The sequence below is a fragment of the Numida meleagris genome, chromosome 1 (assembly GCF_002078875.1).
Source record: "Numida meleagris isolate 19003 breed g44 Domestic line chromosome 1, NumMel1.0, whole genome shotgun sequence".
NCBI lineage: Eukaryota > Metazoa > Chordata > Aves > Galliformes > Numididae > Numida > Numida meleagris.
The window spans coordinates 90,324,914-90,469,092 of record NC_034409.1 but is presented as its reverse complement, the minus strand read 5'-3'; the positions used below and the strand labels follow the sequence as shown (position 1 = coordinate 90,469,092).

Below are 144,179 nucleotides of genomic sequence, written 5' to 3'. Positions count from 1 at the left end.
CTGAAACATCAGTGGCAAGGTAGAGCTTTTGCAACAGCTCTAGAGTAGGGAATCTCCAAGCTCAGTAGTTCTGGAAACTCTTGAAGAGAAGAGAGTCATTCAACACCCATTATGTTTAGCATTATTCAGCGCATCAGTGTGTGCTTACCGACCAGTTGGAAGAGTCGTGAAGGAAAACTAGGACTGCTCTTGAGAAGCAACTGTCGTGCAGAGAGTTACACAGAAGCGAAGGGACAGACTGAGTGCATACAGCTTAGTCACTCCTCCACCTCTTGTTGACAGGATTTGCATATAATATGTAAAACAAAACCATTTTTCACAATGCTTCATAAGAATACAAGGAAGTTTGCAATCTAAAATATCTGCTTTGCTTAAATTTTCTTTCAGACAAAATCCACATACGCACCAAAAGTGTTCAATTAAGAAAGGAAGCATGGTAAATATACAAACTTCCTCAAGTTGATTATTTTTCAGACCAAATTCCTGCAAGAGACAAAATACACAATTTGGACTATTCTGTGGATTACATTTGTGTGCCTTCCCTGTTACAAAACCAGCGTGACAGAAAACATCTAAATGATTTTCTTATTCTCAAAATACTCAACAGATCGACTTCCAAATTAAATCCAGGTGGGAAGCAGGCTCTATCTCAGCAGTCTGCCCAGGAAAACAGGAACTGGGCAGGAGCCAAACAGCAGCTAACAGCAGCACGGGGAGGGTTCCTGCATCAGCCCTGCTGCTCTGGCCAAGCAGCTGAGCATTTCTGCACATGGGTCCCTGCTTCTTGGAGGGAGGGGGTTGACTGAGATGGATGGAGGTGCAAGCCCAGCTCAAGCCTTTCCTACAGAGGAGGAGTCCAACCCCTGGCTAGCCACTGAAGTACTGCCAAACTTTTCCCTTCTTACCCCTTGAGGTATGCATCTCTTTGGTGTGCAGCTCCTAAGACCAAGAACGACAGTCCTCTACTAGATGCTGGCACAGAGGAAGAACAGTATAGTTTTGATGCTGAGAGAAGAGTGTGGAGTGCTTCAGATATGACAAAAGCTTGTCTTTCACCAGTCAGGATCAGAAATGAAGGTAGCCAGTGACAGCCAGAGTGAATGGAAAAAGCAGTCAGTCACACAATTAAGTACCAGGCTACAACAAGCCAAAATCATGCTTGCTCTCAGTCCCTAGCTGTCTTGTTCCCCTCTGTCAATCCCCTTTTCCAGTCTTTCCTGTTTTCCTCTCACTGTTTCCACACAAACTTGCTCACCTCACAGACCTGTGCACCAAGGGCTTCCTTTCTGAGCATTCTCACAGGCCCATTGCTTGGCTTGTCACATCTTCCTCCTGTCAAAGACTACTCCCTTAGGAGTGCTGGCAGGTCACTACAATAGTTATCACCTGTTGGCAGCTTGGAGGTGGTACAAAAGCTCCTGTGAATCACAGATAGCTAAAAAGATAGGAACTATGTATCTGAAACTATCTATCACTTCTGCTATGACTATAACACATTTAAAGGATGAGCAGAAAAAGTAAAGTCATGAGCATGGACACCATGTTTTTCAGATCTGTCCAATTATTATTCTCCAGAGGGCTTTCTCAACACAGTCATGCCCCTAAATTTTATTTCCTGCATCTGCATTAGGTCTTGCTATTCAACATTTCATATAGTGCAAAGGAATCATGAGAAGTTCTTGCCCTGCACGCTAAAAATCACAAGATGTATGGTGTGCACTATGGTCATTGAAAACAGACTGCTCCAAAGCCTAACTCTCTTCAGGTTTGACAGCAATGTCATCCTGAGGTCTGGCTGCAATGGTCCAGCTTCTGAATAAGACAGACCCAAATCAGTGTAGTCACAGGAGCCCTGGTTTAGACCCAGTTGGGCAGTTCTCTAAGAAACAAGAGATCTTTCTCCTGTTTCAGAGGCTTCCAAACACAACTCTATGACAGCACCCTGACTGTGAAAAGTCCAGGCTGACAGGGAGAACAAAGAAGGATGCTGAATTGAGCCAATTATGCACTGCCAAATACAGGCTAGCAGATCTGAGAAACCACTCACTACTGGAAAAATGCTGTCAATTTCACTAGAGCTACAATACACTTTCCCAACTAGCATCGCTGGAAACCTGTTTTCACTAACTTCAAGCTGTCACTCATTTCTCCCAGAGGCTGTATACATGAGAAGGTGCATCTCTGACCCCACAGATGACGTGAAGAAGCTGTATACAGCTTGAGATAGTGACCCACCACTGACAGTTAGCAAGAATGGCTCCACTTGGTTACCAGACAGGCATGAATGGACGTGTAGGCACTTTCCATGAGCCGAGGAGTTGCTCTTCATGCCTTTGTGTTGTGACAGATAGGAGTAGTGTCAGTACGTGCCAACCCATGCCTATTTAGAGCTGATAAAGTGAAGTTCAATTAAAAGGCACTGAGGGACTGTCATGCCTGAGAACTCCTCCAACAGCTAGCAGACAAAGACCATTCAAAGCACACACTTTATTATACTTTGGTGCTGCATTACTGTTTCAAAAAGGTTTCACAAGCCCAATTTATGAAAACTGGAATTATCAATCAATCAGTGTTTTTCTTCAACTTGGGGGTAGGGAGATGAGAAGAAATAAATGGCTCGGTTAGATTGTTTTCAAATAAGCACACCACCTGCATTTTTTCAAACCAGGCTGTAGCCTTGGTTTCTAAGAATATGGCCCCAGAAATAATTTGAGATAAGAAAATGGCCCCAGAAATCATTTGAGATAAATATTTGCATCTAAGATGAATCTTAGAAAATTTCCCATTGCTATTTCTCATTTCCACATCAAGTACAAATTCAAACTGGCTTTCTTCTGCCATTGACAATAGAAAGTTTAACTGAAAAATTAACACTTTTTTTTAAAAAAGGTTGAAAAATACCAGATTTTTTTCTGCCACATGTAACTATCTACATAGAACAAAAGTATTTTATTTCTGTATTTCTGCCAGATCTTGCCCTTCTTTATTTTAGGGTTCCTTGTGTCACTTCCTGGTTTCCATCTTGAAACTGCAAAGAGAATCTGGATGCTCAGATGGACTACATAAATGTGCTACATTTTCACCAAGTCTTTTACAGAGATAAAAAAAATCTGTCACAGAAATATGCCAATTATTGATTTGAGGGAAAATGGCATCTACCTCAGAGCCCATTCTCAAATCAAAATCAAGTGTGCATTTCTCCAACTCAGCCTTTACAAGTTTCAAATGTTTTAACAGCTGTACTGAAAGAGAGGAATCAGTGACTTAAACAAGTCACTCCCCTGGCTGCCTTCATGTCAGAAAGGACAAAGGCTTTTCTTGATCAGTTTTGAGTACTCTGCTGTTCTGCTGTGCATAAGGTCTGAGATTTGCTAGGTCAAGGACAGGTTCAAGTAACTGAGTATAGTTAATAGTTGAGCTGGTATAGCCTGCTGGTGCTTACACTGTTAATAGACCATAAATGTTGCTTGTGGTTTATAGTTCTGATAGATTTGCTCTGGTGAGACAGAATGGTCCATCACAGGTGTGTTCATATGCAATGATGTGCACGTGAAGTTCTCAGTCTGCAAAATAAAGAAAAATACAGATCACTATATTATGTGAAGAATTCTTTGGAACCTCTATAGAGGCCAACAAAACAAAACAAAAAACAGGATCTGAAGAAATCTGGCAGGCAACGTTACTTTTGCAAAGGAGCTATGAAGGTATTTCTCTAAGTTCTGCAACAAAGGGGCAGGGCGTGTAGGTTGAAACCTGAGTTGGCGGAGAGACACAGCTGCCCTCTCAAAGTCTGAACAAGGTGACCTTTTGAATCTCTTTTTCTTAATGAGATTGAAAACAAACATTGAAATGTCAGTATTTTCAGCAAAATAGATCATATTGACTAATGTTAACTTCTCTGACAGAAAAAACAGGTGGGCAGGCCACAGGCGTTCCAGTGCAGGCACCTAAATTTACTGGAAGTTCTGACTTTGATCTCAGCATCTCTCATTCCTATCAGTGAAATTGTGCAGAATATCATAAAAGAGTAATGTCAGGAAATTAATTGTTCTGACTTCTGAGCACCACTGGACTAGTTTGCAACAAACAAAGCACACAGCCATTAATTTCACCGTGAGCAGAAAACAAAATATGAAATAATCATTCTTTCAGGGTACGTTAGGTGAGGCAGGAGACCTGAGGAGAGAGAAGCATGCTATCATGCTGTCAAATACGTATCAGAACACCCTGGAATTAGAGAGGAAGTAAAACTTGCAATGGAAAAGTTACAGTGCTGTTTCTTATCTCCTGCATATCTGAACTGCAACTTAAAATATAAAAATTTCATAGCTGTTTGTGTTGCTAATAGTGCATAAGGAACTGCATCCTTTTCCCTCATTGTAAATGCCTGTTTCCATCACATCTTTAATCACACAGGTTTCTGTCATCAAGAGCAATACATATTCTTAAGCAAAAGATTGAAGCTAAGATTACACTGTGAAGCAGCATCGTGAACATATTAATGTTGGGGAGATCTAAAATTCACCTTGAGCATTGGCATTGCAAATGTAATTTATTGTATCCTTAGGCAGGAAGTGCACTACCCCGTTCTCCATCTAGTGCTTAAGCAATTACTTAGATACTCTGAGTGATGAAGTTACGGCTACCCAAATAATAGACACCCTTCCAGACACACTGCTCCTTATTCCACCCTCCAAGCACACAAAGAGATATACTGGATTTTTGTCAGAGCAGCCACACATCGCGATGAAATTACATGTTTTGATGAAGAAAAAGACAAACACACACAGCAAAGAACCCCCCTCACACACACACTCAAAAAGAAAAAAAAAAAACCAAGGCACTAACACCGAAGCCCACTTACCACAGAGTGTACTGCTGGCCGGTGCGCCTTCTTCCGTAATTGGGAGGCTGGAAGAAGTATACCAGGAAATCAAAATGGTTTGATGGGACAAGGTACACAGCTGTTTTATCTAGAGTTCTTCTCTATCTGCCCTCAGCAGTTGAAGGACTTATTTTTGAATGTTCTCACTGGTTAAGTTCTCACCTTTTATGCTCTGCTCCTGAATGTGCTATTGTTTTTCCCCTTTGCTGAAACATTTGGTTTCCCTGGGAGACATGGTTGAATTGACTCAGTTAGGTGTACTTTTCTGAAGGGAAATAATGGGCCGAGAACCCTCCCCTCTACTTGCCTGCCCCAAAGTAGCTCTTCACTGTGTGACAGTGATGGGCTTCCATCAAAGTGCTGCAAGCACTGGTCAGTGCCACCACCACTGACAACAGCTGCCCTTCTGTTTTCTTCTCCTGCCTTCTCTTCTCTTTCAGCCAGCCCTCATAGCTCCCTCTTGCCAACCCCATCACTTCATCTGTTTGGACCTGATTCACTTATTACACCTGCAATCTACTATGCCTAATGGAGGGAATAATCTGGGTGACACTGAGCACAAAGAAAAACCATAGGAATGCAATAAGGACAGAACCAAGGCAATGGAGGGGAGTAAGGCACACTAGTGCTCTACAGATTCCCTCTGTTTACAGTTTGCCCTCTTCTAAGTTGCCTTCTCCCAATTCTTCATTTCCTTCTCTCCCAAAAACATTCTTGCTTTCACCCCTCTTGTTGTTTTCTCTTCCTCCAATTTTAAGCCTTCACTTAGGCTTTTACTCTATTTGTACTTCATCACAACCGTCACAAGAGTGGGAAAGCGTATAAGCTCTCATTATCAACTTATTCAGCCAGAGGGAAACATGTACATTTGATCTATTCTTACACTTGCTCAAGGGAAAACTTAGAACTGCCAGGGTAGGGGAAGGATTTCTTGTGACTAGCCATTAGGCTAGTGTTTAAACTAGTCTGTGAGCTCCTCATTCCTATGTATAGAATTTTATGTTGATAAATTCAGAATGGTCAAAATCATTCTAAAAGCTCAAAACCCACCCTACTCAATATAAGTATTTTTTCTCCCTGAAAAACTCCTTGCCACGTATGTAATACATCAATAGTAATAATAACAATGACTCTTCCAAAACTCTAGGCTTATTTTAAAGTTCCATCCTCCTTTTTATTATTTCCAAAGGGTCAATGCATCACATATCAACATTTTCCTTAATCCTTGCCCCCCGACCCACTCTCAGCCGTAAGGTACATATCCTAGCACCTGCATTTAGTCTGCAATGGAATGTAAAACATTTCAAGCTCATCAAATGACTTACCTCTGCATCTTAAAATCAAGCATAAAGTCACTCCAGCACCAATTACAATGGCAAGACTTGTAGGCAGTCCAATCAGGAGATATTGGAGCCTGGATGAATTGTCTGAGGTGAGAAAAGAAAGCCAGAGCTAGATGTCAGTATCCACTGACTATATGAAGCTGGTATCTAGCTTAATCAGAAAAGAAAACTAATGCTCTACCCCTATAGCTCCAATGAGAGACAGATGGGATGTCTAGGTGCCAACCTGCAAAACGAACTGCTTCACTCACTCAGTGTGTACAAACATACTTCCATTTTCAACACATACATCTGCATGGTGTTTCTTTGTACAAATGATACTAAAAGTGAATCAGTAGAACAGAACAGACATCCCTCCAGAATTTTGTAATTAATGACTGGTCTACGTTAATTTCCATCCTTCATGCCTCTGCTAAGATATTTTGGTGATACAAACACTATTTATTTTTTCTTACAAACTTTGCTGGCAGAGACATATCAGGTCCAACATAGCCAGCTGGGAAGCCAAATTTACCCTTTACTACCTTTGTCTCTGGGAAAGTTTTCTCAAGAGTAACACACAGCCACTCCCCAAGGAAGTTTTCTTCAGAGCATCACCACTGTGGGGAAATGGAAAAATTCAGCTCTAGGGGTTCAGAGTTTCGCATCAAAAATGAATCACAGTTACTGCAGAGAGAACTTCTCTGTCATCACTAATTAAACAAGGATCACTGAAAAAGAAGAAGCAGCTCTTGTAACTTAAAATGGGGATACAAGTAAGCTCCCACTGGAAACTTCCTCATACCATGCTGTAAAACATTTGGTTTCAGTTGACTAACTCTGAATTACTAATTTCTCTATCAACATGCACAATAACTTTGGCATTTCATCCCACTAAACAATCTGCCAAGCCCTGGCATTCAGTGGGAACAGCTGCAAAGAAAACCACAGTCACAAGAGTATGATGAAGAGCAATTACAGAATGATGTTCTTTACATGACAGATCTAGAGAGAGAGTCTGGTTCACAGCTGGGTGGGTAACCAGGCAGGTGACATTATGATGTGTGCTGTTGACCCAGCCTATGTAGCTGACCCTGGTCACTGTTCCGTTGAGGTGGTGGACATCTTTCTCAACACTGTGATTACTTGCAGGGATCCAGGAGATTTTGGCAGCTGGTTTTCCAGCAGTAGCTTGGCAAACAGCCACTCCGTTCTTGTCCGAGGTCAGAGTCAATGTAGGAGGGACTGCAGAAGAAATAAAAAACTACAGTCGTTATTTCAGGGTAAGGTCTCTAACTGAGAAACAGAAAAATTGTACTATTTTTTAGTTTTTGTGTGGCCAACTTAAGGCAATTTAAACTAATTCAGAATATTAGCACCAAGCATCTTTAGGGGAAAAAATACACCAAAGTCCAATGTAAATATCTCTAAAAATTGGTAGCTGCACCTAGAACTGTTGTTTCCTCGTGTTTTCCAAAAGATAACCATGGCTGTAACAGAAGATGGGATGTTGGATAGGGCTGGATTAAATGAAGATTTAAACGTATAGCAATGCACATACTGAACAAAACACCACAGCTTGCTGAAGCTACGAGCTAAGAAATTCATAGTGTGGATAGAAAGGAGGAACTGGAGAAATACTGTTCTGCCTAAAGCCTAGCAATTTATGTTCTGCATTTCACAAAACAGACTCTGAAAGGAAGAAGGAAAAAAAACAACATCAAGGAACAAAAATTAACAGTAGCAATTACTGATTTACAGAATAAGTTTCCCATAAGCCTTCCGAGTATCAGTAAAATTAACTAAGATGATCAGAACAAAAAAATCCTATCGTAAGTAAAAGGTTTCTTGCAATTTAAGGAAAGATAGAGACAATCTACCCACCTCAGATAGATTGCCTGATGCACTGCTTTTGTTTCCTAATACTTTCTGTTCCTGCCTTGGTTGAAAATAGCCTAATTTCGTTTTTATTTTAGTGATGCAGTCCTACAGATAATTTTCAATGCTTCTGAAAGAATTAAGTATTTCCAGATAATGTCCTGAAACTCTTCCTTCCTTCCTGTTTGGTTCTTACCCAAGCAAAATACACAATGTGTTCACTGTGAAATTTGGTTCAGCTTTAAGCAGCAATATTTATTTAATATCATCTATTTGCATTAACTTAACCAACAGTGTGCACTCCTGTTCATGTGAACATTCACACAGCATTCAAATCCCATATTACGTCCTAAGAACTACATCAGAATCTATCTAGACTGTTCATTTGGAGCATCATGAGGCAGAACAAAAAAACATACCCCAGAACAACTGATTATTTCTCATTAAAACAGCCCAGTCCTATTCTATGTCCTCATATGGCTCCTTCCCCTATCCAGTCAGACTAAATCAAGTTACATTTTTATCTTCAGCCTCAACATGCATCAAAAATGAACAACTTCTTTTAACAACTCAAATCTGTTTTATCTCCACACAACAACAAAAAAGCACAGGTGTGTCTTACCTATCACAGTCAGAGAAAAGAAGAAAAGAAAATTCCCCTCACTGCTGACAATTTCACAAGTGTAATTTCCCTCATCATTCAGGTTCAGAGGGTAAATACGAAGAGCTGGGTCATGGTCAGGTGAATATTTCCACATCATCCTCTCACTGCAGTTTAACATTCTTGTCTCATTGAGATCCCTTCTATAAGCCAAAAAGCAGGAAGTGCTGGATTTCATCTTCCATGTCACCATTAGCAAAGGCAGCTTGGAGACTGATGGGCAATTCAGCACAGCCTCATGACCAGCCTCCACATTCACCCTGCTATAAGCTACATGGGAAAAAGAGAAATAGAGAAAGAAAAAATTAAATATTAAATATAATACTTCAGCTTTTGTCAAAGCATATGCAGCTCTTGGCTTCACCATACTTAAAAATTTCTACTTTCTTACTGTACTGGCAGCCTTGGTGACACATTGCTTTTGCAAGCACTTATAAGTAGTATTCAATTTCCAAGTCCTGCTTCCTTCTGTTACTGTCTTTGAGATTTGGAAATGCAGTGGAGGTGGTGTCTTTCCACTGTATGTGATGTGTGCTGGTGAGCTACAAGTCCTCCAAATTTTTTAGTCAGTAGATTCCTACCACTTTAATATGGGCTTTGAAAAACTGATGGGGAGGCCAAGGTTCACCCTTACGGGAAAGGAAACTTCCTTTTCTAAAAAAAACAAAAACATATTATTGAATTAGGTGCACCGGATACAGTGTAAGAAAAACCTGGGATAGCAGTGAAACAGGCGTTGGACTCAATGATCCTTATAGGTCTCTTCCAACTCAGGATATTCTATGATTCTATGAACATATGTCAATAAGAACGGTAAGACCCAAGATCATTTGGCATAGTAGTCAACGGAGCATATGTGATATGGGCATATTTCTATCTTTTTCTGCCTGAAAGGATAGCTCTCCTAGTGTTTTCTCATCTGAACAGAAGACAGATCTTCAGATAATTTATGTTAGATCCCTATCAGATATACTATCCTATGCCACTCTGCAAAGCACAGGATTATTTTGTCAGCTCATGTGACATCGCTGTTTGTACTGGTGAACTGTGATATATTCCTCACTTACCTGACCCTCCAATCAGGTGGATCATCAGGAAAAGGACTGCAGCCAGAACTGCCCATGTCTGAGTCATCTTCAGCAAAAGGAATCAGCACTGCAGTAAAAGAAGGCAAAGGAAATGGCAAGTAGTCACAAGCTGTAGTGCAAGTCTCTTCAAAGAAAACAGGAAGAAAAACCTTTTCTTCTTTGAAAACGGAAGTTGTGAAAAGGACCCATGTCAAGTATCATTCTTACGCTTGAATGAAGAAAGTAAATAAGGCTTTGGAAACAAAAAGGATTTCTGTTTACAAACCAGTTTTAAAAACCCAAGATCTCATTTTCCAGTCATATCCAGCTGCTCACTACTCATGAGCAGCTAGCACATAGATAGCTATAGACCTCTTACTGCTGCTTCACAGACTTACCTGCAGAAGATAAAGAAGACTTCACAAGAGCAAATATGCATGCATCAAGCCCTTTCTGAAAAAATCAAGGTAACAGCATTTATGGAAAATTCAGGACCTAGACTTAGCTATTTGAAGGAAGCAACCAAAAGAAATGATTTAAATCCTTGCCCCACTTTTAATTTCCCAAAGTGTGACTGCACTTCTGCAGTAAAAGTGAAAGGTCAACTGTCTTCTTGTAAGAGATCACAAACATGAGTTTGTTTCCTGCTTTTAGAGACACAGAGAACTGAGGAAGATTTAGTAACTTACATTATTCCACAATTATATATACTTTTTAACAACCTGTATCTTACAAATTGCTAGCTGTTTTTGGCAAAAGGGCAGTTGCTTGAACACAGACTTGAACATTGCTTAAGAAACATTGCTGGTACTTTACAGTTGGTTAATCGTATATAAATAAACCCAAACTTCTGTGGCAAACTTGTACTGTGCTCTACTGAAAAATACGATATGTATTCCCCCAGTCAAAATACCACTCTTTTCTGCTCAGGTCTCAAGGCCTACAGCACCCTACAACATCTCCGCTGGCTCTGTCACAGTGAAAGGGCTCCCAGTCACCGCACTGCTGTGCTCCAGCTGCTGAGTGACAAAGCAGAGGTCTCAGTGTGTGCCTGTTTTCATGACACTGCAGTAGTCATACCCTGACTGGGGTTTTCTGACGTTCCTGTCAAAATTAGCAGCCATAGTTTTGTCTCAAGGCTCCCTCCCACCTGCCCATGAGGTTACCCAATTTTCCAGCACTCACCTCAGCATTTCCTCAAACTCTTCTCAGTCCTTTCATTGTTCTCTCCTTCGTACCACCATCTGTATCCCTTTAATCTTCCACTCACAGCTAGAGAAATGGTGTTGCCGTCCTATGGGAAGTACTGATACGTTGTTCTCATTCCCTAGTCAAAAGCCAATACATACCATTTTTGTAACACAGTTGATTTAGAAACTACATATGTGTTGCAACAGGACCCTCCCTCCTTTTGGGTTATTTATGGTCATGCACTGTTCGCACTCAGATTACCCATATTTAAATACGAGTATGTTTCATAGTAGGTACTGAGAGGAGGAAAGACATATAAATATATCCTGCTATGTATGTATGTAAAAATATATCAAGTAAAGAAAAGAAAAACAGAACACTGTCACACTTGTGGAACTTTAAAAAAAAAAAAAAAACGTAGTGCTACATTTGTGATCTGAGTGCAAGAGGCAATAATACTGACTTATACACAATGCAAGATGTATACACATTCTCACAACAGCTTCATAGGTTTTCTGCACAATTCTAACAAAACATCAGAGTATCTGGATGAAGAGCTTTTATTGCAACCTGAAAATGCTGATGCAAGCACACCGATTGGTATTCTATGGCTAACATGCAAGTAGTGGGTAATGTAAGTCTTATATCACCAAACTCTCAGATATCATTTTTGTTCACTTTAAATCTTTGCCAGAAATGACATAATTTTTGTGTTTCATGCTATTCAATATCATTGAAAAGGTTGCTTTTTTCTATAATTGAGATAAATTATGCATCCAAAAGTTGTTTTCAGTGAAAAAGCTTAATTTTTTCTCAACAAAAACAGAGTATTTTTGGCAAAAAAATATGCCCTGAATTATACCCAATTTGCAAATTGTTTTTCCACCTCTTTAAAAAGAAAAAAAAAAAGTCCTCTACTATGTTTATCAGCAAATTCAATATTCACCAGTGTTGATGGATCCATAAATATTCATATACAGCATATTGTGACACTGGAACTTGTCCCAGAGAACTATCATTTTTTAAAATGCATGCAAGTCATATATACACGGAGCTTATTTGCTCAAAAGAACAGACATTAATGATTAAAAATGGAGCCTAACTGAAAGAATAGAGAATATTACTCTGTTTAAATATTCATGCATGAAACACTGAATTTAGATTGCAATTTTTAAGGTTCACAATCCTCAACTGCTTACGCCTCTGAGCAAGAAGCAAACCTCAAAGCAAAACCCCACAAGGAGAAACCAAGCACAGCTGAATCAAATTCATTTAAAAGTAGCAAATGAATGTTTGTAGATTGTCTTGTGTCGTTTCCTTCGATGGAATTAAAATGCCCCAACAGCTAGATTAAAATAAATTAAAATTTTAACTCAGCCTCGATGGCGGTGGCTGGCACGAGATCCTGCAACGCGTGCGTCACTCTCCCGGTACCCTCCGCTCTGCAGCTGGGAATGGCACCGCTCACGCTCTGCTGCCTCTCGTGAATGCTGAGGGGAAGGAAGTCGCTCTGTATCAGTCCGGAGAAGGGACCTCCCGCTCCAGGAGCACGGGAAGTAAAAGGCAGCCGTGCCAGCACGCTCTGGTCCTTGGATACTCCTAGTCGTCCTGGGGAGGAGAAGGGAGATATTAGCACAGAAGTTTGGTCCAGGCAGAATGCTGGTCCCATATCCTGCGCACCAGGGAACAGCACTGGAATACCTGTAGCTCCGTCCTAGCTGTCCTCACGAGAACAGAGAAGTTAGAAGTGGCTCAGCCACCAATCTGTCCCAGATAGTCCCTGTTTTCATTGCGCTGTTCACAAATTTCTTTCTGTTGATGCTCCCAAGATTATAGCATGCATCTGATTTGTCTCACAGACAGACAGAGCTCCTTCCTCCCCTGTGACAGCTCAGTGAAAAGAAACCATCTGGTGGTACATTCCCCCAGAGGAGGATGTGACACAGTTAGAGCTAGGGAAATACCGCATTTAGACACGAGGAACAAACCACAGCCTCTGGTTGCGTTATACTATGTATCAAATACAAGTGTGAGCCCTGAGCTATGCAAAATGACAACTCAAAGTGGATTAAAAAAAGCCAAGTCCAACATAACGAAAATATATTAACACAGAGCAAAGAAATAAAAGGTGCAGCTCATAAAGAACCAATGTGAACAATGCATCAGTCATCACCACAAACCTTTGTAAATGTCACATGGCCATTGCCATGATTAACAGGAAAATATGACTCTGCTTTGCAGTGGAATCAGATTTTAAAGGTAGCAAAGACCTTCAGAAGCCTCTTCCTTCCTCTGGGCAAAGGAGGGGGAGGAAAGGATGATACAAAGAAGAACCAGTTGCACACAGCTACCAGCCGCATCACAGTGAGTCAAAAGGCAGAAGCTGGCCAATGCCATCTGACGTGAGAGGTGCAGGGACAGCCCCAGGTCAGCCTCCACCTTTAGCTGCCCTCTGGGGCCTCAGCAACTCTGTAAGCTGGGATACCTCCTGGTAACATACTGCAATAAAAAACAGAGCAGTTCAAATGGCAGGCTCAGAGTCTTCCCTTTCTCCTCCAAGTTTTCACAGCAGCTGTCAGACATGGGAGTTGTAGCAGTTACCTGGGGAAAGGAAGCAGTGGTGGTGTCTGTGTGTCTGCATTTTCTCTGCATCTTAGCCACAGGCTATATTCATGCAGCCTGTTTGCTGCATAGGAAGTTTTGCAGAAGGTCTGAGAGCAGTCTGCAGCCCCCACTCAAGGGACAGACTCTGCACAACTGGTGTCTCTAGCTGCTTCCAGGCTATGATCCACCCTTCAAGTCCTTCAGATGAAAATGAAGTTATAAAATACAGGAAACCTAAAAATCCCATAGAATTATAGAATTGTTTGAGTTGGATGGGACCTTTAAAAGTCATCTAGTCCAACTCCCCTGCAATGAACACCTACAGCTAGATCAAGTGCTCATCCATCCTGACTTTGGGTGTCTCCAGGGACAGGGCATCCACAGCCTCTCTGGGCAACCTGTTCTAGTGCCTCACCACCCTTAATGTAAAAAACTTCTTCCTTATATCCAGTCTAAATCTTCTCTCTTTTACTTTGAAACCATTTTCCCTTGTCCTATCACCACAGACCCCGCTAAAGAGTCTGTCCCATCCCTTCTTACAGACCCCCTTTAGATATTGAAAGGCTGCTACCAGGTCTCCCTGGAGACTTCCCTTCTCCAGGCTGAACAGCCCCAGCTCTCTCAGCCTGTCCTCATAGGGTGGGGTGTTCCATCCCTTGGATCCTTTCTGTGGCCCTCCTCTGGACACACTCCAGCAAGTCTATGTCTCTCCTGTACTGAGGACTCCACATCTGGATGCAGTACTCCAGGTGAGGCCTCACCAGCACAGAGTAGAGAGGCAGGTTCACCTCCCTCAACCTGCTGATCACGCTTCTTTTGATGCAGCCCACAATACAGTTGGCTTTCTGGGCTGCAAGGGCATGTTGCTGGCTCATGTCCAGCTTCTCATCCACCAGTACCTCCAGGTCCCTTTCGGCAGGGCTATGCTCAATCCTTTTATCCCTCAGCTTCTGCGGATAGTGGGGGGTATATGAAAAGGAGTGGAAAGAGCTGTTCATTCTTAGAAACTGAGATGCACTTTGGGGTTAGGGGAGGTTGCATGCTTGCTGTGTCCTTAGCTATCCTCCTTAAATACCTGCTGCTGGCCACTGCAAGTGGCACTGGGTAGACAGACAATTGTTTTGACTTCATAGCTTTCTGGTGGTTTTGTTCTCTGAAGGATATCCTAACACTGAAAATGCATCCATTAAGCCCTCTCCTAGCACAGCAAAAGTTTGTTAGTACATTTAGAGGATGGAGGAGCTTCAGCTTCTGCTCAAACTCCCTGTTTGTCTCATACTTGCTGGCATCGGTGGAAGCCACAGATAGTTCATAGTTACAAAATTCAGCCTATCCGGTTCATGAGCCAGCCTCATTCAGTTTGAAATAAGCAAAACCCTACAAACTTTCTCTATGAACTGGGAAATAGAGAGTAGATGGCTTTCTGAACAGCAGAGAACCACCTAATAGAAGGAGCTGTCAAAAGAGTTATGAAGTATTTGTAATGAAATGTAAAATTACTGTTTTCTGGCAACTTATATCTAGAGGTAAATGTGCTTGAAAATTCCTCCTCAGTGGAGTAGATGTTTGTGGAGTCTGTGTGTTCAATTTGTCAAAATATTAATGATAAGAACAACGCTAATACTAGCATTACCACAAAGTGTTTTTTCCCTAGCGGGGTGAAAAACAAACAAAACAGCAGATGAGTGTATTGCCTGTTTGTTTGCTTTCTTATTTGTCTTTAGTAGCTGCAATTCAACAAAACAGATGTGAATTGCCTCTTCTTTCAAAAACATTTACCTTCTTAACACCCGCCAATCTAGAAAATAACCTAGTCCCCTGAAGTTATTACCGGAGCTAAATTGTACACCTCACATCCATAGCTGCCTTGCAGCCAACCTGTTCAGAAAGCACAGTAACCCCACGCTGGGAGTAGGACCTAAGGATGAATAGGAGTAGGAATAGCCTCTGGTAAGCCTGTTCTCTTCCTTGCAGGAAAACAGATGTTTGCCTTGAAGAGGAACATATAAAAACAGTCTGTGTATGTAACATCTTGATTTTCCTAGGTACAAACCACCTGTGGTTCCCACTGATGTCAGGAAACATACGGTGGGACAAACCCTGCTGATTACAAAACCTTTAAAAACTGAAACTTCCAAGTTAAAATGCCCAGAGGCAACTACATTGCCATTTCCAGAGACTAAGAAAAATTATTTATATTTTAACTGCAGCTAATCTACACTCACTGGACCAACACAGTCATGCTCAGCAATTTCTGTTCCTGGCCCTATCAAATCCCCCTTACCAATTTTGGGTCATTAACCCATTGCTCAGAGGCTTCTCATTTGATCCCAATGCTCCAGAAACAAAATTTATCTTCAAGAAAGATGTCCATTACTTTGGCTACTTTAATTCCTGCTTCTTGTGGACTTACTGCACTACTTTGCTCATTTCCAATGAAGAACCAGGGAACCAAGAACTCACAAGTACAATACACCTATTAGTCAATCTTTGGCCTAGCTTCACTGATCATGGTTTAGGCAGTTCTGAGCACGGGTATAGCCACAGGATTACCAAGCTTCTCTACCTTAGTTGTTTTCTCCTCCTTCACCACAGCTAGGAGAGGCTGATATCCTCCAAAGCTACATCTTTGTTTTCCATGGAAAAACATCCTGCAAGAAAAACTGCCCCAAACTCAGATAGGAGCCCACTGCTCCACAAGGAGCTGCATAGTGGGTCCTCCTTAGGCTCATCACATTGTAGATTTTTACACACCTTAATTTACAGGAAGGGAAAACTCTGCTGCCTGTCCTGTGTTAGTAGAGCATATAGGTCAGCTCTGCCAAACATGAAATCTGTACTGTTATCACATAGCAAAGAAGGTTCAAAATGTTCTTTTAAAAATAACAAAAGGTTCTTTATTAAAAGAATTCTTTTTATTAAAAAGATTCTTTTTTTCTGTGATTTGTTACTGGGGTGGAACAAATAAGTGGTAAAATAAAGCATACAAAGTCAGCACACCAGTGTCACAGTGATGTTTATCACTGCCTACAATCTTCTGGTGCCACCAAATAAGCCAAAGAGGATGCTTCTGCTTTTATTTGTTTCCTTCCTCACTATACAGGCTTCTCTGCTGTCATAAACTCCCCCTCTCATCAGCTAACCTAACACTCATAGTTCTGTGCCACTTAGTGCTTCAGGAGAATTCACTCTGGTGGCTTCCAGTCCAACTCCAGATCCCAATTCTTGTCCATGCCTTTAGCAGTACTTCTGGCAGCATTATGCTCAGTGTGCAGGCCCATGGTGCATCCTACACCACATCCTCGTTCAGGTTTGTGTTGCTGGAACTGCCCAAACCTTTCACAGCCCAGTGATTTGCAGGTGGAAAATGTGACATGGAGATAGGTCAGCCCCCACAAATGTTGATGCTATCAGTATCTGTGCAATGGCAAAGTATTTAGGGATGCTCAGCATCCCAGAAGTCCTAGGAGTCCAGGTGTTAGCACCAAAAGGAAGGTGGGAATGAAAAATGGTGCTGGCAGTGCTGCTCCACCAGTTTTCCTCACCTCTTTTCCTTCTCACTCCCTGCTTGGAGAGCCAATACACACATACTTGCAGCCCTCCTACTCAGCAGCAAAAGGTCCTTGGGCTATTTGCTGAGTCTCCATCACCAGAAATCTGGGTTGCACATTGTTTCTACATGGTTTATTGTCAGAGCAAGTTTATGACTCCAGAAATGATAAATACCTTCTAGCTAAAGGAATTTCAGAATGCATCCAAAGGGATTTACCATGTGCCTTTGAACTGCATAGACTTCCAGCAAGCTGCTGTCAGTGGATGATTTTCCTGAATGCATCATGTAGAAAGAAGGAAAGCTGTGGACACGCAGTGCAGTTTGCATGGGAGTCCTTGCAACTGAACAAAGCAGGGAGGAAAATTCAAAATCTGGATTCAATACTTTGGAATTTAGCACTGCTGTTCAACCAGACCTACACACTTGTGCTGCAAGGCTGGTATGGCTGTATCACATGTGGACTTCTCCAAGCTAGTGTTAATGCGATTAATGAGGGCACAAGCAACAGTGATCTCATTATGCCCATAAGCAATCCTGGCTGAATGCATACTTGGACTACTAGCTTGAAAATCAGTTTTTCACTGAAAAAAAGACATTTTCAGCTGGGAGTTTTAGCAAGAAGTCTGTGCTTCTTAATAGGTTCTAGAAACATGATCTTCACTATCTACTCAAACTTGCTTCTTTCCTCCTCACACAGGGCAGTTCTGAGAAAGGAAAAGGCCATGATAGATTTCCGATCAGCTCCTCAGATAAAACCCAGCTCTGTGTGGCTACACAGTCACTGAGAAAAGGTCATTCTGCCTTGTAAAAAATATCATTTTCTTATTACTGAAGGGCACTTACCTCACGGAATGCCTATGGTCTTCACTAAGCGTCCTCCACAACTGTTGTCTTAATAGACAGAATGCATAGCTATTTCAGAGGCTGAGAAGTCATACTGACTGAAGTGTATCATTAAGTGTGTTCCTGCCCCTTCTCAGATACGGTGGAAATACACTCATCTTCCCTCCCTCAATACAAAATGTCTGTCTTCGGTCTTACTGCCTACAGTCCTGCTGAAAGCACCTTGTATTTATGACTCCTTTTGGCTCAAACACTGATTTTAGCTGCAAAGAGAACTACTTGGAAACAGCTTCTATATACTGTTTTTATGTAGCATAGAAAACTGAGCGGCTAAACTCCCTTTGAGATCAAGAGAAGTGCTTCTTTAAAATTCCTGCTTCATCTTCTAGTGCCTAACAGAAAATCAAAACACGGCTCTCATTAGTCTCTTTTCAGTTGTTCCTTATATTTGCCAGGAGGTGGAAACATAGCTACACCGACCTGCAGGAGAAGCGTCATGTTGATGTTTAATTGTACAGCATGCTGCCTGCTGAATTGCAGCACTAAAAATATCTGCATTCTGAATTGGCTCAGTGGAGCTCAAAATGCAGGATCCTACAATGCTCTTCCTGGCACCCCCTGCTTCTCCCTTTCCACCAGCTCGTGAGACATCCATACTGCTTATTACTGCCTCTCAACATCAAGGATACCCTTTAAGCAGCTGGTTCTGTCAGATGTGACATACATTTATTTCAACAAGAATCCCAAATCAGGCTGCCTTTGATGGATAGGCTCACAAAGCAACAGCAACTGCAGCCCTTCACAGCTGATAAACAATCAGAGAGCTGGAAAAGGGACAAGGAGATAAATGACCACTTGACTTATTTATTTAGAAGATACTTGTCTGCTTTTACTTTCAAACATATTATACACTTGCTCAAATATGAAGAAGAGGTCAGAAGAGTTCATCAGATAAACTTTAGTAACAGAAATAATTCCTAAATGTTAACAGATACACATATAACCATATTCCCCCATTGATACCCGGTAGGACATTGTAAAACTTAAGATAAAACTGATTGCAGAATCACACAGAATCACAGAACCATAGGGGTTGGAAGGGACATCTGAAGATCGTCCAGTCCAACTCCCCTGCTAAAGCAGTTCCCTACAGCAGGTCACACAGGAAAGCATCCGGACAGGTCTTGAATATCTCCAGAGAAGACTTCATCAACTCTCTGGGCAGCCTGCTCCAGGGCTCTGTTATTCTCACTAAAGAAGTTCTTCCTCATGTTTGTACGAAGCTTCCTGTGCTCCAGTTTGTGCCCGTTGTTCCCTGTCCACTCACTGAGCACCACTGAAAAGAGTCTGGTTCCATCCACTTGACTGTCATACTTCAGATATTTATTAACAGTGGTAACATCACCCCTCAGTCTTTTCTCCTCCGGGCTGAACAGTCCCAGGTCTCTCAGCCTTTCCTTGTACAGGAGATGCTCCAGGCCCCTCATAATATTTGTGGCCCTCTGCTGGACTCTCCCCAGCAGTTCCTGTCTTTCTTGAACGGGGAAGCCCAGAACTGGACACAGTAGCCCAGATGTGGCCTCCCCAAGGCAGAGTAGAGGGGATGGAGAACCTGCCTCAACCTACTGCCTACACTCTTTTTAATGCACCCCAGGATGCCACTGGCCTTCTTGGCCACAAGGGCACACTGCAGGCTCATGGCCAACCTGCTGTCCACCAGACAGCCAGATCCTTCTCTGCAGAGCTCCTCTCCAGCAGGTCAGCTCCTAGCCTGTACTGATGCATGTGGTTATTCCCTCCCAGGTGTAGAACTCTGCACTTGCCCTTGCTGAACCTCGTAAGGTTCCTCTCTGCCCAGCTCTTGAGTCTGTTCAGGTTGTCCAGGTCTCGCTAGAAGGCAGCAGAGCCTTGTCACGTGACACAAAAGGCAAAAAGGAAAAGGATAGAGGGGCACAACATTGTTAAAAGATTGTAGACAAAAGAAAAATGAGTCCTTAGGTGCAAAGAAGAAGAAAAGCACACAAAAAAAAAACCCAAACAAAATCTATTGGTGTTCAGGAGCAAAATGTACCAGCACAAATTAATAGAATGCATGCTTATCCAAAAAAGTGACTAATGCGAGATCACATCTTAGAGGTGGTATTAAAGGATCATCTGGCCAAGAGAGACTCTCACACATCTAAATCAATTGCCTGAGCTCAGGCTCAGAATTGAAGTTGCAAGGCACCTGATGTCACATTAGCACTCATCTACAAATTCCCGAAAGGCCATACCAGCTGCATGTGAAGCCCATAACACAATGCTCCTGTGCTAACTCAGTGCACTCTGCCTTCACAAAGCCAGGAACCAGATAATGAGACAGGTGGTTTCTCTTCATGTTGGCCTGAACCCAGCTCAGCTGCACCTTCTGCAAAATCTCTGAAACAAAAACTCATGCAAGTTTGCTGGGATCATTTCACTTTCCAGCCTGGCAAGCTTTAGCCTGCTAGTATCTAGGGAATTATTATAATGGGAAAAGGGGGATCTTTAAATATCAGGACCATGCCAGAAATCCACCTGGGTGAGACTTAGGATTTTATAAAGCAATTGATAATCTTTATCTTCAGAGAAGATCTATGCATCTCCCTTACCTTTGACATACACAATCATCCAAGTTAGGATGACCACAAATATCCTCCAACATTGAATCCGCCCTCAGAGCTTTGTTCCTTCCCAGCTTACCACCAGTCCTCTCCGTGGCATCAACAACGCTTACACCTGGTATAACTGCGACCAACACACAAATGAAAGTCTGCAGAACGGCACCTTTCCATACCTAAACTTAATGGCAAAAGGGCAGCTGAAGGGATAACATTTATCTAACTCTCTTAGTCAAAATATGTTGGAGAAAACTTGAAGAAGGAAAAAAAAAATAAGGAATATCAATCTCTATGGTTTAATAACACTAGGAGAACAACTTGGAAGGAATAGGAGCTGGTTCCTCACCTTGCCCCTCATCAGCAGACATGTACAAAGCTACAGTAGTTCACCACCACCGCAGCTAACAGATGAGAACCTCAGCTAATAAGATCAGTTATTTTCTTTCTGCTGGAGACTGAGAGCTTTAGTCACTGGATGTGAGCAGAGGACAGCATACCATGCGATCAGTTCAACACTTTGCAAAAATGATTGCACAGGGACACCGCCACTGTATGTTTCAGCCCTCCAGCTTTTCTGCATAATATTTTTTTTTCCTCTTTAGTGCAATGAAGCAAGAGGAAAAAAATTGCCTCAATACAAAAACATAATCCACAGTGGTGACTGTTGTACCTTAAGCCCCACTCCCCCTAAGCACCAATCCCCCCTGGAGCCTACACATGTGACAAGGCATTCAAGGGGCAAAAAGACAAAAATGTTTGCATACACAGACATCTCCATTTAAGAAAACGCACAGATCTGTTTTGAATAAAATAACTTTACCACCCGTGAATTTCACTGTGGCTATAAGCCTGCAACAGATGCCTGGCAAACTGAGACAGACTTGCGTCTTCCCCAAGACTAATGCACATTTTCCCACACTGCTTTTTCTACCCAATTCCCTTCAGCTCCAGCAAGGGCACTAGGAGCAGAAATCATGTGGGAAATTATTCACATTATCTCAGAGAAATCCGCAGCCAATCTGTAACAACCCCCAACATATTTTACATCAGTCTCAAATACAGCATGCATAGACTGAGAGACAGTAGAGCATGAAACATGTTCCACATGTCACGAGCATGGCAGCAATCAGTTTTAGTCTAGCACCCTAGGAGGAGTGGAGGACATAACCTCACCAACAGGGTTTTTAGGAAGGAAAATTTCACATAAGAGACAATCGTGTGATCTCCCAAATCTCTCTGCAAAAAAGCCCATAGATATTCAAAGCTTACCAGTTACATTCACCCCCATGAAGAACCATTCATTCTGGCCTTGCATTCAGTGGCCACTGTCTGACTGGCTGACTTTCTGAATTTTCAGCAGCAGAGGGAACGTGACTTTTGCTCTGGGGTCTGCTCTTTGGCAGAGGTGCAAGTGCTCCATCTCTTTTCCAAACCCAATCTCATTGTGTTATTTGTTTTTCTTTATATCAAAAGGCCTCCATTTGGGAAGACATCCTGTTGATGCCTCCTGGTGTTGTTCAGACAGGTTCTCACCTTCTCTCAGGTATTTTGTGACAGATGAATAAATTATTTCCAGCATACTGTGCTCTGTGTTGGAAAAGGGAAGGCATTAACTGAACTGACCTTTGTGCCAGGCCATCTCCCCCTCCCTCATCATACTTCTCCTTATGAGCCGTGAAAACAGGAACTAACTCCAGATATTCACACAGTGCACAGAGTAACAGGTACCACAGTAAAAATAATACTTTTTTCCTATTGTGAGGGAATGGCAGTCCCTCTTTCTTGTCCCAGAGCTTGCTAAAAAGGTATGAAGCAAACAATACTTTCAATAACCTCCGTTGTTTCCATAAAAAAAGGTGATAAGAGCATCCTTTCTTCAAAGAAGTTTTGTTTGTGTGTTTCTCTTCAGCCTGCAGGTCTTTGCTATTCCATGGAAACTATTCTGTGGAACTAATCCAGGGAAAGATTATATAAAAATACCAACTGGCTCTCAACACTTCTTTTGGGATCAAATTTCACCTTGTAGCTGCCTAGGAAAAATTCAGCATGGAGAAAACAGAAGAATGAAAAGCATGCATCACACATTGCACTGGGAAGTTTATTGCAATAGATATACTTTCTTTTCCATAACTCAGGCAGCACCACTCAGCCACACCAAGTGACTCCTACATAAGATTAAAAAGTGCCAAGAGTATGCTCTTCCTCACAACAGCTGCCCCTAACTTGTATCTGTACTGCCAGCACGGCCATTTGGACCACCAAACGGGGCTGCTGCCTCCAGCCCTCCTGAGGAACCCGGTGATCACAGTCATCTTCAGCACTAAAAAAAGGAAAGGATAAAAATCATAGGCAGTTGTCAGTGTGTTCTACTCATGGTACAAAAGAAAGCTGATATCACTTTGCTTCACGCTACAAGCCCGCCCTGGCATATAACTGAGCAGTAAAAAGTACAGAGACCTTCCCCTGAAGCAATGAGCCCGTAAATGACATAAAGAAACCCACCACCTTTACATCAGACAAAGAACCACTGTTAAACAAACAAACAAAACAACTAGATGACATGCTACAAACCAGAACACCACTATGCACCTATTATCTCCAAACACAACAGGCTGGCAACAGGTTACTCAGGCCAAGAGGACACAAGCTAAAACAAATGGTTGAATATCAGGAAAAACGTCCTCTCAGAGAGAGAAGTGGGGCACTGGCACAGGCTGCCCGTGGAGGTGGTGGAGTCACCATCCCTAGGGGTGTTCAAGAACTGTGTGGATGTGGCACTGAGGGACATGGTCAGTGGGCATGGTGGGGATGGGTTGGTGGTTGGACTGGGTGACCTTAGAGGTCTTTTCCAACCTTAATGCTTCTGTGATTCTAGGAAAGTTAGGATTTAAACCATAATCACGTAATTATTTCTGCAGTCTACAGTGATTTAAACAAGTCAACAAATTCTTAGAAGCTAGCAAAAGCCATTTGTGTTTATGCCTTCTCCTCAAGAGAACACCTGCATCATTTTTTTTTCTTGGATAGTGTAAAGAGCCAAGATCCCAGCAAACAGCCTGGGAACGCACATTTAAATTCTTGTTATTAATACTTTACCGTACTTGCACTCTGAGCAGGAGAAGTAACCAAAATCAAGTTCATTTTTATTTCATGTTTCCCACCCGTACTCACTGTTTACTACCACCTTAGACCAAGACATGGAAGAAAGCCTTGACAGGACTTAGGTTGTTCCATATTGTCCAGTGTTTGAAATCTGTGTACCTGTGTGACTTAAATCAGTTCTTTTCTTGTGCTCTGATCTTCTTCTTTGCAGTGAAGGGCAGAAAAATCATGGTAGTGAAAACAACAAACAAGCATTAATCTACATTTTCTGCACTGCGGAGAAATTTCCATTCGGGTTATACCTGCAAAAAGTTGAATGTCTCATTGTTGTCTGCGTTATCTTAACTACAAAATCTGTTCTTCACGGATTCTTATCTTTCATCTCTTTACTGACTTTATTGTGGATCCTTTCAGAAAGGGTCCCCATATGATTCTTGGTGTCAAGCCCTCAGTTATGGATCAGATACTCAGCATCATGAAATTTTATTGGTTTCATCAAGCCAAATTCAATTTCAGTAGCGTTTTTTATCTTAGATGACCTAGTAATTTTTGGACACTTAAAACCTTCAGAAGCAGATTTAGAGACAAGGGAAAAACCACAAGTTCAGTTGTTCCTTTAACAGCTTTAGAGACAAAAAAAAAATACTTGCTGAATACATCTGAATAGATGTGCATTTGTATTAGGGTAAGTGAAATCTCCTCAGATGTCTCAGGGTTATTAAATCCATCAGATTCACTACAACAGCTAACAATTTCTCATTGTAAGTTTGCATGGCAAGCATATATCAGAGCTGGAAAAAAAATTCAGAATCGAGAGAATCTGTTCTCCAGTGTCCTGATATATCATGTGTATTTCCTGCTTTACAAATCTCCTAAGGAAAGAGAAAAAAAAATGCTTTTAACCCTTGTGCATGTTTATCTTAAATCAAAAGTAAAAAGCGGAGGTAGATTTTAGCTATTGAAATTCTATTTTCACTCTATTTAAAAAAAAAAAAAAAAAAAAATTAAAAGACAACACCAGAGAAGTATATGCCCTAAAAATAACATGTCCCAAGGCTTCTTCAGGCTGTTGCCTTCATGTATACATGCATAACTCCATCAATAGAAGAAAACGTTCAAATAAAGTGGATTCTAGGATTTCTCTTAGCCGTGTGCAAATAATGTTCAAACAGCAAAAGAAAAAGCAGAGCTGACTTAAATCATCTGTTACAAAGGGAGAACAGTATAGTCATGAGGAAAAACATATATGAAAGATAAGCAGATCATATTAAGCAGTCTGATCTGTAACTGGATAACACCACATTCTGTATTTAAAACAGAGGTTCCAAAAAAGCAGTTCAAACTTTTTTTTTTTTTTTTTTTCTAGAAACAAACCCAAATAGCTTTAGCTTTCATCTCTGTAGATAACATGGTGAGAAAGCCTGGTCCTCATGAAATCTGCCTTTTACCACTTTGGGTCAGAATTGCATTGGGAACAGGCATGGCATAGCCGTGCATAAGTCCCTCCAATTTCTAATGGCCCTTCTTGTAATCTGTGCTAGATGCTTGTCTTCACCCTGATGACAGAGCAGGGTTCAGTTTTGGATCTGCTGGTTTACAAAGCAGTCAGTACCAAAAGGCACCTTTTCATCCTCTTCCTTTACCTCAGTTTAAGCCCTTGTCTGATGGATCTGTCTTTGTTTATCCATTTCATCATTATACATTTGAATTCACTGGCTTGTATAAATGACAAATCGCTGTCATTACTACTTTCTTATACCTAGAACAACAAAAAACAGTTATATACTCAATTAAAGCATAAGGCTTCATGCTGTGAAGCAGTACAGAACTAATTTTGATGAGAACACAAATAGCTTGCAAATTTTGTATCTCAAGATGCAAGTATTCTGTAACTGTAAAGAGAATAAGTCCATGTGCTAATTACTGAAAAGATGCACCTTCTTTTTTTCTTTTTCCAAATCAAAATAATATGAAGAATGTCAATTAAATAACATAAAAGCGGGCAAACCTTGAGAAGTAACACTCCACAGTTACTTAAGCTGATTAAATACAGAGCCTGACAGTATCACAGTGAATCAACAGGCCAGCGTTGCCAGCTGATCACAATCCCAAATTAATATAACAGATTATCACCGCTCACAAAGTTAATACAAGGAGGAATTTCTCTAAGTATTGCCCTAGGAGACTTTAAAACAACAACAACATCCTTCAGTTTCAACTCCCTACCCAGCGATCCAGCTCCTGAAGCACATGGCTAATGAGTAGCACCACTTACTTTTATATTCTTACATGCCCACCTAATTTAAGCATCTATTAGCTACTTTTTCCTTACATCTCTCTGTCACTAAACACAATTATGGAAGGTTCTTATTCCATCATCCTCTTCAAAATGACACAGTGGTCTTAAAAGAAAGTATGACAGTGAAATCGCGTACCAGCAGTTTTAAATCCAACCATTAACACAGTAGAATCTGACTTAGTGAGTGACAAGTTGCTACTTAGCTTAGGAAATCATTAAAGAACTTGGTTAGGAATCTCTTGCGCATAGACAAATGAAAACCAAGAGAGAATAGTACAAAACATGCACACACTCCAAATAAAAGGCAAAACAAAAGCACAAGAGAATAGAGTTTAAGCAACTTCTGCTTAGCTTATTGGGATCTTTCCATTGATTATATGGAGTTAAATAATGTGGAGCTTACAGACAGGTATTTTCTGGCTTCCCCAGTGACATAAGCATTTAAATTCTTCCTTCTATGGATGCTCTGCCCAAGAAAACAGATTAATATTAATTTCAGCTGTGTCTGAGGATAAGAGAACTTTTCTCTTTCAGCCCTTAATTTTTGAGAAGGCCCCACTTGCACCGGTTCACAGCCCAGCTCAGCATTTCACAATCAGACAGTCATGTAGGCTCAGATACTGTCAAGCCACTCAGAATGATCTTCAGGACAGGCAATTAGCTGAGGTGCAGGTGAGTATTTCCTAGAAAGTCTGTCACTTTACAGCTGAAATCAGGGACATAAGCTCTGCTGTCCCCAAAACCAGCAAGTGACCATTCTTACAAGCAAGTTAACATTATTTCCATGTGGGTATGCATTTTAAGGAGATGTATTCTGTCCTTAAGAGTTAGGAAAAGGTTTCTGGTAGGATCTGTTGCTTGTCTGGAGGAGATTTTAATCAAATAAACATCACCTCATAATCAACTCTACAAGCTTTTACGCCACACAAAAATAATTTTCATGCTAAAATATTTCTTTCTCAAGTGAAAGTAACATTGGGTTCAGATCGTGTCTAGACTTACATTCCTCACAAAGCTTACCGTGTTTTCAATAGTTATTGAGGGATGGGGCTGCATTCTGCATTTCTGCAGTGCCTGGCACAGCAGTTACTGATTTTTTTCTGTAATACCATAACAAGTTTTCCAGAGTTGAAAAGTGACAAGAACGAATAAACAGCAGTCTTTCTCCACCTTCACGCTTCTATTAAGAGTTCCATAAGCACCCTGAGTACTGTATTCAGTTTTGGGACCTTCACTAATGGGAAGACACTGAAGTCCTGGAGTGTGTCCAGAGAAGGACAATAAAGCTGTGAGGGATCTGGAGCACAAGTCCTGTGGGGAGCAGCTGAGGGAACAGGGATTGTTCAGTCAGGAGGAGGCTCAGGGGAGATCTTGTATCTCTCTACAGTTGCCTGAAAGGAGGTCATGGTGTGGTCAGGGTTGTCCTCTTCTCCCATATAACAGCAATAGTACGAGAGGGAATGACCTCAAGTTGTGCCAGGGAGGCTCAGGTTGGATATTAGGAAACACTTCTTCCTAGAAAGAGTGGTGAAGCACTGGAATGGGCTGCCCAGGGAGGTGGTGGAGTCACCATCCCTGGATGTTTTTAAGAATGGTGTGGATGCGGCACTGAGGGACATGGTTAGTAGTCATATGGTTTGGATAGGTTGACAGTTGGACTGGGTGATCTTAGTGGTCTTTTCCAACTTTAATGATTCTATGATTCTATATAAACCACACCAGAGCAGAAGACATTAAACTGTCCCAACACAAAAGCAAACATAAAGTGACCAAGAAAATTGAATCTTCTACAGGAAGTTTGTATTTTTCTTTGCATTCATAGAATCATAGGATCACCAAGGCTGGAAAAGACCTCTAAGATCATCCAGTCCAACCATCCACCTACCACCAGTATTTCCCACTAAACCACGTCCCTCAGTGCAACATCTAAACATTTCTCAAACACCTCCAGGGACGGTGACTCCACCACCTCCCTGGGCAGTCTGTTCCAGTGCCTCACCACTCATCCGGATAAGTTTTTCTTAATGTCCAACCTGAATCTGCCCTGGCGCAATTTGAGGCCATTCCCTCTAGTCCTATTGCTAGTTACACAGGAGAAAAGGCCAACCCCCACCCACCTTGCCACAACCTCCCTTCAGGTAGTTGTAGAGAATGATAAGGTGTCATCTATAAACTTACTGAGGGTGCAGTCAATGGGTCACCAGTAAAGATATTGAACAGGACAGGCCCCTATACCAACCCCTGGGCAACACCACTCGTGACCAGTTGCCAGCTGGATTTAACTCCATTCACCGCCATCCAGACATCATGTTATGATCACTGATAGCAAAGAGGGGTCAATGAATGCTGCACTAGATTAAATCCTTCTTGTAACAAGGTTGGTTGCACTCAGCAGGAAAGCTGAAGCAAAAGTTAGGTCCTCAGCATGCACAAAGGAGTCAAAATGATTCTCCTGACATCAGTGAAGCAACATCATTTATACTTGCTGAGGTCAATGCATACCACTCCTCCAGATGTCACTGCAGTCTCAGCTTATGACAATGAAATGTATCTTAAATGAAAAAGTAAAATAAAATACTCGATAATATAGGTATATTACAGAAATTAGGAATATTTTCTGTATGGATTACAGTCTTTAAGGGCTGGTGACAGTATTGGGACAGCAGGAAAAGAAATAGCAGATCAAAAGAGAAAGAGATTCACATTTGTTGCTATGAAAGTCTTCAGCATAGAAACTCCCTGTCCCCCTGCCGTAGGCAGTGTTGCCAACCACTGGATCAAGTTGATATTTCTATGTGGTTACAAAAGCATCTCTTCTTCTTTCTCCTTGTAGAAAATAGTGAAGTAGATAAACTTATTATTTATAAATTTCAAAAGAAAAGGAATACAAGCTACAACCAACATCAGGAATCCATCTCCAGAGGGTGACGAACACACATGCAACCAAGATCTAAATAATTTATTATGTTCTTTAGATCTTTAGAGGGGAAGGGAAAAAAATACACCCCAGTTTTCTCAGGGTACCTACCCTGGGAAACAGAAAGATGCATGTGCTGAAAGGAAAGAGCTGAACTAGACTGGCAGAATTACATTATTTCTTATGTCTTGGTGAACTAAAAATCAGAACTGAGGAATGACTTGGCAAAAAAATGACCAACACACAGAGCTAGAAAGAAAATCCTTCCCACATACTATGAATGTGACAGGGAAGAAGAGACTGTCGAAGGCATTGTCCTTTGAACAGCTTTAATTCAATCAACTTCAGTTGTTTTTATCTGAAGAGTCTGGCAGATGGCTTGATTTCTGTGCATGCATGTAAATACACACATACACACACATATATCCATTTAATATGGATGCATGCCTCCACCAAAAAGCCTACTCAGATCACAGTATTCCTCATTTTTGAGCAACGACTTCCTGCTTTAACAGAAATTTGTGTGTTTAAACATTGATTTCAGCCTGACAAAACAGCAAAAGAAGCTGCACAAGTACACTTTGTAGTTAATGCTCCAAATTCTGCACCTAAAAGCACAAATTCATTATCAATAGAGAGTATTTATGGAATAACTAAAGAGGAAAGCATTGCTTACAGTTTATGTTCTTAGGCAGAGAAGACACTGCAGAAGACATTTCAAAATTTAAAACATGAAGAACAAAGCCTGGGGGAAGAGGGCTGCCACTGTACCTCCTCGGAGACAGGTCTCGTGGATAATAGAATACCTTTTGTTGCTGCAAATGCAGAGACAGCCATTTATTTATTTATCTATTTGGGAAGAGAGGAGCCCAAAACATTAGGAAAGTTATTCTCCCCTTCCTCTCCCAACACCAGCGCAATAGCAATGTCATTCCTGTTTGCTTCCCCTTTTTTTCCCTGACTCTTTCCTTTATCAGTAGCATGTGGTCACCAGAAAAAAAGGATTTAATTACCACTTAGCAATGTGCATGATGACTAATGAATATTCATTTGGTGGATCAAATGGACTTTGCCTCATGATTACAGAGGACTTCAGTGAAGGAAATATTCCCATTATCAAATCACATGGTCCTTTATATAATGCTTGCCCAACCAGAGTGGAAGAAAAACACTGTAAAAGCAAGGAACAAAGGGACAAGGGCTGTACTGATTCTGAACAGCTTAGATATGAGAATAAATATAAAACATCTTTGTATTACTCTGTCAAGGAGACCTTAGAACATTCCAAGGTGCTGATTCACAGTCTCTGTCAGGCATATATGTGAAAAGAAAGACTTAGATGAAGAGGCCACTGCTCTCTTGCACAGGAAAACAACTTCTTCAGGTGACACACCCTGCGTGAGAGAGTACAGCTTTCCACCATCACAGCACAGCCAACACCACCACAGTCATAGTGGCTTAGACTTGGCATCTCATTTTCCTGGACCTCAGCTACAGGGGCAAAATATTCTGCAGGAAGCAGGAGACAACTTTGTAAATAAATGATATAAGAGCCTTTATTCTCCCAACATGCTACATTTGAAAATTAAATTTGTATTAACTATTTTGTGTCTTAGGAACCCAAGACAAGAATGGCCCTGCATAGAGATGAGTGAGATTGTGTTTAGCAAGTATACAGTAAGCAATATAAGTGTTTTAGAAAAAAAAGAGAAGCTTTTCTCCATTCACCAGGAGGCTGAGGAAACCACTTACAACTACAACAAAATGCTTATTTCTGATATAAATCTAAAATTTATCAGATAAATAGGCGGGTCATAGAATCATCAAGGTCAGAAAAGACCTCCATGATCATCCAGTCCAACCGCCCACCTACCACCAATATTTCCCATGTCCCTTAGTACAACATCTAAACATTTCTTGAACACCTCCAGGGACAGTGACTCCACCACCTCCCTGGGCAGCCTGTTCCAGCTCCTGACCACTCTTTCAGAGAATAAATTTTTCCTAATATATCAACTTGAATCTCCCCTGGCACAACTTGAGTCCTTTGGTAACAGAACTTCTAGAGAGATGCTTTAGCAGGGGGTTGGACTAGTTGATCTCCAGAGGTCCCTTCCAACTCTTACGGTTCTGTGATTCTGACTGAATATCAGAAAGGTCTTGTAAAAAGAATAGTTGAAAGTATTTTGTAATTGTTAGCCACAGCGAGGATAGGAATGAAAGCCCTTATATAGGTCCTTATATTACCTCAGCAGGCTACAGATGAGGAGGAACAAACCTTAGAGAAAGCAGCCCTCCAAAGGCAAGTACCTGTGCTAACAGCACCATATCATCTAAGTCACTGCAGCCAACTCCTGCAACGTTAAGAGTTCTGCAAATTCAGAGTTTTGCTCAGGGTTCCACATGCTTTGAAGTGCTAAAAAATAAATTAAAAAAAAAATTAAGTTCCTCGTTTTTGTAGCTGTATGAATATGCTTGAGAATGCATTTCCAAAAGCCTTAAGAGGCTTAAGAAGAGGCTCAAGAAGAGGCTCAAGAAGAGGCTCAAGAAGAGGCTCAAGAAGATGGCCTCAAGATGAGGGTATATTACAAGCCACCTATATTCAACTCCAGTCTTCAATGACTTTCATTTTACTGGTGGAAAGCCAGGAGGTTTTGATTTTTTGACTTCAAAGGCTTGCTAGTACTGGACACGCTAGCACACCTCCCAGGCAACTCACACCTCTGATGTGAAGATACGCTCTAAAAGCTGCATGGTCCTTAGCACACATAGAGATACATCTTCCTTGCAACTTGCCATCAAAATCCCATCCAACCTCCTGTCCAGCACTAACCACCTGCCTCAGCACAAAGAATCTTCCCCTCCCCAACCTCATTTACCAGCCTTTGTATTTCACCATGGAAGAAGCTCCCAACTATTCTGCTGACTGTTAGGCCTTCTTCCATCAAATCTCTTTTCCAAATCTTTTGAACCAGGTGCACAACATCCACCTCTCTTCTACTTCTTGGAACACGATCACACTTTCCCTTCTAGAAACCCCAAATACTTCTGTTTCACCAACATTTTAAATCTGTGCAGCACCTTATTCTTGGAAAAAATAAAAAAATAAAAAACCTGTATCCAAAATGACCTTAGGCAGTTATCACAGTGGCACTGAAATTAAAAAAATACCTCCTGACATCTTGTTTCAAATGCCGTGTTGTTTCTTTGTATGTTGTCCTGAAATCCTTGCATGGATTCCCATGCTCACAGTGTTGCGAGCTGCTGGGATTCCCCTTCTCTGTGTCCCTCTTTATCCAATCTTTGTCTCGCTTCTCTGAAAGACTTAAACCACCCTAGGCAGGGTCTGACTACATTTGTCTGGTACTTACAGCATCAGGGCTCACTTATACAGGTTTCTAGATTGTTACAGAAAGAAAAACATCTCATAGTCACAACAGGCTTGCAAATCCACTTAGAGTAAGTGGATTACATTAAGGCTTTTACAACACTGATGCCTGTTCTATTATAGCCCATATAGGTTATGCTTATTTTTATTACCTTTCCTTTGAATTAAACAGTTGGAGCAGACAGCCATGAAAAACACAGGTATGATTTCTAATAATCCAATTCCACAGCAAGCTAATGAGGGAAATCAGTCACTTTAAAGCTTTCCAGAATGGAATGAGACTTTATAGGAAGAACTTCACACTATCATTTCACTAAGTATCTTGGCATACCAAGATCTCCAATTTGGAGGCTTCCTCCAGTTCAGAAATGCCACCAGTTCAGTCCATGCTTATCAGCATATCCTGAAGATGCTTATGTCTGGTGGATAAGACATGTTCAGTGGGTTGACCTCACTCAACAGCCAAACATCCATCCTGCCTTTTCCCCATGGGATGGGGAGAAAATTGAAGGTAAGACTTGTGGGCTGAGATAATGACAGTTTGATGCACAGAAAATGTTGTGCATGGATGCAAGACAGAGGGATTCGTTTATTCACTAGCTCCCATTAGCAGGCTACTTACTGGGAAGCAACAAGCTTAACAGTTGTTTGGGAAGACAAACACCATAATCAAAAGTGTCCCCCCATTCCTCCTCCTTTCTTCAAGATTTAATGCTGAGTATGATGTCAAATGGTACAGAAAATCCCTCTGGTCAGTCTGGGTCAGCTGTCTCGGCTCTGTTCCTCCCCCACATCTTGTTCACACCCAGCCTACTCACCTGAGGGCAGATGGAAGACGGATGGAGAAAGTCTTGGTAATTTGCACTCAGTTCAAAAACAGCCAAATCACTGGCATGATTTGTTTCAGACACAAATGCGAAGAACAGCACTGCACAGGCTGCCATGAAGAAAGTTAGCTCTGTCCAAGGCAGACTCAGTAAAACCTTACACCCTTATTCCATACCATTTGCACCATTCTTAGGTTTCACATTGCCTGATGCATCCACATGTCCTCTGGACTTTCATCCCATTTGTCAAGGCCATCATTCAGGACAGGAGGAGCATAATGTTGGATCACTGGGCACCAAGACCGGCGTGGGCTGGGTCATCGCTGTATTCACACTCTTCCATGTGAGACTCACTCCCTTTTAGTTCAGGTGGCTTCTGCTGTATTGCTGCCTATATTATACAAGTCAATTATGTATTATTTTCCATTGTGTACCTCTCCTTGAGGTACACAACAAATTTGCTCATCTTTCCACGCTAACTACCAATTACACTTTGATCCTTGAGCAAAGGCAATTCCACAAGTGGGTCTTCCCTTTCCAAAGGGAGAATAACCCAAGCTGTCTTTCCCAACCACTTCCATACATGCACTGCAGGGACCTCATCTCTTCTTACTGTATGAAGGGGTTTTCTTTGGGCAGGACTGTCAGCAGATCCTCTGGTGTTAACTGGCCAAATGGCTTCTGCTAAATTTACATACCACTGCTGCAATTCCCAAGAGCCCAATGCTCTCAGCATAGTCTTTAACAGTTCATGGCATTATTCAATCTTCTGGAGGTTTGTGATTCACCAAATCAAAACCTTCAATCTTTGCCCAGGGGTATATGAAGTTAGTTTTGGAAATGAGTGTCACTGTCTGACTTGATTCTTTCTGGGGTATTGACTTGCAAGGCTCAGGATGGTGTTTTTGACTGTGGCATGGTTTACACGGTGTGCTTCCAGCTACTCAGTAGTAATACTACCACGGTAAGCATGTAGTGATTTGCAGGTTCATCAAAGTGGTCCTGTACAGCCAATCTGCCAAGCCTCATCACATCAATACACCAGCCATTGTTCTCTGTTTCAGGGAGACTTTACTCTCATGGGCTGCTTGATTGTAGTGCATGTTTCACATCCACAGGTGGCTGTGGGATGTTCTCTATAGTCAGGTCTACCCCTCAATCACAACCACTCTGTACATTGCATCACTCCCAATTACTGTCATTATTTCAGATTCCTCACACTTTTACATGCCATTTTCTTCCTCTTTCCTGGTGAGGAGGGGAATGAGAGAGTAGATAGTTGGGCATCATCTGACTGCTTGCCAAGATTAACCCATCACAGCCCTGTGTTTGGCACCCTATATGGTATGCACAGGTTTGAACTGGGAACCTCTCAATCTGCGATCAAATACTAGCTAGCTATGGTCAACACACGACAACCCAAACATGCTCCTTTAAGATACTTCTTATAGTTGGAGAAGGTTCTTGCCCAGAGCAAAGATCAGGCTTGCCTCAGATCACCTCCTTGACTGAGTTTTTGAGTATAATTATCAGTAGAATAGAATTCAAAGCTGCTGAGAAATGCATGTGATTTGCACTTCTGCAGGCAAGGACAAGGCAGCTTATCAAGGCATTGAGCATATTCAGTGAAACTTGGTTAAATAAATCATCTTTTAAATCAACCTTTGCCCAATCAAAGTCCAGTCCTACCTATAGGTACAGCTACAGGAGGGACAGCAAGAGAGAATTCCTGCAAAGGCTGCTTCACACAGACATACAGGTAAGTTATTCCTTTTTTTTTTTTTTGCTATATAAAACTGTTTTATGAGCCTGATAATCTTGCATGTAAAGCTTTCAAGACGTGAAAGGCTGTTTTCAGCCCACTATAATCCTCCCTCCGTTTCTGCATACGAAGAAATAATCTCTCCTATAAAAGCTTACTGTTCCTTCAGCTTTGTGTACAACTGATTTCATATAAAATTCAGGAATTAACAAAAATTCCCAGTGTTTGTCAAGAAAAGCTGCTTTGAGTTGTAGTTGAGATCAATACAATGTCCAAACAATAGTGCAGGACGTACCTACATAGAGTTACTCTCAATGCCACTATGCATAGACTCAAAAAACTACTAAGTACCTCACCAAAGGGAGTATGCAAATCAAAATCCACAGCCTGCCCATACCATGCATGCTGAAATGCCCCATACTCCAGCTTCAGCGACATCCCTGCCAACTCCCCACTTCTCACCCATAATTTTCTATATGCTGCCCAACTAACCTTAACAACAAAATTTTAGCTTCAGTAGCAAATACTCTATAGCATGAAGGGCTTGGAGAATACGCCCTATGAGGAGCGACTAAAGTAACTGGGGCTGTTTAGTCTGGGGAAGAGGAGACTGAGGGGAGACCTTATTGCTCTCTTCAAATACCTGAAAGGTGATTGCAGTGAGAGCGCGGTTGGTCTCTTCTCACTGGTGACAGGTGACAGGACAAGGGGAAATGGCCTCAAGTTGCGCCAGGGGAGGTTTAGGTTGGATATCAGGAAAAACTTTACAGGAAGGGTTGTTAAGCACTGGAACAGGCTCCCCAGGGAGGTGGTTGAGTCACCATCCATGAATGTGTTTAAAAACCGTTTGGATGTGGTGCTCGGGGACATGATTTAGCGGTGGGTTGTTAGAGCAGTATGGTTAGGTTGTGGTTGGACTTGGTGATCTTGAGGGTCCTTTCCAACCTGAACAATTCTATGATTCTATGATTCTATGGGTAGCCAGATGTACTTCAGCAGTAGGCTGCTATCAAGATCATGGAGAAATGCTAGCTACTTCTAAAAACAAGTAAAAGAAATAAAAAGGCCAGTTTCCATACACATTAGTTATATGAGTGATATATAGAAATGGAAAAAAAGAAAACACAGAATTGTAAAGAAATCATGCAGACAGATGAACTTTCTTAGTATTTATTAGGCTGAGATTATTGGCTAACTTCTGCAAAAGATCTTTGGTCTTTTCACATACTTCTATCAGGAGTGAGAAAAAACAATCTGTCCAGTAAGACACACATCAAGAGTGCTAATTACCTGGACGGAGAAAGTTGCCATCATTTATCTTGTTCTTATGTCATCATGGATCTTTAGCAGGAGTTCCTAAGATAAAAAGATAGTGAACTTTGGAATTGTTCCTTGATTACAACTACTGCTTACTTTCTGAACATAATGTCTCTCTTATTGACCCACCCAAGACAATTTCATTATAACATAAAAGCATAGAATATTTTAGATTGGAAGGAACTTCTGGAGGTCATCTGGTCCAACAGCTCATGCAAAACCAGGCCAAATTAGATCAAGTTTCTCAGGGTGTCATCCAGATAAGCACCTCCAAGGATGGAGATTCTGCGGCCACTCTAGGCTCTTGTTCTAGTATCTGAAAGCATCCAAGATTAAAAAGCTGTCCTTACATCTGTCTAATTAGAATTTTCCTTGCTGTAATTTGTATCTGTTACCTCTCATCAGTATTAACATCCAAGAATAATATGGATCTGTATTTTTCTGCACCATCCAGTTAGGCACTTGAAGACATAAATAAGATCTTTAATTTACTTTCTTTTTCCAAGGTTGAACAGACCCAGCTCTCTCAGCCTCTTTGAATGTGTTGCGCTTCAAAACCTAAGCCACCCTAGTGGACTAGCTCCAGTATGTCAAAGACACGGAGAGCTCAAAACTAGAGACAGCACTCACATGTAGCCTTACAAGTGCCAAACAGCAGGGAACAATCCCTTGACTGACTTGCTGGATATATTCTGATATTGCCCACTATACAGTTCACTGCAAAGCTACACCGACTCATGTTCAGTTTGTGCACTTGCATGTTGTCCTGCAAAACTGTCTGCTTATCAGCCAGCAGCCAGCCTGTGCTGTTGTTATGCGTGGTCTAGATACAGATTTTTTCCACTTTTCTTTGTTAAATATTGCGATATTTCTGACAGCTCCTTTCTCCAGCCTGTTGAGGTCTCTCTAAATAGCATCCCTATCCTCCAGCCTATTGACTGCTCCATCAGTTTGTTGAGGATGTATTCTGCCTCACTGACCACGTCATAAATAAAGATGTTAAACAGTATCAGTGCCAGTATCAACCCTAAACAATGTCACTAATAAGCAGCCAACAGCTGGATTAAGTACCACCAATAAAAACCCTCTGAACCTAATGGCTCAGCCAATCTTCTGCCCGCCCACCTAAAGAGTCTGCTTATCCAGTCCATATGTCAACAAAGCGTCTACACTTACTGTACAAGAGACGCTCTCAAAGGTATTGCAGCAGCTCAGGAGAACAGCATCCATTGTTCTATGCCTGTCACAGAACCAGTTGATTCATCTTGGAGTTGGCAGGTAAAAAGGATTCATTTCTTCTCCCTTTGCACAGCTGGATTTCCCAAGAAACCAAACCCCAAGGATTCTGAAGCAAACTGTCTCAATATGTATTTACAGGGAACATACATAGGTCAGCATACTGTTTCTACTCACAATTACCTTTTCTATCCTGTTTTGTAGAGATGACTTCTGTTCTCAAGCCCCGAGAATGCAAAGTGACCAAAAAACCCAACAAGAGCTATGGATTCTTCCTGCGTGTGGAGAAAGACACAGCAGGACATCTCATCCGGAACGTGGAAAAGAACAGCCCTGCTGAAAAGGCTGGCTTGAAGGATGGAGACAGAGTCCTCAGGGTTAATGGTGTGTTTGTAGACAAGGAGGAACATACAAAGGTACATACCTGTTTAGTCTGGGGTCTACATCACTTCCCATGATCCAGACCCACTGCCACTATTGGAAGCTTTCTCTTCCATTTCTATGGCATCTTCAGCTGGGAAGTCCAAGAGCTGAGTCAACTGCTCTGGATATCTCCCCGCATCATTGATTATCCATCATGGGTATGAAATGCCTTTGAGGTGCTCCATAGTGCATAAGCAGAGGGATGTAACAACAAAACCAGTAAGGAGTGTAATCCTCCCTGGGGAAAGCTTTTAGGTCAATCACTCCGCTTGCCATTTCACCTCATCCATTACAGGTGGTGGAGATTGTGAAGAACAGTGGAAATTCTGTTGTATTTCTTGTTCTGGATGAAGCATCTTATAAAAAGGCAGAAAAGGAGGGAGCGAACTTGGAAGAGCTAGGTCGAAAGGTATCAAAAGGAAAGAAGAAGGAGAAGCAGCCCACATTGCCCGTGGCCAATGGAGCAATCACTGCAGTTCCACAACCACGGCTCTGCTACTTAGTGAAGGAGGAGAAGGGCTATGGCTTCTCCCTGAAAACCACAGAAGGTGAGAGCCTGGGGAGGACAGATGGTATACATATGACAGCCACAGTTGAGGGGGGGCGGGGGGCGAGGTTTTACACAAACTGCTTTTGGTAACAGAGGGGAAGTAAGAAGCAGCAAGATGGTTTTAGATCGATCTCCAGTCAATTTCTGTACAACATATGGTTTCCTGAGGACTATATTTTTAATAGGGTAGTAAAAAGCCAAAAAAAAAAAAAAAGAAAGAAAAGAAAAAAGAAAGAAAAAACCACCAGAGCAGTGGTTTTCATCTACCAAAACCACTTCCGCAGCTCATGCTTGAATACCAGATATACACTCAAACTGCTGCTTTAAGTCCTATTCTATTCCCCCAAATCACTTCAAAAACTGGAACACAAAGTTCTAGTCAACTGTAATAAAAAGAAGACCAAATGCTTCTCCTGATTCACTTTGTTTAGAAAGTGAGGAATTTTCAGTCTCTTTCACACCTGCCTTTCTTACAAGGCTAGTCAACAGAAGAGGTAAACCTTCAGGAAATCATCAACTATGAACAGGATATTTCAGAATGCAGTGCAACCGAAAGATCAAATATCTTTCAAACACAGGAAATTCTGGTATGTAAAACAACACTAAAAATAGCTTGTCACTTACAATATAAAAAAAAAAAAAAGGTCCCTTTCAGCCATCTTCATCAGCCCCTTTGGCACTCTTGGGAGAGAAATAAGATTGAGTTGCAGTGAAAAAAACACCTTCCTCCCCCCCCAGAAGTGATTTTTCCTGGGCACAACAACAGAAATAAGAGACAGAGGTGCGTCTACATTGAAGATTTGCAGTGCCACTATAATACACACATAAGCAGAGACCAAGAGTGTCTAAGGACATCGGTACTGAATTTTCCTAGCCATCAAATGCAAGCACGTTTCGGTGAATTATTCTGTGTAATGAGTTATCATCTATTTTAGGTCAGAAGGGGTTGTTCATAGGGGACCTGGCATCACAAGGAGCAGCCGCAAAGGCAGGTGTCCAAAACAAAGATCGCCTGATTGAAATCAATGGAAAAAACGTGGAAAATGACACCCATGAGGAGGTGGTGGAAAAGGTATTTGTTTGCGTACTGATTCATTTTCTGTTCTGGTCCATTCTCACAGCAACTTGTCGGGCTTACTAAGGAGGCAGGTCTGGCTAGTTTGAATGCTTCACAGTAAATCCTGGAAGCTACTGTTTATACACTACCAACACAGCAGAGTCCCCCTCTGCTTTGGCTTTGTTGTCATACAGCCTCTTGAACTGACTTTGAATGAACACTGCCGTCAAGACAGGCCAAAAAATTCTAAATATGAGAATTATACAAGTGCCAGAAACCATATTAAATAAAACATGCTCTGTTCCTAGAAGTCCTGGAAATACTCCCAACAGTAAGAGGGCAAGTCATTAAATGTGGCTTTTAGGGCGGGAAGAGGAGTAACTTTCTAATGATACAGGCAGCATGGAACAGGGTGAATTCATGATTTTAGACAGCAGTTCCTTTATTCTGCTAAGAAGTCCAAGATTAATGAAAATTACACTGCAAGTCATCTTGCTGCTTACCCTCAGCTGCAAAGAACATTGCTAATGAGACTTCCAGTTCTCCACTAATGGCACTGCTAAAACACAGCTGGAGCTGAAGAGATTTCAGAGGGCTGGTCATGCCCCAGCATTCCAGCAACACAATTCAGTGCATGCTACTAACTATGTAACTGTGCAACACCTGTGTTTTTTGGGGCCACAAACAATCAACTGCAGCGACATTCATTCAAATGAGTGAAGAGGGCACCTAATGAGCTAGAAAGCAGTTGGAGAAAGATGGAATTAAAGGGAGAGGTAGAACAGACAAAGATCTTCAGAATTAGTCATACAGGGACACTGAAGAGCACCAAGAGTGTGACAGAAACTTAACACTAGGGAAAAGACAAGTTATCTGCTTGTTGCTGCTATAATCTAAAGTAGTGATATAGATGGCATGACACATCTATAATATGAGTTTCAGGTTCAGATGAGAGCCAAGCACTACCTACTGAGGCTTTCTGGATTTTACTGTCACTGCATGCCATCCTTATGGCTGTTAGGTGGCTCAATTCTACAGCTAATTATTCGGAGACGAGGAAAACAGCAAGAAATACAGAATATATGCAGGATCTTGTGTGTCTGAGATCTTGACATGGTCCACATTACTAAGAAAAAAAGGAAAAACAAACCTACAGTAGCCTCGCCCAGATCTTCCAGCTGATCAGCATCAGCAGTACTCACACCACTGGTCTATCAGTAAGCCAGTTACTGATGCAGCTACAGTTGTTTTTGAAGGGGTCAAATCTGTGACTGTACATGTACTAATGCAGGTAAAGAAGTCTGGAAATCATGTTATCCTTCTACTTTCAAATGAAGAAACGGACCGCTATTACACAAGCCGGAAGATGGTGCTAAGCAAAGAGAACGCCAACCTAAAACTCCTTCCTCTTAAACCAAGACTTATTGAGCTTCAGAAGGGAAAAAATGGTTATGGCTTTTATCTACGGAAGGAACAAAACACAAGTGGTAAGAACCAAGTTAACACAGAGGCCATGGCATTTGCTATACAGTTTATTCCTTTATTCCTGTGCAGTTTGCAGACCTCATTCTCTTGTCTGGCTTCTTAACAAGCCTACACCAAGGAAACTGTCTCAACCTCAAGTGCAATTTCAACAATAGCTTTTACCACACAGAATACCATTAAACTTACCAAACATAGTCCTTCACATCCATCTTTTTTTTCCCTTTCTGATCTTAGATCATGTAATCAAAGATGTTGATTCCAAGGGCCCAGCAGCCAAGGCAGGTCTCAAAAATGATGATATCTTGGTAGCCGTCAATGGTGACCGAGTGGATGCACTGGATCATGACAGTGTAGTGGGAAAGATTAAGCAGTCTGAGAAAAAAACCACACTGTTGGTAGTGGATAAGGAGACTGACACCATGTATAAGCTGGTAAGTAAATGCAAGCTACTGCTAAGGATTCGTAACTTATCATTAAAAAAAATCAGAAGCAGCAGTGACACAGAGAATTCTTCATCTTGCAGCAAGGGTCTAAGATATACCCAGATTTCAGCAACTCTCCTTGCACTTGTGTACCAAGTCACTAAACATCCACATTTTTGGCCTCTTCCATGTTTTCAGAGGCACTGTTGGAACTATTCTGAATTTGAACGCACCATAGGAAAGGCTGGAATAAGATGGCAAAATCAGAATTAAATTGTTGTGTAACCTTTTATGAGCAATACAAACCTTGTCACATGGATCAACCCTGCAGCTTCCCACTCAACAAGACAGTAATAGCAAAGAGTAGCTCATTGCATCTTGTATCTGAACCATTAAAGTGTTCCAAGCAAAACATATTTAGCAAGAAAGCTCCAGATTTTATATTAAAGTTTTCTTTGTCACTGTTTTTTCAGGCTCAGATTTCCCCCTACTCATATTACTACAAAGTACAAGACCCAGCTCCAGCTAAAACAGAGGAAAGAGTGGAGCTGCACGCTGAGCAGAAAGTGAACCACAAGCCAAGAGTCTGCAAGATGGTGAAAGGGCCTAGTGGATTTGGTTTCAATTTAAACATGAACAAGAACAAACCTGGACTATTTATTAATGAGGTACTAATGTAAGATTATCAACAATTTGAAAGCTTGGGTAGTACGTTGGGCAGCCTTCTCCTTTCCATCCTGTAAACGTGCTCAAGAAAAAGCATAAGAAAAGGCAAACCTCTTCTCCAGCTCTCTTAGAAAAGTTATAATAGTTTAAAGTCAGACGTATACTCTAGGATCAATGTTAAAAGTAAACACCAGAAAACCTCATTCCTCTCATTCCACTAGATATCTAAAAGGAAGGAAATCCAAATGTTGACTCGTTTTTGCTTTTGTTCATAAGGCTGGTGTGTAAAAAATTAGTGCTTTAAATGCAGATCTTTGAACCCTGAAAATGAAAGAGACAACTTTCCCCTCCACTTCTCTGAATTTCACAGCTGGCAAGAGTGAATCTTCTGTTACCCCAAATTACATCTGTGCCTTTTGTTTTCTCAAGGGGAGGGGTTCCACACATTACTAAAGAACATGTCAATGTAGTAAAGTTAAATTTAAGTTTCACTGTCTAGGCCTATTATCTATCCCATTTCGATTCTGCCCCACAAATCTGCTCCCTGCCATGCTTATTTGGACAGCCTAGCAAACCACCAGTTGCTAATGCACCTTTTCAATGTTATGCTAATATCACCGTTTGAACTTGCCTTTGCAGGTACAAAAACACGGGCCAGCTGACATAGCAGGGGTAGAAAATAATGATGTTTTGGTGGAAGTAAATGGGGTGAATGTGATAAATGAGCCCTATGACAATGTCGTGGCAAAAATCAAAGAGAGTGGTGACAAAATAACGCTACTGGTGTGCAGTCAAGATGCTTACAAATACTTCCAGGACCAGAACATTCCCATCACAGACTCTATGGCAGATCCAGTCCATGGTACTTCTGAACCTCCTGCTTATACAGAAACCTCAGCAGCAGAGTCAGAGAGAACCTCACCTGAACCAAGAGAAAGGGTGAGTATTACCATATTAAGTAAATGCTGAGGGATCACTGAGGAGATATTAAAACAACTTATAACTGCTGGGTATAACTGAGCTAGGATCTTCAATTTTTACAAGTCAGTCGAAGTTATCAACAGGGAAGCTGTGATCTGATGATTGTAAACAACTCTTCCTTTCCCCAGGCATAATGCAGGTGAATATCTTTAATGCAAGATTAAATTACAGAAAGAATGCACACACAAGAGACTTATGGAACAAGACAGTCCACACACTGCAATCCTCAATGAGGCAATACTCCCCTTTAAGTGTTAAAAAAAAAAAGTCCTTACGTACACCAAAAAGCATAACTTACTTTTGGAGAAATTAGGTGAAATATTTCAAAACATATTTTTTTTTTTTTAGAAGAGCAGTTGAAAGGTTATGATGACATTTTCAAGGAGACTGGCTTCTTAATTATTTTGTTCACGTGATGCTGGTAAAAAGAATCTGAAGTATGACAGAAGTCAGAAAAGCAGCAAAATGCTTCTTGAAACAGTCGTTTTGAATCTTCTTTGTGGTCAGCCTTAAGAACTTCAGTGCCTCTTTTTGATCAAGCAAGGGAGACAGACAGGAATAATAAGACTGATACTGCCTCCTATCTTCCTACCTATTTTTCATGACCCTTCTCTGCAAATATCCAGCTGCCAGGTTTTTCAAAAGTTCTGACAGAAGATTAGCACTAGTCTTGTGTGCAAATTCACCAGATATGGGAATTAAACAACAGGAAACTTCTATGAAACAATTTTCTCTCTAAAACATAGCTAACCAGAAAGAGCTTCAATGACAAACGATTCTATGATTTACTGGCTCACTATGCCATCCAAACAAGTATGTGATTAGTGCAGATTAAAGCAGGAGTCCTTCATAACACTAGCGTGTTTACAAACTAAAAATAACCAGAACGTATTTGTTACTCCTCTGCAGGCAAGCTCATCTTCCTCTTCACAATCAGCTGCCTCAGCAGGAGCAGACAGTGACAGCAGCGATGACACAAGGTTCTGAGGAGACAAACTACGCCGAGAACAAAAAAGAAATCTTCCAAATTCTCTGTCTTCAATCACTCTTTGCTACTGCAACTCCAGGACTTGACTATCCCTACGACTGCCAGAGCTGTAAGGGACCGCATGTCTTACTGAAATGCAGCTGCCTGAAATAAGCACTTCAGCATATCCTGCAGTCTCTTAACATGCTGCAATTGTACTTGATTCACAAAAAGCCTTGTGAAGTGGGGAGTAAGCCACTTACTACTGTAAAGGCTTTAATAATTAGAGGTACATAGTTAAGTATACTGCAGCAAAGGGAGGAAAAAGTTCATAAATTCCGAGCCTTTTAAGGATAAGCTTTTAATAAAGACCAACTGATTTCTCACCATCTCCCAGTAGAGGCAGTTCTCCTTCTAATCCAAACCCATTAACACAACCTTGGAGGTGACGATCTGTGCTGTATTTGTGGCAGTACAACCTCTAGGATATGTCATAAACCAACATACTCCATGCAATACACTCCTTCTTTCTACTAACACTGCAGAAATTTCTTTCAAACATTAAGTTACCTTCATAATTCATAACTCAAAACCTAAAACCTTTAAGCACCGTTTTCTCTCCTCTGTCTACATTTGTGGATCATAGTGGTTAGAAGTGTAATTCAGTCGTGCAGGTTTGTCTAACTCCAAGTCAGCAACACATTGTCTTGGATGTGATATAAATGGCTCTGCAACATTGCTATTGTATGCTTTGCCTCTTTCCTGTATACCAAAGACAATATAGAATTAAATTGTTCTGAGTGGTTATTTTTTTTTCCCAGGTCCTACCCTTACCACCTAAGATTTATGTTCCAGAATTATCTTATAACAAACAAAGACTGGGAGTGTGTCTGTGGGAAGCTACGAGTTCAAGTCACATGAATAAAATTTAATTTTATGCCTTGAATGACATCAAAAAGGGGAAACAGGCTACTGTAGAATATACAGGTTGTAGGGAATACCAAATGTATAGCATATAAGGTAAACACATTTATAACACATAAGGTAAACAAGGCATAGCTGTTATCTTTGACTTCATGCTGAACTCCAGCAGACAGGAATCCAATGCCTCAGTACTGTTTACATACGAAACAAAGTTGAGGTTCAGCAACAGAGAGCTAAGCTCCAGCTCATAAGGACGGCAAGAACTAGTGATATCCTTCCAACTTCACTCCATTTCACTTCCGCCAGGCAGTGAATCCCAACCGCTTCCTAGCTCACTTGCAAATAAATATTTTGAGCTGACAAAAAACTGTGATGCTTGCATGAGGTATTACAAAAGCTTCTTTAATTCCACAGACTCTCACATTCAGCTCCAAAATTACCATCCTCTAAATCTCAATTATGAGTTGCTTTTCAAAAGAAAAATCACATTTCCTTTATGCGTTCTCTGAAGATGTTCTTCTAAATCCAGGATGCCTTACCTCAGACAGCTTACAGCCCCCCAGATATTGGTGTACCACAAATTCCCTTTATTCCTTGGCAATATGTGCATTCCCTTTCCTTCAAGCTGTAGCACCTTAAAATGAGCCACAGAGCTTGATTGCAGACATGGAAGTTCAAAGAGCCAGTTACATCGCTGGAACACACAGAACTGTCCCAGCTCTCCAAGTTTTGCAGTCCACAAGAGTCACAACAGTCCAGCAGAAAGGACACAAGAGCAGTGCGTGACTGCAGCCCTTACTTAGAGGGCCATATGCTTTTCTGGAGCTTGTTTATGTGCTAAGTAGAGAAAGAGAATACTGGACAGTGCACTAACTAGGAATATCACATCAAACCAGCGATGATAGAAGTTGAACTGAAGCTCTCCCAGGACTTCTGTTATAATAGTGCGATACTCCAGAGGCATACTCATCCGAATCAGGAGCACTGACGATACAAAATACATACCCTGTAAAAAGACAAAGTAGAAGCTGTTTCACAATTGGCTACGTGGCTAACATAGGTCAGCACACAAGGACTTTATTATCTTTGTTTGTATACAAAAAAAAAGTATGTATGTATGCACAAATGTATACAGGTACGCCCGTGGTTCTGCATACTCACCATGATCTGTGCTAAAAGCAGCACAATAACATTAGAGGACTTGCTGCTGGAAATGGCATAGAAGAACTAGAAAGAAAAAATATACTTGAAATTAGCAGTTAGAGAAGGATGCCTTAGGACTTCATGAAAAGAACATGCCATTCAATAATCCTTTTCATATAAGGCACGTTATTCCGGAGAGATGCGTGTACCCTACTTCTAGAAACCTGCAGGCTTAGTCTTAAACATGAATCTCTTAAGTCAGTGGCAGGCACCAAGTGGTAAAAGTCATGTATTAACATTTAAGCATAGGTATTAAAACCCAGGTCAATACAAGGAGTCGCATGTCTCTTTAGTTAATACCTTTCCAGTTCTACAAAAAGAACTAGCAGTTCAAATGAGGCAATCTAAATTCTTTTAATCATCATCTCACCAACCTTTACTACTATGCCTTGGCTACAGCATCATTCTGAACCTATGCTTACACTTAACATCTCACTGAACATCCACACTTCTTCCTGAGGATAACAATAATAGAAACCGAGTGGGGAAGTATAGTGGAGAACATATTTTTCCTCTCCTCCTCCCTCTGCAATGATTTAAATTCAGATAGTAAAAACATAAACACGTACTGAAAGTTTATACAGTATATGCTCTGTTTGAATTTGAAGACCTGGTAACAGCTTTCCTCATCAAAAACGACCTAGGAGAGTATTGGCCAAACCTACCTTTGTAAGTGTAATTAACAAGCCTCTGATAGAGGTGACAATGATTATTCCAACAAGAATAAAGGAAATGTGCTGAGACCAGAATTTCACCTGTATCAACAAGAGGAATACAGTTAATTCCCTAACCCCATTTTCACCACATTGTATAGCTGCTAGTTCTTTAGGATCTTTGTACTTCCTAATTGCATGATATCCATCGTAGACAGGTTTACATAACAGATATTTTCACGACTATATTGGTAAAGTCATTATGTTAAAACACATGAGACAAAGAGATATAATTTACATCCATCATCCCCTTACAGGAATAGATTTTAAAAGTGCAAATAACAGAATACCTATGTGTACGGGCAATTGCAACTACTCTGTAGATAAATGTACTAATCTAAGCAAGACAGCCACCGTGTTTCTACATATTTGCCCAAACAAGCAAGCACACTGCTGTCTCTCTGGAAAGACCACATCAGCCTTCCAGCATAAAGTTAGTTTGAAAACAAAGTTTATGGTGTATTTTCCTTTCCTCTTTAGTAAGTCAGAAGTCATTCTCAGTCAGTCAGATGCATTCTCAGGGTCTGTCACTTCCACATTATTAGTAGTATGCTATTGTTTACGTGGGGTAGGAATTACTGAAAAGGTTGTAAGAATTAATAAATCTCACATCAAACTGGATTCCCAAATAATTTACAGTGATCTCAATTCCTCTTGTGACCGGATCCGTCTTCCCCACACGGTCAAACACAATATTGATGGTTGCCTGCAAGGCAGAGATGGATTTACAATCAAACAAGAAAATAAAGAGCACCTCACTGCTACACGTGAGATTCTTGCTTTGCATACCCAAGGCTGGGGGGAGCAGCTGGATTGTCTAAGAAGGTGTAAAAATACATCCATTAGAAATGCTTGCCTAAGGTTCTGTAAAAAGACAGCTTTACTCCAGACAAGCACCATTTTCATTCAGAATTTCCAGAAGCAAGATGATAAGGAGACTAGGGTCTTACTTAATACACTGCACATACAGCATAATCTGCGCAGGGAGTACATTAGCTATGTGCACATAAAACAGAATAAAACATTTACATACCATGAAGATTTTCCAGACACAATAGATGGAGAAAAAGTAACCCAAAAAATTAAAGTATTTTCCCTGGAAAGTTTTGGAGTACTCTATTCTCTCCTGGAGAAAAAAAAAAGCAAGAAGGGGGAAACAGAACACATAAAAAATTCATTATTGTGATAATCCACAAAACCATACATTTTAATGGTGCACCAAGAGCAGCAACCACAGCTTTATCTTACAACTCTTTGAATTCAAAGGTTTCTGAACAGCTTAAGGAACGTGTAGCATGTTCCAGCATACACCTAAACTGGAATTAACCCATCCTCTAGACCCCAAATAAAAGGATCACAGAATCATCACAGAACCCCAGAATGGCTTGGGTTACAAGGGACCTCAAAGATTATCTAGTTCCTCTCTGCCACAGGCAAGGTTGCCAACCGTATGCACTAGATCAGATTGCCCAGTGCTCAATCCAATCCAACCCCAAATGCCTCCAGGGATGAAGCATCCACAGCATCTCTGGGCAACCTGTTCCAGCACCTCACCACTCTCTCAGTGAAAAATTTTCTCCCGACATCTTATCTAGATCTTCCCTCTTTTAGTTTAAAACTGTTTGCCCTTGTCCTATCGCTGTCTACCCATGTAAAAAGTTGATTTCCCTCCCGTTTATAAGTTCTCTTTTAAGTACTGGAAGGCCACAACAGATTCTCACTCCATCATATCACAGTATTTCAACATTTACCCGGTAAACAGCTTTCCGTTTCTGGTAACACACTCTCTCATTCAAGCTACTTTGATCCCCAACACCTATCTGGGCAGCTGTTTTGTTTCATACCTTTGTTGCATGCAGGTCAGCAGTTTCAAGAAAAAGCTGCCGGCTCAGCTCTTCCAGGGCATCCACTTCTTGCTGGATAAGAGACAGATCTGGCAAACCAGCATAGTCAAGGCTAGAGTACATCACAAATTATTTAATTAAAAGAAAATATTTCCTACTTTCACCTCAAGGGTCACACGTAACGGTTTGACCACTTTTTAAATCCAGATCAGTTTTCTGATACTGTCTTAGTGCTCTCGTTAATAACACAACCAAAGAAATCTCAAGGGTACCTGCGTTGCACAGTACTCCATTTTAAGAAGGCAGGCAGTACTCTTCTACCTAGGGAATACATTGCATAACCAGAACTCTCAAAGACTGCTTCTCCACTTCAGTCAGCATCCCTTGTCACCACAGCGCACAGTATTTCACTCTCCCATCACCTTCATAACCAAAACCACTGAGTAACTGCCCCAAGAGATTAGTGACTATTATAAAGAGTCTAGTCAAACAGCCAAATTCTAATTTTAACAGCCATTGGAAAAGGACAGGAAGAAGGCTCCTCAGCCTTAAGCAAACTGCACACTTTAGGTGATCTGACAGAAATTGTTGGCAGACAACAGCAAGTTAGAGAAGTACAGACCCTTGTAACTGTCCACACATTCCTTCTATCCCTTTTGCATACACAGAATAACATTTGTTCACATGTTCCTGTCCACCTTTTTGTCACATTTGTATAGCAGCAGTGCTGAACCTACACCATGAGAACAATTTACTTGGTCCACAGGCTGCCTCCTGCCTTTCTTCTTTCCTTGCAGCTCAGCCAAAAAGCCAGCTCTAAGCAAGGTAAACTGTTCCAGCACCTCAAACAGTGCTGTTGTTTTGCTCAAGCGTGTCACAGTTTCTCCACCCTGGAAGAGTATGTTTCAAGTAATGAAAAAAAACACGCACGCAGGTAAGTCAGTGAGCCAAGGATACATCAGCATAGAAAGCTGCCTCCAGCTTCAGTGCTGTGACAGGGAAGACATCTGTAATGTGACACAGCAAGTGCGTACATCTGTCCTGCAACCTGCTGTACAGCTCAACTGTGGTGCTGTAACAGCACATCTATATAGTGTGGCTGCAACATATGACTCCTGAGTATCTACATAAAACTGTGAGTCCAATCCTTGGGTAAAAGGTGAGACAGTACAGCACTAGACGGCAAACCTTCCAGGAGACATGAAGCCTTTTGCCCAGACTTCTGGAAAGTGTTGAAACACAGGTGCTTCACAACTGGCCCACCTAACACTCTTCCTTTCAAAAGGAAGCTGAAGCCACCTCCACGTGTCAACATGCAGATGAAGGATACTTTCACTGCCTGCAACAGATGTTGTAACACTTTTTATCATTCCCCAGAAGCCAGTGGGTTTGTTGTGTACTTCGCCTCTCTGGAACATTGTCCTGTGAGCAACTGCTATCCTGAAAGAACAGAAAACACGAGTCTTTAGGAGTCAAGTCTTTTTAGAAAAAAGCAAAAAATAAAAATAAAAACGAACTCAAACCCAACAACCAAAAAACAGTTCCTTAGAAAAGGCGATTAAACTAAATTCACTGCAAACAGATGCCCCCTTTTTATTTCCCTAAGCACTAATCTTGCTTCATAACATTATCTTGATTAGCTCTGGAGTAGAGCCCAGATCTAATCAAGCAAGATTCAATGAGACACTTCCTAGGACTTCTATTTGGAATTCTGCTTCAATCCTTAGAAGGATTTCAATCCAATTAAAAATAAATATTCAAATGGCTTTCTCAGTCGTGTGATTAGTTACTTTCGTCAAACACACGATTGTGCTATCTCAACTTCAGGAACTGGACAACTTCTCATGCCCCTTTCTCTCCTTGGTCACCTCTTTATCACTGTACATTCCGCTTCCTCCACAGAAGTGTGAGCACTGGGTGGCATGCAGCATCTCTCTCACATGCTGTCACTCACTACTAGACTGCATGACAAGCTCTTATGAGGCAGAAACACATAAATCCATTATTGGACTGAACCGCCGGACACTTCTGGCGATCTGAACGTGACTCCTAAAACTCATCCACTACTACAGCAGCAGCTGCTTACTGTCCCTCACACCCCCACGTGCACTGCAGCATAATCCCTGCAAGCACTGCTGGCTTCTGGCCTCATTACCTCACATGTCTCTCCATTGAAATTTGTGAGCCAGTTATCCACCCTAAGCTGAAAACTATTCATAGTCCTGTCAAGGCAATCCATGATTTGACAGCGTTTAGGTCCTTTTTTGTAGCTGCAGCCAGCACTGCTACATTTGGCACTGAGCCCTCTTCAAGGTTGCTGATAAGCAGCGTAATAAAAAATAATAATAATAATATAATATATCACACAATAGAAGAAGTAATACCCGTGGGGCATTTGCCATAGCACCCATAAGAGAACATACGCCCATAGACTACAAATAACAGAGATCTTAGAATAATCTAATTCCTCTGGATTGTTGTCAAATATAGGCAAGAACTGCATTTTTAATGCTTGTTATCTTCTCATTACCCAGTTCCCACACTCCATTCCAAATGAATCACGGCACTGCAAAAAAAAGTATCTGTGTCAAGATGAAGCGCAAGGTTATAAGTATACCAAGGCAAATCTTCTACACTGAGAAGTGGCAGGGATTGCTGTACCCACACAGGGGTTAGAGTTCTGAAGATCTCACAGAAAGGATCCACAAGTAAAAAAAAAAAACACGTAATTTTCATTTGCATATACATGCGATACGTCTATTTCAGACAGCCTGCTTTAATTCTGATATGAAGCAAATTAAAGAAATGGTGTCGCAGAACCTAGGCATTTTAACTTGAGCCTCAGATATATAATATCCGCAAGGATGAGTATGAAAAACCTGCCAACCTTACGAGGCAAATTTCCTTAATGTGTTAAGTGAGTACACTGAGGGAGGAGAGAATAATTCCTATGCAAAAAGCATCAGCAAAAACAACTTTCAGCAAACTGTCTCCAGGAAATGCTAGTCAGTTACAAGTCCCAAACATCCGTACTTTTAACCCAACGTGACCTTCCCTGAGATCAGAGGTCCAAAAACGCTAACCAAAACAAAAGGGCAGGTTCAAAAGCAGAACTCCACAGTAATCTTTCGACTCCAATACCAGCATGTTAGTATGCTCTTTGTCAATTCTATCAGTCAGTTAAAGCTCTGCGATTAAATACATTTTCTCACTAACTACAGATCACCACAAATACTGAGTTAACATTTGTCCACCACTTAACACTTTCAAAGGGGAAGAAAGGAGATGTGCTTTAACTACACTTTCACACGCTCAGCACATCTGTTCACTGATCAGCAGATATGCACGCTGGCGACTAATTCAGCAAGGCTATACTACTTTGCAATACATTAAAAGGATCTATTAAAACATTAGTGCACCAGAGGTAAAGTTTTGAGGGTTTCTGCAAGGATTCTATGTCAGACAGACAGACCTTTGAAGTGGCATGGGTAATGGCATTTATTCTTTATAACTGGTAAGGCATGAAACGTGCAATTTGTAAGAGCATGCAAAAATCCTTTCAGTGTAAATGCAATGACACTGTTTCCTGAAAGTAGCTTTTTCACTTGGGGCACATGAAATAAGCTAAATCAACAAAAGCAGAGTTCTGATGTCATGCCTATGCTACCTTCTGATGTCACACTACGCTGTCATAATAGCAGTGTTACACAACTCCACAAAAACTTCATTAATATTCTCGCAAATGGAAAGGTTTACACAGCTGTGCCCACATCAGCTCACTAGCTTGTTTCAGCCTTGACCAGGAAACACCAGATTCACAGAGCAGGAGAGACCTCAGTATGTATGAATTGAACTGCTGTACAGAAACTGCCAGTAGGAGAGTTAACTGTGGTGGTGTAAGGGACATTTATTCACCAGGAAAGAAACGTTAGATTAGCCAAGTTGCCATCAGAGAGTTAGAACTTGTTCTAAGGCAGAGGACCTGGGAAGAAGCCTAAGATGCATATCAGGCCAGAACAAAACACCACACAGCTCTAACTAAACTCAGCCACCTGTTTCACTGGAACACATAGCCATGAAAAGAAAATTTGGGTAATTTCAAGACCATCTTATACCATACTGACTCCAAATCCTTGAAATAAATCATTTAATGCAACTGCTCCCTTCTCACCTTTTTTTCTTGCTAATAATCATGTCCATGGTCTGAAGGAGCCGTCGCTCTAAAGCGAGAATATCCGCATCTGTCACATTCCTGCAGAATGAAGATATCCAACAATTAGGCCTGCCATCCCATTTCAGAGGGAATATGCACATGCTCATAAAACAACGAAGAGAGAAACTTGAACAAGGAGAACATGCTTCAGTGATAAAAATGGCTCTGGGGTATAGAACAGTAATAGCTACTTAGAACGTAGAAAACAAAAGTGGTCACTAATGCCATCAGGAAGAGAGAAAGGCAACGTTTAAGAAAAAAAACTCAATCAATTCAACGAGAAAAGCAGAAGAATAACCTGAAAGGCAGACAAAATATTTCGCAAGGCTGCAATTACCTGAGAAAGTAGGACATGTAAGTATACGGACAGTTGACAGCACCAAATCCTGACAGCAAAGCCATGAGTGTCACCCCAATCACGCCCACGCGGCTGATGAGCTGTTCTATAGACAGGATTCCTGAAAGATAAAGAACACAGCATCCATAACTGGTTGCTCTCTTTATTCTGTTCCACAGCTGGTCTCTTGGCGAAACAGTATACATACAGAGCTGCCTAATGAAACCAGCTAACTTCACAGTGCAATGACCAGAGGTAATATGAAGTATAGACAGGGACTCCGAACAGAGAGAGGTAGAAAGACTCCCTCAGAAAACGCATTACCATGCTTAAAAACAGGGATAGGATACTCAAACTGTGAAGAACGTTAAGAGATTTCAAGGGGATTACCAGGCAACTTTTTGGTTCTAAATTAATAAAACATTAGTGGCTGGACTTTGCTGAGGTAGCAACACACATCCACCAGGTTCCATAAAGCAGACATCTTCAGCAAAGACACTCCAGCGATAACCAGGACTAGTTACCAAACCAGTTACTCCCAGCAAACTGGTCCAAAACTCTCTGGATCCTAGACAGGAAGCCCTATCCTGTCAACCATTAGAAGTGACCCCTCCATACCAGGTGCGTTAAGATAGCAGAGTTATGACAGCATGGGAAGTTCATGCCTCTCCTAGCTGTTCAGAATTCATCTTGTGGATACACACATGCAGTTGAGGTGACCACCAAGCAGGCATTCTGAGCACCAGGTGAACTCTAGAACATACATTCAGATGACACGGCAAGAATGTCAAGCCTGTACTGTATCCAATATCAAGCAATGAGATTACATTTATTCTTCCCAACCATTAAGAACAGCCCTCAAGCCATCTTCTCAGGATACAGTGCTGTGAGCTACGAAACATTAACTTGCTTTTTAGGGAGATACCTACAGAATAGCTGGTACACACAGCACATTTGGAGCTTACATGACTGCAAAGCTGAGAGGGCCAAGTGCCAAGCCACATTTCATGCTTCAGAGGAGGGGAATAAATGATGAAAACACAGCAAAAGGACTTCACAAAGGGAAACTGAGACACCCAGTCATGTGCAGCTGCACAGAGATTTACAGCAGCTACACAATGTGCTACTATATCCCGGCCTTTTGCCCTGAGCACTATCAGATAGCATCCATTAAAATAGAGGTGCCTTCAGAATGACATGACATTCCACTGTCTAAAACAATGTGTCCCCATAACACTCTCAGCATCTTTACTCTTGTGATCAAGTCACATAAAACATCTGCTTTATGAACTCAGATGAAGATAAGAGTCATAATAGAATACTAATAGGTAATCCAGTACAGAATAAACCTCTCCTAAACTCAGTTCCACAAAGTCATACTTAGAGACCATCCAGGATTCCCACCAGAGTCCTGGTCACTGGTGCATTTCACAGCTGCTGCACAGTGCCAATACCATCCCCAGGTAAGGCAATCTCAACACAAGATGCCAGCGCGTGTACCTAAAAGGGCTTCCTGCCACACCTCCCTCCACAGCAAGATCCTACCTATCTGCATTAGACCACCTCCTCCACAACAAAGCCCTGCAGTAGCCTTATCAGTACATGCAAGACAGCAGCACCCCAGCAGTACAGAAAGAAGAGTTTAAAATCCTTGGCTCTAATCTTTTGCCTGAACCTGCTAGGATAAGATACTGTCTAACTGTCAGGTTAAGGTACCATTCTGCAAAGCGGAACACAAAAACAGGGGAAAAAAGAAAAAAGAAATACCAACTTTGGAAATCTGCAGTTGTTACTCAGCTGCACAGAACTTTTTGAGTAGTCTGAAGAGGACTGCCCGAACCCTACGGCTGAACTCCCTTTGGATTAATATATTCTGCCAACTCAAGTGGATCTAAGTGGATTCACTTCTTTCTTGGCAACGAAACTGCAATCACTGTATATAGTGATCTCCACTATTTACAAGCTACTGTATTTCACGGGCAAATGACACAATTACGAAAAACAGATGCACACTTCCTCTTAGGAAAGTTTTAGAATCACAGAGGAAAGGGTGAGCAGACCCTACAGCAATTGGCACCCTTCAATTTTTATCTTGTGAGTCCAGAATAAAGTAGTCTCACAGAAAACAGAAAGATTAAGCTGATGGTTATCTATCCAGACAGATACATTCACCAATTGGAAGGAAACTGACTGAATCTCTCCTGTTGAGAAAAATACAAACAATTCTCCAGTGCAGGGGATAATGGCAGGATAAGTTATACAGGAAACCCAGGTGACAACTAATCCTTCCTACAGTGTTGTAAGACATACTTAGGTGCCTAAAAGAATTCAAAACAGTTACACACATGCTGACAATGTCTGCTGGATAACAACTATTCTAAGTCTACACAGTATCTTCACGCTATAAATACCCCTGGTTCTGTGAGTGCAGAGCAGAAATATCCAAGCTCATTCTGCAAATCTGTAGGTCTGGCATACAGAAGGACTTCACAACTTACATTCTACTACTGGGCAGTTGCACTGTCTCTGGACTCAGGTGGAGTACAAAGTTGCACCAAAGCTAAGATGCCCTGCCTGGCACTTACTGGCTACAGTTTAAATAGATCTGAGTTTGGGAACCCTGCCACGTTTTGTCAACTGGACAGCCACCCATGCTAAGGTGATCGGATTTTAGTCACCAAAAAAACAAAAAAAACTCACTGACAAAAATGAGATTAAGGATTGGTTGTCAATTCTATTCTTACAATACATTAGTCTCCACAAGAAAATAAAGGAGTGAATAAAGCTTGTGATCACCTTGTAATTGCAAAACGTCATATATTTTGTGGAAAGTCCTCAAAAAGCAAATGGTATTCCTGCATACCTTAGGTTCAGTTAGGACTCATTCACTTCCCTGACATTTTCTTGTGGTACTGGAAGAAAACTAAAGCAAATAACTTGGGTACATCCAACCATTTCTGGCTGGCTGGCAACCTTCAGATTTCGTGTTTCAAAGCAGACCGAGTTGCAAGAACTACTTTCTACAGTCCCAAATGTGGAACAAACATAACACGATAAAAGCTCCAAGATAAAGGTAAGAGAGCGAAGACTACTTTCAGGAGGGAAGGAATAAACAAGAACAAGAAACTCACCATGTTTTGGGCTGAGGATGGGAAATGGATCCCCCAGCTTCCAGAAGAAATACATAAATGTCAACCACAGAACACATGCAAAAAGCAGTTTCTGTCTGTGCACTGATGGAGAGAAAAAAACAAAAACACAGTATTGAAGAAGTTCTTCTTTGAACGCTTTTTCAAGCTTACAAAATCTCTACAATAGCCCAAAGGCTGCTTTCAGCATAGATGGCCAAAACAGGTGTATTCTGACAGAGCCAGAGCTAGCAGCATGCACCCCTTCACTTCCTACCAAATTCACTATTTGAGACATTACCTTTTGCGAGAGCTAACCGAGCAACACACCCTTTTGGCTTTTCCCTAAGGGCTGCACTGTAAAGAGGGAACTACTTAGTCACATCTTTTTTATGTGACCCTGAACATGACACTTGGAAACTTCATCTTAATGCCAAAGCTATGCGTTTTGGCATTATACTACACTCCCAACCTATAAACCTAAGCTTAACACAAAAGAGTGATGAATATTGATAATTCAAGGGTAGACATGCATTAGTACATGGAAGAAGCCTCAACCAAACAGTAGTAAGCAAAAGAAGCAAGAGTAATTTATTGAGTTTCTCTGCCTTGTTTCTTTTACCCCTTAACAGAACAATACAGGCTTGCCAAGGTTCCCAGGGCTTCGCTGAAAGCTTAAAACTCTAAAGGAACAAATTCCAGTAACATTACTCCAAAGCACCCATCTTTGTTCAAACCCAGAAAGAAAAGCTACATTCTCAGGGGCCAGGTGAAACATCTCCTAACTGTTTGATAAACACTTATTGCTCAAGCATTAAGTCCCAGAAAGAACTTATCTAGGCAGGACAAAGCCAGGGGAAGGAAGAAGATACAGGGATAGCGACCAACACATCTCTCTCTCAAAAAAAGTTAGTTATCATTTGTATGTGTAGTCTCAAGTTAGTAGGCCCAATGCCATAAACCAAGTACTCACATAATCTGATATTGCTCACAACAAAGTAACCGATGTAGAAAGGTACCATGAAGACTAGGATGAGCAAAATGACACACAGGTTCAGCTTCCAGTGAAAATATCGAGAGCTAAAAGAAAGCCAAAATACAGATCAGCATGCTACGTCACAACAAATTTCTCGAAGACAATCATGTCTCAATGCAATCCTTTCAGCTACATCAAACACTGGATAATACTAGCCTAGCATATAGCATATTCTGGGTTTTGTTTCATGTACAGCTCATGGATGTGTATTTCAAAACTAACAACGAACTAGAAAAACTCAATGAAGTATTTTCTCAAATACTCTAATTTTTAATATGACAAAGGCTGGTTGCAGCACAATTCAGTTAGATTAGATCAAAATGAAGTATACGTAATATGGGGCTGGATGACATGCATTCCAGGGTTCTGAAGGAAGTGGCTGACGTGGTTGCAAAGCTGCTCTCCATCATATTTGAAAAATCATGGCTGTCAGGCAAAGTCTCCAGTGACTCCAAAAAAGGAAACATCACCCTCATTTTCAAGAAAGGGAGAAAGAAGACCTGGGGAACAACACGCCAGTGAGCCTCACCTCTGTGCTTAGGAAGATCATGGAGCAGATCCTCCTGGAAGAGATGTTAATGAATATGCAAGATGTGGAGGTGATCTGAGACAGCCACCATGGCTTCACTAAGGGCAGATCGTGCCTGACCAATCTGGTGGCCTTCCATGATGGAGTGACAGCATCAATGGACAAAAGATATAATCTCCTTGGACTTCTGCAAGACTTTTGATATGGTCCCATACCACATCTTTATCTCTAAATTGAAGAGATACAGATTTGAAGGCTGGACTATTCGGTGGATAAAGAATTGGCCAGAAGATTGTTGTCAACAGCTCTATGTCCAGGTGGAGGCCAATCACAAGTGGTGTCCCCCAGCAGTCCATTGTGGGACCAATGCTCTTCAACAACTTTATCAGTGATGTAGACAGTGGGATCAAGTGTACCATCAGCAAGTTGGCAGACAACACCAAAGTGAGTGGTGCAGTTGACACAACAAAAGGTAGGGACACCATCTAGACGGACCCAGACATGCTCGAAAAGTGGGCACATGAAAATCTAATGAGGTTTAACAAGACCAATTGCAAGCTCTTGCATTTGGTTCGAGACAATCCCAGATACGAGTACAGACTGGAAGAAGGACTTATTGGGAGCAGCCCTGCAGAGAAGGACTTGGAGATCCTGGTGGACGAAAAGCTGGATATGAGCCAGCAGTGTGCAACTGCAGCCTGGAAGGCCAACTGTATCCTGGGCTGCATGAAAAGAGAGGTAGCCAGCAGGGAGAGGGCGGGGATTGTCCTTCTCTATTCCGCCCTTGAGAGACGCCATCTGGAGTACTGGGTCCAAGCCTGGGGCCCCCGCTACAGGAAGGATGCTGAGCTGTTAGAGTGGATCCAGAGGAGGGCCATGAAGATGATCAGAGGGCTGGAGCAACTCTCCAATGAAGAAAGGTTGAGGGAACTGGGCTTGTTTAGCTTGGAGAAGAAAAACCTCCAGGGAGACCTCACTGCAGCCTTCCAGTACTTGAAGGGAGCTTACAAGCAGGAGGGGGACCAACTTTTTATACAGTCTAATAGTGATAGGGCAAGGGGGAATGGCTTTAAACTAAAAACGGGAGATTTAGGTTAAATGTTCAAAAGAAATTCTTTACTCAACAGATGGTGAGGCACAGGCATGGTCTGCCCAGAGAGGCTGTGGGTGCCCTATCCCTGGAGGTGCTCAAGGCCAGGTAGGATGGGGCCCTGGGCAGCCTGAGCCAGGGTGTGGCAGCCCTGCCCATGGCTGGGGGTTGGGACTAGATGATCTTTAAGGTCCCTTCCAACCTAAGCCATCCCATGATTCTAGGACGCTGTGATAATAATTAATTCTGTAATGAATGGCTGAGTCAAGGAAGGGCTAATATAAATTGAAAAGATAAAAAATATTTTATGTTCATAACCCAACATAATTCAATTAAAAATGATTTTCTCACATGCAAAATATTACAAAGCAAGAGTTTAAAAGATGCACACATATATATACACAGGCACATATACGTGCACGCAATCGACACTCGTCCAAGCAAAAGAGATCAGCCAAATTCAGAAGAGATTCATCTTGGCTGAACTGACTTTTCATTCATCTTTCCAAGAAAAACACATGCCTTATTCCCAATACTAATCCATATCCTGTTTATGTCTTGGGGAAGAACTTCTGAGGATCTTTGTCACTTCTTCCTAGCTAATTCAGAGGCAGACAATTTCACATACAATGATTTCCAGCCCTTTATTGAAGCTTATTAAAGCATTCTCTTCAGTGATCTCTCTGACTGCAAGTTCTACAGATTAATAACATACAGTCAAAACTACCAGCATCTTATATCCATTTTGAACTTCTCGCCTTTCAATTCCTTTGATTGCTCTCTTAGACTCATATGATGAAAGACAAACAATTGGAAACCCACAACCTCTTCATGTTACTGCTCTATCTTCTCTTTCCTGCTGCTTTCTGAAGTACCCACCTTTTAACATCTTCTTTCTGTAGAAGCCCTCACCCTATGTCAAGGGACGACGCCTTTGATTCACGAATACTGTTCTACTACAGAAGTACAGTTTTCACTCCACAATTAGCTTCACATCTTATTCACTACTTTGACCAGTACTGGAAAACAAGGGCTTATAGTCTTTACAGTTCTTAACATCTAAAAAGAGCTCTTCAGCATGATCTGAAGCTTCACAGTTCTCCCATGAAACTGTTCTTTTATTTCACAAATGACAAAACTCAAAGATGAAAGCTTTGTGTTTAGGCCACACTAATAGCAATTGTGGGAGAGTCAGGAACTTATGGCTTCTAGTCTCATGTTTTGTCAAATAAATCCTGCTGCTCAAACACCTTTGTTGAGCTATTAACCATTTTCTCACATAATTTCCCTAATACAAGTCCAATCTATACATTAAGCTTCTGCAGAACACAATGCACGCTAGCCCTTCAGTCAGCTCCCAAACTCACCTGCTGTTCAGCACTCCCAAAATCTCAAAGATGATGAGTTCAAACATAGTACAAGAGAAGGCAAAAGTCACAGAGAAGATGACCTGGACAACATACTGCCGCACCTGCAATGGAGAAAATAAGCCACAGGTATCAGGTATTTCTGTTTGTAGAATGGCATCCTGATAACCCTCAGGTAAAAACAAAAAAAACCCACGTGGTACAACTGAACACAACTCTTGCTACAAGGCACTCCGCATTTTATCCAAAAGGGAGGAAACAACAGCCCGTATTATACTGATTGAATCCATCCTATTTGAGAGAGAAGCCTTACGCAGAAGGGATGTAATACCCGATGACAACTTGATTAATGATAGACAATTGCTAACAGAGTTCCATGCTCTTAACCTTAGATTTAAGAATAATTTAAGAAAAACTTTTGGGGTTTGAATTTGGCTTGCACTTAAGCCATCTCTTACCTAGACTATACTTTCTTATAGTCTTCTTGAAATAAGGGAATGTCCCAACCTTTAGCCCAACCAATCCTCACAAACAATTCACTCCTCAGCAAATTTAAAGCTGAATTTGATTTTGTTTCTGAAATTCTGCAATTACATAAGGCAAGCTTACTCAAGGGAAAAGGCTTCTATTATCCCTGCTCCTCCTCCACCTGATTTTTTTTGAGCAGTTGCCAGTATAGAAATTGTTAGTGGCCCCAGAAGAATCCATTTCCCCAGCTACCTATAAGTCTTTTAAATAAAAGTACAGAGGAAAAAGAAAGTCAGTGTACGAAAGCTAAAAATAAGAGATCTTAAAGAGTGGGAAAAGGTTAGAAACAGTTTTAAGAATTACTGCAATACCTGGGAGTAATTTTAAGATAAAGAATCATGATGACAGCCCCCTTCTTACCTCATAATCCTTGAACAGCTTGCGCATGAAGAACAGCCATCCAAATCCAAAGAAGAGTACCTGCAAAAGAGATTAAGTATCTAGTATTTGTGTCCAGTAACTTGCAAAATATGATGCTGCTTCACTATTGGCTGTCGGTGAAAGAAATGGAAGGAACAGAACAAGGCCAACATACCCAAGATATTAAACTTGCCAAAGTACCATGAAGAAAAGAACATTTTAAATATTCAAGAGTAACAGACACAGAAGCCTAGAACCTTATGGAAGACTGAGCAAAGAGAGATTTTTTTGGTATACCCAACTTCTCAGAATTTGTCAGTTCCTGGTCTGCCAGAATCCTTTCACTGTTGCTTCTTCTAATATACAAAATTAATGCTTATCCTTTTTTACAGTAAACACAGTAATGGATGCAAAGAAACAATTTACCTGAACCTCTAGGCAGTCTAGGTCTAGTGAGCAAAATCCCACCCACGGTTAGAGCAGAGCAAGTCTGAGAACGCCTCAGGAGGCTGAACATGTACAGTATGGGGCTGGACACCATGCATTCCAGGGTTCTGAAGGAAGTGGCTGATGTGGTTGCAAAGCTGCTCTCTATCATATTTGAAAAATCGTGGCTGTCAGGCAAAGTCCCCAGTGACTCCAAAAAAGGAAACATCACTCCCATTTTCAAGAAAGGAATACCCAGCGAACTACAGTCTACTGAACATCATCTCTGTGCTTAGGAAGGTCATGGAGCAGATCCTCCTGGAAGAGATGTTAATGCACATGCAAGATGTGGAGGTGATCTGAGACAGCCAGCACAGTTTCACCAAGGGCAGATCATGACTGACTGATGTGGTGGCCTTTTATAACGGAGTGACAGCATTGGTGGACAAAGGAAGAGCAACTGATGTCGTCTCCTTGGACTTCTGCAAGACTTTTGATATGGTCCCATACCACATCTTTATCTCTAAATTGAAGAGATACAGATTTGAAGGCTGGACTATTCGGTGGATAAAGACTTGGCTGGATGGTCATAGCCAGAGGGTGGTTGTCAGTGACTCTACGTCCACGTGGAGGCCAATCACAAGTGGTTTCTCCCAGCGGTCCATCCTTAACCCCAGGGTTAAGGTCTCTTCGAACATAAGCCATTCTATAATTCTACAATTTTATGATCTGAATATGCTCAACATACACATCTTCTAGTAATGAGCAAATTTTATGAAAATATCTGCTATTTCTTTAAGAGAATGGGTTAAAAGCATCTGTGAGGTAGAAAAAAGGAGTGCTGAATGCCTTGAACTATAATCTGGAGTTGTAGAAAGCCACACTGAAAGCTTGGTTGAAGCAGGGCAAGCCAATAATGCGCTGCATTTCAAGAAATATCAGAGCACTCTACAAGATCTAGTTAACTTTCAACGCATACCTGAGGAGACTGACTTAATGTCATAGCCATTTTTGCTGAGGACTTAAACAAAATAAATACAAGCTATGCAACGTAGTCAAAACTGTAATTGCCCGTCTTCAGTCAGATGAGGAGACTGGTTGTCAGGCCTTGGGTAATGACATCTATTCCTCAGGAAATAAGTGCAGTTATTTAGAAGACCTAAGCAAAAAGAGACTTCACAAAATTAAAAAAAAAATGTAGCTTTAAATAAAGCAAAGAGAAGAATCAGTATATGTAAGAAAGCAAGGGACAGATCCTGTGGAAAAGACAAGAGCATTCTGCCTCCATATGAAGATAGGATATTTATAAAGACAAAAATGAAGGCATCCTTGTGGATGATTTCACTGTGCATTAGAAGTCAGTGGACTTCAGCAGTGGCATGGGTAACAGAACATGATTACAAACAAGGAATACCTGGAAAGTTGGGTGAGGAAGGTCAAATTCATTTGCCTTGAATACAAAACTGGCATAGGAATGAGATCTAGTGATTGACAGCAGCTGGCAAAGCTGGTTTGAGGAAGACTTCAGACTCTAAAGTAGTTGATAGCAAAAATATAAGAAAAAGATAAGATATTCCATAAGCCTCCTATTTACAGGCCAGGCTATAAGTCAAAGTATGATTCCATTAACAGTGGGAAAGGAGGAGAAAGCAGAGACAGACTTTTCAAAAGAAATAAATAAACAAAGTAAAAGAAAGAGATGATGAGATATTCAGGGACAATAATAAGAGGAAAATACATATGAAGATTAGAATTACTTTATATTAGGGACTATACAAAAGCACAGAAAAACATCTTATGTTCACACTCTAAGATACCTCAGGTAAATGCACGTTTGAACATTTGACAATTACATACAGCAATTTAAACATCCAACTTCATACTTTATAAGACAGCTGGAAGATGCAATGCTGCCATCACAAATGAAAGAAAAGCGATTAGAGAAGTTAGATCTTAGAAATCAAAGCAAATGATGGGAAAGCTTTTGTTCTAGGAGAATTATTAACAGTATCAAAGCTGCATTCAAACCACTGACAGTGAGAAGGCATGTCAGAAACAAAATTCAAATCTATACCAAGCAGGAGGTGATTTCAGCTTTAAGAAACAGCCAAAATCTGTCCTGAAAATTGTCAGGGGAACTGCAGTCGTACATTAAATACAGTATAAGATAACCAGCTGCTGTTGAGGGGAAAGGTGCCATTTCCTCAGCTCATCCCTCCTCATTACAGAGCACAGATTTAAAATCAGCTCTGAAGCTTATCAGATTCCTCTGTGACCCAGATAAACTCATTTATATAGCAGAAAACCAAATATTGGAGAAAGCGCAAATAGAAGTATGACTGTGCAGTCAAGTGGATGGGAAGAGGGGGCAGAACATTTCACTTTTAGCAGAAGCAAACAGTTGTATCACCTCTGCAACCAGAGGAGCGAAGAGGAAGAAAGGGTATTTGGATGCTTAATGAGGAGGGAGTGGAGCAGCAAGGAGGAGAGGAAGGTCAGAGACAACACAATGACAAGACAAATTACTGGTAAAGGAAGTTAACGAAGAAAAATGGAGTGTTTCCTCCCACAAAACAATAAGATGATCTCAAGTATGTTAAGACCACCACCCAGCTTGGAATGATAAAGACAGGATGACACGAAACAAGGTTTAACAGGTTCCTGGGTGAATTAAGCTGGCGTAAAAAACAGGGTGGTTGAAAGATGAGTCTGAAGGCAGCAGGAAGGTAAAGGTGAAGGAAGTTCTGAATCACGTGTCAACAGAGAAAGAAGCTTTTCAGACAAAATACCAGTGCCTGAGATTCCTTAAAGCAGGCCACGACAAACTCTGCTGAGCTGTAAACAAGCAAACACCTCAATGGTGCATCAGCATAGAGGCCACAAGTCTACCTGAGAAACAACAAAGATCAAGCAAGTACCACCTAGAGAACAGTGCAACAAGCTTTCCTGGTGGTTCCAACAAGACCTCAGTTTACAGAAATTTTGCAGTGTTACTAGAAAGCTCGATTCCCTACAGCCTTGTTCATTGACTTTTTTCCTGTGTTACATTCTGATATGACAGCTAGGCAAGGCCAAGGGTCATGGTGACACTCAACAAAGTAGATGGAAGAGGCAATTCAGCCTTAAGCAATAAAAAACGTGCTGCCTAACACTCCTGAACTGCAGGTTGGTTGGTTGATTGATTGGTTTTATTTCTATTTATTTCCTCTCGAGCAGCAGCAGGTGAAGCTCCCCAGGCACAGAACCACACACACTGCTAAACCCTACAACCCCACCGAAACGCAGACACTGACGCTAAGACAGCATCGCGCCCCCGTGCTGCGCATGCGCGCCCGCAGGCCCCGCCCACACGCCCCCCAGCCCCAGTGGCCGCTTCCGGAGGCGCGGCGAGCGGGCAGCCAGGCCGGCCCGAGCGGCCGATCCCACCTCGCTTCCCTCTGCCCCACTCTCTACGTGGCCAAGCCCGCGCCGCGCAACACCGGGCTACCTGGGAGGTGACCATGATGCTGGAATCGATGAGGAAGCTCATGGCGGGCCCCGCGCCGCAGCCAACGGCCAGCCCGCGCTCGTGCCGCTGGTTGCAGTGCGCAGGCGCAGGGCCCGGCGCAGCGCCCTGCCCCAGCCCCGAGGAGCGCCGCCCTTCCCGTGCACAGGGCGGGGCCTTACGCGTGCGCCCCGCCCCGCGCCGGCTTCACCTCAGCGTGTTGCCTTGGAGAGGCGGCAAGCTGAGTACGTTTGTAGTTACGGTAATAAAAATAATAAAAAAAAACAGGTTTTGCTCGTGTTTTTCCTTAGTGTCCCACGAAAATGGCTGCTCTAGGGAAGTGGCTGTGGAAAAAGGGAATTGGAGGGTGCCTCAAGCAGCTGGGGAGCCAAGGAGCTGGGACCCACTGGCAGCGTGGTGACTGGCGGAAGGGACGGTATTTGGCTGTTCTGACCCCTTCATATGAGCAGCAGGGTGGGACACGTGTCAGTGCCGTGCAGGGGAGCAAGGCTTGTGCGATTGCCAGGCGCCATCTCGCCCCTTGGGCCCTTCCTGCTCTCTGCAAACATGGCCAGCCAGGGGCAGGTTTCAGGCCTTGTGACTGTCGTGCATCGAGCAATGGGGGCAGAAGGGAAATGAAAGTTCAAACAAGGAATTTCCTGATACCTATCAGTGTGAGACTCAATCCTTCATGTCACAGTCCTGCCCGCTCATTTGAACTTAGTGGTGTCTGTATCTCTTTTTCGCCATTAAAAATACACCTAACCTTTGCCACTCAAAACTGTCTGTATTTGGAATAATAAATCACATGGGAAGTGAGAGAATAAAGTGGAAATAGTCAGGACTTCAACAAAGGACAAACCTCTTGCTGAGTGAAAATCAGGATCCTTTATTCATTACAACTCATTTCACTAGAAAAACGATTCTATGTGTGGTTGTGTTGAGTCATCGGATTAGTCCCACAGTCTCTTTGATAGTTTGGCTTTCTATCTTGCTGTCAGTCATCATGTTTTGAAATCTGTCTCCTTGTCTACAGCATTGCAAAGACAAAAAAAAAACATTCAGTTTTCATGGGCAAATGAACTGAAGGAGCAAATTACTGTGTCTGATCCGAGGCCCTCTTTTACAGCTTCTGGTATTGCTGCCAGTTAACATCGAGCTGAGATCAGAGCTTCCCTCCCCACTCATTCTTTCTGTGCCTACTGCTAGAAACTGATCTTTCCTAAAGTGATGAGCCTGCTGAGTTTGGGGGACCTGTGGTTGTTCTGTTCTGCAGCAGTAGCTCTTGGGGAAAGGTAGGTTGGTTGGTCCGCTGATTTCCAGAGACAGAAGTTAGATGGGAATCCTGTCAAGATTAAATTGTTCAAAGCCAAATTCTGGTCTTGTTTAACCCTGACAACTTGGATCACTTCAAAAACAAGGGAAAAAGAAAAAACAAGACAGAGTTTGGTTGTATCTTTTTAAACTTTCTTCACTGCATGTATTTACAAATAGGCTTGGCACATGCCTGTGCTAAGCTATAAATTACTGATCCCTGATTCTTGCAAGAAACACACAGGGAAGAAGATGATTCCTGTTGGAAAACCTCAGATCCACCCTTCCACCCCCACCCCAAGGCTTCTCCTCCAGGGAAGACAAAAAGTGTAATAAGAAAATGGAAAAATATTCCATATTGTTCCTCCTTAGGCAGCCATTGGTGTGCATGTGTGGACAGAAGGGCCCATGGCAGCTTCCCAGCTGTGACAGGTGGGTGGTTTCACCAGACATAGTGTAGATGACAGTGGCTTGAGCAGGGAGGCAGCTCATGAGGAAAGGAGGCTGGTCAGTGCATTGCAGGTTTCTGCTTAGCTCCATCTTCTATTCTTGCACATATTAAAGTGTGAATGTGGGTATTGTATGTTCAGTTCATTGTGAGAACTAGATTAAAGCCTTTAAAGTAAAGTGGAAAGGTGGAGCATACTGAATTAAAACAGTTTGTTGGGGTGGAATATATTTAGAGATAGCATAGACTTCCAGAACGTGCTACAGGGCATATTTGTGAATAATAGGCTTAGCTGGCAGCTGGCCATCCATTTTCATTTCTTTTCTCTCCAGAGTTTTTCATAAGCAGGAGCTCTGAAGCTGGGAGCAATTCAACATCATTCAGATTTCTGAATTTATTTTTAATTTATTTGTGGTGAGTTCTGGGTCTTGATTCTCACTGACAGTAGATTAATTATTTTGCAGGGTTGTCTATGGCTTTTCTTTGGACTAACATATATGTATTGAGAAATGTATCTGAGCATTTTTGTCCCAGTAGTTTTTCATACGCCTTGGTTGAATGATTTGAAAAAGAAAAAAAGAAGAAGAAGAAAAAAAAAAGCTTAGTACATGATATTTCTGGTTTTTGGTTCTGTCAGATAAATCCAGGATCCAGCCCATAAAAGCTAGATTATTTTCAAGTTGCTGACCTTCTTGAAAATCCAGCAATATCAGATTTGGTAATAGGCAAGGTTTAATTTGCTGTTCACATTGGCTTGCCTTACCCTTGCCATGAGGCACCCAGATTATAGGCTCACAGGCTTCTCAGCATTGGCGTTTGTCTGCAGCTGCCCCTAGGTTGGAGCACCAAGCTGCCCTCCTGCGGGAACTCTACTCAGAAGCTGCCTGTAGGCCAGAATTTTTTCCTGTGCTCATTTGTTGACCATTGAATCCAATGAAACTTTGTATCATTGTTCTGATTATCTTTCCATCCTGCTCTCCACTGAACATCAGAGAAATTCAATAGGAGCCAACTTTTCTGTTTAATGTTTCTCCACAAATTCTTTGCTGCATTGATGTATAAATTTTTCTGGTAGGCTACTCCATGATTTCTCCGAGCACTATAGCCTTAACTCCTAGAAAAAATAATAAATGGTTTGTTTTGCTTTTACTGTGCTAGGCTGGATCCAGCAAGGCAAAGGCCAACAGCCTTTGTTTTTTTTGAAATGTTGTCAGAAGCTCTGTAATCGCCATTTCTATTCACTTCTGCTTCATCCCAGATCAGCAAGCTTTAAAGCGCAGAGGTTTTTTGTTGACAGAACTTTAAAATGCAGTCCTCTACATTTTCAGATGGATTTAAAGACACAGCTGAGACTGAGAGGGAGCTGGAAATACCTAAGCCCCTTATATTTCTGTGATTTTCTCAGCTGACAAGCTTACTCATAAATTTTAATTTGTAGTGTTCTTTCCAAACCAGTTACACACCACATGTTTCTGGCCCTGAGCCGCTTTTCTAGCTACCAAACATTAGTTGATACTATTTTATGCATCAGGCTCAGTTATAGTGCCTGGTTAGTTGGTGTTGCCAGCTAATACATTCTAAGTAAGCTTTAACAGAGCACCCCAGAGAGGCAGAAAATGCCCCACATCAGCTGTTTCACCACACAGTGGCTTCGCTGAGCTTTCAACCTCCCATGGGATACATGGTTGAGGCTGAAATGGACCAGCTGGTCTAACCTCATGCTCAATGCAAGGCCAATTTCAAAGTCAGGCCAACGTGCTCAGTGCTTTTCCCAGTCAAGCTTCATATTCCAAGGATGGAGAGCCCACCGTAACTCTGGGCACCTCTTTCAATGCTGAACCACTCTCTGTCTGAACAACGTTTTCCTTGTCAGAATTTTTTAGTCAAAATTTTCCTTACTGCTCCTTGTGATCATTGCCTCCGGCCCTCTGCTGCGCACCTCTGTAGCTAGTCTGGCTTCATCTTCCTATAACTCCCCACCAAGTAGCTGTTGTGAGGGCTCCCTGTCGCCTTATCCCTCTCATCTCTAGGCTTCAAACTGTCTGTACGCCAAACTGCTCACAGGAAAATTTGAGTTGTTGACAGAGACAGAAGTCCTGCCTCTTCTATTGAAACAGTTGTATTCCAAGCTAGTCACAGGGAAAGAATAGTGTGCCAGGCAATGTCTTGGCACATTAATATGCATTTATTTGCCATGGTTGCTACTCAGCTGTATAATCACAAGCGGTGCTGGCAAAATTCCTTCCCTGAGCCATGTTAAAAAGTATATCACATGCAGAGTCTAAGAAATCGTAGTACCATTCTGTTTGAAAAAAAAAAAAATCCCAATACTTGGACAACTCCCCTGATTTGGGTATATTTCTCCAGCCCTGGCCCTCAGGAAATCTGGCACCGTATGCCATTTCATCACAACAGCCTTAGGCTTATAGGAAGGCTTTAGTCTAGTTCTCATGGATGCTCTTGTCTACTAAACAAAACTATGCCTAGGCTGGGATTACTGTCAGCTGTCAACTTGAAAAGCTGTTTTCTACACAAAACAGCAAGCTGCCACTTTTTTTTCATCGTGTACCATGGCTGCTCTTTAAATGAAAAAAATGCAGAGTCAGTGAGTTACTGAGTGGCAGGAGAGGCTGGACTTTCTTCCCTTAGCAAGTAGATTCCATGTTCACACTGAACTGGAGAGCAGAGGTCCCCTCAAATCTCTCCTGTCCTACGGGAAAAGGAATCTAGACATCACTGTTTTTCAGCACAAAGAAATTGCTGGATCTGTCTCACTTACTGCAAATAATCAGCGTAGCATGAAAATTCATGTTTTTACAGCTACATGGTCATTTTTTGTTGTTTTTTTTCTATGTGCCATAAGCAATTGTCAACTCTTCCACAGAGTCTTTTCCACATAAATTCTGAAAAATTCAGTTGGAGTTTGCATCGAGTGATTTAAAACAGAAGCCCAGCAATATTGTGCATTATAAAACCCTCCCCCAAATGCCTTGCAAGGACTTTAAAATTGTTCCACCTTTAAAAGAGCTCCAACAACCTGCACCCCCCTCCAAGAACTAGCTTATTTAAGCATAAATGTTACCACAGAACAGATGCTGGGATGGACAAGAGTGGTCCAGGTAACCCCACTGTCACCACGGCTTCGAATGGCCAAACCAAAGCTAAGATGGGAGAATGGGGCGGGGAGTCAATAAAGTCTTCTCCACTCGTGGCAAATCCACGTCCGTGTTAATGGTGTCAGTGTAGTGCAGTGTTCAGATTTTAAAACTACTGCCCTTTTGGTCAAGGAGTCATATATTAACCAAGTTCGAAGTTCTGGCAGGAATAACAAGGATACAATGCATTTCAGCAGTGCTTTTCATCAGATCATTCCTACTTACTTTACAAACAGAATTAAGGAAGCCTCACAACATCCCTGTGAGGTAGGTGGAAATTCTTACACCCATTTTACAGGTGGAAAAAACAGGTACCGAGAGGTAAAGTGATTATCACAGCAAGTCAGTAGCAGAGCTGGAAATAAATCTAAGATCATTATCCTAGGTCCACTGCTCTAGACACTAGAGAACACCAACTCCCACATGCTAATATAAGCTAAGACACTACCTTTCTCTTCTATTTTAACCTCCTTTGGTGAATTTGACACTTGCATCCTAAGCTCCTTGCAGAGAGCCATGTGATCAGTTAATGATTTATTTGCACAGGGAGCCAAGGAAATACTACACACCCTTAAATGATCCAAGCATAGCTCTACTTGTCCAGTGTCTGCTTCCCAAGATAATTTTCCTTGTTCTTTACATATATATATGTATATGTTATACTTATTTTTTTTTAAATACTTTGAATCCACAGCTCTGAGGCTGTTAGGCAACTTCACTAGGAATTTCCTGAATAAACGATTAAATTTGTCTCACTGAGGGGGGAATAAAACACATTTAAATGCTATCACATCCAGAAATAATCCTTTGCTCATCTGTAGGGCCTTCCTTCCACGGACCTCCCATCCTATTACTAACAAAATATATTGAGCCTCACATCGTCTTCGTGAGGTAGAAAATGATTCCCAATTATACAAGAGGGAAGAATGACTTGCTGACAGTCCCAACAGTGATTTCACTGCAGAGATGAGGCTGAATACCATAAAACCTGACTGTTAGTTCCCTGCCCAGTTAGCTGAAAGGTGCTGCCTTGATGCCGTGGCTCATACTTGGAGGCTTTAGCAGCTTGGCAGGGTACTTGAGAACCGGCTTGAAAAAAAATCAACAAGCAGTTGACGGGATGCAGGAGGAAAACATTAACTTAATTCATTGCACTGTCATGACCTGGAGGAAGAAATGAGCTTTCCTGCAGCAGCAGTGAAAGAACAACAGAGCGTCTGTTCAGTACGTTGCATGTACTGTACTCTACTGAGGCACTCCAGTGAAAAAGAATGACGCACTCAACATCTTACAATTGAACACAGGGTAGTCTGTCATCCGTATTATGAACCACGTACCTCTAATTAATAAGCAGTCATCTTTAAGTAGTCCAATGATCTAATGAAGGTGTGCATGTCAGAGGTGAGGAACGGGGATGGTCACTGAAATACTTTGTAAAAGGACTTGTCAAGTAGTTAGTAGTAAACGAGGATGGGAGGTGGTTCATCTAGCCCAGTACACTGGTATGTGGAAGGGTCAGATGCTCTCAGTAAGGTGGAAGATACTTCACGCTGAACAGTTACAGGTTTTTTTTTTTCACCTACAGGGAAGGGTTTTTCCAGTTTGAGTGAGTCCTGCTACGTTTTGAACTATTAAAACTCTATTATATCTTCTCTGTGAAGTTAAAAAGTAATACATCCCAGACAGTATAAATGCGGTGGTTTTGTTATTCACCTAAATCTTTGCTCTTTCTTGGATTCTAGAAGAGCACTGGGCACAATGGAATCTCCTGCTGAAGACTTCTTTCCTCGGTTTTCTTTTGCCACCTGCCTTTCATTTGTGCTAACTCTTCTCCTGTTTCTGTATTAAGAGAATGGGTAGATGGTAGCTTCCAAATTCTCCCTCCGCATTTTCCTTCACATATCTTGCTTTGTCATATTCTTTCTCAAAACTGAGGAGGTACCTTCCAGTCTTCCTTCATAAGGAACTGTTTCTCAAAAACCTAACAGCCTTTGTCAAGGGGGCAAAGATTATGACAGCACGCTGCAAACCATGGGAAAATACACAGGCCCAAGAGGAGCAAAAGGATTAATAGTGTAAAAAAATATGTGGCACCGTTGTGGTGCTGAAGAACCCCAACACACCCTACAAACTTTATACATATGTACAGCTTACTTCATGCATCAGTGAAGTCCAGCCACCTTTCTGCCAGACCGCAGCAGCTGCAAAACAAGGCACATGAACTCCAGCAAGCAGGTTAATCAGTGACAGAGCTGAGTGTACCTGTGGTTGCCTGGGCTGGGGTGTAGGATGACAGGACTGCAGGTATGAGCCCAAGCCTACGACATCTATCTCAGACACCCGCTAACTTCAATGGGCTTTGGGTCAGCCCTGCTACAATGGCAGATGGCAGGGGGTCTTTTCTAGCTAATGGCAGGATGAGTTATATGCATTATGCCAAAGACTGCTTTTTTTCCTGATCTGGATTAGAGCCTGCCCTGGGAACAATGGAACGGGCTGCAGCCCAGCAGAAAGAATTCGCTGAGCTGGCAGGGTCTGAGGTTTGCAGAGCAGAGCAGATGAGAGTGCATACCTGCACTTTTCTGGCATGAGGCTCAGTTTTAGAGGGGACATAGCTGTTAACCTGAAGCTTGAAATGCATAGCTACATTGTCCCAGCCCAAAGGCGCTGCTGCAGTCTTGAAGGTAGAGATCCACAGACGTTTAAACATTTGCAAGCACATGTTTTTCTGCCTTTTGTAACTAAAAAGATTTACCGAGGCTCTGAGTTCTGCACAGACTTGTTGGCACAAAAGATCTAAGAGATATAAGCTAAGATGCTACCTTTCTCTTCTACTCTAAAAGATCTTTTCAAAGGCCTTGTTTTGTTTGAGACTTTGGCATTTAATAGCAAAGTAGGCCACTGGATGGCTCCCGTCTGTCAAATTAAAAACAAAGGATGTCAGAATTATCATATCAGACTTTTCAAACTTGAACAACCAGTTTTGTTTTCAGAGTCACATAGTTACCTGTGATTTAGATTCACAGGTGCCTTCAGGATGCTGTACCTGAGATTTGCTGAGTGCCTGTAAGTCTTGGGGCTCCAGGAACTGAGCACATGTCAGGATCATGCTGTGAAGGCTTGTATTTGGTTTCGTGCTCTGGGAACTGTAGCTGTTCCTTCTTTCACAGAAACACTTCCACACTTGCTTTGCTAAATTGAGTTTTAGAACTTTAAGTCACAGGATTATAAGTAAAAAATATCACTTGATTTTTTTCTTCCCAGTGCTCTGAAGTGCTCAGCTTGGAGCTGAATAACCCTCTTGGGAACAAATAATCCATCTGTGAGCATCTGCTAAATCCTAGAAGAGAGCTAGAGTTAACCTTGCCCACTGTCAATGTCACTTAAAGAGCAAAAATATTTTTGACAAAGGGAAAATAAAATATTTTTACCTAACTCAAATTCACATTCACAAAGAAATCGTAGATATTTTTGGTCTTTGCTTTCTCAATAAAGAGGGGAAATAGTGCTTACTGTCTTAGTGTGGCAATGCTGAACACAGAATTCACTTTGTGAATTAAATAATTGCAAATCCATGCCAACTGTGAAGGGGAGATCTGCTCAGCATGCCATAGGTGAAAACAGAAAAAGAAATACTAGATACGGTTGTTTATTAGCCTTCCCCTTAGATGGCTCATGAGACAGATCCTCCCCACGTTCCTAAAGAAATGTGGAACACAAAGCTTCCAGTAAATACATTCACAGTGGTGACATTTGGGTTTCACTGCCACATTAGGTTTTAAAATACATCAGTTATGTGTACAGTGTAGATATTACTGTAGGAAATGAGCTGGCATGTGGAAACAGGGAAAATGTTCCTTTTCAAATGGACATATAGGGCAAATAAGGCACAGTTACAATGATAGTACCTTTCCAGTTGAGAATCTCAAGATGAAATAATATCCAAATGATCATTTTAGCACTTTGCTTAAAATTCTTCTGATTCTTTCTCTCTCCTTTTCTTTTTCTTCTTTTCTTTTTCATGTGCTCCTCATACCCTGCATCCTTATACAGTCAAATCATCTGACCTGGCCCGGCTGCTGGCTTTACTTAGCCTGCTGAGGGATCTCACATCGGTGGAAAGTTCAGCAGGTGCTGAAGGCCCTTCCACTTCATCGCTCACCACCTCCTCCTCTGCTTTCTTCACCCCTGGCTCTTCCTGAGGTGCTGGCTGCTCCTCTTCTTGTTCCTCTTCCTCCTCTGCTCTTACCTTCTCCTCTTCCGGTTCCTTTGCTTGTGCATATGATGGTAACCTCTCATCAAATGCCCTGGAGAGATCTTCCAATGGCCCCATCCCAATCTTCTCCTCAAATTCATTGAAGGCCGATGGAAGGGGACTGGGCTCAACACCTACTTCCGTGAGAGGGAAATAGTGGGACACTGGCTTTTCTTCTTCTAGCAGCTTGTAGCCTTTGGCCTTTGGAATGGAGGAGACTGCAATAGCATGGAGGGGCTTTTCTGGCACCTCCCCAATTTGCTCCTCTGCTGGTCTTCTCAGAGCCCTCCGGATCCTTTTCAGGATCAAGTGACTGATCTCCACCAAGTTGAGGAAAAGGGACACAGAAGCCACCACAAGCATGAACATAATAAAGATGGTCTTCTCTGTAGGCCTGGAGACAAAACAGTCCACTAGATTGGGACAGGGCCACCGCCCACAACGGTAAAGGGGGAGAATGCGGAAGCCATACAGGAAATACTGACCAACTATGAATCCCACTTCAAAGAGGGTTTTGAAAATAATATGGAAGATGTAGGTTCTCAGAAGGGTCCCCTCCAGGCGAAACTTCTTGGTCCCATCAGGGTTGTTGCCCTTGTTTTGATTTGGAGCTAGGGGCAGCTTTTCTTCATCCACCTCAGCTTGCTGACGCCTCTCAGCTTCCTCCCTCTCTTTCCTCTTCTCCTCCATGCGGACGTGGTGCACCGCATGCCCAAAGTAGACTAGGGAAGGCGTGGATACAAAAATGATCTGTAGGACCCAGAGCCTGATGTGGGAGATGGGGAAGGCCTCATCATAGCAGACGTTCTCACAACCAGGTTGCTGGGTGTTGCACACAAAGTCTGACTGTTCATCTCCCCATACTAGTTCAGCAGCTGTTCCCAGGATCAGGATGCGGAAAATGAAGAGCACTGTGAGCCAAACTCTCCCGATGACAGTGGACTGCTCGTTCACCTGCTCTAAAATGTTCCCCAAGAAACTCCAGTCACCCATTTCTTACTGTCTAAGGAAAGAAAAAAGAAAGAGAATGACCACAAATTATGCTAAATTTAAAAGACTTCATGTTTTCCCACCGATGCTTGTTGTTACTTTCAACTAGTATTTCTCCAATATGCTTTGAGAACAGAAAGACTGCTTGCTTCTTTGCTCTGATTGCAATGATTTATGAGCAAGAGATGGGCTGGAAAGCCAGTGCAAACAGCTTGCCAAAATCATTCTTCCCTGGCTCTAAATGAGCAATTACTTTTGAGCCAAGGAGTGTATTTAACTCCTTTTCCAGATAGTAGTCTTCTGTGGTCTCTTGTAAGCTCAGTTGTGTGTGCTTGCTTAGATTTTATACACGTACAAACACTTGCCAGCAATGTAGTAGAACAGATTTATCAGCATGCAGAGCTGCAGTGGTTAGAATGACTGAAACGTCTTCAGCAGAACTAAGGAGGGGTCAAACAGGTCTTGAATTGGCGCCCATCTTGTACGTATGCAAACGTGGGCTTTCTAGAGTTCCAACAGTAAGTCTACATTAGAAATCACTGTGTTAGGTAATACCAGCAATAGCAACACCATTACTATGTTAGTAATATTTTCTAAGATTAATAACTACCGTATATACTAGTTTTTCTATACAATAACATTATTTAGTGTTACAGGAGTTATTGTATCCTTTTCTGAAGTCAATTGCCTCACTGACATTGGAACCAGCCCGGAGAGAAACAAGAAGGTCTACTATTGGGACCTCAGACACTAGTTTCTCTCTATAAAACATCAGTGCTGCTATCTCAGGCTGTACATATCCTATTGGAAAGCTAATAAAGTAGTTAATTTTCAAGTAATGCAGGTCAAACATTACATCTCTCAGTATTTTTGCATGACAATAGATTATTCCTGGCCAGGACTTCATCCTGCATATCCAAAATTTCCCACTGTGTAACGTTAGGTACAGGAAAATGAGAAAAGAGGAAACTTGTTTGGGACTGGCTGATTTAACATATTGCAGCAGTATGAAGACTCTGAGGAATGTGGAATATTACAGTGATCCAGAAAGATTAACTTGTGGGCAATATCAAGAGAAACAGGTAACATTATTCATAAAATAGCTGTTCACAGGGATCTAAACGTTCATCTCTTAGATGCTACCTCCAGCTATAGTTTTCATGATGCAGATGCACATACACAGTTGCTGGGAGAACGTACAGTCATCAGTATGGAAATCTGAGTATCTCAACTTCCCTCTTTCCTTCAGATAGCACTGGAATGTATTTGTAATGCCATATATTACGACACACCAGTGCACACCAGTCTGTTTCAAATACTGTGTGTACATATTCACACATAGATGAACACACAAAATATTGAGAGTTCTGTGAGTCTGCGGAATTTTACAAATTTTCAACCAAAAACTCCTTGTGATGTCATTTTCCTAAAACAAGTTGGACTCATTATTCTCATCTTCGAACACTGTAAAATGTTAAGCCCAGATATCTGTGTTAGAAAATAAAGAGCAGAACACAGCCCCTCAGTTTGCACAAACTCCTTGCATGCATAAGTGGCAAACATATAATTTAATCACCGAAGAAAATTGCTACTTTGTCAGTCATTAAAGTTGTGTAAAGGAGTGTGTTAATGTCAGCACTTACATTAACAAGTCTAGCAGAAGATTATGCTGTTTACATACATTATCTAAACTGATTTAAACATTCTCTTTCTGCAAATTCACAGAACAAAATATACCAGACATAAATGAATCACATGCAACTCTGTAGAAAACATGACTATACACAATATTAACTCCATTGTCTTCCAGACACCACAGTTAACTACATCCCTTTCTTTCTTTGTGAGTCACACTGATATCCACAGGCACCAGTTGAACATCTCCACTGCAGCATGGAAGAGTAACATTCTAGACGTGATAAACCTTATCACACAGAGAGCTCGCTGTAAAAGAGAAAAATGTTTCCTAACTCCACCAGATGCTTCACTTGCAGCTTTCTACCTTTGTCAAAACTCCTACAATCACTTCTGAACTAGTCACATTTTTCAAAACTCTGTCACGACCACTCTGTTTTCTACATGTGAAGTGGTCCAGGGTATCTCAGTGGGTTCTTCAGCTGCAAGGAACAATTTTGGGCAGGCTGGAGAGGAGCAGTACAGCCAATTCAAACTTCACCTGCAATCAGTCAGCTCTTCCAGTCTCAAAAAAAAAAAAAAAAAAAAAGAGGAAAGCAATGAATTTAGGCAGTCCCCTCTTCCCTTAAATTGCCTGTCACAAGGAAAAGAGCAGGAGACTGCTTAAGCTCACTTGGAGTCGACAGACTAATTATGTCCCTACCTCACATGGGCTTACTGCAAACCCCCACCCAGAAGTTCCAGATGCTGCAATCTGAGCACACTACCAGCAAGAAAGCCTCTATAGATTAAGGATGTTGAGCAAGCAACTTGCCACTGGGAAAGGTTCCACCGAAGAATTGTGTCCCCCTCCTCTCTTGGCACTCTGCAGTGAAGAGTGAACTTTTGTCTCTCTCCTTCCCTACCCTAAAAGTCCCGATCTTGTCGCACGACTGAACAGATATGACTGAATTGGCTCTGATGGCGGGTTTTAGTTGCTGTGCAATATTTAAGCTCCGAGCCAGACGGCTTTATGAAGTGAGTGACAGTTGGTGACGTGGGGAACAATAGAGAGAAAAAAATAGAGAAAAAGAGGCAGAGACACAGAGAGGAGAATCCACTGAACATGAAAAAGCAGAGGGGGGAGAAGGGCAGGCAACAGGCAGTGAAAACCTAATACATGCATAAAGGGGAGTTTGCATGGTTAAGCGGGGACTGGAGCATCTCTGCAGATCTGCTGTGGTTCAGCACAGCTCTGTGTGTCCCCACTCGCTAGTCTCCAGGCATCATGATGTGAGAGGTGAAAAGGGAGCATCCACATCTCTGATGGTGGCAGAACTAATTGAATTAATTTGCTACTTACACCCAGCTCCAACAATCGCGTTGCTGATTTCCAGCACTGGTGGTCACTGGGGCATCACATCCGTATTTGACATTCTTAGATACTTTGGTCTGGTCTTTGACAGTATGGGAAAACTAGATCATCACTCAATATTAACCAAAGCTGAGAAAGACTTGTTTTATGACCTAGCCTTCCAGTGTCTTTGTTCTGCTTAGTTTATCCTCCAAATGCATTTTGTACATACATCAAAAATGTCTAAAACAAACTGTTTTGTTAAGGAGTATAGCCAAATTCCAGCAGCCCAGCAAACAGGAATGTTACCTCAGGCACAGCCATCTGCAAAAACGCTGGAGAGCCCACAGAAGAGGAAAGTCTCACATTCAGTAATGCATCCGCAATACAACTAACTGCATGAAGTTTTGACTGTGAGGCAAAGTATATCACTTTCTTCTGAGGTGCTATTTTGGTAGTTCTTTCCTGTATGAATTGCTCAGAACATGCTTTTGGTGCCCAACTCTGAAGAAAAAGAGGATAATGGGAAGCAAGATACGCTAAGCGTGATACAAGTACCAGGCTTATAAAGTGACAAATCAGCAAGTGGCTCTCCTCCTTCTTTACACAAAAACATCACTGAAATTAATTCTCCAGAACAGCTCTGGGAGATTCTCTTTCTAGAAAAGCTGTCATTTGAAAGAGATATTGTAATTTGAGGGCCGCGACATTTTGTATCTTCAAACCAATCGTTGAGGTCTCTCTTCAGCATTTCTGGGCATTTGTGCCCAAGGAAATTCAGAACCTTACTTCAACAGTAGTCTTCCCCAACAGCTTTAAACTGAGTTGCACGGTACCTCTATCCAAAGCTCAGCTTGAGGCAGAAAGAATGGTTCTCAGACTGGATTTCAGAGAGCTTGGAGGATAAATGAGAGATGGAAAATAATAAAATTTTGCAAGAGCGACCACTTTAGAGAGACAAAAGAAAAATCAATCTCTATGCATAAAGTTGGAATGAAGGTCATATTCTGAACGCCTTAATAAATCACTCTCTTAATAGAGAAGTAGTAGAGGTCTGGCGCATGACATTTTTCAGCCTGTGCTATATAAAGCATTGGAAGAGACTTCCTGGCAATAGGACACACAGAGGAGATGATACAGAGCCCAAGAACATGCGGTGATTAAGAACAGGCTCAGTTTGTTCAACATGAGGAATAAAGATAGTAAGGAAGACTAAGGAATTCCTTTCTTGCTTTGTTTTGCTATACACTGCTGAGATAAACTAGGATAGGTATGCGAGTGACTGGTCATCACTGCCAGCCTCATCCCCTCTTTTGGGAGCAGTTAAAGACAGAGGACTAACTAATATAACCTGTGGCTCACATCTTTAAAGTGCACCTACAAACTGCTGTATCACAGAGACCAAATGGTTCAGATGTTAAACTGCCTGTCTCTTTTCAGACTAAAACTGTCCTTTTGAAAAACAGCTCTGGCTGAATGCGTATATCCCTTTCCTGGGCCCTATCTCTAATAAAATGAGCCAAAACCCAAATCTGGTATGTAACTACATGGCTACAGCCCATCTTTAAGTTGCATCCAGCTACTGTCAGATACATTCCCCATTAACCTCCTATATTCCTTTTGCAATCACAATCCAAATATCAAACACTTTCTGGCAAGCTGCAGAATAGTTTGCAAGATGTAGCTGATGCAGAAATCACAGAATCACAGAATTGTAGGTGTTGGAAAGAAACTCTAGAGATCACCGAGACCAACCCCCTGTTAAAGCAGTTCCCTACGGTAGGTCATGCAGGAAAGCATCCAGACGGGTTGCAAATATCTCCAGAGAAGGAGACTCCACAACCTCTCTGGGCAGTCTGCTCCAGTGCAATGATATCCAAGTCACTCATCTTTGGATACACATAACGTCTTTCTGAATTATCTGAGTGTCTTTTTTGCTGTCATTACAGTGCAGAACCTTTACTACGGGAACTATGAGTTTGCTGGATGTTGGTGTTTGGGAAAAAACACGCGATGTCTTCAACTGGTTTCCAGAAAAAAGGCAACGCTGAGCTCTGGACCAGGCTCTCCAGCTCACTAGGGCCCCCTCCCCATGCACAAGTACAGAAAATACTCTAAATGAAGACGGCAAACAAGGAATTCCTGTTGTATTGGTACTCCACAAGGAAGTCGTTGAGATGGCAATGGAAAGGAAAGGACAGAGCATGAGAGAACAAGAAGAGCACTTGATTCTCTCAGCCATCAGGGAAGTGCTGGAAATCAGTGCTGCTTTTGTAATATGAAAGCAGTGTCTGTGAAAGAAAGGGGTAAAGACCATTAAACCAAAGGTCTACAAAGAAGACTGGACCTCAGAGAGCATGGGACATGTGGGTGAGTCTGCACAAGATCTGCAACAGTGATAGTGTCAGACCAATAATGGCAAACACTTCCAGTTTTTACGCTTTCATTAAGCACCTGTAGGACGGCTGGGAAACATATCTCTAAATACCAGTGCAAGAAATAGTCATGGCTAATGCAAGTAATACTGTTACAAGGAATTCTTCTTGCCTTGAAAAGAACCGTGGAGATCTCCTGCACTTTTAAGACAATATTTTCTTCAGAAAAAAGTTTGTTTCATTGAGGACAGTGCACAGCAAGCTCACTACCTTGGACTTCAGGAGAGCAGACTTTGGCCTCTTCAGGGATCTGCTTGATAGTGTTCCAAGAGATAAAGCCCTGGAGGTAAGAAAGGCCCAAGTACAAAAAGGAAGCCTACGGAGGGTGGAAGCAAGGACAGGTAGCCTGGGAGGAATACACAGAAATTCTGTGAGCAGCCAGAGATCAGGTTGGGAAAACTAAAGCACTGATAGGATTAAATCTGGCCAGGACATCAAGGACAACAGAAAGGCTTCCGTAAGTTCATCAGTGATAAAAAGGAAGAAAAGAAAAAATGTGGGCCTTCTCCAGAAGGAAAGAGGAGACCTGGTTATCCGAGATTCAGAGAAGGCTGAGGTACTCATCAACTTTTTGCCTCAGTCTTCATCAGCAGGTGCCCTTGCCTCACTGTCCATGTCACAGAAAGCAAAGGCAAGGGACTGGAAAAATGAAGAACTGACCACTACAGAAGAACAGATTCTAGATCATCTAAGGAACCTGAAGTTGCACAAGCCCAAGGGACTGGATGAGATGAATCCACAGGTCCTGAGAGAACTGGCAGATGAAATTGCTGAGCCACTATCCATCATATCTGAGAAGTCATGTCACTCTGGCAAAGTTCCTTCTGGAAAAGGGGAAGTATAATGTTGATTTTTAAAAAGGGAAAAAATGGAAGACACAGGGAGCTAGAGGCCAGTTGGTCTCACATCTCTGGCTGGCAAGATCATAGAGCATATCCTCCTGGAAACTATGCTAAGCAAAACAGAGGACAGAGAGGTGACAGGTGAAAGCCAGCTTCGCTTCATTAAGTACAAGTAGTGCCTGACAAATTTGGTGGCCTTCTACAATAGGGCTACAGTGTTGGCAGCGAAGAGAAGAGCAACTAATGTAATCTACTTGGACTTGTACAAAGCATTTTACACAGTCCTGCATGTCATTCTTGTCTCTAAATTGGAGATTTTGGTTAGACATTAGGAGGTAATTATTTATTCAGAGGGCACTGAGGCACTGGCACAGGCTGCCCAGAGAAGCTATAGATGCCCCATCCTTGGAGGTGCTCACGATCGGGTTGGATGGGGTCCTGGGCAGCCTGAGCTGGTGGGAGGCAGCCCTGCCCATGGCAGGGGATTGGGGCTGGGTGGGCTTTGAGGTCCCTTCCAACCCAAATCATTCTGTTATCCTATGACTTCTTATCATTGAGCTGTTTTGAAGTTGGTCACCAAGATCCCAACTCCTAGCACTGCTGAGACTCCACTGCAGGTCAGCCATTTGCTCACAAACTACGAGATCACTTGGGGAACGTGGGATTTTTCATTCCAAATGGATTTTCAACACAGACATGATGTCAGGACAAGGCAGGGCCGTGCTATTGAACAGCTCTTTTCATGCATGATAGCAGATTGTGCAATTATATAGTGCACAACCCTACATAATGATACCTCTCCCTCAAACAAAGTTATCTTCTCCTGATCTGCTTAGCTAGAAAGTGGCACATGCTTCCTGTTCTTCTGCTGAGCACACAAACCCTTCACTTATGGCTGAAGCTGAACACCAAATATATTAAGCTTCCCTACAAGAAGCTGGAAGCTCTACACAACTCTTATTTGTTAGATATTGCCCAACTTAACGGACACTTGTTTTCCAGTAACATGCTTCTGTGTCCATCCTTGAGCCAAAGCCATATATCAGTCTGATCACAAGGAATGAGAGTCTCACCAGTTTTCATCTTCTCTCTATCACCTACTGAAATCAGAAACCATTTAAACGTAGCTAGTGCTGGACAAATCTTTGGTCAGAACTCACCATGCCCCTGTAAGGCTGGTAAATGTCAGTGTCCCTATTTTTCTGAGATTTTTTCAAGACTTGCCCAAAGTTCACCTTCTCTTCAGAGCCCTCAGAAAATTGGGGAATGCATTTTGCTGGGAAACTACAAACAACACAGAAAGAAAAGAGAGAGAGAAAAACATGAAGCATGAAGAAGGAGGGAAATTTGGGAAGTATGCAAGTAACAGGAGGAGGTGAAGGCAGGGTTGGATTATGCTGAGACTCAAGTGGAAGATAAATGGTTACGGGAAATATGTTTTTAATTTAAAGGATGGAACAAAACTAGACAATGAATAAAGATAAGCAGAGCAAAAGTGGAATGTCTTTCAATATCTCTCTAACTTAAATGCAGTTCTGTTCTGAAAATTACTGTTATAAGAGGACCTGGGGAATTACAGTCCAGTCAGTTTAACTGTGATACCTAGAAAGATACTGGAGCCATTTATGAAACAATCAATTCATGTATAGCTAAAGGACGATAATGTGATAAGAAACAATCAGCAGGGAATTTTGAAGAACAAACACCATCAAACTGGGCTGATTTCCTTCTCTGACTAATAGGCCTGGTGGATGGGAAGGAAACAGTAGATATAAAGTACACTGATTTTAGTGAGCATTTTGGAAATATCTAGACCACAAACTCCCAGAGAAGCAAGCAGATGAAGTGACTACACAGAGGTGCACATGTTGAAGTACCATAATCAAGGGTAATTATGAGGGCTTCACTTTTCCAACTGGGAGGACCATGTCCCTGAAGTTTTGGCTCTAGGGCTGCTCAGCATTTCCATGAAAGATCTGGACACAGAACAGAGGACAAAACTTAAAGGACGGCAGCTGGGCTGGGAGGTTGCCATCTCTATGAAGGTGGGGGGCTGAGGGGTCAGAATTTGACATGAACACTAGACACTGCAGAGCTGGCCTACCTTCTGGAGAGGTGATGTATCAAGATATAATTCAGAAACGGTGAGAGCATAGACACCTAACTGTACTGGTCCAAAGGAGTTGGCCTAGATGACCTTTAAGGGTTCATTCCAACTCAAATGCTTCTATGATTGATAACCATTTTAATAGCAGCGCAGCCTAGAAAGAGCTGGAGTGGGACTGAATATGAGGCTGTTAAGCCAGATTCCCACAGAAAAAAAAAAAAAACAACAAATCTCAAATGTAAGGGGAGTTTTGTGTACAAGACAAAGGAAGCGATTATTCAATACCGCTGAGCTCTCAGCAGGTACAGTGTGTCCAGTTCCAAGCACTACATTTTACAGAAGATGTAAACAAATTGGAGAGAGTTCAAAAAAAACAACAAAATGATAAGAGATGTAAAAAAAAAAAAAAAAAAAAAAAGACTTATAAGGAATGGGTAAAAGAACAAGGTTCATTTTCTCTAGGAAAGGAACAACAGGAGGGGAAGCATGATAACAGTCTTCCAGCACATAAACATTTGTTATAATGGGTGGAGAGACTAAGCAGTTGTCCTCCACATTCGTCAGAAGCAGAAGAAGAAATAACCAGCTAATTTGCAATAAAGATGATATAGCTAAACATTAGAGAAACACTTTGCAACGGTAAGAATAGCAAAGCACTGCAGCACACTGCTTGGGGAAGCTGTAGAATCACAGGAGGTTTTTATGAAGAGGTAAACAAACATCTGTTAAGGATGATCTTATCTCATAAGCAGTTGGGGAGGCTTTCTGAGGTCTTTGGCCCTACAGTTTTATGATTTCTCGGCCCTCGTCTCAGAGGAATAATCTCAGTAAATAGAAAGCATCTTGCCATGAACCCTGAAAACTCAGCGTGGACATCCCAAGTTGCCTACAGCACCCAGTGCAATGCGGAGCTGGACAGATAGCAGCTCAGATCTGGAAGCAAGCGTGCTGTGTCAGCAATGTGTTCCACTAGAGCTAATTACCTTCTCTCTGGGGGGGGGCTAATTAGCAGCGGAAATGTGAGGCACACCGGTGCCGTGCCACTACCCATGCTGGGGGTAGCTCACACCAAGCAGCAGAGGCATTTCCATGCTGTGCTGCCTGTCCTGCAAGGAGGGCTGTGCTCGAGGAAGCTTTGAGACGGTGGGTGCTTTGTTCTTTCACTTCAGGAACTAGGAATGGCTCTGAACACACCGTGGATTTAGAGCTGTGCGCTCCCTGTAACCTCATTTCAACCAATTTGTTCTCCTGCTATAGCAACTGTAAGATTAAACGCCATGCCTTATTTAGGGCGTTTCATCTGGACATTGATGCTAAGCATGAAAAACAGGGTGTGTGTGACCCGTGGCACTCCCAGCAAGAACCTCTTTTTTTCCACACAGTTTAGCGCTGACCTTTTCCAGAGACGCTGATTGTATCTGAGGGCAGGAGCAATAGGAGCCACCCACCTCGTCCCGGTACAATTGGTGGAGTGGCATCAGCAAAGCAAAAATAGCCAGCAGCCTCTGCCAGGCAGCCTCTCGGGCTGCTGCAGCCACTAGCGGGCAGTGTGTTCTCACTCAGGCACTGTAAGGCACCGGGGAGACCGAGGGATGCGAAGAACACAAGAGAGAAGGCACAAGGCGTCTGTTACGCTGTGCATGCACCCTGCCCTTTCTCCTTCCTCATTTCTTAGACTTTGTCTGCACATGCAAAACTAACGCAAAGCAAACACAGAGAAGGTGCGATGATGCAATAATATCTTGTCCCGAATACTGTTTTTATGCTACTTTGTTCATGGTTAAACAGATGGAGTAAAGCTGATGTGAAGATGACTCTTGCAATATCGATTTTACCTATGGAAACACTGTCAATTTAGTTGAAAAAGCAAGAGTATAGTCTGCATTTGCCAACGCAGTCTGTATTTTATCTTGAATTTGTATCCCTCATCCAGCAAATGTTTGTCATGTACACCAGCCGACCTGCGTGACTTCCCCTTTAATAACAGCACAGTTAATAGTAAGATCTGAACTAAGTTTACAAAAAACCTGCAAGGCAAAGGAGATAAGCGATCACTTGTTACAGGTAAGAGTACCTCAGCAGCAGCACAAACATGGCTAAGAAGAGAAGAATCTTGGATGCGTGATTTCACAGCTTGGCATGACTTCCTTTAAAACCTGACTGAGCTTTACAGACCTTTACAACAGTGCTTTGCTTAGAAATTCAAAGTTCTCACCCCAAAGCAGATGTTATTTCTGAATAAGTGTACTGGGACAACTTTGTAAGCAAGGTGTAGAAACATTACAAAGCCATCATACACAAAATGGTTGGACTAGATGATCTTAGTAGTCTTTTCCAATATTAATGATTCTATGATCCTATGAAAATGCCTTTCCTGGGTCCTCACGTATCCTTTTACCTGTCCCCTTTCCTGGCTGCTGTCTACAACCTGCCACCTGATGTAGAGATGGCGCATCAGCTGGAAGACACTCCTGAGAAGAGCTGAGAATACAAGCAAGCTGCATACTTAGGTGGTCCCTGGACTCAATTTTCTCTACCTATATATTCTAGGTTATGTCCCTTCCACCGCCGTTGAGATCCTCCTCAGAGAGATGGACTAATTGCTGTCCAGAGTTGCGAGGTACCAGGCCTATCAGGGAACACGTTGCTTACAACCAATCTGAACTATGTAAAGTGGATCCAAGGAATGGAGTGACACACACCTGACAATACTTCTGGTAGTAATTAATTGCTCAAGGTCTGCCAGTAAAAGAGAAGCTAATAATATTTCCCAACCTCCTGAGAGGATCTTTGTGTGTTTGTCTAAAAAGCTTCGATAAGACAATCTCTTAACATTCTCAGGCACAAGATGCTGGAAGGGACCAAGCTTCTGAAGGATGTGAACAAGTGAGCATGTCTGGAAACATTCTGTGTTCCCTCCCGGTCCACAAGGATTGTGGCCCTCCAGCTTCTGCAGGGAGCTTGTTCCCTGCTCCTTTATCCCATCTTCTGAGCTCTTCTAACACCAAGGCCTGCCTCACTAAGTGGTTGGCTCAGGGCTCTTGGGAGCGTTGTCACCACCCACTCTACGCCTTTATCTCCCTGCCTTCATTTCCACACCACAGAACGAGGTGGTGGAGGTGCATACAAGGTGTGGAGGTGGCTTGGGACGGGACAACATTGGGAATGGCAGAACAGATTGCTATCCCTGTGCTCCCAGTCCTGAGAGATGCGCATACCTGCCGTGCACTCTGGCTGACCTCAGCTTCCCATTTCCCACAGCAGAGCATGTTCCCAGCCTCTCTGGGGAGGACATCCGTGGGGACGGTTCCTGTTTCCCTGCCCTTTCAGTCACTTGCCTTCCTGAACCCGATATGATTGTTTCTTTGGGCACAGCATAAAGATGCCAGCAAGGAACGGAAACCTCTCATGCCTCAGCAATTTATTAAGAAGAAAAGGAGGTTATTGAACTTGGAAGCTGTCAAGCCAGCCGTTCTCTTTTCCTGATCAAGAAGATAACCTGCTCATCCAGATAAATCATCCATCCAAAGGTCTTGGGCATCCCTGAGACAACTTGGCCTCAAACTAACAAGCAGGGAGGTGGAAGGAGGCAGGAACTGTTTGTGTACAGACCTGCCAGAAAATCCAGATGCTAGGGCTGAAAGGCTTCCCGTTTGAAAAGACTAATTTGTTCATAATTAGCAGAAAAGTACAATTGCTTAAAGTCCTGTTACTTCCCAGTGAAAATATTAACAGAAATATGGCCTAAGCATGAACAGGATCCTTCTGCTAAAAGCATTAAGACTCATTGGGTGTCCTCCATCCTGGGTCACACCTGGCTACTGCTGTGATGAGTCTCACTTTAGAACTACCACCAACATTTCCACATGCCCAGCATGAGGAGGACTCATTTTTGTCTAATTGATGAACACTGACACAATGAATGCAGCAATTACCACAGAGCATTCTTCAGCAAAATTCAGGTGTGTACTTTCACAGTTTCTATCTTCCCAGTCCCTGAAGCTCTGAAGAGGGCATCAGCTGTTATATGTTGGCCACCCTACCCCAGCCCAGGGAGCAGCAGGTCTGGCTTTAATCCCTCTGCTGCACATTAGCTCTATGGGGCAGTACTGGCTGTATCGGGTTGTGGCCCCACCTCTTCCATTCAAAAGCATGTTCACCTTTACAAAAGCACAATACAGAAGTTGAGTCCATTCTAATACATCCTCTTTAGTTGCATACAATTGTGGCATCTCTTTCCATCTTATATTCAGTGAGGCTTTGTCTGCCCAAAAGATTCCAGCTATAAGAAATTGGAAAAGATGCCAGGATGGCTCAGATGACTCAGTGTTATAACCGATGCCTGCAGCCCTAACAAAGATTGAGTGATCAGAAGTGGGCTAGAAAAAGAAATGGTATTGCCTGCTCTGTTGCTTGTGACTTTGAATTCTGATTTCCTAATTAACAATACCGAATATTTGTGAATTCATATCCTGGTAATTGAATCAATGACTTGGGTCTGTGACAGACAACTCAGCAACACTGGAATATGGGACCACTGGTTATTTGAGCACTACCTGGAGAAAAAACAAGCCTCAGTTATCACTTAGTTTGACTCGTGCTGATGTTGCTGACTCAAAAACAGCCTCAGAGATTTTTAAATGCTTTAAGAAGTTCCCTGATTTAAGAAAATCTTAAATCCAAAATGACCAAAACTTGTATTTCACTTCACCCAGGGGGTAAAGTACTGGTAGAGATGAGAGACTGGTAGTAGGTTTACTGGTCAATGCCATTGTTAAAGGAAAGAAAAAATGTCCAGAAAGTTAAGGCAATGCCTTAAGAGGCACTATGCTTTTAAGAGGCTCGTTTCCTGGCCACAATGGGAATTCCAGTATTTAAAGAAGAAAACATGAATAATGATTGAGAACTGATTAAAAACATTTTACTAGTCCCCAAAAATACACAATCCACAGTAAAGAAAGAACAGTGTAACAATTAAAGAAAATAACACAACCAGATTTAAAAGTGGGAGTAGGTTTAAAATAAGTAGAACACATAACAAAAAAACAGAAGAGAAGCTGAATATAAACCAGAAAATGGGAACTAGAAAAAAACTGATGATGGAGGTAAAATGGGGGAAAAAACACTGACAAAGCTTTTTTTTTCTTTTAAAGTAAATTAAGAATAAAATGAGTCCTAATCGTGGTATTGATTCTTTATCAGATGGAAATGTTAGATTGCTCAATAATAATGCAGACAAGACAGATGAAATCAATAAAAACTTCTGTTCTACTGCCAGGAAAAGAGTCAATGAAGATGACATGGTTGATGACATGTCTATTCCAATATCATCTCAGAAGAATTCGATACCATCTACTGAAATCAGGTATTTCACAGTCAGCAGGACAGGATACTTTGCACTGAAACTCTCCTTATTAAAAAAAAAAAAACAACAACAACAACAACAAACCACCAACCACTGAACAGGAGTTCTATGCTCTGTGTCAATTTTGCTATACCTCTTGGTGCAATGGAGGAGGAAGAGCCTGCAATGTGGCATTTTGTTAAGACTATGTAAAAAGGCGTAACTGTGATACATCTGTGTCATAACTTATTCACAGATAACAACAAACCTGTGATACGATCTCAGTTTTGAACTAAATTATGAAATGACCAACGTAGAACACAGGCAATAAAGATAAAAAGGAAGGAAATCTAAGCAGGGACACTCACCCCTGGGTGTACAGAAAATTCACCCCATTCGACTGTGCTGATATTTTTCTCTAAGGAAACTGCTTATATCATTGTTAAATATAGAAAAACTGGTGCAGTATACTTAAGATCCTGGAAGGCAGTTTCCCTTCTATCACATGGCAGTTAGATTTAAGAACTTGCTTGACATAAGATAATAGTCATTAAGTAGACTATAAATGGCTTATCAGACTGGTCCCAAAATACAATTAAGAATGAGAAGTAATTAAGTTTAACTATGTTTGTACCAAGATCCTGGAGGGTTTTGTCTTTGGCCTCACAATATTTTTAGTCCACAATCTGGAAGAAAACAGTTGGATTTGCAAAATGGTTAAGAAGTCCAGGAGACATCTGAAACATGAAAAAGGGAGCAGCTGATCTAGTGCACCCTGCATGGTACAGTGAGCTGGGAACACAGCTTTGCTTTAGCACAAAGAAGGTCATGTCTCGCACATCCACAAGATTAGCTGTAGCTCTGCTGCCAGAAGCTTTGTCCAGGGAAGAAGTGACTCTGCAGTGGACCCTGAGCTCAGAGCAGCTGAGGAGCTGCATATAAGCTTGCAGTGCAACACTGCTTGAAAGGGCTAATGCGATCCCTGGATGTACATGTAGAGACAAGGTACGTACGTATAGTGCCTCAGTCCTGAGGTATATTCTCCAGTTTTCATGATTGTCCTCTACTGTCAAAATCTCACCATTATCTCTTCTCCATGATTCTTAATTCATCAAACTAGAAGGAAAAAGAAAAAAAAAAAAAGAGTGCTTATTTTCCAGTTCAAAAGTCATCTTGCTTTAACTACCTGCTGGTTTGAATGAAGAACATACCTCCCAGGACTGTCTTCTCACCTAGAACTGATTGTTTGAGATCTGAGGCCTACCCATCTTTAGTCCTTCTGCCAAAAATAATGCACTGTCTATGAGGAAGCTCAGGACACAGAGTCATGAGTGGTGTCACGACTCATCATCCTGCAGATTTTTGCTCACACATTTCAAAAGCTGATCTTGTCTGTGAGCATGTCTCATCTATCAGTTCTGGAAAGATAGCACCTATCTTTGTCTTTGCTAGCAATACAAGGCAAGCAGTCTGAAGAACACAAGATGATGTGAGAAGCAAATGGGAAGTGAGAAGACCAGAATTACTGAAAAGCAGAATGAGAATAGCCTCAGCAAAAAAAAAAAAAAAAAAAAAAAACATAAACATGCCACCTGAGCACAACACACATATCAAAGACAGCTCAGAGACAACTTGAATGTAAACCATATCTCCTTCAAGCTTAAAAAAGAAGATTCCCCACAAAACACCTAGGTGCGTTTGTATCAAAGGGTATAAGGTATGAGCACCTGAGCTGCCCATAGCAGACTTGCATCTGTCCAGCACAAAGATGCAGCAACCTCCTGTCTGTTATTGGAGTACAAACTCCAGTATCAATGAGCTGTCAGTAAACCCAAAGATGGCCATACAGAGACTTATGAGCAGGCAGGCACTGATCCTGTTCCTAAAACAGGCACACATACAGAACAATACTCATGCAAATTGTCTTGGATGCGATTTGCTGTATACATTTTCATGCCTGTTGAGAGCCACACGATTCTCCTGCAAGTAGATTTTAACTTATAGTTGGGAATTAACACTGGAGTTAACAGGTCTCCTCGATGCCAAAGACTTTAGTCGCTGATGAATCTCAGATGACAGACGTTGGAACCACTTCATTTCCTGCAAACTAGTTCAGCGCTGTTGCACTCTGAGTGTATTGCCTATTAAGCCAAAGCATGGAAAACCTGGAATTATCCTAGAAACATCTGTCCTGGGAAAAGTAAAGGCTGCCAAGGAATTAAGGGTGTTGATTTCTGGTCTTCTTTTCAAGAAAGCATGCAGAGAGCACAATCCTGAACAGAAAAGAAGAAAAAAAAAAAAAAAGGCAAACAAGGAGAGTCTTATTCATGAAACAACTGACCCAAAAAAGTAACACAGACTTTCTCCTAGCACAGGGAGGAGGCTCAGACTGCAAGTTCTAGAGGCAGCACTGACCGCAGAGAGAACAGCCTCACAATGAGAAGATAAAATTCCCACAGATTGCCATGTAAGGAGAGCTGTGAAAATGCCAAGTGCTTCTGATGATTTCTCTTTAAGGCAAGATATTTACCAGTGACAAAAGTAAAGATGGCCATACACAGACCACGTGTCTCTGACCCACGGAAACCACTGCCGTAGAACTGGGCCAGCAAGCCACAGGACCACATTTATCCAAGAGCACTTTAGTTTTCAACTGCTTCGTGGGCTACAGGAAGGGGAACGATCTTCTACGGAAGGGTCTGTATCTGAACAGCATAGTCTTTGCACAGTACGGACCCAGTGTTCCTTTCGAGTCATTAACTCAGCTATTTTGCACGGTAATAAAGCCTAGATAAGGAAACAGCCAAGAACAGCACAGATTGCCAGAGAGGGGTGGGGTAGAGCAGAGGTCCCTGCTGCAGTTCCTGACAAAGCTGTTCACTTTTACTCCCCACCAAAAGATAGCAGCTGTGGTGGCACAGGTTATCAATGACCAGAGGCGATCCGGTGTCATTGGAAACAAACCCAGGGAATGAAGCCATGACATGTTTCTGGCAAAAGCCTTCAAAGCAAAGAGCTATGAGGATTGGAGAAGGTCTCTTGGGGCCCCAACTTCGCTAACACAGCCGTTCTGACCATGTGCTGGCTCACTGTGATAACATTGTGTGCTAAGGTTGGCATGCAGTCCAGGTGAAATCACAAGTAGAAAAGCTTCCCAACCCTGTGTGGCCTCAGCAGTCACGTTTACAGCTGCTTGCCCGCCTACCACCCTTCATCAGGCTCCACCCAGCACCCTCCTGCACCCACAGGGACACTTTGCCCTTCCTGGCTTTCTTCCACAAAGTTGGGGTAGCACTGGCTCCAAAGTAGCCATTGTATTTTCTTAGGAAATACTGCTACATCAAGTACCTGCACGTACTGACCACACACAAAGGCTCAGAGCCTCTGCTGATACATGTTCTTGCCCCAGGCTTCATCCATAGCACTGCTCATCTTCCCAGCATTTTCCTCACAAGTTTCTAATGGCTGTGTTACCCCATCAATTTATTCACATACACAGCTTTGCCACAGTTTAACTCTGTGGGGAGGAAACTAAGTGATAAAGCAAAACTCTGGCATCATGAGAATACAGGCAGGGATCTGGATAGGCTAGACCTATGGGCCAAATCCAACCACATGACATTCAACAAGGCTAAATGCCAGGTGCTTCACTTGGGATAACTCAGTGCAGCAGTACAGGCTTGGAGAAGAGTGGCTAGAAAGCTGCCCAGCAGAAAAGGATCTGGGGATGGTGGTTGGCAGCCTGCTGAATATAGGCCAACAGTGTGCCCAGGTGACCAAGGCGGCCAAAGGCATCCTGGCTTGTATCAGAAATAACGTGGCCAGCAGGACCAGGGAAGTGATTTTCTGTCTCTACTCAGCACTGGTGAGACCACAGCTAGAGCGCTGTGTTCAGCTTGGGTTCCTCACCACAAGAATATCAAGTTACTAGAAAGCATTCAGAGTAGAGCAATGAAGCTGATGAAGGGACCAGAAAACAAAACTGAGGTTTTGTCTGGAGAAAAGGAGACTGAGGAGACAACTCATCACTCTCTTGAAAGGAGGCTGTCAGTCTATTTTCTCAGGTGAGAAAATATCTGCCATCTCTGCAGGTATTTAAGAGATGTGTGGATGTAACACTTAGGGATATGGTTTCATGATGGACTTGAATGAAGGTGATGGTTAGACTCGATGACCTTAAAGGCCTTTTCCAACCTAAATGATTCTACAGTTTTTACACAACCAAACAAAAATGCCCATTGGTGAGAGAAAAAAAAACAACACCTTGTTAGGCAGGTGAAATGAATGCATCTAGCCCATATACCCTTCCGCAGCAAAGATGGGGGCCTTGTTGCTCCCACCGGAGCCTCTGTCTTCTCCCATCCTTTACAACACAGCCAAACCCATGGGAGCAACATAGATAGTGGAATGGGACTCTGGAAATTAGGGGCTAGTGGCAGGTTAAGAGTGATGGCAGCTCCTCTTGGAAACACTGGTGCTCACTTCCACCATCTTTAGTAGTGGAGGTGGCTACCGATCCCACAGAGCTTGATCAGGGTAGATGCTTATGCAGGGAATAAGAACAAAGTGGGGTCAAGGAAAGCTACTTACTGGAGCAATAAGATTTGAAGATTAAAGAGTGAGAGTCATGTGGCTTGGTTGTTTGCAGGCCATTTGTACAGCACAGGGTGAAAATGAGTAGCAGCTTGTGTTGAGAGGGGATGCCTTCTTCTCTTGCTCTGAGGCCCAATTCTCAACCACTTGCCTGCCAACAGTGAGACAACCTCAGATTGCAATTGCAGAAAGAACTACTGTGATCATCCAGACTCACACCTTAGAAAACCTGGGCCAGAAGTCTTGGCAGAAATCCTTTCCATCTCCACAAGGGTCTACTTTCCAAAAGAAATCCAGGTAAATTAAAAGCCACTTGTGAAGATTCCACCACAACCCTCAGTAAGTTTTTCCAGTGATTGATTACAGACAATGTTAAAAAATTAGTCCTCTTTTGATCCTTTAAAAAAAGTTCCAAACTGAGTCAGTCATTGAATCTTTTTTCACTTCAGTCTGCTAGAACAAAAAGTTTGTTCCATGTATAGGTGTATATATATACACACACACTACAAAAGTTAGCCTTCAGCTTTATTTTCCCTTCAATTCTTTGAACTCTTTCACTGGAAGGCACATTTCCAACTCTAACACTCAGGCATATTCCCTGAAACCTCTCCCATTCAGGAACCACCAACAAAAGCACTAAATAGAGTACATGGGAAGTGACAATGTTAGTACTAAATGATACACACACCCAGTCTCTCCTAGAGCTATTCATCCTGAAGTTATTTACCAAAAGTTGCATGCATTTCCCTAGCTACAGCACCATCCTGGAATTCTGTTGTCAGCCAGTGAGCCGCTCCAGTCTCCATCCTTCCTTGTCACTGCTGCCCAAGACAAACTCGCTAACTGATAAGCATAGCCTGTGTTCCTTACTCTTTGACATGTGACTTGCAACAGCTAATGTTATGTTTGGATGCATCTTTCCAAGTGATCCAGGCTACAGAAGTGTCCTTTTTTCACTGCCTTACTGACTTTTCTACTCATTACTACTGTTCAGTGCCTATTTTGGTGTCTTTCGGGTGACTGATAGTAGACTTCGATAATATACAGCAACAAATGACCAACTTTGAAACACTTGTTTCCCCTAACAATTGCATAACCCCATCCATTTAGGAAGTGACACGTTTCCTGTGAAGTTCTAATGTCAGCACTGCAAGAACCACCACTACCACCAAGAATTTCAAGAGGCACTATACCAGTGCTACCTATTCCTAATTCAGTCTACCTTGTTTAATGTGATGTTTTAAAGTAGAAGTTACCATCTGATCCATGTTTCCATAAGTGGGCCTCTACTTAAACAGCAGTTTTTCCTCTCTGGTTGGGATAAAAGCAAATGATTTATGATTCTTGAGCTGCTGCTGGGATCCTGTCCGTCAGAAACATAAAATTTCTCACCAGAATACAGGAATGCAAATAACTTGTTCTCAAAGTGTCTGCAGCACTAGTCCTTCATCTGGCAAAGCTTATGCACATGATCAACTTCACTGCATCACAGGAGCTAATCACAACGCACAGTAAAATACAGATTTTCAGTTTTTAAAGGAACTGGGGCCCAGTAGGATACAAAAGGAAAGACAAAACAGGAGGTTAGACAGTTGGAAACTTTCCTTTACACTGTTATAAATACAGACCTTGCATCTTTTCAGTTGCTGAGTAAATAAATAGTAGACTGCATTCCCACAGCCTGATTGCCTCAGGTGTGTTACACAAATTACAAGTAAGTAAAAACCCAGATTGCCATACTCCCAAGAGGTTTTGAAGATCAGCTACTAATCCCTATGCTTGTTGGATAACAAACAAGATGAGGCAACACCCTTGGCTGATGAGATCCACGAGGAAAAAGGTGAGTTATGCCCTCCCACAAAGAAGAGCTCATGGATCTGACATCACACTGTGCAGATCTTCCATCTGTGATGGAGTCCCAGTAGCCTGTATCTAAGGGAGTGTCTGTTCTTTCCCATTTTCTTGTGGACCACTCTATAAGAAGGAATGAAATCCCGTGTCTTTGTTCAGTGTAAGCAAACGGTCCAAGTGACACAAATCCTTCCTGGAAAGATGCTTTCCCCAACTGTCTGAGCTGGCTAATGTAAGAACAACTTACCTCCTAGAAGATTATATCTTAGTTGTGAGTAACACTTTGGTTTCCCACATCATACAGGCAGTTTGTCCATTTCTGTGTCAGGCCACATGGCAGAGGGGAAGCTAGCACACTGCAGGCTGCTCAAGTTTGGTGTTTCTGCTTGGGAGGACTGGTGTTGTTAAGGTAAAACAATAGCCACCGGTGTCCATAAACACCAACCCTCGCAGCATGTTACTAGATATCAAATCCTGAGTGACATTCACTTTCGTCTCTTGATTAGGACCAGGAAATACAGAGCAACACAAGCATCAACAAGAAAATACAAGCACTTCCAATCATCAACATCCTGCACACTCTGCACTCCAAGGTATAGTTGTGGCCTATGGCAACAGACCAAGGAATATTTCTAATGCAAAGAGCCTATATATCAAGAACAGTTTCAGACACCCAAGTTGCAGTACCACTGCATTCAAGCTTACAATAAGGGTGAGGATAAACAGCATCCACGGCTACTGCATGCAACACTTACTCCGTGATCCACAAAGCAAAACATCAAGTACATTACTTGGTCATATATTCCTTCATATTACCTTTGGCCATACAGACTTCACAGAATCATAGAATTCTTTGAGTTGGAAAGGACCCTTAAAGGCCATCCAGTCCAACTCCCCTGCAATTAACAGGGACACCTACAGATCTATCAAGGTCCAGCCTGACCTTGGGTGTCTCCATGGATTGGGCATCCACCACCCCTATGGGAAACCTGTTCCAGTGCCTCATGACCCTTGTTGTATAAAACTTCTTCCTTACATCCAATCTAAAACTCTGCTCTTTCAGTTTGAAACCATTTTCCCCTGTCCTATCACAAAAGACTCTGCTAAACTGTCTGTCCTCTTCCTTCTCACATCCCCCACTTTAGATACTGAAAGGCCACTATCAAGACACCTCGGAGCCTTCTCTTCTCCAGGCTGAACAGCCCCAGCCTCTCAGCCTGTCCTAGTAGGAAAGGTGTTCCATCCCTTGGATCATTTTTGTGGCCCTCCTCTGGATGTGCTCCAACAGGTCCATGTTTCTCTTGTACTGAGGACTCCACATCTGGACACAGTACTCCAGGTGAGGTCTCATCAGCTCAGAGTAGAGAGGTAGGATCACATCTTGCGAGTCCCATAATTTTGTGTATTTGCCCCCATAGAAGCCTTCAGAATAGTTAGCTGAAAAAAAAAAATGGTATATATGGCATGTATTCTACACCCGGGACATTTTTTCCTGTGTACAATACACTGTTAATACTTCTTTCACACCTTCCTAATTATTTTTTGTCCTCTTTCCATCTTTCTCTTTTTATATTTTTCACTCCTTAGCCTGTCTCCCTCTGCTTCAGCTTGACCGAGCCTTCCAGTTCTTCTTTAGTCTATGTTTCTTTCTATAATGCCCATCTTCTCGGTGCCCTGGGTGCTCTTATTCCCCGATTCATGGGCTTCACCCCCTCACAAAGCATAGTCCAGTAGTATTTGGACTGTATGGAAAAGCAGGCATCTCATAGTTACTGTTAGATTCTTAATGATTCACACAGGAAGAGCCTGTTTACAACCTTGAGACTGCAGGGGCCTCTGGAATTTGAAATCCTTTCTCCTTCCATTTTCAGGGCAAACAGCTGAAGAGACCAGGAATCTTGCCTCCCCTCACAGACATCTTTGACTTCCAGATAGCAATCTTACCTTTAGATCCCACAGTTCAGCAAATGGGCTATCACATATCCCAGTGTTTGCTCAGCCTATGCAATCTGATAGGCCACCTATATTGAGGAGGGTGATTAACATCTAAGAACGGATGGGAGGTGACCTTCCACACAGTTATGATATATTTTTGGGAGAGCAAGGCAAAGTCAGAAGGGCTTAGTAAACTCTTTGATCGTTTAAGTTTCTGGTTACCAGATAACCACCACTATCCTTCCCATAAATACATTTATTCTTAACTATGTGAATCCCCATCCCATTTCTGCAGCATTAGCACCTACTGCTAAACTACATCTTTCACTCAGCCACACCATCATCCCTCAGCAGTTCCAATAACCCATTGCCCAAGTGCTCTGCTTTCTGTATTTGATGATACGGCCGTGTGCTTTGCTTGCTGCACACTCCACTTACCTTCTGCAGCATCCCAACCACTTGACATGTACAGGCACTAGGCCACAATCTGAAAACTATTGCTTCTAAGTCCCCTTAAAAATTTGTAAGAGAATCCACTTGTTTCATGCATTTTTCATAGCTCCTCTCATTCTCCTCTCGGTTGTTACATTCACATCTGCTTCTAACTAGCCTCATTTTTAACAAAGCACAGCAGGAGCTAGAGAAATCTCTAAGTCTGGCGTCATTACAACATCAGGAGTACTCCCCCACTCCCATTATCTCCATGTCCTGCTTTTTATTTTCTCTATTCCCTTTTCCTTCTTCTCCTTTCATTTTTGCTGGCATGAACTGTTACACTAGGACTATTGCAACTGCAAGCCGGTTTCTGCTGAGCACAGCAACAGCTCAGCCAGTAATTTGTATTCCCTCACTGCCACAGGTTGGACAGAGCAGAGGCAGCTGGTGTTGTGTGCCTCAGAACAACCCCAGGAGACAACAGCACCCTGAAGAGAAGACATGTAGGCTGCCCATGGGAAAACAGTGACATGACTTCTGCAGGACACAGACATCTCACACTTAATTCTAGCACAGACATCCCTTTGAAAGCAGTACGCCACCTTGCTGTCCCTCCTGGTCTAAGACAACGATGAAGGTTTCTGTCAAGAAGCACTCCAGAGAGAAAGTAAAGAGAGCCATGTTGGTGGTGGCATCATCCAACAGACAGCCAATTAATTTATTTTGCAAGACTAGGGGTGGTGGGAAAGAAAAAGAACACATGAAGTTTAATAGTTTTTCCCTGGGATCTCAAATTTTTCAGGCAAACTGCTCCATCCTTCAATGCTGGAGGACTTTCTAGGATGAAATTCACCCAGATCTGACAAGAAAGCTCCTTAAAACATTCGCAGAACAATTAAATAACTGAGCAGCTAAATAGAGTGCAAACTTCGGTCTTGGTCTTATGTGGGCAGATCACTAGAGGGATATGAAGAAAGCACAGTCCCACTATTTACTACCATAGCAGCTTCGCCTAGCATTAAGTACATTTCATTCCATGCGTTCTTCTGAGCAGACCACTGAGATCTGCTCAGATTCACTGAGCAGACATCAATGTCATAGCTACCTCCATCTCATAGAACAGCAAATTTCAGAGGTGAAGTGGCTAGATGCTATTTCCCATCTGCCAGGAAAAGAAGGAAATAAAATGTACCTCCTGCACCTTAGACACTGGCCACAACACCTATTTTCTCCATCAGTCCCGCACTGCACACCAGTTGACCTGGTATGCCTTCTCTGAAAACCTGTATGAGATTAGGCACTGACAGCAAGATACATAGAGGTCCAACTTGGTTTTGGATTCCAGCAGATTGAAGCAAGCCTTGGACATCGGGTTCTTCAGGCTGTTGTAGACTTCAGGCACAATACTGGTGAGGTGGTTTCAGTAGTTTACTACTGGTCTCAAGAGCTAACGGGGTGCCAGGTGGCACACTGATACACGAATGCCTCAAATAGTCAGCTGCCTAACTCCTAGGCGGGTAGCTATCAGCATTCATTTCAAGGGGAATTGTATGCTTATTATCTCAAATATATTGTGTTTATGATCCTGCCTAGTATGAACAGCATTAAGGAAAAAACGTTGAAGTGCAGGAAAGGAAATTTTGAAGCCTTGGAAAAAGGCATATTGCTGAGTGAATAGATACAGAAAGAGTCGTCAGTAAGCAGTTAAACATTGCTCTGGGAGATGATGAGCATGAGGGGATAGCGGCAGCCATGAAACATGGACATAGAGTCCATGTGGAAAGCATGAAACCTGACAGAGGAGCCACAGAAGGAACATGAAGCTGAGGAGTGAGAAGGGTAAGGCAGCAAAACTTGGGGAAGTAGTGCAGGAATGTGTGGCAGGAGGCTGGGGACTGCAAGCAACACAGCAGTAACTGAGGACAACGGAGCATTTCACTTCAAGGATGTAGCCAAAAGTCAGGCATTCAAGAAAAAACAATGAGATTTGACAGGTCCATGTGCAAAATAAAGCTTGGATACAGTAAAATATGTGGTAATCTAGATGTCATTCTCAGGGAAAAGAGCAGAAATGCTGAGGGTAATGAAGAGAAGTGGCCTTGGGAAAAGACCCAGTTTCTCCACACATCAAGTTGTGGATGTTGGTCAGGGAAGATGGAAGACTGAAGAAATGGGGAGAAGCCAGAACAAAGAGATGGTAGTACAAGATGTTGGACAGAAACAGCAGAAAAAGCAGAGGGGGAGAATAGTTCAAAACAAACAAAAAAAAAGCTCAGGAAAGATCAAAGCTGGTGGGAAAAAGATAGATACCTAGAGGTGGCTGTGGGCAACACTGGATATTCCTGTGAGAACAGCTTTGGGATTATAGCACTGAAAGTAGATTTCAAGGTATCCAAGGAAGTAGTGGAGCAGAAGAACTTGCCAAAGATGATGTGAATAGAAAGAATGCAGAAAGTTTGTTCCATCCTGCAGAGACTGCAGCACGTGGAAGTGACTGCAGGGACGACTGCAGGACTAGTGCCATAGAAAAGATAAGCAATCTTAACAGTCAGTGGATAACAGCACAGAGTAGAACTACAGCTCCAAGAAGAAAAGAATATGTGCAAGATTTTTTCCTTAATAAGGATGGAAGACAAAAGAAGCAAGTCAAACTGAAATTTTTCATTGAAATGTCTGTTCTTAATGACAATCCCTCCTCTAAAGGAGACGCCCCTTATTTCAACTTTCAGTGTTTAAAACAGTCGGGCCAGCAAATATGAAATTGCATCTTCAGCCACCAAGAAGTGAAGATCTTCGGCTTCAAGTCCTTTGGTAAGAAGTCTGAAAGTAAAATGAAATTCTGCTGAAGGAAGTTTTTCTTCAGCAAGGAATTTTAGCATCATGACTTTGCCTCCAATTCAGGAAGAAAAGCAACAGATCTAGGATTATTATTATTATTTTAAAACAGCACTTTAAACACCCAGACTTCCCACTCAGAAGGAAAATGCCTCTTTCCAGCCAGTTCCACTACAGGCTTCACTGATCTCCTCTAGTAGGGAGGAGCTGTACAACAGTCTGGCACCATTTACAGCTTCCAAAATGATGTACCTGTTCAGTAGTCACCGAGTTTTATATTCAGGGTTCCTCAATTCAAACCTGTAAGGAGGGCAGTCTCAGGAGTATCACTGCGAGCTGCTTATTTGAAATAATAATACATTTTCTTTTAACTGCTGCAGGCCTACAGGTAGAAGTTAGATATTCAGAAATGATATCCACTTCTAGTGATAATTCAGATTAGTACAAGGACTACCTCATACCCCAACAGAGAGAAATAAGAGACTTCTGAAATAAGGAGAACAAAAAAACCTGTGCAGTGATTCGCACCGCCACAGTGCTTATAACCCTAAGCCCTAGTACCCTGCAAGCATGTCAGACAGCTTACATTTCCAACTCCAACAGGTTCTGAAAAGCAACAGTTACCCCAGATTCAGCAAATCCCTACTATACCAAAACATTCCTGTGCTGCCATGCCAATCGTATCAGTAGATCAGCACCTCTGGTGTTCGATAAATCTTGGAAGTTATTCTGCCCCAGCCTTGTTTCAGGTTAGAGCCTTTGCTTTATTACCGTGATCTGGATTGGAGTCCCACACCAGTTGCCGGCTGCCAGCGATTCAGGCTCTCATGCTCTGCAGTGCTTTCTGCAGAGCTGCTCAGAAGATTACACCGGAGATGGCATTTTATCAGTGCTGCTATGAGGTGAGTGCAGACATGATAAGGAAGTGTTAAAAGTCAACGAGGTGCCATTGACAAGGATTGAAGCTGGACTCGCGCTTCCCCACCGACCATGTGTGTGCTGATGTTGTGCAGCCCAGTCGCCTTCTCACCAACTGCTGCTTTGGCAGGCTGCACATTTCACCCTCCCTTTTTGGTATGCAACTGAGAGTCAAGACAGCCAGCTCATCTCCACTGGAAGCAGACACAGCATCAGGCCTGTAGGGAACAAATCCTTTCTTATGAATCCCACACAGGTTCCCTGGGTGAGCATTAAAGAGATTTTTCATCATTCAGATATTCTGATAGCGGGTTAGCCCAGTTGCTTTAGTGCCTTCCCATTAGCCCAGCTGCTTTAGTTCCTTCCCATCACTACCTCCCAGAATGGAGGACTCCCTTTGAGAGATCCATTCCTCCAGAAGACTGCTTTCCCAGGCAAACATTCCTGCACTCTGCCTGGAGCTGAGCAGAGCTTCCAGCAGAATGCCTGGCATTCAACCCACAGAGACTAACCCCATGCACAAGGGAGCCCCAGGGCTTAGGAAACCTGGCATGACTAATGGCTTGATTAGAATCTAAGAGTCTCTCCTTTAGGTTTTCAGGGGCAGATGAAGAGGTTCACAAGCAACTCATTTCTATTGTGCAACTGTTGGCACAATCCCCAAGCTGGAAATCATACAAGCAGCCAGCAAGCCAGAGTATTAACCACACCACAGAGCATTACACGATGTTAGAGTCAAAGCACCCCAGCTCCATCCTTGCTGTGGTGACCAGCAACTCTGCAGAGCAACAGAAGAGATAGCTTAAGTGGCCACGGAGTGGTCACAGTATTTCAAAACACCTTGAAACTCAGCAGTCTCTTCTACAAACCTTTGTAATAAGGATCCACTCACATATCAAGGGCATCTCCACCAAAGCTGTCACAGCTGAGATCCAGCTGCCCAATCCACACTGCCCTAGGGAAGCAACAAACTTGCAGACTGTACTACAAACAAGCTCTAAGACACAGCAAGCACCAACATGAGCTAATGGACTCCATTATACTCCTGTGGGACAGGTGTGGTTGCAACAACCATCCCCTTTTCCAGCTGGTACCAATGCAATCCCTAGCAGCAGCCTCTGTGTAGAGGCCCAGACTGAAAGCAATCCTCAGCTCAGCTCCGGAAGTTCTGTCTGTGCAAGACTAAGGCATGCTGAGTATCTACCAGAGAGGAAGGCTGGCCATGCTGTGGTTGTTGCTCTGCTTATATTTGCTTGGGTCAAGGGAGAGACCCTGACAGTGTCTGTAACACATATCAGTATGTCACAGACTATCTGCACTAAAGAAAAAAGAATTTACTGAGCACAGTTCCCTTCCACGCTGCCAGTGCAAGCTGGTGGCACTGCAGGCCCTGCCATGGCTGCCTGCCTCCTGCCTGCTCGCACCTCCCTGCCATCTTGTGCCCAGCAGCCATTTTCCTCTTCGCAGGTAGGGCCTGGCTTGCACAGGCAGGGCGGTGTGCGCTGGGAGGCTGCCTGCTGCTGGAGAAGCAGAGAGGATGCTGACTGACACAGCCATAGAATCATAGAGGCACAGAACCATTTGGGTTGGAAGGGACCTCAAAGCCCACCCAGTTCCAACTGCCTGCCATGGGCAGGGCTGCCATCCACCAGCTCAGGCTGCCCAGGCTAACCCTACTCCCCGTCAAGGGAGCCCTACACCAGGTATTTGGGCCCTGGAAGCAGTTTCACAGTGCCGGTCCCAGGGAGCCATGCTTTGTGCCCTTGCTCTGAATTAAGGCTCCTGGCAGGCACCCTCAGCTCCCTCTTTGTCTTTGTCACTGGCCATCAAGTGTTTTAGTCTGGGACCTAGCAAGCTCTGGAGAGCACACGGTTTTGTAGAAATCCCACACCTTCCTGGTTTTGTCTGCAGCAGTAGCATCTGAGGTAGGGTTGCTCACAGCACGTCTGCTGCCAGCCCTGGGGAAGACCTGCGAGTCTGTCTGCCTGGCGGGTTTCCCCCAGCATTTTCACAAGGTCTCCCTACCTTCTTTGAGCTTCAGGGAGTTCAGTTTGGGGTGAAGGCTAGGTCAGCTCTTATCTCGGATCTACATGCACAAGTGTAACCCTTACCAGTTCCCTTTCCAGCTCCAAGAGTTCCTGCCTGGCGGCACAGCAAGGACCACACTTTCCCTCTTTGCTGGGGCCTTTCAGCGAGAATCAACCGATGCCAAAGAGCCACAATAAGTTCTGAGAGACTCCCCAGCTTTAAGGAAAATCTTGGGGGCATCCATGACCTTCCTCCTTGTCAGTCTTTGATGCAGGGCTTGTGGCAAGGGGAAAGCAGAGCCACTGGCTCCTCTTCCAGGCTGGCCAGAGCAGCCCGGGGGTGACACTGGGCTGTGACAGGAGCTGAATAAAGCCCTCACTGGCCTGCGGGTCCTGTGAGACTGAGAGATTACATAAAACCACCCTGAACTCCTTCTCTTTCTGCAAAACGCTTGTAGTGCAACCGACATGGATTCAAGAGCTTGAGCTACAGTTTGTTCTAGCAAATACTGTCGTTGTCAGTTTTCCAAATGTCTGTTCACAGACAGACTGTCCTAGCACCCTGCCAGAGCTCTAAACATTCATCTGTGAAAAAAATTTCTAGGAAATTGCCTGCATTCTTGCCTGTCCTTGTGACCATTTAAATCCAATCACACAAATATGAGCCCACATTGATATACAGGTGTCAAAGATCTAGTTCTCCAAAGCCTTGTAGGCATACATGACTTCAGGAATCCTACTCAGACCACTGCCACCTTCTTCTTACCACAGGACATCATGCTCAGCAAAAGGTCCAGATCAAATCAACAACTGCTACTTCCACCCCTCACTCATGTGCTACCATAGGACAAAGACGCCGAAACTGAGTGGGGGTGGATGGGAAGGGAATAGCACAGCAGGCAGAGACAGTTGGTCCCATGTGTTTTCTTTCTTTAGAGATAAAAACTTACACTAGTCAAATGAAAAATCAGGAACAATGCAGGAATTTTAAAGAGGCCCAAGCTGCCACCTGACTCAGCGTCTAGGCAGGATATTGATTAGCAAGGCTATTCTTTATTCCTCTGCTATTGTTTAAGACTGGCCTCGCTCATGACAGCAACAGGCGTGGGAACACAGCAGCTATGGTGTTAAAAAGTGCTTTTATCACTGAGCTGAGGAGAGGGGTCTCTGGGAACCAGAGATGGTGTGTCTGATAGTGAAGGAAAGGCATTCGAACCAAGAGCCTTACTCTGAGCTCTCTGAGGCCAATCAAACATTTCTTTTGAGTTGTGTTGAGGCTCCAGTGAGTTTGGAGAGATGCAGAAAGAAAACATTTCTGCCTGCTAAAAATCCTTGGATTTCTCCTTGAGCCCCAGTAGCTACTGTGGTAGCAGATCCTGTAAACATACTCACCCAAGTTTTAAACAAGCCCTGGGTTCTGTAAGCGGTGTGGCACAGCACGGAGAACAGGATCACCACCTATGTCCTTACCATGCTTGAGCAGATTTTGCAAGCCAGGTTGGGCTCCAGCCTGCAATGGCCATCATAGGAATTCAGCAGAACCAAACGTATGGCAGCATGCATTGTTTCCAGTTAAACTATCCAAGGACTGGCAACCTATCATCCTGAAAAACACAGGTCTCTACCAAATGGACCAGTGGACCATTATACAGTTTCCTGATAGCTCCAGGGAGGAATCATGCAAAATTGTTGTCTCTGGTAATTCTACATGCACTAAAAAGCAACACACTTCGGTACTTAAACAAATTTGATTTGACCAAGTAGGAGGAAAATAGTGACCACCAAGTAGGTTTTCAGCCAAAATATTTCTGGCTCCCTTTAGGGCTGTAAAGCAGGCTGCTGATCTTATATTTTCTGTAGGTTCGTTCTTCATTTGCATTACAACCTCAGATACGACCGCCTTTTATATATATATATATATATATATATATACACACACACACACACACACACATATATATACACACACACAGACACACACACACATATATATACACACATATATATACGGGTCTTATTTTCATCTATGCTTAAGACAAAATAAAAAGTGAAAATCCTTCGGGTATTGACAGGACAAACATCTACATACGGATTCACTCCAAAGACACTCGAAATGAAAATGCACAGTGCACTGCAGACATAGGACACGCTCTCTGTAGACAATAAACATGTATGCCAGCATCTAGAAACACACAACACTACCTTATGTGTATGTGTAAGCACACACAGTTTGGTTACAGTGTGAGTATACCAACTTACTCTGCTTCAGTTTCATTCTTTCCAATCATTTTTAACATTCCCGAAGTTTAAAGGCAGCCAGGACTCAGGCAAGATAACCCCCCTTCGGTATGTAACAAATGGACAACCGAGATAGACGTTTACTTTAGACCATAGCCCGCCTTCTACAAGAACCACATTAGCACAGAAATACTGCTTTTCATAGATGAACACCCTCTGATGTTATCTCAGAACTATTTATACTGTTCTTCATTATGTTGTTGTTTATCCTACCTCTGTGCCAGCTTGTACTCAGCACAGAGCAAGCCATGTGCCAGACGGGGAAGCTGAAGCCCAGAGGCTGGCTCACTCTACCCACACAGCACCACAGACACTGCAGACTGGAGCCACTCAGCTGAAAACAAGCTCCTCTCTAGCACTAACCCACACTCAATCCAGAGATAAAAGCAGAGCATCAGATCATAAGCTTAGCAAAGATGTCCGTTATGTCCTCATCCACATATTGTGGCAGTCACGAGTTGAAGAATCCATCTTCTTACCCATTATTCCACAGTCCAAAAAGCAATCCAATAACTGTAGCAGGTTGCAATTTAAGGACAGCTTCTCCCTCCTTGAGCTCAGTGGTATGATCATATTCCCAACCTTCTTTCAGTTCCAAACCTAGCTTGCCCTCAGACAGTGTAGGTACTAGGTACGTCTATAATTCACAAGCCAACAGGCTCCAATATGATCCTGCTGTCATCGGCACTGTTTAACTGTCCACACGTTCTCTGGCACTTTTTCTCCAGGCCAGTGATGCTCTCCCAGGATGGATCAGGTGCTAGCATCACTAATAGCAGCTCCCAGAAGGCAGCGTGGACAAAAGCACCCCTTTTGGGGTCTGAGAAGGGATGGAGAGACATACGTTGTGGTATGTCATTTGCCCTCAAAGCCAATGAGCAGAACAACTTCTCATCAATATTAAGATACTGCTTTTTCATCCCATATTGGTCAAACCCAAGAATCAATTCCCGCAATGAAAAGCCTCATGTTCAAGCAACTGTGCCTCTCTTATCAAGCAGGTGGTCACAAGAATGCTTCCTCCAACTTTTCCACTAAGGACTGTTTATTCAGGAGCTTGCAATACTAAGAGATGGATGCACTATCTCTGCTAATGCAGAGTCTCGTTATCCTCCCATGAGTTTCACCTGGTACCACACCGCTTTGACTCCTGGCCATTTCAGCTTATTCACAGAATCACAGAATGGCTTAGGTTGGAGGAGACTTTAAAGATCATCTAGTTCCACCACACAAATCCAGGCTACCAGCCCTGCAGGACTTGGGGCATGGTATCTCACAGCGCAGAAGAGATGGCTCTACAGAACTGCCTGAAAAATCCCTCAGCACATTACATGAAAAACATCAGTCTGTGAACCATTCCAGCAAATGCTTCCTAGCCAGAACCAGAGCCCAGATGCAAGGATAGTCTATGAGAAACGTGGGGACAAGGTACCACTACCAAGGGAGTCCCAACCATAGTATAATCTTTCAGATGAACTGTCTCACAGCGCTGTTGCACATGGAAACAAAATGTGAGTTCCTATCCAGGCTAGCACATGCACAAGCAGGCCCAATACCAATCTGCAGATCACCATCAACCTCTTTGTGGGTTCCTGTAATGGTCAATTTGCTTACACAGCTGCAGGCTACGATTTCACATCACATCAGTACGGAAAGACAGTCTTGCGTCAGTCCTGTGCTGGAATTTCCGCACGGTTCCACTTTTCAAAGTGGAAAAAAAAATACTTTTTAATCATATGAAGAGATTTTGCCATGTATTTTTCATGCAAGGATGATCACAAGGATCTGAAGAGAGGAGGAAAAGTGAGAAAAAATGCTTGGGTGGAAGGAAAGTTGTGTGGCCTAGATTAGAAGGGATGTGACTGGAAGATTGGCTTGGATTTGCCCAGACCTGTCAGACAGTGATGGAAGTAGACCTCCTCTCAAAGGTTTTTGGGACAGGATTGTAGGGAGTACAACAGAAGGCAGCTCACGTGAGCAGTATGGGCCAGCCACAGTAATTTCAAGAGAAACACTGAAGTCTGGTGTTAGATTTACATTGGATTGTGGCATTTGTGGAGATCTCCAGCTTTTAAAAACCTGGTGGCATTACAACGCCAGCAGCTCCCCTCAAGGCAGCAGTCCTCATGTTTTCCCAACAATCTGCAAAGAAGTTCACATTTCTCAACTCAGTAACTAAGATGGTGCCTCAGCATTTTTCCATCAGCATTCTTCAAAGCTCTTCAGATTTCCTCTGCCAGCGCAGCCATCCATCCTCCTCCAACAAATCTCAGACCATACTGATTATCACCAATAAAATTATTGATGTTAGAAATGCTGACTCGAGAAGATGAGGCTATTTAAGAGTGTTTTACCAGATGTTAGTTGAGTGATACTGCATCACTTCATGGAGCACATCGCAAAACCCCTTTCTTCCCTGCTGTGTTAAATTGTTACTGACTCTCTCCCTGAGATAGAGACTTGTTTCTTCACAAAGTTGGCCTGAGAGGAACGTGGGGGAAGAGTGTGGGAACAGCAGACAACATCAAGGCTTCCCATTTTCCTATTCTCTGTTTCTTGTGAGCAATATTGCATGGTGTTTAGTCACTGCCACTCTGAAACGCTCTTTCAGCAGGCATATCCTGCGGTGCCCCTGGTTTGGTGACAACACTCCTAAATACTGAGAGCATTGTCAAAAACCCAGACTTGGGTTCCTTTTGATCTGAAAGAGCCAATTTATTTTTCTCTTTTGGGTAAGCATAGGATAATTACAGAAAGCCGTCATGCCATCCACATGGGTATCACATGCAAAAGCCATCTATCCTACCAGCACGCATTGCTTAGGCATCTCATTTCCTCACACGCACAGAAAGCCACAAAAATCATCCTTGGCCAGGAAAAACTTTACTCATGACCGTAATAGTTTTTATCACAATTTTTATCATATCTCCATTTTGCTTTGCTTTCTTTACAAGACAAATAAATCTGTTTCCTTATCAAGCAACCAAATCTGTATTTTCAGTATCAAACGTACCGAACACGTTCAAGAAATGGTTAGATATGATACTAAGGGACAGGGTTTAGTGGGAAAATACTGGTGGTTGGTGGATGGTTGGACTAGATGAACTTGGAGGTCTTTTCCAACCGAGGTGATTCTATGATTCTATTCTATGAAACTGCAAGACTTCACTGAAAAACAATTAACTTATAGCTACCTCTGCTTATGTCAGTCAGGTTTAAATATCCCTTGCTTTTCCACCATTTTAAGAAAATAATAAACACCAGCAACACAGCACACTCCTGGCTGACACCACTTAACTTGCCAGGTTTTATCGCCACCTTTCTGCACCAGCAACTCACAAAATCAGAGAGATGAAACTTGAAAAAGAAACATCTCAGTTCAGGATAGCAATTTTGCATACGGTTTTCTGCTATGAAGCCCATGGTCACCCTTCATCTTAAACTCCACCAGCATTAAAAGCAAAAACATACAGCGTGCGAAGGTCCAGTGAAAAAGCAGCGCCTGGATTTATAGACAGCAGTCAGTAGTGAGGATTACAGAAGACTGCATCGTGTTGCTCATGAAGAGTAATGGGAGAGAATTTCAATGAAATTACGTAGGCATCTAGGTGGAGAAAGCCGTACTTGAGACCATCAGCAATACTTCAGTGCTCAGAGGATTTCCTAGCACCAAGCCAGTCCTCACAGCTTCACGTGGGTGCTGCCATGGCCACCTGTAGAGCCCAGCAGTTCCAGCATGGCAGAGAGGTGATGGCAGTCACTTCCTCGCCTTTGTGGCTGTTGGTGACTAACATGCACACCTGCTTCCTCTGCAGGCTGTCACCTCTCCTGGGCAGCTGGGCTCTGCATTTAACCAGGAAAACCAGGTGTCCAGAAATACAATTAAGGAGACTTCAATTGACCAGATCCTTCACCCTTCCAGAAAGCAAAACTGAACGCAAATCTCTTCCAAGCTTTCCTCCAGAAACTACTCAGGACACCATCTTAATGCATAGGTGCTTAATGCATCTCTGTGTGTTTGTTTGCCTTTATGCAGCCACACTGAAGGTGCAGCATGGGCACCAGGGCAGCCTGCATCCCTTGCATGGCTCTAGTTGGCTTCACAACACATTTTGGAAACGGAAGCTCCAAAAGGCAAATTCCCTGTGCACTGTGCATCACAGCATTGCTGGGAATTGGGCTCGTTTGTGAGCTCTTGCCAATAAATGTAATTTTATTCCATGTGTGTATGCATATGCGTGCATATAGTACATAATCTTCAGTCCTCTACTGTAAAACGTACCTTTCGGTTCTCCTTGGGCCAGCAGTGTACTTCTGCCCTCTCCATTTGCTGTAATTTTCGTTGTTCACAGAAGGCTTCAGAATCCAGCCAACACACATCATAAAATTGGTGAGAAGCGCTACTCAGAAAATTGCGCACTAATTAAGCTCTTAATTTTACACAAGATATCGTGTCTTGAAATGCTTTCATACCATCACAAAAGAGAACAAGCTGGCTGGGAGCAGTAAGCACCATCTGAGATTTCTTCTGTAACTCAGACTGTCTACTATTCAGCTTCACCCACCCCCATTCAAGCACACGTCTCTTTTCCCTCGTATCCTTTTACTGCTTCTTCCTTTGAAGCTGACTTCCAGGGATGGCTCAAGTACTGATTTCTCTGGCCCCCAGCAACGTCTAGCGCAGACCAAGGTTGTTCTACCACACTACAAAGCTAGGTTTCTTTATAACAAGACATGTGTCTGCAATTCTTTCTACACTGGTAGTGTTACTTAGGCAGCCTTTTTCTAAGCTCAGGCTTTACAGCTGGGAAGTGTGGCAGCGGCAGCACCTCAGCTATCTAACCTCTCTATAAGAGAGCACAGCCCAGGAACCAACTGCTGGCACTGGCCCCACATGGCAGCATGTGGCAGCCGACCAAAGTGAAAGGTTCCTCAGCATCCACACGTCCAGCTGGCTGGCAACCTTTGCCATCCCAGAAGCTTCTGGGAAACCAGAAAGACTCATAATAGGAAAAATAAGAGCTTCAACAACCTACAGTGTTCTCCAGTCTATGACATTTGTACACAGAGGGACTTTTACGCACATGAATGGCCACAAGACATAACTATATCACTTACGTGACCAAGTCTTTGCGCGATCCCAGCCTCAGGGATTACTGAGTCCAACAGTGTGAGCGAGTGACATAAAGATTCTCACATAAAGATGTGAGAATCTTTATGTGAGCATACACGTGGGGTTCCTGATCATTAGAACAAAGTACGGATTATATGATACCAGTTCAGATGACGCAGATTCCAAACAAGTGCAAATAAAATATTTCCCTATGTCAGACCACCATCACATGATTTACATGTGGCATCCCTTACAACAGAGGCAATTGAGAAGTATATTGGCTAGCTGCTGTCTGCTCGGAATTCCCCCAGCAAAACTGGCCTGGTTAGCATTGCAGGGTGGTCTACTTCCACTATTAAGGCTATTAAGTCTCACTGAAGGCAATGCAACTCAAGAACGTACTTAAAAATAAGTAAATGCCTATGGATTGTAATAAACTAGGATACTGCACTTTCTGAGCTTTTTTTTTTTTTTTTTTGGCTGCTTTGTTTGCCAAGGATGTATCTCTAAGGGACAGAAATTAGAGAAACTTTCTGGAAACTGTTAGAATACCTTACAAGCAAGATAAGTATAAATTTAATGTAAATGCAAGGTAGTTGTATTTACATTAAAATGATTAAGTTTAAGATGCAATTTCCTAGTCCTTTCCAGAGATCATGTACTCCCTTTGACCCTCAAATAAGCATCTAACCTGGCTAAATTAAAAGAAAACAAATCAAATCTTCTACCACTTGCCAATGCAAGATGCACTATTGCCCCAGGCCTCAGAGATCACTGTAGTTGCGCATTCCCACTTTTATTTAAGCTAATGAGGAGGAGGAGGAAGAGAATTTTTGAGGTGGGATCTTCTTCCTTTCATCTGAAAAGCGGTTATTGAGTTGTTCAAAGCTTTCATGCATAGCTCTGTGTGCTCAGTGCCTCTCAGCGTGTGACCTTCTAGAGACTACTGCTGCATCATTGAAAGGAAAGGTGCGTTCTTCCTATCTGACCCTGGGAAGCAGGCTAAAATCTCAATTAGCAGAGAGCCGCCTAAAAAAGAGGTATGGTTTTTCATTAAGGAGAGCTTGTAAGTGCTTCTCAGTAATTCGTTCTATTCTCTTCTCGTCTCTTTGCCAATAATGAAACTCCTTAAAAAGGGTCAGACAGCATAGACATTTTTGGCTTGTGAGTCCAATAGTTTGGTTGTCTATTCTTCTCCATAGCTGCATGCCTGCATGTGTTCAGTAACTTAATGGCACTGCCACTTTGGGGCAGCTAAACAGAGAAGCAGACTGCAGCTGCTTCTGAAGGATATAAATATTTTTATAGTCGGGGGGCTCAGCAAGTCTAACAGGATCAAAGACACCTGGGTTCTATTCCTGGCTCTTTTACAGACCTTCTGTATTGTTTTGCTCCTTTCAGTAGCTCTAAATGAGGACCTTTTCCTGCCATATCAATAACCTTAGGTGGGAGATTTCGATCCAAAAACTTGGACTTCAGTGAAGAATTTGGGGTGATGGGGCTGAACTGTGAATGCAGGCCTAGGCATTCACCTGAAAACAAAATTGCACTGGCCAATACCATGAATGGCTCAGAGGCCAGCTTTGCCTGCACCACTTACCAGTTAGCCATCTGCTCTCTTCAGATATTATTTTATGGCTTTCCTTTGTTTTCATCGAGGCCTAAACAGGAATGAAATTGTGAGTCTTGTCGCTGGCCCTTTTAAACAAATAGCTCTGCCATCACTCTAATAAGTTTGACAAGTTGGTCCCAGGCCCTGGGCAGGAAGCTAATAAACTTTAAGTTGCTTTTCTATTGTTTTCCTAAAACAATTTGACTTCCTTTCTGATAGCCTCAAATTCCTTCATTAAAAATAGAGTAGCTGGGAGCCAGAGGAAGAGCTGAACTTGAGCCAAGTTGTGCTTACAATGCCGCCTGCGTAAGATCACATTTTTATCCTGATCCACGAAGACTCTTTAAAAGAATGGCAGGCAGACAGCTGCCAGTGCATGTCAAGAACAGCTCGGGAGCCAGTCTCCTCCAGCATCGGTCCTTCAGGCTGGAGGGGATCTCCGGCCAGTGAGCCCGTGTCAAACCACAGCAGGAGGCTGAGTTCCAGGGAGCAGACTGGGGCATGCTCACCTGCCCAAAGCGTCCTCCCTCAGACACGGATCTCTTCTGGGAGCTGAACGGGGACAGAGAGGTGGGCTCCAGCTAAGACAAAGGGGCTGTGCTGAAGCAAACTCTTTAGTCAGCCACCTGCTCCTCCCTCCACCTGTGCAGGCTCTGCAAAAAGAGGTAACACTGTTCTTTCTTTTCTTCTCACTTTGCGAAACATATTTATGTATATACGTACGCATACTATGTTTGTGTGAAGCAGCAGTTCATCTAGGTGGAAATTTATAGGACAAGGTGAATGTCTGGTAGCTGGGTAGATGAGGATTTCTTGCTTGAAAATGGCTTGTTCATCTTGTGGACAAATCTTTTAGGATCTCCACGGTTTGGTTCCTCCAGCTGTAAAGCAAGGAGTGCGTTTATTATTGCGTTATTATTTGCAAAGCACTTCTCAACTACTCAGAGATGCTGCAGAGTTGGGAGGCGGAAGCAGCGTTTGATTTCCAGTAACACAATGTGGACAACTAAGCATATACTTTGGGATAGATGGTCATTTCTTCTCAGGAAGATGAAGTCCTCTTCCATTTTTTCCTGCTGAAAACTTTATTGGCAGGCAATGCTGGCACACAGTGACGTTTCACATCTTTTTGTTTCTTGTTTCCTCTTTTCTCATTCTGGTACTGAGCTGCGTGGTGGTTTCAAGCTCAGCTCCACCAAACTGCTCTCTCCTTCCCCTTCCTCAAAAGAAAAAGGGAAGAAAACAATGAAGAAGAGCTCATGCGTTGAAGTAAGGACAGGCAGACTGCTCACTAGTTACTATCATGTGCAAAACAGACTCAGCGTAGGGAGGTTAATATAATGTATTGCTTATTAATGACAAACTAGAGCAAACTAAAATCACACTTCAACCCCAATCACCCTTTTCTACCTCCTCCCCCTGAGCAGTACAGGGGAACAGGGACTGTGGTCAGTTCATAGTCTTTCATCTCTGCTACTCCTTCATGGTCACAGCCCATGCTTCCACAGACCTCCTGCTCCACCACGGACCTCTCCTGGGCTGCAGCGAGCTGCTGCTGCGTGCCTGGAGCGCCTCCTGCCCTCCTCCTGCACCGACCTAGGTGCCTGCAGGGCAGTTCCTCTCACATCTCTCACCCCTTTCTCCCAGCTGCTGTTGCACAACAGATTTTCCCTTCCTTAACTCCTCTCTCCCAGAGCACACCCAGCGTTCCTCATGGCTCAGCTATGGCAGCAGCGGGTCCCTGTTGGAACAAATGGAGCTGTTCTGCTCTGATGTGGGGCAGCACTAGGCTCTGCTCACAGAGGTCCACCTCTGCAGCCTCTTCACTACAAAAAGCTTGCCACACAAGCCCAATACAGGCTGGAAAAAAACTGAAGGGAAAATGTCCATATATAATTACATCAACAGGGATTTTTTTACTAAGGGAGGAATAGCAACTATAAAACTATCCCCCATCATTTGAGGACCTATCATCACATGCTATTCCTGCTCCCTTGGGCCAGACCTGTCTTTGGAAATTTGCCTTTTGCTGGAGGATGCCTTCAAGCAGCCTCCCGAGGTCTAATCTATAACTGAGAACTTCTTTCTCTTTCCTTCTCTTTCAATCATACCCACGGCAGGGGATTTTGCATAAAATGCTTCACCAGGAAGGTAGTATCCACTGGCACTTCAGAGAGCGTACTTAGCTGTGTCCACCCAGCATGTGACAACATAAAGAGACGGAGTAACTGCAATGCTGGCCAGGCGTCAGAGATAACATACCTACAAGAATTTTCTGTCTCAATCACTGGTGGTGACAGAGAGGTGTCCGAAATTTCTCAGTGCAGTAGATCTGATATATTTCCCAAGCACAAAGCTCTCTGTAACAGCAGGACAGAGTGAGATATTTTACTTTCAGGCAATCTCTTGAAGTTCTCGAATCTCAGGAGAATGTTTACTCACATTTGAAACAGCCTTACAGCAAAGCCAGATGCTGCAAGAGCATCTGCTTTATGTGAAGAAGCTCTTTCCTGTGTGAGCTCTCATGTACATTACTGCATGTTTGCAGACCTTCTACGTGCCTTGTGTCGGCTTGCTCTCCTTGTTTGTTTAAATCTCTGACACAGAATGAATACTCCATTAAATAACCATGGGATCAATGCTGAAAAAGTCATCATGCTGAAACTCTGTGCAGGATTTACCTGACTTCTGCGTGAAAGGGAGCAGCTCTGATAAGGCAATAAGGGAAGTGCAGGAAATAGAATGAAAAGGGGACCTCTTGGCTTATCAGCTTCAATCCCTTTGAGTAACAGGCAAGTACAAAACAAATGGCCTTTTCTAAACTTACTAAGCTCTATCCTAAATCTCATTAGGTTTCTGCCCTCACTTCTGTTACTAGAATGCTGTTCCAGCACCTCCTCCTCTGCCCTGTTGCTTAGAAACCTTCTGATTTCCAACCTAAATTCATTCATGGCCAATTTATATCTATTTATTCTTATGCCACATTGCCCTTTAGCATATGTAGCTCTTCTCTCTCCCTAGCACTTACTTGCCCAACCCCCAATTCTAAGAAGTATTTATAGGCAGCAAATCTCTCCTCTGTTAACGTTTGTTCTGCCAGACTAAGTAACCAAGCTCCCTCGTAGTAGTCACCCTGCAGGCACGTCACACCGTGTTTTAATTACTTCAGGTAGCTGCAGTAGCATGAAGTTCAGTGCAAAATAATGAATGTAGGAAAGCTTGTACTCGTACCTCATCTATTTTCAAATCAGCTCAAATATCTGTTTGCAGTCACTTCTGTGACTGCTAAGTAAACATACTCTTGGCTGAGAGACACTTTCCATTCCTCTGATCACCCTGTTGCCTTTCTTTGCACCTGTTCCAGGCTGAACGTCTTTCTTGAACATGGGCAAGCACTGCACACACTGCTCTGGTGGGGGTCTCACATCCTCTTGGACAACATTAATCTTACCTGCTGCCAGTGGAAATAAATACTTCTGTGTCCTAGGAGCTCACCTGCCATTTCCACCTGCACATCCCATCGCTGGTTCCTCCCCTGGTGACCTTTGCCCAGGACTTTCCCCTTCTCTGTCATGCCAGCTAGGAACTTCCAAAAGCCAAGAGAGATTTTCATTACTCTCTCAGCAGCAAGGTCCTAGTGTGTGTGACTTTGTATTTTCCCATTTAAACCTCATCTCAATCACTCCCGTCGTAAAGAGCCTTCAGTTCTCCTGGTGCTGGAGTCCACCTCTGCCCCAACAATACCTCCCAGCTTTCCTATATCAGCAGATTTCAGTAGCGTTTCTACTTTCAGTGTCAAGGTAATTAACACAAACATTTAGAAAGATCAGTCCTAAGTACAATCTTTGATCAGCCTCACAGCTAACTTCTCTTCAGCCTGCTAGGGAACTGGTGTCTCAATCCCATCGGCCTCTTACTCGCTTGAGGATTTCTCTAATAATCCCTGTCTTCTTCAGCTGAATCCTTTACATTAATTTGCTTCTTCTAGGACACCGTATCTTGTGCCTCACTGAAGTCTATGTAGATACAGTCTGCTATGTTTCTTTTACCAAGAAGATCAAGAATCTTACCCTCAAAAAACCATTTACTTCTGATCAAAAGATGGTGCATGTTGTTCTATTTTTCCCTTACCTCCTGTATTTCTCTTTTCCTTCAAAATGCGTTCTACAGCACTACAGAACTGCTGAGATTCGCAAGCTGCACACAGCAACTGTCAGCTGTTCATCTCATTCCCACTGTCTAGGGGAATAGTCTCTTCCACTTGCTCTCCTCATTCAAGCCATAAAAGTTTTCCATAGCAGTTGTTTGGGGAAGGGAGGAAAAATCCTTCTTCCCAGCTCACCAGTGGAGCTGGAGAAGCTGCCTGTGTTCCCCAAAAGAGGTGGCAATAGCAAAGAGGAGGAAGGGCACACTGAGGGTGTGGCATAGACATCCATACAACATCTCCACTCACCTGTCTTTTGCATCCCACACTGCCTTCACCCACTTCCCTTCAGTGCATCAAAATTCAAACAGTTCCCAACATCACCAAAAAAAAAAAAAAAGCTCATAACAGATACCTCGTGAGCACAATGTGCGTGTATCTGACATGAAGCTTTTCCCCATGTTCATTCAGTAAAACTACAGCATATCTGTTCGATGGTAGGGGAAGGAGTATGCCACACTGGAACAATGCTCAATTAAGAAATACAAAAGAACAATCAAGAAAAATCAGATCTGGCCATCCTGAGTATACAACAAAGGTTCAGCAAGGCAGGGAGCATATGTTGCATTTCAGACAGCTTGCTCACAGCAACTGCATGTGAAAAATACCTGACAAGCCCAAAGCCATCTACAAGCTAGAGCTGTATTACTAACATCTGTTTTGGACATCTCTGTGATGAAGTCCTTGACAATTTCACTGGCATAAAATCGATGGGATAATCACAGGTATAACGTTGCTATGCAGGAGAGAGACAAATCAGCTCCAGAAATATTCCTATTTTCTTCGAAGTCATAGGAGATCCTTCAATAAAGTTAGAAATGTAGTGGAAACAATTATTGGTTTACTGAGCTTATGGGAACTTACTGCATGTCTTGCAGTAGTCAGGACATGCAGTAGTGGGAGTGAGATTTGCCCTCCTGAAAAGGAGGAGCATTCTTAGCTTCAGGGTGAGACTGCCCACATAGGGCATGTATCCAGAGTAGCTTCTGCACAGCTCTATCCCTGCATAGCATGGCCTCCAATCTTCTGAATTAAGGGGTACTAAATTAGCAGGAGAACAATGATTAGATTATCAGAGTTATTAAAAGAGTTATCATGACTTATAAGTTATATTATTCTAATAAGAGTTGTCAGTCCCGTGGTTTAGTCTCTGGGGTACCTTTGCTTCATGATCCACACTAGCTGCTGTACAGAGACAACTGGGGAGTTATGTTCTGGGTGGGAGATAGGAAGCCCAGGAAGGACTCCTGGAGGAACACCAGCAAAAGCTTGTGCGTAGCAAAACAGTCTTCTAAGCAAACTGCACTCCCCTGATACTGATTCTTTCAGACCAGCCTTTCTTTACTAAAGCCAGAAGATATTTCTGATTCACCCTCATCTCTTGGCCCAACACACAGGATTCAGAAGCTCAATTTGACACGTACATAAAATGTAAGACCTCAGTGTGCCAAAAGCATTTCTAAGAAAGGCCCAAATACTCATGCATCAGAGAGTGTGTGTGTATGGAAATGTGGGAGGTTGTCAAAAACCACCTCGCTTGACAAGCGGGTTGTTCTATATGCATCAGTAAGGGGACCTAGGACACCTTCCTGGGAAGCACTAAGTGCCTTGTGGGACAAGGCAGCAGCTATGCTCCAGCTCCTTACTTGGAGAGGTGCAGGACCTCGCTCCTCACAAATTCTGCTTTGCCTAATCTTGAATGAGTCAGAAAAATATCCTTCACTGATGTCCTGTACAGAAGAAACTTCTCAGGTTCTGGCTGGGGTAGCTGTGGGGCAACCCTGTCTCTTTTCATTTAAGGAAGACTTAGACCATGGCACATTATCTGAGGGAGGAGGTGCAAGGAGTAGCAGCAGCAGAAACTGGAAGGGACAGGGAGAAGGCAGCAGAGAGTGCATCCTGTCAGTATGGGGAGTGTGGCACAGGGACAGGCTGAGAATGGAGAGAGAGGAATAAAACCCATGGTCTTTAAAGGAAAAACAACAGGAAACTAGGTTTGAAAATAGAAAGATTAAGCTGGAGGTTGTGGGAGAGACAAGAAAAGTAGGTGAAGAAAGAAGGGGAAAGGCACAGAGGCGGTGGGGAAGACAGAAAGTGACATGGAAAGGGGGTGGAGAAAAAAGAAGGGAAGAGAGAGAGAGAACCATACCAAAGGAATAAAACCAAGCAACTGAGAAGAACAAAGGATTCAACTCAATTACAGGAAGAAAGAGTGCTAAAGCAAGGAAAGGAGGCAGAAGAAAAGACACTGGAAATCAGGTAAGTAACCATGAGGGGGAAATAACTGCAGGAGCATCAATAGGGAGATCAGGCTGTTAGACTCCAGGGTAAAGTAGCACGAGGGGAAGAGATGGACTTGGTGAGGCAGAAAAGAAGGAGAAGCAAAAATAACTTCAGAATTCTGCATTTTCTTCCTTTACTCTCCAAAACATTCCCACTAGTAACAAGGTGGCTTTGCAGCATTTAAAAAAATTACACTGCTTTTGCCACAGGCACTGACAGAACTGACGGAGGAGCCTCCTTGCAGTGAACATGGACACCAAGAGACTTAAACATACGGGAAGGCAGGATAAAATCTCCAAGTACCCTCAGACATAATAATGTGCAAACAGCAGTTTCTCCTAGATCCTGTTTCAGCACGCTGCCAGGCTGCTCTAGGGAGTGTGGTGAAGGGAACTCTTACCTGTGAGAAGCTACCAGGGCGTAAGCGCTTTGTCAAGCGTCTGCTTGAGCTGCCTATATTCCAGAGCACATAGGATAGTTTGAAATGTTGCAGCTTCTTTTCCTTGAGAATATTCTGTCCGGGCCAGTTTGTGGCATGGACCCTGGGAATGCAAGTCAACTGCAGGAAAGTGCCTTGCTCGCGTTCCCCAGTCGTATGTACAGCACGCACCGCTGTGGGTGGAATGCTTTTCTTCTCCAGCACTACACTGCTCAGAGCAGCCTCAGCACAGAGGCACACAGATCGAGGGATAAACACTCACCCCCACTAGCAGATTCCTCTTCTTATTTGCCTTCCAAACTTTTTTCCCCTTGCATTTTGAATAATTATCCTATTACACTTCCATAATTTAACATCTCTTGCATGTTTCAAATAGCCCAGCTTGGAAATAACCTTATAGTTCCACCTGGAAAGAAGCAATGACTGAATGCAAAGGTTATCTGGTAATTGCCACCTCTGATCCAGCACAATTTCTTTGGTAACCCCTTTCATTTCCCAAAGGGTCGTTCTACTCATCATTCGTAGCATCTAATGAATGAGCTTTGTGATCTTCTGCTTTTAACAGCTCAAGTAAACTGAGGCAATACCTCTGTCCCTGAAGTACTGCGCAAATCCATCAGAGGATGATGTAAATAGCATTTCTGGATGAATTTTAGACCCCCCCCAAAAAAAAAACCTCAAACAACTAACAGGCTAAAACAGCCTTAATTGCTGAAGTCTTCCCTCATGCTAAAATCTCAGTGAAGCAGCATGCGTGAAAAGTTTTCCCTGCTGCTCCTTATGTGATCCTCTCCTTAAGGCTAAAGAACATAACACATGTGATATGTGTCTGAATATCTGTGTACAGGTAGGAGTGGGTTAAACTGTTATTCAGAATTCTCATATCCTTGCTGTTTTTGTGCTAGAAGCCAAACATTTCTGCATCAGCTAGTCTTTTAAATATCTACTCTGAGAAGAAAACAGAATCTTTTTGACTTTCTTCTCTCTTTCCTTGAGAGCTAAACAATAGTTTAGGAGAACTCCTGAGGGCTCGGGGTTTAAAATACTCATCAGAATCTGGTTGCTTGGGAACTATGTTAAGTATTCCTGCTACTGTAAGTATTTGGGATTTGTTTTTGTTTTTCCACTCAACGGAATATATTATCACAATTCTTTAGTATTTTGGACTTCCACATGAAAAATTTAAATCTTGCCAGAAGATACAGAACCTCCTACCCAGCCTCTCTTCTCTTTCTGACCTTCAGACAGATTTCACTCATTCTGCACGTTTGTCCTTGTTCTCTGACTTATCTCAAAGCATTGAAGGAATGAGTAATTCAGCTCTATTCCAGGTCATTAGGGAGCAGATTTCAGAGACTGCTCCGCACCTCGGGTGCTGCTGTATGAAGCACGAGGACAGAGACTTAAAATTAGAAATAGTTCCCAGAAGGCACCAGAGAAACTTCAATCTTCAAGCTAAGAATTCATAAAGAGAAAAATAAATCAATTTTATGGCTATTGATAAGCAACAGAGAGGTCTCTCTAAGCAATGCACTAACAGGCCAGCTCTTTCCTGAAAGAGAGAAACATTCATGCTATGCAGCAAGAAATGAATGTAGAGATGCATGCCTCTAAGTCTCTCCAATATATTTTCCAAGAAGTGTCAGTGGTTTTTTAATGTAAGAACTAAGAGTTATATACTTACATTTCCATCTTTCTTCATTACCTTTGTCCTGATGGACATACTTTGAGAGTAGCTGAGAATTTCCGTACAAAGAAGCTCTTCTCCCTTAGAAGAGGAAAAGCTGGCAGATGTCTTTGTCAGGGCACAGAGTGGCCACAGAAGCAGCAGTCCAGCCAGGGTGTTCCAAAGCAACAAGGTCTGGTGAAAAAGGGAGACAATAGTGGCATGGGAGAAAAACTATATCCAGTTTAAAATCTCATAGATCTATCCAAGAAAACTGGGTTTTATTCTTGCTATTTACTCCAATGTCCTATGCCATGGTGAGGAAAATCATTCAATCCATTTTTGTTCACAAAGGGTCCCCCAGTGGTGCCTCTTAGATGCCTGAATTTTAGATGTGGTCTAACGGGAGAAACTGATAAATGCTCCTGCTCCACTGTTAAGCAAAGAGAGCTCTGTGTTGAACATATGTTATATAGGTCTGAGAACATGGAGGGAAAAAAAAAAAAAAAAACAGATGAGCAACATCTCCAACCAGCTTCTGAAAGTAATGAACATTTCTTATCTTAATCTCTGACTCCATCTCCATACCTCCAAGTAGTAATGAAAATAAGTAAAGAAATAATTGTGAAGCAATCAGGTACTGTTGAGATGAAAGCCGTAGGAAAATCCATGAGGAAACAAATAATTCTGTCTTTTGAATCGGACTTGAATAATGTACAGTAAATGAGGCACAGGCCACCCACTGAACAATAAAGAGAAAACAAAACACTGAATAGCTGCTGTGCAAGAAAGCCCCAGCCGGGCTGGCAGAGAATGAGACAGGCATCCTGTACAAAGAATGAGGTGACAATGTGAGGATGTGGTTAAAGGCTCATAGCTATGAGGCACAGGCACAAAGAGATTGAATTAAGATTACTTAGAAAAGTAGCAACTTGATAACTCTTTACCACTTAGTTTTAAAATTTTAATATTAGTTGTTATTAAATGGGTATATATCTGTAGATACATGCACATATGCTGAGTGTATAAAATAATCTGCTCACAAGCCACAGCCATACTCTGCTCTGAATGAGAAACTAAATACTTGGAGGCAAAACTACAGCAACGAGGCCGGGATGTGAAAGAAATCCTATGGATCTTTGGACAGAAAGAAGAAATGTGATTTGACAAGGTATTACTAAGTGGGAAGTGGACAGCTGCTGAAAATTTCCCCGTTCTAAAGATGAAAGTGCTAGCAACCTGAGTGCTGTAGAGAGTTAAGTAATCAAAACAGCCAAACAGCTGAGGCAAGGGTCCAGAGGACGGAAGGGGTAGGCCGAGGGGAGAAGGGATGCAGTAAGTCTGAACTTCAGCCTCTTACATCTTACCTCTACGGTCACTTTTACTTCAACACTGCTCTGAGTTGCATCTCATGCAGTCTGTGAAACAGCCTAAGCCCATGTGGGCTGTTTTTTTTACCACTATATCAGGTTCAATGTGATGCTTACCGTCACCTCCATGTCTCCTTTCACCAGCCTCCCCCCACTGACAGCACAGCGCTCATAAACAGTTTCTGTCAGCAGAGCTCAGAAACTGCTTTACTATGGCAATCCCCACATTTGCCAACGTGTTTCTGCCTTCCAGAGCTCCCTCGGCCTTGTTTGGCCGTCCTTTCTCCGGTACACAGCACTGCCCAATTTAGTATCAGTTGCAGATACATCTAGGTTAGCTTCTCCCTACAGAGATAAATAAACTGTCAAGAGCACCGAGCTCTGTAATTCCAAAATGGATGCTCTTCAGCATGTTGGTTGAGGAATAAGGAATAATATCCATCAGCCTGTTTGTAGCGTTTACATCAGAGAGAGAATTGATTTTTTTTCTAGCAAAAAGCGTATCTGTGCCTTTATTTAGCTTATCCCAAGTCCAGTTCTATTACATTTGTTTGGCTAAGGGCCGACATTTGCAAGGCACAGAGAGAATCCCAAGAGAACGAGAGGGTGCTCCCTGCATGCTAAGTATAAGCCTGGATGCCACTACCACGTAACTATTTGAAGCAGGCTTTCAAACACAGAGGGACAAATTCATTCCTCAGCTGGACCCAGATGAGTTCAAGGTCTTCTCTGTTTTTAGTCTCCTGTATCTGCATCAAGCAGAGCTCGGCTTTAATGCCTAGGTTACACATGAGCACAATTTGACTACAGATAAGAAAAAGAAAACAAAACCAAGAACATTAGATATCCTGAATAGGCGAACAATAATAATTCAGCAAACGGGGAGTCAGCAGTTTCCACCATCACTTCAAATGAAAATATTCCACAGTAATACCATCCTGTGTGTGTGTAACACGTCCCTGACGTATGCACTTGGAGGTGTTGAGTGAGCTCCCTCTGTGCCCGTGTGCATCAGGAGGTGACAGGTCATTCGGCTCCCTTATCTCCTCACCCACTCTCTTTTTTGTGAACTCTGAGATTTTCCACATTTGGAGAGCAGGGGGAAGGCACGCCCCATGAGGAATATAATGAGCTGTCTGCAACTACGAGCCGGGCCGTGGTCTGGGTATCAGCACGACCCCTCCAGAATCTGCAGTGAACTCAGGATGAGCAGAGAGATGAGAAGCATGGGATGGCTGCCTGCTGGGACGGGGGTGTTAACACAGAGCTCTGCCTCTCCTGTGAGATATGAGCAAAGGAGTCAAAGCCACTATCTCTGCTGCTTATTCAGGACAGGACTCAGAACCCAAGGAACTAGAAAGGAACCCAAGCAGATACGTCTGACTTCCTTTTTTAAGCAGAAAGGAACATGAGCCTATTAGTCCAGATCCATGCACAGATCAGAGCAACCACTTTGGCTACAGAACTGGCCCATTTCAGGCAGAAATTTATCGTAAACACATGTACATGCATATGAAGCAATAGGGATGGTGTTTCATAGAATCATAGAATCAGAAAAGTTGGAAAAAAACACTAAGGTCATCTAGTCCAACCACCGCCACCATGCCCACTAACAATGTCCCCAAGTGCCACATCTATGTGTTTCTGGAACATCCCCAGGGACAGTGACTCCACCACCACCCTGGGGAGCCTGTTTCAATGTATCACCGCTCTTTCTGAGAAGAAATTTTGGTAAGCTTTGGATGACAATGCCTGATGTGTCACTGCTCATTTCTTGTATATACATATGAAAGAGCCAATGCCAGTTAACTGGCAATCAAAAAGATACATACTGTGGTGGGCTTCAGCACTGCATTGATTTATGTCCCATGGCTCTTAAAAAGCCCCTAGAATTCAAAGCATTGCTCTCACACTGGAGAGAGCGTTTCTGAATTTATTCATCTTTTAATGTTGTAAGTCATGTGCCCCTAGAAAGCTCCCTGACCAGGTCCTGACAACAAAGGAGCACTGTATTTATACACTGAAAAGTCAGCTTCCTTTGGGACACTGACCCAGGCCTGCAGGCTCTGCAGCATTAACAAGACAGTCACCTCTTGGAAAACCACCGTTATGGTTCTGCCAGGCATCCCTGCTACAGGAGAGTAGCATGACGGGAATTTATCTTCAAAATCTTCAAAGATCATCCAGTTCCAGCCCCTCTGCTGTAGCAGGGTTGCCATCCACTAGATGAGGCTGCCCAGGGCCCCAGTCAACCTAGTGTCCAAGACAGTATTGTCTCGGGACACAAGCAAGAAGGGCATCAACTTGCCCTGTGGCTGTGGCCTGTAGAAGCAGATGTCCTAGTGTTATAGAAGCAGTGCTGTGTTGCTATCACAAAGTCTAAGAAGCAGTGCTACAGAGAAAAAGGCCATAAGTTTGCAAGTCACAGCCCCTGCACCCATGCTTCCAGTGACACAGTGACCTTGAACAAGCAGTTTGCGCATTTCTGCACTCAAGTGGGATGCTAAGAGACTGTACTGCTGCTAACAGGGGGCTGGAGATCGCTAAATGAAATGTAAAGCTGAAAAGCAAATCTGGGTTAACTACCTGGCAGTACAGAGCTGGAAGCCTCTTTCTTAAGTGTCTACAGGTGTGAACAGCCAAATTTACAGTGCTGGGAGCTCTCAGGTCTGGCTGCAAGCTGACATTTATTAATGTAGGGGAAAAGACATCTGCTGGGTGCCTCTGCAGTAGCTATCTATCTGCTGTGCCACAGGTTGCCTGGACCTGGTAGGATGTGACACAGCTGGAGGAAGGCAGTCCACAAGCAACTCCTAGGCATTGGCCTTGCTGCAGCTGGCCAGGATGCTCTGAACAGGACTGAATCTTTCAGTAGCTCAGAGTGGGGGACTGGCTGCATGGCCTTGAGCAAAATGCATTGACTTTGAATCCATTACTTTCTCCCTTCTCTGGGAATCACACTTTCCTCACACAAAGGAGCCCTTCTCTACACCCTCTCTCAGCCTGCCTGGAACTTGCCAAGGGAAAGAGGTGGCCTGAGAGAGGGAGAATGGTATTATAATCAGGCTCTCCACTTTATTTTAGAAACAGCCCGCAGAGATGTCAACCTCCTGTCACCTTTCTTGTGGGAAAAGTTAGCATGAAGTGTTGAGCTCTGCTATTTATATCACTGCAGATAGTCTCGCCTGTCTTCTAAAGAGGGGAAAACAGTGGATTCCTAACAACTCCTGGGGAATCAAACTCTCATAAAGAAGAAAACTGGGCAGGAATAGCCTTCTTGCCTCTTCGGGGTGACTTTCCTAGTGGTTCTCCACAGCCCCGGTCAGTCTGCCCAGCCCAGCTCACTTGCCAGAGCAAGAAGCAGAGATGCAAAATGCCTGCCTGCCATTCACAGCACGTGGCATCGGGAACAGGAGAGGCAAAACTGCTCTGAGAGCTACGAACTCTTCTCCTCTCACAGAGGAAGGTAGCGCAAGGAAAGGATAGTGGAGAGCCACACTTCGGTGGCGAGCCAGCCTGGCATACTAGCAGGTGCCGTCCTGTTGGGGTATTTTTATCTTGGAATTTGGCAGTCACAAGGCTCGGAGCTGGGTGGATGCCATGCTTGGTCTGCAGTTTTGATACTTGTTTTTTCCCAGCTTTAATTGCGTTCCAGGTGATGATTAAGGCAGAACAGCCACATCTCTGGGTTTATGCTGGGCTACGCTGGTCTTTGTCACATACACGTTTCACGCTGCCAAGATCTCCCGGCTGCGCACAACTCCTTTGTTGATCCAGCAGAAAGCTGCCAGCCAAGAGCACGACAGCACGGTGGCACAGCCCAAGACACTGCATGAATACGCATGACTGCTGTCAAGGCAGCCTGCTATCAGGTGCTGAGACCTCGCAAAGATACCCAAAGGAATTTTTCGCTGAGTCACGTTGGAGAGAGATGAGATTTGCCCAATTAAGTCCAAAGTCAGAATATAAAACGCACAGATGCTCACACGCTGAGAGGTCAAAGCATGTGGGGATAACAGTCTGGGAATGAGGAAAGGGAACTATATGGAAAATTCCCAAGAATAGTAAAGCCCTCCGAAGAAAGGCTAGGTCAGAGTCTGTCCTGCATAGCCTGGAAAAGCTGTCAGGAGGTGACAATAATTCTTTGCTTACTGGCAGCACAGAACTAGATGCTTTCATCTGTTGTTGTCAGAAGTCCTTTGACTGGCACTGCAAGAATAGCTCACTAATACCTAAAAACAGCTAAGTCAAAAGCACTGCACTAGGAAGGAATCACTTTCTCTGAGTATCCAACACTCGTTCTCTCGTGTCCACCTATCCCCTTGCAGCAGCCTCCTGGCTCTCTGGGGCTGCAGCAGGAACAACAGGAGGCATTCAGCTCCTTGGGCAGCCCCTCCGCTGAGCAGCCTGTGCAGGGGAGCAGCCAGAAGGGAAGGACAGAGGGAATGGCCCTGCTACCCATTCCAAGCCTCACGGCTGGCAACATTGGGTCATTTAGATTTACCTGCTTTTGAAAGATACGGTGCATCTGTGAGCCAAACAATTGACTGTCACTCTCATGTCCGGTGACGTTTTTTCCTTCTGGACTCCTCTTGCACTCATGTTTGCCAAGTTCATGTTCTGTACACACTGATTTTAATAGTTGCAAGTGTCTAGGTGTAGTAGCCTTCCCCAGGGGATGCCTTGTCAACAATCTGCAAAAAAAAAAAAAAAAAAAATCCTGGATTCAATGCAACTCTCTGTCAATATCTCCCATCACTGATTTATCAGTCTGTACTGAATTCCCCGGAGCTCACAGAACAAAGCCATACCATAATTTCCCCAGAACGCAGTAACTGCACCAAAGTCGTTTGGTGCAAAGTCATTTCAGAAGACAGGCCCTCTGATTTTTCAGTTTACCAGTGTGAATAGGGGGAGAGTTAGCAAGACACGATGATTTTGTGTTGCTGCTCCTCTGGTTCTTGGCTGGCAGCAATAGAAACAGCTTCAGCATAGCCCAGCAGCCTCCAGGATCTACATTCACATGACTGCAGCACGTCTGCCAGCAAAGAGCCACAGCCCATCCTTGGCTTCCCTCTATGCCCCTTCCTTCTCCCTCCTCACACAGCTTCCAACAGGTGGAAGGGCAGCAGGAGATCACCTCCCATCTCCTTTCCTGGGAAATCCTCAGGGCAGCCCTCAGCAGCACCAGCAGCTTAAGGATTCAGCTTTTGATCTTTGTCCCATCCATCCTTGCAGATTGACACTCCGCACATACAAGTAATGGTGTAAATCATCGTGTGCATTGCCACATTAAATTATACCAGTTACATAGCTGGAGGAGGAGTATCATTCTTTCAGCAATCATATCTCTGTGCTCTCCAGCTTTTGCTCACAGGAAATCTACACAATATTACTGCAGTAAATTTCCAGTGTTTAACAGTGCCTACTCTCCGCAGTCGTGGTTGCACGGTAAAAACAACTGGTTCTCAAATATGAGAAGAGGGAAAACAGAGGAGCGTTAACACTTTTGGTCCCTATAACTTTGAGATTTACCTAGTCTAGTGTTTTTAGTATTTCATCATCATGATTACTAAGTTTGCATATATTTATTACAAAGACATTTTCAAAAAGAGTTAACTGTGGGAGAGCATTAACTTCAAGTTAATTCTGCCCACTGTACAGAGCCTCGCCCCTAACCCATGCACAACAAAGAGCGTCTCAGCACCCTGGGAAGGTACGTGCAGTGAGTGTAACTGGATCAAATTATCACACAAGAGCCCCTCAACAGACAGATTTAACCCATCATTCTCTTTTTACCCAGGGGGTTAAGTGACTTGGCCAGAAACAATCTGGTAGTCAGAAACAAAACCGAAGTAGGCTCTCCTACATCCTGACTTTGCAGTCATAGTACCAGCCCAACTAACCTTTCCTCCTCTCAGCAACCACCTTCCAAATGCTAGTTGGAAAGTACTGCAGGGAGGCTTTTTTTCTTTGCCTGTATCATTTGAACAGTGAATATTGTCTCAGGGCTTAGGAGGAAGGAACAAGATCCATCATCTTGACTTGGCAGCAGTTCCCTCTTGGGCAGATATGGCAGAGTGGCTGCAGGCTAGGTTTATAACACTGAAACCAAAACGGTTCAAACTTGCAATGAAACATCTGGAACTAGTCATACTGCCAAACCAAAGCAAAACCTATGGGCAAAAGGAAGGTTTTCCACGCATTTCTCTCAGTGGTGACGCCAAGCTCAGAAACAAAGCCCAGAGCTGCAGACACTATGCAAAGGCAACATATGAACGTGTCCAGGCAGTGCTGAGACCAAGCTGTATGCTCCAGCCTTACCTCCCAGAGGATCAATCCATTTAGGGATTCTCCAGAGTGCTGTTTGCAGACAGATGAATACTGCTTTAACTACACAGTCCACAGGGGACACAGTATGCAGACTGTGGTGAAAGGACTTCTTGAAGCAAGAAAAAGTCTGGCTCACCCTCAAAATTTTAGTAGCTCATTTACAGATTGCAGTAGGATCATGCTAAGAAAGTCCCTTTCTGTTTCAGTAACTGAATTAAAAAAAAAAAAAAAAGCCAGCCAACACACATTGCCTTCAGTGGATGTGAAACAAAGTTTTCAGCAAACATGAACTCGTTGATTTCGGATCAAATAAAAACATTTCCTTTGACACAAGATAAATCATTTCACTCCATGCATCCCTAGCTGGACATTTCCTAACCTTAGAATCACTCTCCTTTATTTTCTCTCACAGAGGCTGTCTCCAGTTCTGCCTTCAGGACTTCCACCCACTCCAAGTGAGCAGAAATGGGGGATTGGAGCTTCCTGGGAGAGTTCCTCGAGGAGGTCCACAAGCACTCCACAGTGGTGGGGAAGGTCTGGTTGACTGTGCTGTTCATCTTCCGGATGCTGGTACTTGGTACGGCAGCTGAGTCTTCTTGGGGGGATGAGCAGTCCGATTTCATGTGTGACACGCAGCAGCCTGGCTGCGAGAACGTCTGCTACGACAAGGCCTTCCCCATTTCTCACGTCCGGTTTTGGGTCCTTCAGATCATCTTTGTCTCCACCCCATCCCTGGTGTATATGGGCCACGCGATGCATACGGTGCGCATGGAGGAGAAGAGGAAGATGAAGGAGGCAGAAAGAGAGGCCCAGGAGATGAAAAACGATGGTGACACGTACTATCAGCAGAAGTGCCCCGTGGCAGAGAAGGCTGAGTTGTCTTGCTGGGATGAATCAGGAGGCAAAATTATACTCAGAGGCAGTCTGCTGAACACCTATGTCTACAGTATTTTGATTCGCACTGCCATGGAAGTTGCCTTCATTGTGGGACAGTACATCTTGTACGGGATCTTCCTGGAGACCCTGTATATCTGCCAGCGGGCACCTTGCCCCCACCCTGTCAACTGCTACGTTTCCCGTCCCACAGAGAAGAACGTGTTCATTGTCTTCATGTTGGCTGTGGCCGTGCTCTCCCTGTTCCTCAGCCTGGCTGAGTTATACCACTTGGGCTGGAAGAAAACCAAAGAGAGGTGCTCCCGTGCCTACAAGCCCAGCCCCAGCACAGCTCCTCGAAGGCTGGAGTCTGCCCCGCAGGTAGAAAGGGCCCAGATGTACACTCCCCCGCCAGATTTCAATCAGTGTTTGGCAAGTCCCAATGGGAAGTTCATCAGCCCCTTCAGCAACAAGATGGCCTCCCAGCAGAACACAGCCAACTTCGCCACTGAGAGGGTCCAAAGCCAAGAGGATGCTGCTGGGGAAGGGCCCTTCATGAAGTCCAGCTACATGGAGAGCCCAGAAGTAGCCAATGAATGTGCGGCACCTGCCCTCCCTGAGAGCTACTTCAATGAGAAACGTCGCTTCAGCAAGACCAGCCGTGCCAGCAGCAAGGCAAGGTCAGACGATTTGTCTGTGTGACCTGCCTCCAAGAGGGAGGAGGAGCAGTCTTAAGCGCTTAGTAAGACTTCTGCAAAGTGGACTGCAGACTCTTGCCACAAACCTCTCTCCATTTTAATGTCCTTTTCAGTGAACGTCATTGTCGTAATTCAGACAGCACCTCTCACAGCTTAAGGCAGGGGCAGTCCCTGGACAACACATACCTGGAGGTTGAAGAGAGGCACCAGTCTCCAGATGTGAAGTTCTCAGCCCGTGGGACTCAAGGGGACTGGGGACTCAGCAACCTTAGCCACAGGCTGGCACGCTCCTGAGGCTGCCTGGATGCTTCAAAAGTGAGGCAGCTGTCACTGCGACACTGTTCAGCAGATTGACTGGACCTCAACCCTCTCGTGTCCTCTTTGATGTCTATTTAACGTGTGCTAAAACAGGTGGGCAGTTATACTGAGCTGAAGCTTCTCTCACCTGCAGGGATCAGAAACACGCTTTTAGAAAGACTTCTTTTTCTTCGCCGTTTCTCTTTTTAACCCCACTCCCCTTCTCTACTTAAGCCCAGATATTTTAATGCAGTTTACTTATACAATAAACCCTACTTGAATTTTTGACACTGTGCATAAAACTCTTCCCCGTAGATAAGGATGCCTGTGGTCCCCCATGCACAGCTGCCTCACGTCTAACTTTGGAATCCCTTCCTCATTCTTAAGTCAGCAGAGCAGCTGGCCCCTTGGCCCTGGGATATCGCTCAGATGACTGGCTGATGAAGACTAGGGAATGTTCCCAACATACTTATGTCATCAATTATAAGCAAGACACTCACTAACAGAAATAGAGATTGTCCTGTGAGAACAGATATTCAACTACTAAAAAGAGAGGAATTATCACATGGAAACAAAGTGATTTTTCCCCTTTTTAAATTCATCTTTCAAGCAACTTGAATGCTGCCGAAAGGGTGCTACCAGCTGCCAACTTGGAAGAAAAACATCCTCTGTTTATCTGTAGAACAGGTTCAGCCTGTGTTTTCTTGCTACCACCCTACCAAAATACTTCAACATCTTTTTCAAGGAGCAAGAGTCCTGTCCAGGTCCTGCACATCAATGAGCTCCTGGCTGCTCTCTCAAGCCTGCCAGCCACTGCAAGCGGTGATATTTGCCCTCTCAGCAAATCTCTGTTCTGCAAACAGGTCATCTTCATCTGTACTGCTAGTGCATACAGTACAAGAAACACTCGCAGACCACCTCTTTTCACCACTGTAATCTCCCAGAGCAGCTGCTGGAGCCTCAGCACTGCACAGTGAGCATGGTGGGTGAGGTCTGCAGGCAGCTCCCACCCTAGACATATTTTCTCACTGCAGAGCTTACATACTGAGGCCAACCAAAGCCACACTGCTCCCTGTTGTTTACCCTGCACTGCTCTTTCTGACATGGGCTGCAGCTTCCCTGTGTTAGACTGTGTGAGTGAATGGCCTGGGACCAGCTTGTCAGGGGTCTGAGCCATTCCCTCTCCTAGGAGCTGCTACAAGTTTGTGAACACTTGCTCCTGCATAGTTCGCTTTGGTACAGTTCCGTGTACATGTGCATACATACTCATACATAGAAAGGGCAAAACCATTTTTTTTTGTTGGTAAGGTGTTTTATAAACATGTATTTTTTAATCTTGAAAAGACCTGTGTGCTCTTCTTAACATGTGATTTTAGTCAATCGCGCCTAGGTTTCTCCTAATAAAGTTCTAACTCCATCTCTTCTTGTTGGTGTCCTGCCTTTCACATGGCTGGAGAATGAGCTGCTAGCATCTATCAGGCTTCCAGCCAGCCTCTGCTGCTCAGGGATCACCCAAATTCCCATTGCCCAGAGTGGTAGACATGAGGGGATGGCTTGGCCAGGGGGATAAATAATAAACATTGGGAAATGATTGATTGACTAGCTAGCAGGAAACCCTCCAGCTCCCCTGCGTTACCAAGAAAGAACAGAAAGAGCTGTCTAGAGAGCAGCTGTCCTGCCTGGTTCCACCCCCTAGCAAGCACACTTCTGCACACACAGACCACTTGCTATCTGAGGCCAATCCAGCAGATAAAAGGTCCCCTGAGCACCTGATTGCTTGTCCATGGCCTTGAAAGGCTTTTTAAGATGCAAGGTCCTAAGAGACAGTGAGAATCCATGGCTAACCATCACTGCAGAGAGTTCCCATCGCTACTCAGCTCTCATAACGTGGTTTTCCAGCCCATCTCCCCGCCCATGCCTCCCCTTCCTATACCCAATCTGAACTTCATCCTTTGTTCCTGCTTTCTGGCTTTCACAGGCTCCCTTCTTCTGACCTTGGATTGCTCTGTCCACCCAAAGGAAGTGCCCTTCCTTCCTCTCTCCACACAATCTCCCATCCCCAGGGATTCTACATGCTGGGAAGCTGGAGACTAGTAAGGTACTGCACTCCAGCAAGGAGCCTGAAAGGAGGCATCAAGAATGAAACTGGAATTTGACAAGGATGCTGGAGCAAGGAGCTTTAGCTGTTAGAATCTGCAGGGATCAAAGGAGCGATGGTTTGGGGATTTTCAGCACAGATACAAGGATGTCACGTGGGCACCCATAGCCCCACAGTGCAGCAAGGGGAACTAATTAGTCCTTGTACAAATTTTTACTGGCATATGTACAGCCTTGAGTGTGTCCATCTCTTAGGGTGCCACGCTGGTGGAAGAGATATGCAGTGAGTAAGTCAGGAGCTCACTGAAGGCATATTCACAGATCACTTCCCTCGGATAACTTGGCTGTTAAGTAATATTGCTGACAAGCGGTGGTCCGAACTCGAAAAACTGTGTTACAGGCACTTAGAGAGGTAGTGTCTGGATAGCAAGACATGGTCAAAAAAATGAGAGTAAGGATTTTCTTTATGTTACTTCAGTCCTCCACAATCTAAACACGTTCACGGGTTGGGTTTTGGTCATCTTTGAGACCACAGGAGGACAATCACCCCATCCCAGCTCTCTGCTTGCCACATAAACACATGCACCGCAGCCAACAAGCTCCCTCTGTCACTCTTAACCTTAATGCATTCCTAGTTCTGTCTTCTAGGTAGAACAAGCAGGGAATAGTTGATGGATGGATGTTTGCACTGGCTGACAGACCATAAACTTATAACTTGTAGAATCTATTGTCAAGGCCAGAAAAGCTACCATATCACAATAGGAGGATATTTACTTCAGTCAGTAAGCAGAGAGTCTGGCCTGTCATTTCAGAGTTTGTATTTATTGCTTTGCACGAGATGGATGCATGGATGGACTATCTTATTGCTGTGGCCTAAATCAACATTACATTTTAAATTCAACCCTTGGATAGGCACTCAATATTTAAATGGCAGCATTACAAAGACAGTGCTCTGGGAAAAGAAAAAAAAAAAAACATCTGAGAACTTTTTATCCTGTATTTTTCCCTCCCTCCTCAAGAGCCTTACCTGCTGGGGCTAGCACAGTCTCTGAAAACTGTGACTTTTCCAGTGAGAGATGGAACTACCATTCAACAGAAATACTGACTCTTGTCTTCACCTCCATCAAATTCACACCTCAAATCGTTCCAGCATTTCCTTCTCTTAATGGTGTCTTAATGGTGTCAGAAGTCAATTCTGTCTTACAGTTGTTTGCTAATCAGCTGCAGAAAATGTGTATTTCACCAAGCTCTTAAAAGAGAAGTACTTAATACTATAGAAGGAAAAGCTATATTTAAAAATACAGACAATGCCAAAACTAACAAAGTAACAAATCAAGGCAAGGTCATGCCTGTAGTCTCTCTCCTCTCTCCAAAAAGCACAGTGGGACAGTTGAGTGGGGTAAGAGACAGATGTGGGAGATAGTGAGGGCAATACCTAAAATCAGTGGTTATCTGGAGCATGAAGGTTGAGCAAGTTGTTTCCTCTTTCAGAATATGTGAGCGAGGCAATACTCATGGAAACTCAAAGCTGACCTTTAAGATTGCTAAAATGGAACAGATGAGGAGATGCCAGACTACACAACCTTCCCTTAAATATTCTTCATAGAATTACTGAATATCCCACATCAGAAGGGACTCACAAGGATAGAATCACGGAACCATAGAATGAAATCATAGAATGTCTTGGGCTGGAAGGGACCTTAAAGACCATCTAGTTCAAACACCCTGCAGTGGAAATGGTTGCCACCTACTAGATGAGGCTGCCCAAGGCCTCGTCCAACCTGGATCACCAAGTCCAACTCCTGGCTCCACACAAGAGTATCCAAATTTCAAACCCTATGTCTGAGCACATTGTCCAATGGCTCCTTGAACTCTGGCAGCTTCAGGCTGTGACCACTGTCCCAGGGAGCCTGTTCCATGGCCTGATCACCCTCCAGAGGAAAAAAAACCATGACTTCAAAGTGCAAAACTAATAGCTTTGCTTTTGCCCTAAGAGTTTGTTGCTTGTATGGTCTAGATGATTAAGAGTCTTTCTGGGGATCACAGGAATGGTAATACCACATACAAATATATATAAAATATTGTCACAAAAATATGACAGAAAGAGGATCAAACGAACTTACAACACCCAGTGTAGTCAAGCAATTCAGAAATGCTTCCTTTTTCCTCCAGTGAGCACTGTTTTACAATTTTTAAAATGAGTTTTCTGAGACCACATTCACATGCCATCACTGGCTTCCCACAGATATTTCAGCAATTGAGTTTGATGGGCAATAGAGCTCTCAGAAAATGAACGACAGTCATGGAAAGCGTGTTTTAAATTCATATGTACAAATACTCACCCCAGACAGTTGTGCATCCCCTGAGCCATCAGGAAGCACAAACAATATTGTGTAACCAATCCTGCCAACCAGAAGCCTAAGAACACACCTTCACTGTACATGCCATAAACTTATACCAGAACATGTTTTAAGGACAGTTATGGAATAGATCCGTCAGAGTTAAATGTCCGAGAGAACTGTATTCCACTAGTACAGCTACACATTTAGCTGCCTTTCACAAAGCCCTAGGCACTACCTGAGGTGCTGCTGGGAGTCCCCTGCACCTACAAAAGGAGGTGTGTGGAAAAGGGGTGCAGATGGCCTGCCATTCTTGGCAGCTCACAAAGTCTCTGTGGGAAAGGTCTAATTTTCCATTAGCTATTTAACACAAGCACTTCTCACTATTTCGTGCTCCTGCACACAGGGCTTCAGAACATCCCTGCAAGCCCCTACACTTCACAGGCACACTACATAGCAGAAGTGTTGTGAAAGCACAGCCACTCAGGCATAAACCACACTCCCCAACCTCCAACACAATTTGCCAGGCTAATGCAGGGCTTCATAGCCAACCTATTCACACAAAGGCACTGGGCTCTGGATGAATAAAAGTAATCAATCATGCTGTGTTTTCCAGCAAAAAGTATTCCCCCAGAGCAAGCAGGGAAGCAAACCTCTGAAAACCTGCAATATACATTTATTCCTGTAAACTGATTTCTGGACTGAGGCCTGTAAGATGGCTACACTAAGTCATGTTCCTTCATCGCGGTGGTTACATTTTACTAGTGGATTAGGAAATCCTTTCCTTTTTTCCATTTCCATTTTGCTCCAGCCTCAACCCGTGCTCAGCTGGCACGTGATGAGCTCCCATGAGGCCACAGCCCCGCTTAGACATCTGCAGGAGCAGGGTAAGGGCAGCAGTGGACTTGGACAACAAGCTGCCACTTCCTGCTCCTGGAAGTGACATCCCTTGTATCACTGCCTGTGTTGTCCCCCTCCACTGATGTGTTGATACCTGATGTGCTCTTCTTTGAGATCTTTGTAGACCCCTGCTGGATTTTATGAGGACATCTCCATCTGGCAGGGCTGGACCACAGTGGGAAAGCACTCTGAGATTACTCTGAGTGGAGTTCTGTGACTCACTGTTCACACGCAGTAGCTCCTCTTCACCATAAGATTAATTTAGATGCGAGGGTAGGGCAGATATGGCCATGCCAGACATTGAAATGAACTGTGAAGGACCCATGAGAGAGTTAAATTTTCTTGTTCTTGTTGGACATGAGCCTAACCTTAAAAAAAGGCATGTCAGCAATGGTCAGCTATACAATATTAAGAGAGCAAAAGTCACATCTAGCAATTTTTCCAGAAACTGGATATGGGCTGCTAGGACATGCCATTTTTAACAGCCCCCCCACCCCCCCACAGTAAAACCCGACACTCTCATACTCAGCTACACACAGGCTTTCACAAAAACTTACATTACCCACCAGCTCCTACCCTTAAAAGGAATCAGATTAGCAGGGAGAGGCAAGCTTGGGGTCAGAAACTTGCTATTTGTTTGGGTGTGTTTTGAAGTAAACGTCATGCCAGCTGTTCAGCCTGGGAATAAAGTCTGAGGCTGAAAAGAGCTCTTAACAGAACTGGTTTGATGGGTGCCAGGATACAGACAAGAAGATTGGAAGCAACTATTTCAACTTAGCTATCGCTAAATAATGCTCAGTTTCCACCTGGCTTTCCTTCCACTTCACCCCACATCCAAGAAAGCATTAGGTATGCATGTAAAGCAGAAATTACCATCACCTTCACTGCAAAACATGAAAATAACAACCCAAGGCACACGTAGTTTGTAGCTGATACTCCACTGAAAACTGGGCTTTTTTTCCAATTCATTTTCCCCTTACACATCACTAGAACTCTCTTCTCATCCTTTTTTCCCTATGAAATGAGACACTGGATTATTTTTCCCCCCCTCTGTGGTCTTTTGTTTTGATAGCATACAACTTTGTGTTCCTTCCCATATTTCTAGTTCTTCCAGATTTCCTTCTGTCTCTGACAATTCCAATGCATCAAATTCAAGGACTTACTGAAAAGTTCATCGATATCCCCAGTTCTAAGTCATCAATAAAGACATTCATTTCATTAAAGAGAGCTCAGAATAATCCTCAGTAGTTCCTGACAGCTCTCTCTGACCAAACAAGCACATCACAGGTTCTCAGCACAGGGAGGTACCTGGCAGAGCAATAAGGACTTCAAAAGCACACACACTCTTCAACCCTTTTCCTCTCCCTGTGCATACCAGGGGCAAGGTGAACAGCCTGCTTCCCGTAGTGCAGAAAATCTACAGCTTTCCAAACCACTCCTCCCCACAAGTCAAATGAGGGCTGCCACTGCCCCTGTGTGTATTTCTGAGCAAGCAGCACCACATATTTGCATAGCCAGCAGCGTGCCCTGGCAGCCCCAAAGGCAAAACATACCCCGGGGTGCATCAGCCACCAGTGAGGGGAGTGGTTGTCCCGCTATGCTCTGTACTGTGCGGCCTCATCTCCTGCACTGGGTGCAGGTTTGGGTGCCACAATGTAGGAAGGACATAAAACTATTAGAGAGCATCCAAAGGAAGGCTACGAAGATGGGGCAGGGTCTGGAGGGCAAGGTGGGTGAGGAGCAACTGTGGTCCCTTATTTTGTTCAGCCCAAAGCAGAGGAGCTGAGGGAAGGCCTCATGGCGGCCTGCAGCCCCTCACGAGGGGAGCAGAGGGGCAGCGCTGAGCTCTGCTCTCTGGAGACAGCGACAGGGGCTGAGGGAACAGCATGGAGCTGTGTCAGGGGAGGGGCAGCTGCGGGTTAGGGACAGGTTCTGCACCAGAGAGCGGTGGGCATGGAACAGGCTGCCCAGGGCAGTGGGCACGGCCCCAAGTGCCAGAGCTCAGGGAGCACTTGGACACCACTACCAGACATAATGTTTGCATTTTGGGTGGTGCTGTGTGGAACCAGGAGTTGGGCTTGCTGACCCTTGCTGGTGCCTTTGAGCTCTGGATATTCTGTGATACCTTCCAGTAGCTCTGCAATGCAGGCAGGCCTGTCAGAACGGTGAGTGTAATTAACAACTGGAAAGAACAGTCTGGGGATAGGATAATTTCTAACTACTGCGATGTGATTTAAAAGGTATGCACTGGTACCGCTTGAAGTTACTGATCCCACTAGAAATTTCTGGTTATGGTCTTCTCCCCTGCACTAAGCAGGAGTTAGGTTAGTCACCCCAGCACTAAAATCCACACATCTGTGAAAAAATTGCCGCAGTCGATGCACTGCAGTTCATAACGATTATTTTCTGTCCACAGTGCTGCTGTTTGTTTCAATCCATTTAGCAATATTCATTAGCTCCCTACTTCAAATTAGGGTAATTGAGAGTAAGAGATCATGTAATAAAGTCTTTTACTAAGGGAGACCTGCCACATTCCCCTCGCTGACTCATTTGTTGACTCTATCAACTTGCAGTCATGCTTTACCAGGAATCTTTCTTCAGATTTGCCAAATGATTCTTGAGAAACATCACAACATCCCTTTCTTATCATCTGTTTACCACTGACTATTTTAAATTGTAAGCTTCTTTTCACATTTTTCCTACTGTCTTACACAGAAGAGACATTAAACTCCAAGGTCAAGATGGTTTTGCCTCTGACCCAATCTCACGGCTGAAACCACGGATACCAAAGCCCTAGAAAAACTCATGCCTGTCAACAATCCTTAAAATAAATACTAAAAAGCAGTCTTACGACAAAGCTGCTGTTAGCCATACCATTGTCTGGCATACTTTAAATTCTTCTTCTCAGGGAATCTCAGTCACTCGCATTAAATGACTCCCAGCTGAGACATGAGAACTGGTAGCAGCGCAAATACCCATGAAGCAGTGACTGGTACAGCTGACAGCCACACAGCACCTGAGTGGCACCAAAAGATAACACTGAGTGCAGAGGAGAGGCTCCAATACCCATCTAAAACTTCAGAGAGCAACCTCAGGTCCCTTCTGCAGGAAGCTGTGTGTGTGTGTGTGTGTGTGTGTGTGTGTGTGTGACAATGGACAAGTCAATGAGCCTTCCTTCACCTGAAATCCATCTGAAAAATGACTACAGTTGTCCTTGCCTACTGCCAAGATCTTACAGGAACTAAATGTCCTGAGATGGGCAAGAGGTGGACGTGGGAACCAGAACAAATAAAACTATATCCAAAGCAAAATCAGTTGGAAGGAAAAAAAAAAAAATCAAGATGAAAAGTTAAAACTCCATGTCTGGAGCTGTAGTAAGACAGATATAGCACTGTGCACATACACACGTACCATGTACAAAAGCAATGCAGGACTATTTCCATCTTGTAGTAGCAACGTTTTTGCAGCCATGATGCAGGCCCAGGGATGTAAGGCAAGACCTGGAGAAAGATCATATCCCCAATTCAAATAGCTACTAATATAATTGGAAAAACAAATGAGCTTTCACATATCCAAACCCTTCCACACGTCCTTTGCTACCTCAGAGCGTTGCTGGTGAGACAGGGAATAAGCATTACTCTCATTTGTGAAAAGATCATCAATTTTTCAGCGGTCTGCTGAACACTCCATGTGAAATTGTACCAACTTTTATTGAGCTCAAGTTCCCAGTGCTCCCTCCCCAATTCTCCTAGTGTATCAGCACCATTTTATGTTCATTACCTTCATGCTTTGAATTACCACCTACCACCTGCATGCAACTGCACAACTTGCAGCTAAAATTTCAACAGCCTTGAAAAACTGTGAAAACTCTTAGAAATAAATGCAGTTAATTCCTTCCAGCACCACTGCATGACTCAGGTTCTTGTGTACCGTTCCCTGTTCTGCCATGGATTCACTGCATCACCAGAGCAAATCATTAAATCACTTCACAACACTGTATTTCCTGTGTGTGCACTAGAAATCATAATTATGTCTGTAGGACTCCACTGGGGAATAGTATAGATTAACAACTGTGAGCTGCTTTGCATTGCATGGTGGAAGACACTATGGACATGAGAACTATAAAGGTAATAATGGATAACTGTATTTCCTCATTAAAATCATCAGTTGCTGATTTGTAATGGATTTCTCTTCCAATAATAAGCAGTGTGCATCTCCTTTATTTATGAATGCAAAAACCACGGTACCTCTCATCTCTCTGCTAGTTCTTGACACCAGGAGCATTCACCCTATAGTTCTGCAACTGCTATTACACCAGATTTAGGGACTCCCCATCCTCTTCTGTAATTCATCTGGTTTTATTTTTCCTTAGAGCTGGTATGGGGAACTAACTGCTGCTGCCTCTCTACTGATTTACACCAAGCGCCAGTCTGTTACGCAAAACAGTTTTTCCATTTGACCTTATGAAATGTATTTAAGAGATCTACCACACGACTGTAATTAGACACTGAAAAAGAAAGTGACAAAGGTCCATTTTAAGCTAACAAGAATGGTTTTCACAAACCTGTGGGAAAAACACAGTTTAAAAAAAGGATTATTTTCCCAGGATACGATTGCCGCAGGACCAAGAATAGAAGGATGAGTTATAAGCCTTTCAAAGCAGAGATTTATCATGGAAAATTCTGACAACCGTCAATGCAAGCAATGCCGCCAGGCACCACTTAGAATCCACAACATCTTTCAAACCTGTTGGGGTTTTTTAGAAAGGGCTAAAAATAAATGCAGAAATGCAGCAATATACACACACACACACACACACATATTATTGTTCAAAAAATAACAGGTGGTCCTGCCAGCAGTGTAAACACAGATGACTCTTGAAAACACTTAGCAAACACCCAGCTAGACAGCCCTTCCTAGCCACGCAAGCAGCGCGTTCAGAGCTCTCCTTGAATTCTCCCAGCCCGTAAGCCATAATCATCTGGGATCCTGACTCCCTGTCATGACAAGGCCTGAGGACTTCCAAGCGTTTTGATCTCCTTCACCCCCTGTATTTGCACAATTCCACCCCGCTGACCTCCCGCGGATTATTGCCCTTCTGAAAATAACGCACACGGAACAGCTGGTGGGGCCAGAAATGTCTTGAATGTAAATAGCACGGGTCCCCGAGACGAGCTTTATGTCCTCTCTTGTAGCTCCCCGCCACTTGATCTGGTCCCCATCCTCAAATAACAAAGAGACTAGGGTACTATGGGCAACCTAAAGGGATTCAAACGGCAGTGAAGGCAAAGCAGATAAGAAGCTGCCCTCGAGTCTCAAAACTTAATCCAAGCCTGCAGCCAAGCAAAAGGAACACATTTCACCCCAGGTTCCATGTATGTCTCCCCATCCCGCAGCAGGAAGAAGATAGGTCACAGGTTTTAAAGTGCACACAAATCCTACAGTTTGGGCACTTCTGTATGAGTATGAAAGCATAACCAAACAGTTCAACGTACTAGGAACCCACTTTAAGGTGCGAAATGATCTCTTTGTAGCCCCTCTTTCCTGGTTGATTAGAAGAGAGTAACTAGGATCACTTACACTGTCTCCTTTGATTTCATATCAGCCCAACCCATTTGATGTAATATATATCCACAAAAAGCAAAGATGATAAAGATTAAAAGTGCCAACCATTTAAATGCTACCACAGGGAAGCACATCTGCCACAGTATCAAAGCACCACGCCTCAGGACACAGCAGCTGAGCAGCAGTGAAAGCTCAGCAGCACTCTGACCACATCTAGGGCAGCTCTACCACAAAGACAGAGGGAGTTCATCTTGTGAGGCTGGGAACAGCTCACTGAGCTTGCTTCTGGAGGTTCCTCCTTATCTAAGTGTTCATATGCCATGGAAAAAAACACCTACAGCTGATGAGAAAACTGGCCTGCTGTTTTTCCTGAGAGGTACATAATTGAGTCTGCATGATCCTACAGACAACCAAATGCAGCAGATGGCTGTAGGCCATGCAGTTTAGGATGACAAAGTTTGAACAAAAGAAAAACAGAAGGCAGAGTGCATCTTTTGTGCTAGGACAGGGGATGAACAGCTACACAACCAGCACGCTACCCAGCGTTCAGCTTGCTTCTACCACTCACAGGGACCAAATGCCCAATCTTGTAAATTAAAAGGGAAAAAAAGAGAGAAAATAACGTGGTCCCCAGCAAAGGGCATACAACAACCAACCATTTGATAGGCTGTTTCTGAAATCCAGAGAAAAAAACCTCTGAAAATGTCCTCATGATGCTGACTCCAAATGCCACAGCTCCAGCTTCCAGGGCTGTCTCACACAGCCCACACAAATTCAGAAATGACGTGTAAGTATCAACACACATAATTTCACCAAAACAAAGAAAGTAAACTGATGGTGCGAGAGCATGCAGGGAAAGAGATGAGATGCACAGATCCGCATGCTGTACTATGAATGGTGCTTGGTCCGGTGGCATTTAGGAGTTTATTTTTTGCTAGTTCCACCCCAAAGGATCACCAAGATGAGGAGTGGAAAAATTCCTTCCATTTCCTGGGATGCCTTGCTCACAGAGCAGCTGGCTGAAGGTTTACAACAACAGACAGACTGGAGCAGAGACAAGAGTGATATAGCTCCGCAGGAAGCAATACAGCATACTCAAACAATTTATAAATAGATTTCCACTCTTTTTGACTGCTATACAGCTTACATGCCCAGACTGACTAGTTTATTATAGTCACTGTGGTCACTGATCGCTGTAGGACAGAGATAGCACCATTAGCACTATGGCTGAGAAAGGTGAAGGCTCTTTTGGTGGCTGTGTAAAGAGGTCTGTGATTCTGCACGAGTACTGCAGATATTCTTGCTCACATTGCAAAGCACCTGACAGTTACAACACCTGAGATTTGAGTAGGCATAGACCAGAGTGAAAAGTAGCACTTTGTAATCAATTAGAAAGCAAGCCACAGGAACATCTTTTGTGGGGAAAAGTCATACAGTAGAACACCTGCAGTAAGATCTGACCCTTTTTACTGCACACAAATGCTCTCTTCTGTGCCACACAAGACTGGAGCAGGAAGACACAACACTGGGCATTAGTTGCTCTTGGTTGGCTTTCAACACCAATGCCCGCCTGGATGTGTCACGCTCGTGCTGCAGCCAGCTGCACTGCCCAGCTCCCAGTGCAGCTGCAACCTGTAACTGCCCACAGCTGCTGGGAGCCCTACCAGCTCACTCCTCTCATTCAGCAAAAGGCACTCCAAATGGAAGCCAAGAAGCCAGAGGCAATACAAGTCTATTTTCTGGCCCCTACTGCCCCAGAAAAGCGTATCTACCTAAGGGCATCCAAATTCTGTAAATCGCTCAAACGTATCAGGCTAAATTGTTTCATCCGTGGGTACTTTTTAAACACTAATTTCAATGAGCATTGTGGAACAAAAATCCGATCATGACAGTTGGTCTTGGACTCAAACAACAGTATGCAATGATTATCACTGTACCAGCCACACAGCGACTGCATGGTTTGGTCAAACTATGAAACTCACTACAAATCAGTTTTCTTTTCAAGAAGATGAGAATGCAAATGCAAGTTTACCATACAGGAGTGCTCTGAGGAACGATATGCTTGTGGAATATTATGAAAAGGCAAATGATAGGAATAGTAATACTTTGCAAAGGTAGTAATCATTGTAAATTGGTTAAATTCCAGCCAGGAGGAAGTCTGCACCCTGCTTCCAGGGACGAAGAGTTCCTGAAACTTTAGTTATTCATTAAAGCTCACCCACAGTGGCCATTGGAATAGCCTCCTGCTCCTTGTCTAATTGCAAAAAGCAACAGAAGGGTGAAAATAACAGATCCTTAGAAAACGCTTCTGTAAAGACAACGCACCTTAGAATAACTACACAGTTGGACTGCTATTTCAGAGAGCTCTCCTCTAATTGCACACAACTGCTGTGGCATGATATATTCTAAAATACAT

At 43.1% G+C, this 144,179-nt stretch overlaps 5 protein-coding genes across 17 annotated transcripts; 2 read left to right on the top strand and 3 right to left on the bottom strand.

The window, feature by feature from the left end:
* Window positions 2,473-13,124, bottom strand: LOC110401493 (cell surface glycoprotein CD200 receptor 1-B-like). Of its 4 annotated transcripts, none has more exons than XM_021402698.1 (10): window positions 12,706-12,947; window positions 12,378-12,612; window positions 10,999-11,140; window positions 9,814-9,901; window positions 8,708-9,016; window positions 7,204-7,452; window positions 6,211-6,312; window positions 4,865-4,911; window positions 3,443-3,563; window positions 2,473-3,028 (listed from the first exon to the last, which is right to left on the bottom strand). In XM_021402698.1, the coding sequence occupies exons 4-9, from the start codon at window positions 9,878-9,880 to the stop codon at window positions 3,447-3,449; spliced, it is 891 nt and encodes a 296-aa protein (XP_021258373.1). In that variant the 5' UTR covers window positions 9,881-9,901; window positions 10,999-11,140; window positions 12,378-12,612; window positions 12,706-12,947; the 3' UTR covers window positions 2,473-3,028; window positions 3,443-3,446. The 4 variants fall into 4 exon arrangements, with proteins under 4 accessions (XP_021258373.1, XP_021258364.1, XP_021258355.1 ...); XM_021402689.1 differs by adding an exon at window positions 10,212-10,266 and having other exon boundaries at window positions 2,473-3,563; window positions 12,706-12,945; XM_021402680.1 differs by having other exon boundaries at window positions 2,473-3,563; window positions 12,706-12,944.
* PDZK1 (PDZ domain containing 1) lies at window positions 36,089-44,805 on the top strand. The gene is made up of 8 exons (XM_021402667.1): window positions 36,089-37,907; window positions 38,210-38,462; window positions 39,400-39,536; window positions 40,813-41,008; window positions 41,241-41,437; window positions 41,902-42,096; window positions 42,734-43,033; window positions 43,985-44,805. The coding sequence occupies exons 1-8, from the start codon at window positions 37,698-37,700 to the stop codon at window positions 44,060-44,062; spliced, it is 1,566 nt and encodes a 521-aa protein (XP_021258342.1). The 5' UTR covers window positions 36,089-37,697; the 3' UTR covers window positions 44,063-44,805.
* GPR89B (G protein-coupled receptor 89B) lies at window positions 45,348-65,469 on the bottom strand. 2 transcript variants are annotated; one of them, XM_021402643.1, is made up of 14 exons: window positions 65,228-65,469; window positions 61,315-61,374; window positions 60,427-60,530; window positions 57,378-57,484; window positions 56,408-56,509; window positions 53,277-53,397; window positions 52,898-52,978; window positions 50,057-50,166; window positions 48,727-48,824; window positions 47,916-48,008; window positions 47,493-47,588; window positions 46,835-46,924; window positions 46,128-46,193; window positions 45,348-45,972 (listed from the first exon to the last, which is right to left on the bottom strand). In XM_021402643.1, exons 1-14 carry the CDS (start codon window positions 65,267-65,269, stop codon window positions 45,766-45,768), a joined length of 1,377 nt encoding a protein of 458 aa, XP_021258318.1. In that variant the 5' UTR covers window positions 65,270-65,469; the 3' UTR covers window positions 45,348-45,765. The 2 variants fall into 2 exon arrangements, with proteins under 2 accessions (XP_021258318.1, XP_021258328.1); XM_021402653.1 differs by having other exon boundaries at window positions 48,727-48,815; window positions 65,228-65,465.
* GJA8 (gap junction protein alpha 8) lies at window positions 66,096-117,237 on the bottom strand. 8 transcript variants are annotated; one of them, XM_021402576.1, is made up of 4 exons: window positions 114,962-117,237; window positions 113,423-113,919; window positions 90,096-90,198; window positions 66,096-75,399 (listed from the first exon to the last, which is right to left on the bottom strand). In XM_021402576.1, exon 4 carries the CDS (start codon window positions 75,387-75,389, stop codon window positions 74,187-74,189), a length of 1,203 nt encoding a protein of 400 aa, XP_021258251.1. In that variant the 5' UTR covers window positions 75,390-75,399; window positions 90,096-90,198; window positions 113,423-113,919; window positions 114,962-117,237; the 3' UTR covers window positions 66,096-74,186. The 8 variants fall into 8 exon arrangements, with proteins under 8 accessions (XP_021258251.1, XP_021258243.1, XP_021258226.1 ...); XM_021402568.1 differs by having other exon boundaries at window positions 66,096-75,395; XM_021402551.1 differs by lacking the exons at window positions 113,423-113,919; window positions 114,962-117,237 and adding an exon at window positions 113,209-113,339 and having other exon boundaries at window positions 66,096-75,395.
* GJA5 (gap junction protein alpha 5) lies at window positions 113,228-130,882 on the top strand. Of its 2 annotated transcripts, none has more exons than XM_021402613.1 (2): window positions 113,228-113,364; window positions 129,407-130,882. In XM_021402613.1, the coding sequence occupies exon 2, from the start codon at window positions 129,460-129,462 to the stop codon at window positions 130,567-130,569; it is 1,110 nt and encodes a 369-aa protein (XP_021258288.1). In that variant the 5' UTR covers window positions 113,228-113,364; window positions 129,407-129,459; the 3' UTR covers window positions 130,570-130,882. The 2 variants fall into 2 exon arrangements, with proteins under 2 accessions (XP_021258288.1, XP_021258295.1); XM_021402620.1 differs by lacking the exon at window positions 113,228-113,364 and adding an exon at window positions 119,044-119,162.

Excerpts from the sequence above, each read along its gene's own strand:
- GPR89B (XM_021402643.1), bottom strand. The coding sequence starts at position 65,269 with ATGAGCTTCCTCATCGATTCCAGCATCATGGTCACCTCCCAG. Across the intron at positions 57,485-60,426 it reads TTGGGAGTGCTGAACAGCAG|CTCTCGATATTTTCACTGGA; the intron begins GTGAGTTTGGGA and ends GCTTTCTTTTAG. Across the intron at positions 52,979-53,276 it reads TACATGTCCTACTTTCTCAG|GAATGTGACAGATGCGGATA; the intron begins GTAATTGCAGCC and ends TTCATTCTGCAG.
- GJA8 (XM_021402576.1), bottom strand. The coding sequence starts at position 75,389 with ATGGGTGACTGGAGTTTCTTGGGGAACATTTTAGAGCAGGTGAACGAG.
- LOC110401493 (XM_021402698.1), bottom strand. The coding sequence starts at position 9,880 with ATGACTCAGACATGGGCAGTTCTGGCTGCAGTCCTTTTCCTGATGATC. Across the intron at positions 7,453-8,707 it reads CTTTTCTCTGACTGTGATAG|TCCCTCCTACATTGACTCTG; the intron begins GTAAGACACACC and ends TTTCTTCTGCAG. Across the intron at positions 4,912-6,210 it reads CTTGATTTTAAGATGCAGAG|CCTCCCAATTACGGAAGAAG; the intron begins GTAAGTCATTTG and ends TACTTCTTCCAG.
- PDZK1 (XM_021402667.1), top strand. The coding sequence starts at position 37,698 with ATGACTTCTGTTCTCAAGCCCCGAGAATGCAAAGTGACCAAAAAACCC. Across the intron at positions 39,537-40,812 it reads ATGAGGAGGTGGTGGAAAAG|GTAAAGAAGTCTGGAAATCA; the intron begins GTATTTGTTTGC and ends GTACTAATGCAG. Across the intron at positions 41,438-41,901 it reads CTGACACCATGTATAAGCTG|GCTCAGATTTCCCCCTACTC; the intron begins GTAAGTAAATGC and ends CTGTTTTTTCAG.
- GJA5 (XM_021402613.1), top strand. The coding sequence starts at position 129,460 with ATGGGGGATTGGAGCTTCCTGGGAGAGTTCCTCGAGGAGGTCCACAAG.